At 38.4% G+C, this 104,008-nt stretch overlaps 3 protein-coding genes across 3 annotated transcripts; 1 reads left to right on the plus strand and 2 right to left on the minus strand.

Moving 5' to 3' along the window:
- The first annotated feature begins 9,458 nt into the window (after positions 1-9,458).
- Positions 9,459-52,240, plus strand: LOC124643865 (scavenger receptor class B member 1). Its single transcript, XM_047182987.1, has 13 exons — positions 9,459-9,615; positions 23,054-23,145; positions 26,405-26,565; positions 27,699-27,840; positions 41,237-41,443; positions 43,196-43,422; positions 44,838-44,992; positions 45,586-45,707; positions 46,319-46,444; positions 47,005-47,147; positions 47,777-48,615; positions 48,877-50,991; positions 51,126-52,240. Exons 1-11 carry the CDS (start codon positions 9,558-9,560, stop codon positions 47,889-47,891), a joined length of 1,548 nt encoding a protein of 515 aa, XP_047038943.1. The 5' UTR covers positions 9,459-9,557; the 3' UTR covers positions 47,892-48,615; positions 48,877-50,991; positions 51,126-52,240.
- Positions 52,241-58,201: 5,961 nt separating this feature from the next.
- LOC124643866 lies at positions 58,202-61,586 on the minus strand. The gene is made up of 3 exons (XM_047182988.1): positions 60,966-61,586; positions 59,567-59,644; positions 58,202-58,460 (listed from the first exon to the last, which is right to left on the minus strand). The coding sequence occupies exons 1-3, from the start codon at positions 61,152-61,154 to the stop codon at positions 58,254-58,256; spliced, it is 474 nt and encodes a 157-aa protein (XP_047038944.1). The 5' UTR covers positions 61,155-61,586; the 3' UTR covers positions 58,202-58,253.
- Positions 61,587-69,841: 8,255 nt separating this feature from the next.
- LOC124643864 lies at positions 69,842-89,093 on the minus strand. Its single transcript, XM_047182986.1, has 6 exons — positions 87,885-89,093; positions 84,627-84,732; positions 76,024-76,199; positions 74,384-74,496; positions 71,572-71,727; positions 69,842-70,916 (listed from the first exon to the last, which is right to left on the minus strand). Exons 1-6 carry the CDS (start codon positions 88,922-88,924, stop codon positions 70,357-70,359), a joined length of 2,151 nt encoding a protein of 716 aa, XP_047038942.1. The 5' UTR covers positions 88,925-89,093; the 3' UTR covers positions 69,842-70,356.
- Between the last annotated feature and the right edge of the window lie 14,915 nt (positions 89,094-104,008).

Here is a 104,008-nt window from a genome sequence, read left to right on the forward strand (position 1 = left end):
TTTCTTCACGCCTAAACTACTGATTTGTGTGAAATTTGGTACAGACATAGTTTGAAACTTGAGAAAGGACATAGGATAGTTTTTATTACAAAAAAAAATAACATTATTCCGGACATATAGCGCCATCTATTGGTCAAATCAAAAATCTGCTGGTAGTCACTATTCCACGCGAACGAAGTTGCGGGCAAAAGCTAGTGTCATATATTTGCATTCCAAGATAGAATATAGGTACTAGTACTTCTTCTTATTGATACACCCGTGCATCGGAGAGCACGTAAATGTCGGTCCTGCGCCTGATCTCTCGCCGGTGGTGTCGGATTGCCGTCCCATCGCGCGCAGAGAGTGTAGGATTAGTGATTGCACCTGTGTCCAAGCAAATGTGCCTGCACTATAATATGTCCTGCGCAGTTGGCTAATCTCCTTGCATGAGAACAGTCACTGTGACCGACAATTGGCTTGAACGCCATTACAAATGTCTGGATTAAAAATTCTATATTTATTAAGCAATTCATTGATAGATTATTCATCATCCTCCGAGCCTTTTTCCCAACTGTGTTGGGTACTTCCAGTCTAACCGGATGGTCCAAGCCAAATGGTGTAACGACTGCCAAGGATGTTCAATAACAGCCGGGGCCTCCAGTTTAACGTGCCATCCGAAACACATTGATAGATTATTGAAATCGCATAAAACACCATCGTAAACCATAGGAATGCGTGTGAAAATCTTGCACCTTCGCATCCGCCGCTTGCATCTCGTAACTTCCTACCATTCTTGTATGCAATAGTGCATACCAGTGCATCTTCCCAGCGTCTGTAACAATGCATTCAATAGCTATGATGTAACATATTGTAGTAATACACTTTTTTTGTAGGCTGTTTCATTGACATCTTGAATTCGTATTGTGAGGTGTTGCTTGTGAGATGACGGCAGATAGACGAATATGGAAGGAGAAATATGCTACGCTGATAGTAAATAAAAAGATGGAATAAGGGCAGGAGGATGATGAGGATGATGATTATGATGATCACTATTATTCACGGTTTGCCATGCGTCTTGCAGGTTATATTTCCTGTTTTTGGATAAAAAAAACCCTATAGCTATCCTCGATAAATTAATGGGCTATCTATCACCGAATTTGTTTTCGTATCGGGCTAGAAGTTTCGTAGAAACAAAAATATAAATACTATAGTTCGGCCATTCAGAGAATGCGTTCCTGACACGTCGCGATTGAACTAATTTTTGATCCCTAACTTCGTTTTGATCCCAAATATGTCTCGAATTAGAGGAAAATTAATATCGAATTGAGTTTTGAACTCTACAAGTCGGTGCGTTTTGGTTATTTTTCACAAATTCACAATCTTTTTAGAAGAAAAACAATTTATTTTCGACGATCTTTTTTTTGTAAATAACGATAAATCCAAGTTCAAGGATAAAATACTTAAAATCTATAATAAAACTAGCACTTAAGTAATTAAATAAACTAGAATGTAACTATTAATTTATAAGTAATTATTAATCTGTCGATTAGTTAATTGTAGATGAATTGGGCGCGATCGAATTAGTTCAATCAACTCGTTAAATGGTAATTTGTTAATCTTTGTATGACGCGGTTTTACAAACTTGTGGGTTAGGTAGATTCCTCAGTTTTTAGTCTATAAGTTGCATAATCTCCATCATTAAAACTCAAAAAATTCTCAATTTTAAATAGACAGGCAAACAGACAAGCCTTGCTTTTTTTACTAATAATATAAATGCGAAAATAACTCTGTTTAAAAGGCTTTCACGCCGGAACCGATTTCAATGATATTTAGTACACATGTATATAGGCTAGGCATAGTCTAGGCTGAATTTGATGATTTAAGCTGCTCACCCACGCCCGATGATCGGTGACCAATTTTTTGTTGGAGCAAAATAAAATACACTGAGAGCGATAAGTTGGTCAGAAAATCCTTGTCTAAATGTCCTACAAAATATCGCCCCGATTATCCTCTATAAAAAAGGTCAGAAATGGATGGGTAACCTTATTGATTATTTTGATACATTCAAACAACCAAAAAACCTCTTAAAAACATTGCCTAAGAAGTTGCCATAACATTTTCAAAATCGTCAAGTTTCACATACGAATGTTAGCTCTTGAGTTGAACAAGTGAACTTTGTACGTCGTCACTTCCTTAGGACGTGACTTTGTAAACTCGTTCTACTTGAAACTCAATGAGAAACTACTTGTAGTGTTTTTGACAAGAGTTTTTATAAGGATTTGTATTGAGACGTTGATATTAAGCCAGCAATGTCTACATATAATAGTAATTCTAGCTTCCGCAGCTTCGCCCGCGTAGTGTTCGGTTATATCGCGTTTCCAAGAGAATTCATCAAAAGTCCGGGATAAAAATTATCCTATGTTCTTTCTCAAGGTCAACTCTATATCTGTACCAAATTTTGTTAAAATCAGTTCAGTGGTTTAGACGTGAAAGCGTAACAGACAGACAGAGTTACTTTCGCATTTATAATATTAGTACGCATTATAAAGCTGAAGATTTTGTGCCATGAAGTCTCCGAAACTACGGAACCGATTTGCATAATTCTTTCACTGTTGGAAAGCTACACTCTTCCCGAGTAACATAGGCTATATTTTATCCCGGTACGGGCAGTAGTTCCCACGGGACGCGGGTGAAACCGTGGGGAGACGGCTATTTCATATAAATCTGTTCTGTACTTTAAGCCTGAAAGACGATTTATATATTATAAGATTAGTATAGGTTGAGATAATTCTTACAGCGTACACAATTAATTAATCATCCTTTCAAAGAAAAAATTGAGAGAAACTGATAACAATAGTCTATTTTTCTAGATAAAACAAAAGAAAAACTAGCACATTCTTGAGTCTCTTACCTATAAGTTTTTTGTAACGTTGGTCACGGCTAGCGCTCAGCAATTCAGTTAATAAAAGCAATTGGTTTTAGCCTAGTAACTTAGTTATAATGCTAATGTTTATTTTGTAGGCGTTTAGATATATTGTAAAAAAGTGTTTTATAAAGTAGATAAGCTTCCGCCCGCGGCTTCGCCGGCGTAGAATTCGGTTATATCGTGTTTCCAAGAGAATTCTTCAAAATTTCGGGATATAAACTATCCTATGTTCTTTCTCAAGGTCAACTCTATCTCTGTACCTTTTATTAACATCACTTCAGTGGTTCAGACGTGAAAGCGTAACAGACAGACAGAGTTACTTGCGCATTTATAATATTATTGAGTATACTAAATAAGCTTCCTCGAGTTGTTTCACCCGCGGGTTTTAGTTATAACACCGCGAAAATTAGCCCATAGCCTTTCTCAATACATGGACTGTCTAACCATCATCTAATTTCTAAGTTAGTTTTTCAAATCGCTCCTGTTGGTCCTGACATCAGCTTGCTCAAAGGAAGAAACTCTTCAACATAATCTTTCATCATCATCATCTCAGGCATAGGAGGTCCACTGCTGAACATAGGCCTCCCCTTAGATCTCCACAGATACCTGTTGGAGGCGACCTGCATCCAGCGTCGACGGCGACCTTTATAAGGTCGTCTGTCCACATAATCTTTAGCTTTAAATAATTTGTACGTGCATAGGAATCGAATCGACTTTCACCACACGACCACTGCGCTAACCATCATAATTACTACAACTGAGCAATGTTTAGATTACCGACTGCGCGAAGAGAGGTGTCGCTTTCGTCATCCACCATTATAACGAAGGCCGTGCATATTGACTAATACCATAAATATTATTTCGCTTGCTAAATATTGAGATTGAAGTACTCAAAGCTTTTAAAGGTCAAATTATTACGTACATAGGCCTACTACATAGATAATTTTTTGCCCATCATATCTACCTGTAGTACTTAATATTATAAAATTGAAGAGTTTGTTTGTTTGAACGCGCTAATCTCAGGCACTGCTAGACCGATTCTAAAATACATGCAGTGTTAGATAGCCCATTTATTGAGGAAGGCGATAGGCGACAGTGCGTGTCGAGTAGTTCTCAAGGGACGCGGGTAAAACCGCTGGCTGAAGCTAGTTAAGTTCAATTACGAAATAATATATTTAAATACATATAGGTATATTATGTACATATGCTTAGAACAAATAGATATAAGTAACATAACGGAAATTGACATAGAATCGACCTTCAAAAATGTCTGTTTTCCTTCGTATTATTTCGCAACCAGCATCCGGTCACAAATTCACAATAAACTATCAAAATTTTCCTCATAAATTCTTCTATGTATTGATGAAAATCATATGAAAATCCGGTCAGTATTAATTGAGTTTTATAGCGAACAGTCTGCATAGAACTTTGTTTAATATGTAAGTACGTTTTCACCCGTGTTCAATAAAAACAACTTCTCTAACCCGGATAAAATTTAGTCTTTAGCGTCACTCAGGAATATATTCTAAACATATTTTTTTTCTTTGTATGTAATATCAAAAACTGCACCTACCACTGCTATTTCCCCACCACTCAAAGGTAGACTGGGAGAAAACGCCTAAGTCCGCCATTGTACAAAATTGCACTGTTATAAATAAATAAATAATAAATAAAATACTGTACCGCATTAGCTGTAGCCGGTTAAACTTATATAACAAGTTTATACGCTTAAATACGATTACAAAATGTTCATTATTTAACTACATTTCACGTGTGGTTAAATAAAATACCGTATCAAATTGTATAGGTTTGGTTACCTACATATAAAACACATTTACTAAGAATTTGAACAGTTTGTCAATGTGAACAAATAAGCTATGGACAACTGTACAAATATTATAATATACAATATCTAGGTATACTAATATGATAAAGAGGAGTTTTTTTTTTGTTTCTCTGTATTTACTATTAAAGGCTCCGAAATTACTGAAAAGATTTGAAAAATTCTTTCACCGTTGGGAAGCTACGGTACCTGTAGGTACATAATGTGAAGTACCTACAGGTACCGTAGGTAACTAAAACCTAAGTACCTTCTGATTCACGGCTAAAACCGCAGGAAACAGTCATGGATATAATTTGTTTCCAAAATAGGTCAAGTATTAAATATTAACATACCGATCATTCAGTAGTTTAATTAATTTGTGGTTAAGATTTAAATGAATCATTAGCACGGAGGAAAAATTTACGATGACTACTAATGCCTACTGGAAGTTTAAGTGCCTACCTATAATATCTTTATAAGTAAAAACTGACGGTTTTCCTGCAATTCCGCTCGCGACCCGTGGGAACTACTGCCCGTACCAGGATATATATCCTACTTCCTACTAATATTATAAATCCTACTATTATTAGTATTCGTTTATAATTATTATTTTGTTTAATTATTTATGTATTGTTTTTTTTATTTTTCATATGTATCAGTTGATAAGTATTGTAATGTCAACTATTTATGTATCTGTAGGATTGTGGTAAATAAAGCGAGTAATTAATAAAGAAATTAAGTTTTATTCGGACACACTGTTCGTTACAAGGCATGAGAGCAGAAAAGGGACGACCACAGATAATGTAGACATAGGTCAAAGAGAATATGTTCAAAAATCAATTCACAACAGTATCGTATTTTCTATGAGCCTTAGTTGCCTGATGTAAAGGAATAAATAAAGAAAAATATCCTACTATCCTGCTAATATTATTAATGTAAAAGTTTGTGAGAATGTATGGATGTATGTTTTATTATTCTTTCACGCAAAAACGGCTGGACCGATTTGGTTGATATTTGGTATGTAGATAGGTGACACCCTGGATTAACACATAGGCTTTTTATCAACCCACCACGCGGGCGAAGCCGCTGGTGGAAGCTAGTACTCTTTACTCGGGAAAAGAGAAGCTTTACATCAATGAAAGAAAGTTTCAAATCGGCTCAGTAGTTTCGGAGCCTTTAGGGTACAAACAAATAAAATAATGTTTCCTCTTTCTTATATTAGTATAGATTAAAACGAAAATAGTGTAAAATAACTAGTGTTTTATCCAATTTGACCGCGAAATTACCAACTGTTCACGCTTTACTCAATCTATGAACAGAAAACAAATATTTCGCCACGTGGTGTATAATCTATTTATTTAAACAGCAAAAAGTCGTAGGTCAAATCAATTGACCTCCGCCTATTTTATGGGAAAAAATATTCTAAGACAATGCCATAGAAAACCTTTGGGTTATGATAAAAAAGAAGCTGGGTTAAATACCTGTGTATTTCAAAGGGCGAAACGTTGAAGAGCATATCATCTTTCGAGCCATTTCCCAACTATGTTGGGTTCGGCTTCCAGTCTAACCGGATGCAGCTGAGTACCAGTGTGCCACAAGGAGCGACTGCCTATCTGACTTCCTCAACCCAGTTACCAGGGCAACCCAATACCTTCTAATAAGACTGGTTGTCAGACTTACTGGCTTCTGACTACCCGTAACGACTGCCAAGGATGTTCAATGACAGCAAGAAGATTATTGACAACTGATGAATTAAAACAATCCAGTCTTCTTATAAAGTCGGTTATAAGGAAGTCGAAGTCGCTTCGTGTGTTTAACTCAATCAAATTGCTATTGTTTTCAGTTTCCTGTGATCGGTAGAGTCTTCACAATTGATATATTGTTTGGTCATTGTTTTCTTTGCTTGGTCGCTTCGAAGAAACATGTCATTCATAAGCTTACACGTACATTTGTAAGGGGCATGATAATTCAGATAAGATGGAAAGTCATTTATTCAAAGTAGGCTGAAAATCAGCACTTTTTGAAGGTCAGTTTTGCAAAAGACATTCCCCAAAACGCCCGCCCTTCACCATTTCCTATGTATTTTTAATGGGAAGAAGTGGTGGAACAAACTCCCCAGCAACACAATTCTGTCTGTATGGTTTGAAGAACCGTGGTTACTATTGGCGTTGACTGGTAGATTCCAAGAAAAGTGTCTAACTATGTTGGGGTTGGCTTCCAGTCTTGTTTGAATACAGCTGAGAACTAGCATTTTACATGGATCGACTGCCTATTTGATCTTCTCAACCCACTTACCTGGTCAATACGATTCCCCCTGGCTATACTTTCTGGCTTCTGATTCCCGCAACTACTGAGGACTACGCGAAAAAGTGAATATAGCCTTATAGGCTCTGCAATAAGATTTCCGATTTTACCATACGAAAATAGGACAAACAATGTACAAAATGTATAGATACCTACTATTATACAAGCTGTTGATTTGCATCCGTGCCATATTCAAGGAGGTAATTATGCTAATGATTCTCGACCCAAATCAATAAAAAAATTGGTACGTAATTTTTTTTCTTTAATTTTTTTTCGAAATTCCGTAAATGTCATCTAGCCTTATTTAAACTTGGCGCGTATGATAGTGGCGTTAAAACCGTGCTGCACCCTCACACAAACGCAAACACAAAGCATACGCAACGATCACTCATAAATTTCATTCATAAAATTGGATTACTTCGGAAATACCACGACATTACAATGACAAAAAAAGCAGTGCATATTAGTTATTTCAAATTTACTGTAATTCCAATCGATTATTTACGTATTGTATGTCCTCCTCCTGAACTATGGCACAAATGCAAATCAACACCTTGTAGTAAGCGTATATTAACCTTACATAACTCAGCATTACAGTAGGTATAATAGGACTTGCGCACTCCAATATCTAACGGATTTGAGGCTAAGCATTGTATTCTAGTGTAGGAGAAGGTTCCGTATAGATATTTTGTTAAAACATTTTTTTTAACACGCTTATATTAGCTTCACTTGTAAATATGTATGAATATAAATATGTATGTAAGAAAATCTTGGAATCTTAATTTGACCCACTTCCCGGTCTTCGATTAGGATGAAATTTTGCACACGCTCTGAATTCTAATGACAATACATGACTAGCGTGTTTTTTTTGTTTTTTAAACTATTTAATAGATAATACTTGAACAGATCGTAAATATGTGTCATCATTAATGTTTGAGTAGTTTAAGCGTATATTAACATTACACAATTCAGAATTACAGTCGGTATAATAGCAGGCAGTGAATCGAGTAAGCGCTTGTGTTGCGCACTCCAATATCAGACGGATTTGAGCCTAAGCGTTGTAGTATAGATTGGGGGTTGGTTCCGTACGGATTTATTGTTAAAAAGTATAAGTCGTTAATCATTCTTGTTGTTATAGTTATCGGCACGAATCTTGAGCTCTGACCTACATCTGAGCAGAAGTGATTTATTAGCAAAGAACCAATCCCGAGTGACGGCTATGACGCGATGCACTGCGGGCCAATCACCGCTTTAGCCCGCTCCCGCGCCTCACTTCATACCACAAAAGCGACTCAATAAATTACTTCTGCGCAGATGTAGGTCAGAGCTCAAGATTCGTGCCGATAATTATAGGAGCTAAGGAGAGTTTTGGAAAAGGATATGGTTCCGTATCGATGCAGTAAAAAATATTTGAGTAAATCATATGACCCGTGACCGACATCTATTGTTTTTGATTGATTGTCCGTTGTTTTAGTAGCTTTAATATTTTTTTGTAATAAATGCTAATTTAATTTGCTCATTATTGTATTACCCGGAAAAGGTTTATTTATACCCATATTTCATGTTTTTTTTTTGCTGAAACGTATGAAACGTACGAACATTTTATTTCATAAAGTGGTATTGTTAAGTTTCGTTAAATTGCCTGGTTCTAATATATTTGTAAAAAAATAGGTTTGTTTCCAGGTTCAAGAGACATATTAAGTTGTCATTTTCCAATACTTACTTAGATGTTTTCTATTTTCCTATCAACTTATTGGGAAAACACGTATTTTATAATCATACCTATTTAAGAAGTAATAGACGATCTTTATATTACCATACGACCGTGTAATTATAGACACGGACCCAATAATTATATGTATATTATGGCTTGCTACAAGTAAATATCTTGCTATACTGTATTTATAGTTTAATTCATACTGTTTATAATCTATAAGTGAAGTCATCTTCACTATGTAAAACAGTTTATATTTTATCTCATCATTTGCCGTGCCTTTTTCCAACTACGTTGGGGTCGGCTTCCAGTCTAACCGGATGTAGCTGAGTACCAGTGTTTTACAAGGAGCTACTGCCTATCTGACCTCCTCAACTCAGTTGCTCGGGCAACCCAATACCCCTTGGTAAGACTGGTTGTCAGACTTACTGGCTTCTGACTACCCGTGACGACTGCCAAAGATGTTTAATGACAGCCGGGACCTACAGTTTAACGTGCCTTCCGTAACACGGTCATTGGTGTCCAAGATATTATTATACTTAGAAATTACATACAAACTTAGTTCATATATCACCTCAAGTTCATTAAATCAGCGAAAATAAATGAGCATATTTGCACGTCTCGGTTTCCGCGTCACTTAAACCAAACTGCGGAACTCTAAAAAAACAACAGAATAACGTAAAATGTAACGATTCGAGTGGCGGCGGCCAGTCACTCACGCGCATTCGGCCGCGTCATGCCGTGCTCCAATCGCGAACAATTCCAAATTTGAAATTTTCGGAAAGTATTTTAGTTTTTCGCTCATTTTCACAATGGCCATGCGATCGATCGGACGAATGGTTGAATATGTGAAGTGTAACCGAAGGATAAGTGAGTTTTTTGCAGTTTTATGCGTTATAGTGCAGTTTAGCGAATTTCCCTTTGTTTTAGAAGTTGCGTGTTGCCTAAATATTGAGTAATCGCGTGACCTTTTGGTAATAGTTACAATGTGTGCATTCTAACGGTGTTCGGAGTGAAAATTTCACTAATTTGTGTTCAACCTTCAGATGTAATCGTAATGATTAAGAAATCTGTTGAAGTTTTTTTTCTTTGTTTGGCGATTTGGTTTGCAATTAGTGGTCAATGTTTCGCTTAACTTGCGAGTTTTTACAACAAACTGTGACCCACTTTTAGTTAAAGATTACTTGGTTTAGTAAGGTTTTGTAAATACATTTGATACCACGTATTTTAGAGGATTTATTCAGCTTTCTATCGATATGACTTTCATTGAAATCTGTTAAGTAATTTCTGATTAATCTGCATTTTTATAACACCAAACTAACTTTCTTTTCGCAATAGTCTTATTCAATTTTATAACTGTCAAGTCATCTTTAAATCGGTGTACGATTACGAATTTTTACTTGAAATAATAATTGTGTATTGTGAACCTCCTCTTTTATTGAAGTTGGTTGAAAATGAGTGGTATCCCGATTTAGACTATCACCAAGAACAGGTTTCAATTGAGTTCAAACAACTTGTTGGCCGTTAAGTTTTGTGTTAATCTTATACTGGTTTTAGTACTGACAAATCGAGTTTTTCTCTGCAGTAGGTATCCAGTTATTATTTACTTTAATAGTGTCTCTAAATTTACCAAATTACGTCTCAACTGTGCAGACGTTTTATGAAAGCGTGACTCGAAGTTTTGCGTTTGTAGTATTAGAAAAGAGTTTCATAAAGTTCTTTCAACTTGAACATGAAATATTTCGACCATATTTGACCAAGCCAGTAAGTCTGTCACCAGTCTAACCAAGGGGTATCGGGTTGCCCGGGTAACTGGGTTGAGGAGGTTAGATAGGCAGTCGCTCCATGTGGCACACTCGTAGTCAGCTGCATGCGGTTAGACTGGAAGCCGACCCCAACATAATTGGGACCTCCTCAACCCAGTGGTTGAGGAGGTCCACCAGGCAACCCAATACCCCTTGGTAAGACTGGTTGTGTGATTTTGCCATGAGCTCTTCAAACCTTTTGTCCACTAGTGGACGCTGAAATGGCTCTTACTGCCTACATTTTTGCTTGCTTATAGTCTTAATAACCTAGATTGAGAATATTTCCGCTCAAATTCGCGCTCAGAAAGTAAAAGGCATATTAGTTAGAACAAGCGCGGCCAAGCGTGAATCCTAAGTTAGCAGCAAAAAGTATATAGGTAACGTTACTGAAATACTTGGATTGCAATAGTAATACAGCTTGAGAGCTATATTTAGACTCAAGTGTTTTTATTTCGTAATGTTCTTAATAAATAAGACTGTTCAAGTTGTGCCAAGAATTTTTGAGAGTTGAAAAGGGATCTAAGAATGGAACCTTGTATTGGCCGTAAGTTACAACTTTTTTGGATTATTATTTACACGTAAAATGCATTAAGTTACCTTGGAAGGCCTGGATTGGTTCTCCAAAATCAGACTTTGTGCAGAAAGCAGAGTTATCAAAATTCAGGTCAGATTTGTTAACAGTTTAACTTGAAAACTTGGTATAAAAGCAGTCTTAAGGTCCCGTTTGAGGTTGAATTTAAAATAAAATTGAGAAAGAAAGAAAAGTCCATGGAAAAAGAAGAAAATAATACTTAAGCAAAAAATAAAACCTGATCAGCAGAAATTGTTGTAATAGTATATAGCATTAATTTGTTCTTTAATATCAGAAGTAAGTTAGTAAATGTTATGAGGAAGATTTTGAACATTAATGGATAGGGAAAAGGATGACCAGAGAAACGATGGATGGATTGTGTGAAAGAGGATATGGCTAGAAAGAATGTTACTTGTGAGATGACGGCAGACAGAAGAGTATGGAAGAAGAAGACATGCTTACAGCACCGACTACAAATAAAATTGGGATATGGGCAGGAGGATGATTTTGACTTTGGTCCTATAATAAAAGTAGTTAAAAATGATGAGTATTACGTATTATTTTATTTACTGTCGCATTCATTTTGTATGTTTTTAAAGTAGGTAATCGTGAAGTCTCAATTTAATATGTAAACAGCAAATACGCACGTAGTCTGATGGAAAAATTGTGGTTTTTCTCAGAAACTAGACTGGAATGACATGTTCCATAGATGTTGTTTGTAAAAACGTGATTTGTATGATAGATGTGTTTATTTGTTAGTTCTGTGTCCGAATACTTATTATTATAAAGTGGTATTAGCCTTTTTCGCAAGGTGGCGCAAATGCAGCGTATTTACTAAATGTTTGTTTGTTCTGTAATTAGTTTTATTTGTTTTATTGCTTTTGCGTCGTTTGCGTTAATAAATGGTTTTTCTTTCTTTCTTCTTTCTTTCTTTCTTTCTTTCTATGTTTTGACAAAAAACCGGCTAAGTACCTAAGGAAGATTAAAAAAATCACGTTTTTTGTATAGGACTCCGATACTTGTTTAATTCTAGTTTTTAGCATTTGTTGTTAAAGTGGGAATAGAAATAGATACACTGATACATTGTCTGTGAAAATCTCAAAGAACTGTCTAAATATCACGGTTCTTGAGAACGAGGTAGTTTCATGAAATGCCTAGTAACTGACTGACTGCACAGTGCACAGTATTATTTATTACGGGACCCTAAAAAGTAAAACAGACGTTTGACACGTGTTTAAAAGACGTCTATTTAACTTTTTTATCTTCTGTCCTACAGCTAATACCTATTTTAAAATAGTAAAGTTTGTGAGGTTATAATTCCCGGATCTATTGAACAAATTTTGAAAAATCTCCAACCCATAGAAGACAAAGTTATTTGAAGAAAATTGCACATACATAACATAATTTCTCCACGACACACCATAACAGTGATTATTACTGCAAAATCACAAAATTTTCACTTAACATTATTTACGCAATACATAACGATGTGCTTAGTTTAACTTAAACTAATTAAATTAACCATTACCGTAATTGTTTTATTGTGTAACTCTAATTACGGAAGTTCAGTCACTTCTTACTTTTATTTTTAACTTTTAACCATGTTAGTTAGAGGCCTATTTTTAGATTGTCGAAATTATTGCTAACTTTTTCAAATAGTATTAATTGCTCGTGTCCAGTTAAACCTACTTTCTTTGCCTTCTTCAAACGGGAATTCCTTCTTCTTCTTCTTTCGTGTCGATGACATGTCTTACAGTGAGACTACACTTTGTCAGTCCAATATGCCGCCACAGCGAGAGCACGGTCGGACTCGCTCACTAGGTCCTCCCGCGAGCAAGTTTCAGAATTACTGAGATTAATATATTAAAGATTAGATTTTTAACTATTTTGCGATATAAATAAATAGGTATTCAGGTAATAGCACTTGTATTTGGTCTCAATCTATTACTGTTCAAAATCAAAACTTGCTTACATCTCTCTTTGTATATCCGCAAATAACTCAAAAACTTCCAGACAGTTTTTCATGCACTCTTCACTATTAATAGACACATCAATTCATAAGGAAGGTTCTAGTAAATGGGTTGCGGGATTGTTCGCGCGAGTTACCGCGGCGCTGGTACATAAAAGGCCTACGACGGAACACGACGGTTTTTAGTCAGTAAGAGTCTGACACTCACTCACCGCTGCTAACTCACAGTGGGAGGGGTCATTTGATGATTTTTGACGTCGTTAAAAAAAGGTTCTAGTAAATCATTTAGCCTGGTAGTTCAAGGTTATTTCTCAAAACAGTGTCAATGTTAAAACTATAACTAGCCCAGTTGACCAGGCCATGGTAGTGATTACCACTAGATGCATCGATAAAAACTATTGTCCGCCCGAATTCACAATGACTGCCATGGTGACGGTTCGATGGTTTAACGTCCTGTGGTTTTTTGCAGTGAATAAGTCATCAACTGGCTTTGATAATACTGCCTACACTTAACTAATCATCATCATCATCTCCCGAGCCTTTTCCCAACTATGTTGGGGTCGGCTTGCAGTCTAACCGCAGCTGAGTACCAGTGTGCCACAAGGAGCGAGTGCCTATTTGACCTCCTCAACCCAGTTACGCACGCCGCTCCATAACGCACGGTACTCAGCTACATCCGGTCAGACTGGAAGTCGACTCTTACATAGGTGGGAAACGCTAGGCAGAAGATCGAACTGAAATGAGCTATTACCATTGAAAGAATGTTTCAAATCGGACCAATAGTTCCTGAGATTGGTTCCTTCAAACAAACAAACTTTTCAGCTTTATAATGATGTCCTACATAAGTACAACATGTCATCATACCTCCTTAGGTACCTACTTACGTCACAACGTTTCGTTCTTGACCGTTTTCGATTACAAATGACGTAACTAAGTAGTCCAGCCCAAATGATAATGTTGCTATTATTAAAAATGAATTTTGTCAATTTCTCTTTTTTTTTCGTTGTTGCAACATTATGCGCTGGCTGTGGTTTTAGTAGTTAGATTGGATAATATGGTTTAGATTTTAATGTAGATCAGGCAAGTAGTTTAGATCATAAATATGCAAGTCATTAGGTACTTTTGTCAAATAACTTTGCTGCTGTGAATTCAGCAATTTTAAACTCTGCATAAGCGCAGTAGTGTTTTATTCATAGACTAACCGTTTCCCCGCAGTTTCACCCGCGTCCCGTGGGAACTACTGCCCGTACCGGGATAAAATATAGCCTATGTTACTCGGGAAGAGTGTAGCGCCCCAACAACAATTCTATAGTTACCTAATAAATTGTACTTAATAAGTTTTTAAGTTAGTAATTACGTACTTCAGTTCTGTTAGCATTAGAACACCTATTGTATTGTTATCTTTAAATTAGGTATTGATGTGTGTATGAATTTAAGCATTATTTTAAAACCCGAGTGGTTTTTCAATGCTTTCTTAACTTAAAATTGTACACATTTGTTTTTAACGTTAAATAAAGGAAAAAAAAAAAAATAAACAGTGAAAGAATTATTCAAAAGTCCGGAGCTTATTCGGTTCAAACAAACAATTAAATCTCTTTTCATATTAGTATAGATTGTTAAGCATTATGTATTGAATAACCTTCTTGTATAAATACTAGGCCCATTGTCTAAGGTACAGCAATGCATGACAAGGTATCTGCCTAGCTCCTTAACTATAACCGTGAATATATAGCTACAAACCAGTCTAAGTACACGCTAAGTTCTAACTTGGTAACTTGGAAATCTAGGGCATTCATTAGATCCCATTCACTAGGCTTAGGGCTGTCACATTCCTTCAAATAGTTAAGTTATTACTTAAACTTATTTGATGAATGCTGTGACTGTGAGCAACTCTTACTAGAAAGGTATATTTACTTACAATTCATTTTAAAGAACTATGTAATCTTTAATCAGCTATGGTCTTTTCTCAACTATGTTGGAGTTTAGTCTAAACAGATGTGGTTGAGTACCAGTGTGCCACATGGAGCGACCGCTTATCTGACCTTGCTATGTGGGCAACTCGATACCCTTTGGTAAGACCTTTGGTTGTCAAACTTTCTGGCTTCTGATTACCCGCAACGGCCGCAACGACTGCCAAAGATGTTCAGATGACAGCCGGGACCCACCAATTTAATGTGCCTTCCGAAACACGGAGGAACTCGTCATGATAAAGTCATCCACGAATGGACCGCGCCAATCATTGCTTAACCTTATGATCTATCGACCCGTGCGGTAATTACTTAGCCAGAAACCCCACTATAACTTAAGCATACCTATATTTTTTTTTTTTCCGACGTCATAAATCATCAAATGACCCCTCCCGCTGTGGGTTAGCAGCGGTGAGGGAGTGTCAGACTCTTACTGACTAAAAACCGTCGTGTTCCTTCATAGGCCTTTTATGTACCAGGGCCGCGGTATCTCTTTCGAACAACCCGCAGCCCCGGCAGGCCTTGGCCCTGCTGGGCCCCGCTGGGGGTTGCTGACATCTCTTTGAGGAAAGCATACCTATATTAGCTATAAGTTTCTTTGTACCCAAAAGACTCCGAAGCAACGGAACCGATCTGAAAAATCTTTCACAGTTGAAAAGTTACACTCTTCCCGAGCATCATAGGCTATATTTTATCCTGGTACGGGCAGTAGTTCCCACGGGACGCGGGTGAAACCGCGGGCAAACGGCTATAAAACTAAAATTTACTCTTACAATATGTAATATTTTCGAGCATTAGACAGCCCTACAAGTAAACTGAACATACCTTCCACGTAGTTTGCGTAAACGCTTACCTTCACGCCGATTAGCTGGCAGTGGGTCAGCAGCCTGCATTGTAGATTGTACTCCAGTTAATGCACGTTGTTTGTTGTTTGTAGGTGCTGCTGTTAATTATTATAATTAGTAACGTATAGGTGTGTTGTGAATGAAAGCGGGTGAGGTATGGTTGTGTGGGTAACGGCCAGTTTTTTCATCAAAAGTTAAAGTTAAAGTAATGTCTAAAGTTAAAGCAACGGTCAAATTTGTTTTTTCAAGGCTAAAGTGACAGCAAAATTCATAGAAAAATTGAATTTAACCGTTACTTTAACTTTAGTCATTACTTTTACTTTTACTTTGGCTTTAACTTTTGATGAAGAAACTGGTTGTTAGTGTGCATATTGTCTTTGATATAAGTAAGCTCGGGAGTTCATTAGTGGTCGATAAGCCAAGTCAAAGACGAAAATTGAAAAAAATCTTTAAAGAGAACGAGATGTTCATGCGATTAGCGTGATCAAACGAACTCAATAGCTTTAACTTACTTTTGATGCTTAATTTGGCTAGGCATTATCTAAAGGTTGTAGGACAAATCTGGTAGGACTTACCATATTAACATAGTGAACATATAAAACCTAAACTAGTACATAGGTATATATTAAACAAAGAATACCTAAACTACTACTTAAAATAATGATTCAAATTGATTAACTAAGTGTGTTACTCTATTAAAATATGTACATAGATTTTTAGCTTTATTTCAAAATTAAGCTCCCAAATAACAGTCACAAGTATCAACATTTTTATCCCTCTTAAAACACCAACCCAATTGAACTATAACTTAATATAACTACCAGCAAAAATTAACATCAAATCAAAACAACGCACTGCATCAAGGAAGACGCGACGGCATGAAATTGGATCGTATTTTCAAAACAATCCGCCATTTTGAAAACATCGACCATCCTTGTTTGACGTTATGTTGTCACATGATGTTGATACTTCACTCGTAATCTGAACTGAGTTAAACCATTATTAACTGTTAGTGAACCAGGGGTAGTATGGTTAAGTTAGTTAAACTTTTTTGTCTTTTGACTAAATGTGCCAATCTTTCTAAAGTGTCCGATTCTCCTAAGTTAATAATGCCAAAATTTTATCGCGATAGCAGTTTTAACCTTAGCGGGCATTCTGCAACTAATACATATAAGACAAATCGTATACCAATAACATTTCATTGGTTTGCGATTAGTCTGCCATTTAGTCTATACGGTAGGTAGTTTGCTCTACAATATTATTGCAATCGTAAATCATTTGCAGACAACATGATTTATTATTAAATCACAGAAACGGATAAAAACGTTTATTTAAAAGAAAAAATAGCGGAATGCCACATACGCTTCAATCGTAGGTAATTGAGTCGTGATTGGATCTCAGTCGGATGTGAATCGTATGTCGCTTAAGTAAAATTAGCAGAATCGAGCCCCTGGTAGCCGATCACAGACCGACTGAAAACTTTGATAAAAATTAATTGCACCCCGGAATAAAAAAAACAGCCTATGTTTTTTCTCGATTAATGGGTTATGAACATTAAAATAATTTTGTAAATTGGACCATTCGTTTCTTAGATAATCGTGTCTAATCAAACAAACTCTTCAACTTCATAATATTAGTAGGTACCTATAAGATGCAAAAAAAGTTGTTTTGAATGAAAATCAAGTTGATCAAATTAACTGTGTTTACAAAAGCATGCAAAAAAAATCGCACAATCATCATAGCTCTACGCACGAGATCGTAATCCGTCTGCGTGTCTATCACGCTTAATCTCGAAAACTGCTGGCCGTTCGAAAGTGACCCCCTTAAGCAATTTCATAACGCTCAAATGTCATATTGTATAAGATGTCAAAACTATTACTTTAGTATGTGCATATATATGAATGCGGTTCTATGATGATGAGTATTATTTTTTAAACTGGCTGTTTCCTGCGGTTTCACCCGTGTCCTGAGGGAACTATTTACCGCCCCCGGATAGAAAGTAGTCCATGTCTTTCTAAGGGTTTAGACTAGGGCTGCGGGATTTTTCCAAACAGTTTCTGTGGCCCTGGTACATAATGGGCTCCAGAAGGAACTTAGTGGCTTTAAGTCAGTATGAGCAGGCCTCTGTCACTCGACGTACTTGCGCGCGATAAATGCCTACCGCTCGCTGGGTTACCGGTAACCCCACGCGGCTCAGGGCTTTCAACAGTCACGCGCCGCGCGCGCTCCAATATTATTTTTATTTCGTGGCATGTTATGCTGTTGGTTTTTATTAGGTTTTTTAAGCTACCTAACAAACTGATGGATTATTTTGAGTTGTGTTGGTTTATATGCTACTATTGTAAGATTTAGAAACATTTTATATTTATGAACTTATCTAGTAATACTATTTTTTTTAAATAAATTAATACTTATCTACTTTATGATTTTAACAACAGAGATCATTAGGTACTTATTTTACTTTAGATACCTACTTAGTTAAATATGAACTGTATTGTGAGTTTTGTGGCTCAAAACACATCTCAAGTGTAAGTAGGAATAGTTCTGGTCCAACTTAATGACGACTCGGCACATTACGCGTGTCGCTACGCAGAAACCAATTTTAGGTAAGTATGTATCAACACTCGACGGAGTTGTACCATATGGGGTATGGCACTTGTGCTCGAAAAATAGTTGGAAACCGCCTTTGATTTTGACGAAAGCTTTACTTAAGTACTTACCTATGCTTACGTATTAGGTAATATTTAGTAATATGTACCCATACTCCATTTTAGTAGGCAATACAATAGTTAACTAAAGAAAAATATTCTTGATATTACTTTTTATTTAAAAACTCAGTTTTAAAAAAGGCTATCTTAAAATAAGCGTAGCTTTGTTTTCCTACTTAAATATTAATAAATTGTAAGAAGCAACCCTAAGCGCGGCCACGGCACGGTTGCGGTCACTGAACTGTGCGCTATCGCATTGGAATAACAATCAAGCGCTCGAACTTTTAAGGTTCATTTTATAACGCAGCTAGGAATTTGTAGGTAGTTGGGGAACTTGTAGGTGCTTATAACAGTAGGTATGGACTTTTTTGTATGGAGTGATTTATCTGTTACGTAGTAACTATTATATAATCTGTGGTATGAGTCTGACATTCCCTCACGCTGCACCCACAGCGGAAAAATCATGGTTTAGTAGACTGTGTACCAAATTTCATTTAAATCGGTGTTTTGGCGATAAACCCAACAAATACTTTTGAAAAATTACATTCTTGACCTACTGAATCGATTTAAAAAAAATTCTTTCACTGTTGGAAAGCTACATTCTTCCCGAGTAACATAGGCTATATTTTACCCCGGTACAAGAAGAAGTTGCAGGTGAAACCGCCGAAAACAACTAGGTATTACGTACTTAAGTGTCACTTAAATACACAGAGTTTTAAGCATCACATAAGTTATGTACAGACAATAAGTTATTCGCATTCAAGGTCAGTGTAATGTAATTTAATCTTACTTATAACTGGACATACTTAAAAATACTTATAAATGCTTAGCAACTCATTTTCTTTGCTATAAGGCTTTGGTAGTATCGTTAGCGGGTAGCGATTTATTAAAAGAAACAAATCTATAAGTCTACGCTACGCTTTCGTCCACCAATGACTGTGTTTCGGATGGCACGTTAAACTGTAGGTCCCGGCTGTCATTGAACACTCTTGGCAGTCGTTACGGGTAGTCAGAAGCCAGTAAGTCTGACACCAGTCTAACCAAGGGTTATTGGGTTGCCCGGGTAACTGGGTTGAGGAGGTCAGATAGGCAGTCGATTCTTGTAAAGCACTGGTTGGCCCCTTGGTTATGTAATTCCGATGTATTAGCTATATATCTGCCAAGTTTCCTCAAAATCCATTCATTAGTTTTTGCGTAAAACAGGAATAAATATCTATATATCCTCAATTCATTCATACAAGTTTTCCCGTTTGTGATATTAGTAGGAAGGATAATACTGACTCGATGACGTATTGCTAGCGGTTTGTCATCAAAACACAGCTTATTAGTTTATTTATTGGCGTACAAACAGTAATGCATATCAATAGTGTAATAAAATTCTAGTTTGCAACTCCTGTTATAGGTGAAAACCTCGTTGGTCTAGTGGTCGCAACCGTGGCTGCTGTGCCCGAGGTCTCAGGTTCGATTCCTGCGTCGGGCCGAAATCGCTTTGTGGGTTTTCTAAAACTTTCACAAAGCAACCCGTAGTCTGGAAGTTGGTGATTTATTCACCCGTGCATCGGAGAGTACGTAAATGTCGGTCCTGCGCCTGATCTCTTTCCGGTCGTGTCGGATTGCCGTTCCATCGGGCTATGAGAGTGAAGGAATAGTGAGTGCAACTGTGTCTGCGCAAATGCTCGTGCACTATAATAATGTCCTGCGCAGCTGGCTGATCTCCTTATATGAGAACAGCCGCCGTGGTTGAAATCGGCCGTGGACGACATTATAGGTGATTAATTAATCGATGATTGTCAATATCTCTAACAATAAAATCGCTCTGTTATCCGCTGTCTATAAAGCCTAGGCCTTATAACCAATGTCTATACTTGCTCTTTAACCCGGAAGCGACGACAGTCAGCTAATCAAGACAAATTAAACACATACATCAACAAATTATATTTTATTACATAGACAAGGTCATTGTAATATTGTCGTACTGTTTTTTTTTTGTATATTAATAAGTAGGCATTTATTAGAAAAATGCTGACGAAAATTTTACGAATTAGCTTCTTTTTTATTGATGGGAAAACATCAAATGGCTATATTCTGTGTAGCGGACGGGATTGTTCGCGCGAGTTACCGCGGCGTTGGTACACAAAAGGCTTAAGAAGGAACATGGCGGGGTTTAGTCAGTATGAGTCTGATACTCCCTCACGCTGCACCCACAGCGGGAGTCATTCATGATTTCTCACCAAATAAAAAGACCGCGTGTTACCAGGGGGAATTGGTTTGCCCAGGTAATCGGCTTGAGGAGGTCAGATAGGGCGGTTGCTCCTTGTGGCACACTGGTACTCAGCTACATCCGGTTCAGACTGGAAGCCGACTCCGACATAGTTGGGAGTCTTTATTAGTAAAAATCAAAATCAAAATCAAAATCAAAAGTCATTTATTCAAAGTAGGCTGAAAATCAGCACTTTTCGAACGTCAAAACAAAAGACAGCCCCCAAAACGCCCGCCCTTCACCACTTCCTATGTGTTTTTGCTGGGAAGAAGAAGTGGTGGAACAAACTCCCCAGCAACACAATACTGTCTGAATGGTTTGAAGAACCGTATACAAATATTTAAATATCACTATACAACATTGTATACATAAATTTGTATATAAAATCAATTTAAATACTTAATCATGTTGGCTAGTACACACCTTACCCATACCCATTACTCAAGCAGTTACAAAAGAAATTTAATAAAAAAAGAGTGAAAAATATAAAAAATATAATGCCTCCATTCAGTGAAGATAGATATAGTTTAGGGCGTACCCACCGACATGTCAAACAGTTTTTATGAAAAAAAAATTAAATAAATAACAACATAAACAATGAAAACGGTGAACTAGGACTACCGTTCAAACCAAAAGTCATATATATTAGGTATATTACGGGTGTACAAATATGTAGTCAGCAAGACGACCTGGTACCACAAGCAGCACCCGTTCACGAGCATAACGCGAGGATCAGCCATCGCCCCCCTCGCACATTTTTGAGGGAGGGAGGCAACCCGACCATTGACGCTACCGCAAGCAATACCGTCAAAGGGAGCATGACGACTTGCAGCTACACGACAAGGAAACAGTTAATACTAATAGATTCGCAGTCGATTTGTCAGTATAAATAAAAAAAAAAAATGTCACGTATAAAATAATATAAATCACATCAACTTATAATGATAACTTTTGAAGCTGTCCAGTGTTTAACATGAGGACCAACTATTTTTATCGTTTATGTAGTCATTAACTGTATAATAAGCTTTCTTCGACAGAATAGATTTGACCTGCACTTTAAATTTATCAAAAGGCAATTCTAAAAACGACTGAGGAAGTTTATTATAAAATCGAATACCTAGCCCCTTAAATGTTCCATGTACCTTGTGAAGCCTGTGAATGGGTACGCACAGTTTATGCTTGTTCCTAGTGTTGATACTGTGGACATCACTTTTCTTGGTGTAGTGATGAATATTCTGCCTAATGTATAATATGTTAGCAAGGATGAATTGCGATGCCACAGTAAGGATACCTATTTCTTTAAAAAGTTCCCTTAAGGAATGCCTGCTACCTAACTTATATATTGCACGAACAGCTCGTTTCTGTAATACGAAAATGTTTTCTATATCTGCAGCTTTGCCCCACAGTAGAATACCGTAGGACATAACGCAATGAAAGTAACTAAAATAGACTAGTCGAGCTGTGTCTACGTCAGTGAATTGTCTTACTTTTCTGACGGCGTTGGCAGCAGAACTAAGCCTACCCGCGAGGCTAGATATATGTGAGCCCCACTGTAGCTTTGCATCAACTGTTATTCCCAGAAACACTGTTGACTTCACAGTTTCAAGAACTTCATTATTTAGGATAATATTAGGTCCTAAGTGTTTTACATTAGGCAAGGTGAACTTAACACATTTGGTTTTTTTAGCATTAAGAACTAAATTATTTGTTGTAAACCAGTGAGTAACTAAGGAGAGTGCATTGTTCACGTCATCAAATTGCTCTCTATTCCTATCAACTTTGAAAATGAGAGATGTATCATCTGCAAATAATACTACATCACATATATTTTTCAGATAGAATGGTAAATCATTTATATACACTAAGAATAAGAAAGGACCTAGAATAGAACCCTGCGGCACGCCCAATTGAACTGGTAGGCCTGAAGATTTGACACCGTTGATGTCTACGCATTGCATTCTATGACTTAAGTATTCCTTATATGATACATTTGGTACATTTTAGTCTAGAAACAATATGGATCCTATAGGGCACAGCTTAAATAATTTGGAGAGTTTAACAGTAGCTTATTACTAAATTATAATTAAGTGAGTAAGTGTGTGAGTAGGTGTGTATGTGGGTCTTGTATGCGTGATGATGATGAAGACTCCTTGATGATAAACCTGGTGTTCTCTTGTCCCCAGGGTTCGTGTTGGCTTCGGCAGTGGTGCTGCTGCTTCTGGGCATCATTTGTGCCATATTCTTCGGGTCTTGGGTGCGGCTGTTCATAGACCATGTGAGTATCGGCATACAATTATTTTCTATTATTTTTTTATGTGAAAGTTTTTGAGGATCAAAGTCACTCGGTAATAGTGTAGCTATTACCGAGTGACATAGGCTATATTTTATTTGGGGATTGATACATATTTTCCTGTGTAAAAACTTCTATTTATTTCTGTCATATATAAGTACTGTTACAGCCTTTTTATCGTCCCACTGCTGGGCTGCGGCCTCCTCTCACACGGAGAAGGATTGAGCATTAATCACCACGCTTGCTCAATGCGGGTTGGTGATTTCAGACTTAATAGTCCAGGTTTCCTCATGATGTTTTCCTATAGTATAAGTCGGTACGTTTCATCAAAATTAGGCTCAGCTATTTTAAAGTTATTAACTATTAGTTATTCAAACTACAAATAATTTATTTTGACAGTACCTACTAAAATAAACCAAACCTAACTACACCGACAAAAACGTACAAACCTAACATAGCTATTTATACAAGCAAAAAGTAAATTAGGACATACACTATACAAAAACTCAAATGTGGTTGAGTCATCATTGAAAGTCGTTTGCGTCATATTAGCGCATATTTTAATGGTTTTGAAACTAAATAATTATAAACACTTAATATTCAGGTATTTAATTAGGTAACTTGTGGGTTTTTTCAATGTTTTTGACCCCTGAAACTAATACTACTTTGTGCGGGAACTCATGCTAGCTATGGTCTCGCGACGATGCGAGCAAATGTGCGCGAACAAATTTGGTGTAATATCGCCATGACGACTGTAAGGTGTTCCTTTTTCATGAGTTTGTAGGCATTTATCTCCGCAAGTACTAAATCCATGAAATTTTAAGTAATTATACATAGAAAGTCATGTAATTTGTGCGAGTCATATTATATTATTCAAGAGCCTTTCTCGATACACTACAAGGTGGACAGACGACCTTCAGACGACCTTATAAAGACGGAAGACGCTGGATGCAGGTCGCCGAGAACTAAGGGGGAGGCCTATGTTCAGCAGTGGAGGTCCTATGGCTGAGATGATGACTTCTCGATAAAAGGGCAACACTGTTATATGTAATGCTTTATAATATTACTATCGACTACTAACTAAAACCTAAACCTCTTGGTTTTTATCTTTACTTGCCACACTATTCCCCTAACTAAATAATCCAAATAAATCTACAAAACTCCCATTATATTGACGTTCGAATTCAACCATGTCTGTTGCACTTATGTTGCAACTCCGTGAGACTGTCGACGCCTTGACCGAAATGCTGTGCCATTGTGCCGACGATACTGAACGAAACGGGGTTTAGTTATGTTTAGCCATGTGCAGGGAATTGTGCTCTGTTCTATGTGCTGGTTTGGGGAGCTTGTGGCCAAGTAATGATAACAAGGTTTAAAAAAGCTCATTTAATCAAATTAGGCTGAAAATCAGCATTTTGAGAGTAAAAAATATACAAAGACAGCCCGCAAAACGCCCACCCTTCATCTTCTCTTATGTATTATGAAGTAAGAAGAATTGGCGCAACAAACTCCCCAGCAACACAATGTCAGTCTGTAGATTAGAAGATCGATAGTAAGATTTAGCAATAAAAATAAAAATTATTTAATCAAACTAGACAGACCTAAAACGCCCACCCTTCTCCACTTCTTATGTGTTATTGCTGGGAAGAAGAAGTCATACGTGAAATAGTCCCCATCTTGTCATGACGAGTTCCTTCGTGTTTCGGATGGCACGATACATTTGTGGGTTCTGGCTGTCCTTTGAACATCTTTGGCAGTCGTTATGGCTAGTCAGCAGCCAGAAAGTCTGACAATCAGTCTTACAAAGTATTGGGTGGCCCGGGTTACTGGGTTGAGGAGATCAGATAGGCAGTCACTCCATGAGGCACACTGGTACTCAGCTGCATCCGGTTAGACTGGAAGCCGACCCCAACATCGTTGGGAAAAGGCTAGGCATATGATGATGACCGTGTATCTTACAACATTACGGAAATGTCATATTTGCTTAAAGGTTCCGAAGAGTTTACGTCAGTCATTGTGTACATAGTTCGTGCTAATATTTGCTATGTATACTCACAAAGTCACAACTAGAAATAGAAATACATACCTATAGATAGGTAAATAAAGCCAGTTATTTTTGCCGTAGTTAAATCATCATTTCCATCATGTCCCGGGCCTTTTCCCAACTATGTTGGGGTCGGCTTCCAGTCTAACCAAAACAAAATTTTATCGCCTGAAATATTTTCACTGAACGATTAAGTTTTTCATGAACGGACCAATTTCAGGAAACTGGTCCGATTTGAAAAAATATTTAAATACTTATATTATACTTATGTTATTTATCGAGGAAGGCTAAACACTACTTTGCCCCTTGAATGAAACTTCTGGCAGAAGTTTACCATGAAATTAATTAATGAAGGGTAGTGTATCATGTTTTACAAAAAAATCTTTGTCTTTAAGTTAGTGTACATATATTGTTTTTAGCGGGAGATCTCAAGTAAACATAATTTTAGTCACAAGAGAAGAAGCTTTTCAATAAAAACAGCGTGCCTACTCATGCACACCAAGCCTTATATTAACTGTACAGACACATACATGTTCGTCAAACGCCTAATTATAATAATATTTGCGTGGGAACCGGCCGCGTGTATTATTAATTCACTACATACAATTTGCATGAAATTCTTCGTTGCTTCGTTGCTAGTTTTTATTTTAACTCCGTATAAAACTATTATTTTTTTCGTATAAGTTACTGTTTTAATTAGATCTTAAAAATGTCTAAAATTCTTGCTATTGAGTTTTTTGTGACGCTTTGACACCTTAAAACAGCAGCCAGGTATCAGATTGATATTTTCATACACTGCATCACTATTACAGCAATAGGTAATAAGCACCAGGTACTATGAATAAATAGCAAATAAACATTTGTATTGCAAATGTTCTCACTCACCTTTAGAAAGGTATTGGAACAACAAGTAGAAAGACTTAAAATTCGTATTTTTTTTGTGCACAGTTTGATGATAAGGCCATCAGACTGCAAAAACGTAGAAAAACTATTGAGCTCCTACTTACTGGTAGAAGTTAGACAAAATTTTATAAAATATGTATAATATGTGTATAAGTAAAATATGTATAAAATAACAAAATGTGAATATATTATTATTGCTAAATGTTTAGCCTATTCCCATAACTTTATATATGTATAAATAAAGCCTTTATATATATATATATATTTTTTTACTTAAATTATATTTCCCCTCCCCAGGAGTTGGTCCTGCGCCCCGGCTCGATGACGTTCGAGTGGTGGGCTCACCCCCCGGTCCGACCCTTCGTGCGCGTCTACGTGTATAACGTGACCAACGCCGACGAGTTCCTCAACAACGGCTCCAAGCCCGTGCTCGACGAGTTGGGACCTTATGTTTATTCGTGAGTATGAGATTTAAGTTATAATCGCTTGAACTCTGACCGGTCGTGTAGGGGTACCGTCCCATCGCGCGCAGGGAGTGAAGGAATGGTGAGTGCACCTGTGGTTCGATTGCCAGGACGGGCCCAAATCCCTTTGTGGGTTTTATAAACTCTCACAAAGCAGCCTGTAGCCTGGAAGTTGGTGATTGATACATCAGTGCATCGGAGAGCATGTTAATATCGGTCCTGCGCCTGATCTTTCTCCGGTGGATTGTCGTTCCATCGGGCTATGAGAGTGAAGGAAAAGTGTCCAAGCAAATGTTTATGCACTATAATATGTTCTGCGCAGCTGGCTGATGTCCATATCAGCCGCCGTAGCCGATCATCATTCATATCAGTCTTCAGGCAAATCCATTTTTTCCTTGGTCTTTCGCTTTATTTTGAATATATAAGATCGCCATCCCATAGGAGACTCCCATTACTACTAAAAATTCCCATTTATCAATAAAATGCTTACTGAATTCAACTGGTTACGTTGGTCTGAACGGAAAGCGAGTTCATTGCGAAATATAAATAAATTGGCTGGTATTAATCGAAGTCTGGTTTCCTTACAAACTGGTTTGTAATGATTACGATAGTACTAATTAAAATAAGTACCAGTTTTTAGCTGTCTGAGTAGAAGATGACCTATTATTTGTGTATTTGTATAAGGCGTATTTTAGCATGGTATATATATATCTAAACATATTTTAAACAGTATGTTGATAATATAATTTTTGATATTCATGCCGATTGCAGCTAACATAAGAACGAATTATCTTGAAAGTAGTAAGAAACACTTTTAGGGCGAAATTCCACCAATACTTTTTGCGAACATTTGTTCGCGAACAAAAATTGAGTGCACATTTGTTGGGATCCACAACTGTCATGTGTTCGCGAATGGTAGCAATTTCACGGCTTAAGAAGGAACATGATGGGTTTTAGTCAGTAAGAGTCTGACACTCCCTCACGCTGCTAACCCACAGCGGGAGCCGTCATTTGATGCATTCCCATAAAAAAAAAACAAATACATCTTTTAATATCTATATTTTAAGACACTTCACACTCACTATGATGTTCATATTATCCATTCATATTGTTATTCTTCTCCACAGTGAAGAATGGGAGAAGGTGAACATAACAGACAACGAGAATGGGACTCTCTCGTTCCATTACAAGAGGACTTATACCTTCCAGCCTGAGTTGAGCAAGGGATTGGACGACGATGCCGTCGTTGTACCTAATATACCCATGTTGGTGAGTACCTTGTACCTTTTGTAGCTTTTGTGTTATGTTGGTTATAAGATGGGGTGAAAATATATTTTGTGTTATGTCTGTTATGAGATAGAGCGGAAATTATAGGAAGTTTGTGAAATACATGAGCAATATATGTATATTTATAAATGATCGGGATTTTGAGAAGAAAAAAAAGGTATCGCACCTTGATACATAGAATCGTGTTTATAAATATTTGTAGAAATCGCGAAAGCTTGAAAACCTTTACATAAGCAATTTAGCCAAAACCTTATTATAAAGATAAAAAAAAGAAAAAGAACTTTGTAGTTTGTAAGTATCAAGATGAATGAAAGAAATGTACAGCATTTCCGAAAATATAGGAACCAATTTCTACAAAACCTTCATACTTAAAAATATAAAAGGAAGTTTAATTGTAGCGTTAATGAAGATCACGGAAATACAAAAATCTCATATTAAATTACTCTTGTATAAATATGAAAAGCTTAATCGTACCTATACTTAGTTGTATTTGTAGTATTGACATAATTTTGAACTTTATGAAGATTTTCATCAATTAGATTTAGAAGATTGAAAACCGACAGTAGGTAGGTACTACAGTATCTACAGAACACTTATGTACCTCAATGAATTCGTATAATACTCTCTACATAACTATCATAAGCGATTCTCTTAACATTTCCATTGAAATACCATTAAATTAATTCACGAACCTTTCGTATTTAAGGAAAGACAATACTTTCCTTCTTCCTCAATCCATTTTAGGTTAAAAAAACAAAAGCCAGTGATGTATTCGTATTTAAAAATCGTTGGCATTTTCCGAAATGTATGTATTTTGAGGCCGACAGGTTTCAACTACAGGAAATGTCGGATAAAAGAGTAACTGTTTATTTTTAATTATTGGTAGGTACATATTATTATTGTTGTGAAGTTTAATTTTCTTCTTTGAGAAGGTTCTGGGTACGATAAAAACTGGCCAAGTGCGTGTCGGAATCGCAAATTCAGATAATTAGCAAAACAATCACGTCTGTTGTATGGGAGCCCCACAAATATTTATTTTATTCTAGTTTTCAGTATTTGTTGTTATAGCGGCAACAAAAATTCATCATCTGTGAAAATTTCAGCTCTCTAACTATCACGGTTCATGAGATACAGCCTGGTGACAGACGGACGGGGGCGGACGGATAGAGGAGAGAAAACAATAGTGTCCCATTTTACCCTTTGGGTACGGTACCCTAAAAATTATAAATATTTTGTTGTTTACCAAACAAAACCAGTCTCACCAAGGGGTATCGGGTTGCCCGGGTAGCTGTGTTGAGGAGATCATGATAGGCAGTCGCTCCTTATGGCACACTGGTACTCAGCTGCATCCGGTTAGACTGGAAGCCGACACCAACATGGTTGGGAAAAGGCTCGGGAGATGATGATCATTGTAATATAAAAATTTTCCATACAAAGTAAATAATATCTTGGGGTCTTTTGAAACAAAAAACTTGTCACTTTAGTTAAGTATCGCATGATGGTGACTATTTACTACATAATTAACTTTAAGTTAAGGTCAAAACATATACTGTACGTTAAATAAAAAGAAACGTTTATTTGCAACTATGGGTAGGTACAATATAGGTGACATAGGTACCTACATTTTAATGTTTCAGCCATATTTTGCCATGAAGGCATGCAAATTTTAATAATAGCTACTTATGTACAAATTAAATCTAGATCTAATAAGAACTATAAAGTATATTTTATAACTATATAATGAAATCTTTTTCATTGAAGAATTCACTTATGCTGTAGTAAGTTTTATTCAACAGAAATTTACTTAACTTTTTTTTTTTTTTTCAATAGGGGCAATTCTTTCCACTCTTTGCGTATTTAATTTACTATTTTAACTAAACAAACAAAAATACTGAGATCTTTAAAAGTTGGGTTGAACAGGTAATGGGCAGTCGTTCTCTCTATGTAAAATACAAGTACTCAGTTGTATTTAAAATGTAGTATTTATGAAATGACCACATATATTGGTATCAAAACTATACCTTTACCTTTCCAAAGATTCCAGCTATCTCCATGCCAAATTTCATCTAAATCGGTTTAGACGTTTACTGAGAAAGACTGACAACATAACCATTTCATATCTCACGCATTTTGTTGTGTAGCGTAATATTAGTATGGTTACAATATTTTAATTTGCCTACAATTAAGAAATATTAAAAATAATTACTTAGGTACTTACTTTAATTTTTGCAAAGTCAGCAAAGTTAAACGTGCATTTTAAACTAATGTTTTGTAATTTACTGCTTGAGTAATGGTTAGTTTAACTGTAATAGTTAAAGTGGAAATTTTAATAATTTGAAGATGTTTCGGGTCAGTTAGATTACACTTGAAGCCAATAAAAATGAGTCACCTTAAAAAATCTTAGATTTAGTAATGTGAGCTTAATCTGTACTAATATTATAAAGCCAAATGAAGACTCTTGGTTTTTGCTTGAATGCGCTAATCTCAGGAACTATTCGAAAATTTCTTTCAGTAGTGGATAGCCCATTAATGAGGGAATCTATACATAGGCATCTAATTATCCTCGTTTGAGAAGTTATTTCTACGGGACGAGGATGAAGTGCTAAAATTGTAGGTACTGTTATAATGTATACTAGCAAACCCGGCGAACTCCGTTCCGCCACCAGATGGCTTCGTTTTACGTAACATATTGTTTGGTGATATTTTTTTTTGTTTTTCCTGAATTTTCTTTACTATAAACCTCACGGAGCCCGAGACCTTTCCAACGAATGCAAAACCGTGGAAATCGGTTCGTGCGTTCTGGAGTTATAGCGTCAGGGAGGAAAACCGGACTTATTTTTATATAGTAGATTAAAGAAAAGAAAATATATGTACAATTGTACATAATATATGCATCTTTTAAGCCCTTTTTAATTGGATTTAAATAGGATAGTTTTTAAATCTTTATTTTAAAATCTTTTAAATGAGTAAATATCTATGTGAATGAATATTTTTTTAAATCCTAAATGGAACAAAGTTTATTCAAGATCATTCAAAACTATAGAATTTTTACAATCTACATAACAACATTCATTCACAAAAACCTACCACATCACAGTAATTACAAGCAAAGACATGCCACCATTCTAATTCTTAGCCGCGGCACGTTGCTTAACTCTCTGACCTAATCAACTGTTACGAAACTTGTGCGAACAGGCCTTGCTGTGTGAGGCAGTTACTTGGGAGTTAAGGTTTTAACTTAACTTAAATATAACTTAACTAGTTCCCCGAGTCTTAAAGCCGGATAAAGAATATCCTAAAATATCATTTAAATTGGGTCAGTAGTTCTAACTTAAAAGTCGGACGATCAATTCAACTTTATTATAAATAACTAGTTTCCACCCTCAGTTTTAATCGCCCCCGAAGGAACCCGTATATAGACGGATACATAGTAAGCCCTTATGTTATTCTGCTATCATTACCAAACAATGAAATATATCTAGAAGAGCAACAAACATCCATCCATACATACAAACTTTTTTTTATAACATTAACTCAGTAGGAATAATACTTATAACTACTTAGGCCCTTCTAAAAAATAATAACCTAATGAAATAGAACAAAAATAAAAACATACAAAACTATATTAGATAATATCTCTTTTTTTAGCGTCCATAGATTCGCTAAAGCATTGTTTGTACCCGTCACCCAGTTTCCGAGATGGCGTTACAAAAACGTGTCGACGTAATAGTTATTTTATACGAAGTAGACGGAACATAGAGAATGTCACGCTCTATATATCAATTTGCTATGATTTCACACCTCTTACGATTCACGAGGTAAGCAGATATAATAGGTGTGGTTTTTAACATCTTTGACAGTCGTTACGGGTAGTCAGAAGCCAGTAAGTCTGACAACCTGGGTTGCTTGGGTAACCGTTGAGGAGATTAGATAGGCAGTCGCTCTTTGTGGCACACTGGTGCTCAACTGCATCCAGTTAGACTGGAAGCCGACCCCAACATAGTTGGGAAAAGACTCGGGAGATGATGATGATGTTTCGTACCTGGAGCGAAAAACTGAAGTCTTATTATCAAAATTTGTCTTTCTTTATGTCACCAGGCTATAACTCATGAACCGTGATGGTTAGACAGTTTAAATTTTTGCAGAAGATAAAGTAAAATACTGGTCTCAAAATACTGATAGTTAGAATAACATAAATATTTAGGAGCTCCATTAAAGCAACCGTAATTTTTTGGCCGTTTTATACCCCTCTTGTGCATCCAAGGAGGTTTTATTTATGAGCGAAGTACCTACATATGTAATATGAAGAATCTGACAGTCGTTTCTGCTTCAGCACCGACTCCTTTAGGGGCAGAAACAAACAAAAAAATCATCTTACAATATTATTTTAGAAGACAGTTTTGACTTAAATCAGTCAAGATATCATACTCCATAGCATTCTAAGCTACATACGTCCCACCTGAAAGCAAATACCACCCAACGCTACTAGCTCTAATTGTCGAGTTAGCACAAAAATGCTCAAGCGCACGATTTACGATCAGATTCTGTCGGGGCCAATCAGAGCGTGGCGTGACTCGAGTCGCATCAATGAACGATTTCAAACTGTTTGGCTTCAAGTACGATTTTAGGTTTCTGTTTGATGTACTAGAATTGTTGTGACCTTGTTAGAAGTTGGATCAAGTGTTAGTGTGTTTTTGACACCATTGATTGATGGAGGCCCGGGTAACTTTGTTGAGGAGGTCAGATGGACAGTAGCTCCTTGTGAAGCACTAGTACTCAGCTGCATCCGGTTAGACTGGAAGCCGACCCCAACATAGTTGGGAAACAGCTTGGTGGATGATGACTACGGTGGCAATTCTTTGCGAGATCGATTCAGACATATGGAGATCTGCAGAAGACCCTAAGTCTTCGACAAAGTTCAAATCAGGTTGCTGTGGGATTGTTCGCGCGAGTTACCGCGGCGCTGGTACATAAAGGGCTTAAGAAGGACCATGATGGGTTATAGTCAGTAAGAGTCTGACCCTCCCTCACGCTGCACCCACAGCGGGAGTCATTTGTTTATACTCCACCAAAGAAAGAGCATCGGGTTGTCTGTAGTACGAAGCTGCATTACTACATATGATTGCTGAGGAGTTTGTTGCGCTACTTCTTCTTCCCAGCAACAATATATAGGTAGTTGTGAAGAGTAGGCGTTTTGAGGGCTGTCTTTTGAAAATTTTTGATGTTCAAAAATTGGCGTTTTGCAGCCAAGTTTGAATAAATAATTTAGATTCGACTGGAAGCCGATCCCAAAATTCTTACTTACCTGAGAAAATTCTAACCAGATGATCGTCTAGCTTCTCAATAATAATATTTCTTGTACGTAAATAAATTAACTACCTGGCTAGCTATTACGAAGTTGTCGGTAAGGCCGGGTAGGAGTGAAAGTGGGCCACACAACGAGTCATTTGTTCGCTTATGGTGCCCCTGCGCAGGGCATTATTGTACACGTAAGACGCTGAGTTTGTAATTAAAAGTATTGTTAGATTTTGGACTTGTTTGTCTACACTTGTAATATATGTAATAAAACCGGCCAACGAAGGGTCCCGTATCATTATTTATAAAACGGAAAATGGTCACGTTTGTTGCATGGGAACCCCCCAAAATATTTATTGTATTCTAGTTTTCAGTATCTGTTGTTATAGTGGAAACAAAAATACATCATCTGTGAAAATTTCAGCTCTCTAACTATCACGGTTCATGAGATACAGCCTGGTGACAGACGGACGGACGGACGGACGGCCAGAGGAGCGAAAACAACAGGGTCCCGTTTTACCCATTGGGTACGGAACCCTAAAAAAGAAAAATTCTTTCACAGTTGGAAAGCTACACTCTTCCCGAGTAACATAGACTATATTTTATCCCGGTACGGGCAATAATTCCCAAGCTACGCTTCTATGAGGCTACTATAAAAATTATATCTTTAGTTAGCAAAACGACAGATAGTTAGAATATAGGGATCGGCCGTAAGGAAATACCTACAGTCAAGATAGGCAATATGAGAGCTCAATCAATTCACGCCTAGAATTACTAACTTTACCTCTTCAATAGAATTTCAACCTTATTTCCTAAGTATTAAACTTGATATTCCTATGTCCTTAGAAAAATGAATGTCTATACAAATCTGTCTAAGTGATTATCAATTTTATTTCTTTACAATAAGGTGCTTTTTACATTGACAAATGTCTTGAAATGGGTTGAATGTCCGGTCATGTATATATACATAAGTGTACATTCTACATATGTATGTATAATTGCATATTTTCATTATGTATGTGTGTTTGTATTAGTTCGTGATCGGGTAGGACGTGGCTTGTCATTTTAAGTGCGCTGCATATGTTAGGGTTCAGTCGTTTTATAGGGTGACTAAGACTGATCAATATGTATGGATGTTTAGTAGTAAAAGATTTTTCCAATTCCATTTATAGTTGTCGACAAATAACTTTACAAAACTACGATATTGTCTAAGTAACTTCACAATATCTTCTTTTTCCTGCCCTGATACTAATTTTACTTGGTGTCGGCGCAATATGTCATCCTCTTCCATTTTCCCCTGTCACTCGTCATACTGACACTCACTCTTTTCCTATTTATGTCATCTTTCAGGCAATCCATCCATCTTTTCTTAGGTCTTCCTCTTCCTCTCCATCCATCTACATTCATACTTAGCACACATTTTGTAAGTAACTTCACAATATGAATAGTCAAAATGTTCGATAAATCAGAAATGCACCAAAAAAACCTGAATATGATATTTTTAATTTACCATTACATTATGAAAATATCATTTTAAATCATGAAAATTATTCAGATTTTCAGAATAAAGCTTGAAAAATACTTCAAAGTGACAGTAATAAATTACGTTGTTAATGTTTTTTTGTGTTTAAAGTCCAAAGTATATGAATGCTAAATATAGAAGTTATAGTAGACTCACTCTTTCCGGCGGTTTTACCCGTGTCCCGTGGGAATTTCTTCCCGTACCGGGATAAAATATAGCCTATGTTACTCGGGAAGAGTGTAGCTTCCCAATAGTGAAATAATTTTTCAAATCGGCTGAGTAGTTCCGGAGCCTTAAGGGTACAAAGAAAACAATGTTTCCTTTTTATTATATTAGTATAGAAATATAGATTATGTCATAGTAGCATGACAAGCCGTCAGAATGACAGATGTCATATTGTTTTACTATGAAGTAAAATTATCCTATTCTTTCCGACCTTCTTATGAAATGTAGGTAAATTATTGCGAAAATATTTTGCGTTACCTAGAGGTAAGTATGTATGTAATATTTATGTACTTACGTATTCAGAATATAACTTACTTCTCTTGTGGGTCCCGGCTGTCATTTGGACATTTTTGGCAGTCGTTACGGGTATTCAGAAGCCACAGTCTTAGCGAGGGGTATCGGGTTGCCCGCATAACTGGGTTGAGGAGATCATATAGGCAGTCGCTCCAAGTGGCACGGTGGTACTAAGCTGCATCTTGTTAGACTGGAAGCCAACCCCAACATCGTTGGGAAAAGCCTAGGCAAATGATGATTTTTAACCTCATTTTCATCATCATCATTGTCTCCAGTAACTAGTTATGCAATTGACCAAGAACGGCATAAACCATATATATGATTATCTGTAACATGCATTGTGCAGTCAAACGGAATGCAATCATTGTAATGGAACATAACAGTTAACTTTAACTGTTACTAGTTAACTATGTATGTATCGGTTTAACCAAGGTTTCTTACAAGTGATTGTTCTTTTCTAAATATTGTTATCATTTGTAGTTATCTTGCTTTCAACGTTTTTGCAGTAAGGCTGACTTTGAATATAGATATTGGCAAGTTTTGGTAGGTGAATTAAAGTAGTGTAGTTTATGAAATTATGACCGTAAGGTAGCTTTACATTTATGTAAAGAGTTGCTTTAATTTAGTTAAATAAAGAAATAAGTAACATTAAAACAGATGAGTCAAAATAAATACTAATATATGGTAAAGTAATAATTTGATGTTTTTTTATATAGGTAGATGACATACTCAAAAGTTTTCAAAATTCTGAAATAAAGTTATTGCACATGGCATTTATACTTTTACAATATTCAAATCAGAATATACTTTTAAACACTTTTGTATGTATTTTTTTAGATTTTCACAAGTAAAATATTTCATTCAATTTATGCAAACTGCTAAAATATACGTACTTTGCCAATACTCATTACAAAATTCTTACCAATCATTACCTACGTTTATTTCTTTTAATTTAATACGAAAACGTATGTGTGTATAATTACTTAAGCCATTAGTACTTACCCTACTTGTGATAAAAGCGTATCGTCCGTAGTATTATAGGGAAAAGTGTCAATTTATAGAAGTCGGTCAACCGTAGACTTGAATCATTAAGTTTCACCTACTCATACATATGGAATACTAGCTGCTTAGCGCAGTTTCACCCGTTTCCCGAGGGAACTACTTCCTGGGCAGAGGTAAAAAGTAGCCTATATATATGTTGTTCTGATATATGTATAAGGTAGATTAATGCCAAGTTTCATCAAAATCTGTCCTGTAGTTTTTGGGTAAAAGACAAACAAATGACAATACAAAAAAACTTCGTTTAAAATATCAGTAAGTCTATACCTTTATGACACTTTAAAGGCAGCTAAAGTCACGTCCCGACTTTGTCCAAGTATAATGATACGTACACTTACACCTTTGTCAATAATTCTTCTACATATATCTATTGATGGAAATATCATGAAAATCCGTATAGCAGTTTTTAATTTAATGCGATCAGACGGGTGACGGGCAACAAAGGACATCGTTTTACTATACATTCCTTTTTCCTTAACCCATTGAAGAGAATAAGGAAAAATAGCTCAATAAATCAATAAACTAATGAATGACAATAATATAAAACGCTCACAAAACAGCTGATCTTCCATACTAGTGACTAAAAGCCGATATTTCTCAAAAGGCATGGTCATTAACCTAATAATCCTACTCCTACGATATTTCGCGTAACGGTCAAATTATTTACATACCGAATTGTACCGTTAACAATCAAATATGGCGGTTAATCATAGATTTGAAACGGTTTCGGCAGTATTATTTGTAATCTTCAGTTTAAATTATTTTTTGTAGGAAAAAAAAGGAAGTTGATATGTAGTGGTTAAAATATAAATATATAAGCATATACACTAATATAATATAGATGAGTTTTTGTGTTTGTTTGTACTCTAAAGGCTCAGAAATTACTGAACGGTTTTGAAAAATCTTTCACTGTTGAGAAGCAACACTCTTCCCGAGAACCTAACATATATGTTACATTTGGTCCCGGTACGGACAGTAGTTCCCACGGGACGCGGGGGAAACGGCTAGTTCAAAACTATTTTAGGTTTTTTGATGTGTTTGATATTTAAATGTATCTTACTGTTTTTGTAAACCTATTTCAAAATTAGGCTGAAAATCAGCACAAGGACAGCCCACAAAACACCCACCCTTCACCACTTCCTATGTGTTTTTGCTGGGAAGAAGAAGTAGCGCAACAAACTCCCCAGCAACACATGTCTGTCTGTATTAACAAAAAAAATATGATTTGTGATTTCTAGTTATATTCCGCTATTTGAAGCATAGAACAATATGACAAATAAAATTTACCTACCTATCATAAAAGTCGTTCTTGTGTAATAGTCATAATAACTTGTAATACATAACTCTATTACTACATAAATTCTTCTCACAGTTTTTATCGTAAAAACTACTCCGTGCACTCGGGTAAAAATAAGCCTACAGTCTTGCTTGACGAATTATCAACAACCCAGTTACCCGGGCAACCCAATACCCCTTGGTAAGACTTGGCATTGCACTTGGCTACACTTACTGGCTTCTGACTACCCGGTTCCGGCTGTCATTTGACCATCTTAGGCAGTCGTTGCGAGTAGTTAGAAGCCAGTAAGTCTGACACCAGTCTTACTATAGGGTATTAGATTGCCCGGGTTTGAGGAGGTCAGTCGCTCCTTGTGGCACACTGGTACTCAGCTGCATCATGTTAGAATGGAAGCCGGCTCCAACATAGTTGGGATAAAGGCTCGGGAGATGGATGGTTTAAAATCAAAAATTGATATAACCATATTACACTGCGTGCCAAATTACTCGGGGCAGTCGTTGTAACTAATTTGCATGTACAACGCGTTTTATATATGTTGACACATACGTACATACGTAATCTTGTGACGTCATGGTTTAGAACTTCTTTTTGTATATGTAGTTACTTATATAAGTTTTTTATATGATAGAAGTTATTGCTAAGTTACTCTCTGGTAGATATGTATTTTGCGAAAAAAATACTGACCATATTTGAATGTAATTTTGTGTGTAGGTTAATTAAAATCTGTAGAAGGGCATGAAATCGGTTTTATGTCAGAAAAATCAATTATTATCTTAGATAAGATTGGTAAATCAATAATTGAATAGTTTGAATACAGATACACACATTCACACAGACAAAAAATAATAATAGTGCATAATGCCTGTTTCTCTCTTTCGACAAATTATTATAATTGTTATATTTGTGTACCTACTTCATAATTGGCGTAATGTTTGGTATGATGATTCACTGTCAGCTGTGAAGCTACCTCTCATAAATAAATAAATATCCTGCGGTTTTCCTATATCATGTGAAATATAGATACTTTGTTACCCCCATACAAAACACTTCTATAATATTTCCATTCAAGTTTTCAAGCGGCTATTCCCTAAATAGTATTCAACTTAGTGCAGCCTTTTTGAGCTATTTTGCACTTTAAAATCACATGACCAATTAATGTTTTCACAGCTATATAAGAACAACCTTCGTTTAATAGTTATTTCTACACACGACACTCAAGGTTCTGCATACAGGAAGATTCTTGGAACCTGATCACCTTACATTTTTAGAGTTCCTTAACGATATCTGAATAATAAAAACCATTGGCAATTTTTTTTAAGTCAATTGTTTTTTTTTCAAACTGCCTCTAGTTTCAGCCCGGATATCGATATTAATATTATAAAGCTTAAGAGTTTCTTTGTTGAACACCTTTTTTCACCCAAATTGTCCATTTATCGAGGACTAGCTTCCACCAGTGATTTCACCCGCGTCCCGTGGGAATTATTACCTCGGCAGTGAAAGAATTTTTCAAATCGTTTCAGTAGTTTAGGAGTCTTTAGGGCATAATCCAACAATTTTTTTGTTGCTTTATTATATTTGTATAGACTAGCTTCCACTGAAAATGCTGTGTGCGTATCGAAATACTGGGCTACTAAAATATGAATCTGATTGCCATCCACTCGCCAAGAAGAAGAAGCTTCCATCTAATACAGTGATAGTAGCCTCTGTTATTCTAATAGATAAACTATATTACTAGCAAGTTTCAATAACCGTCAAAGTAGTTTTTGTGTGACAGAGGCACAAACAACCATACATACAAACTTTCCCGTAACATACTTAGTGCTTTTCGCTGGCGAAAGCTAAAAAAAATAAATAATGATGGAGTACAATAATTAATAGGTTTGTATATAAAATGCCATTTAAACCTTGCTCTTCAAAAAGCATGAAGTTCAAAGACAGAGACAATGGTCTTTAATATAATTCATCCTATAATGTGAAGGCTAGATAATTTCTTTTTAATTTACGCCTATTTACACCTCTTTCACCAAATGATTTTGACATTTCCCTGTCAAAAACGACTTTAGTAAGTGTTACAGTGCTATGCAATTTTTAATCTTAAAGTTCCAAGTTAGGAGTGATTTTTGCTTGAATGTCATGTGTATTTCTTTATGTAAGCCCTTTTAAGGCTGTTTTCAATTACAAGGACGCAATTTCTTCGTTTTCCATATATTTGTTATTATTACACCCGCGTCCCGTGGAAACTACTGTCCGTACCGGGATAAAATATAGCCTATGTTACTCGGGAAGAGTGTAGCTTTCCAACAGTGAAAGAATTTTCAAATCGGTTCTGTAGTTTCGGAGCACTGGTACTCTGCTGCATTCGGTTAGACTGGAAGCCGACCCCAACATAGTTGGGATTATGGCTCGGAGGATGATGAGTTTCGAAGCCTTTAGGGTACAAACTATCAAAAAATTGTTTTTCTGTTTATTATATTAAGTATAAAGATTTTTGAAATGCTTTTTGACCAGTAGCAGTCACCTATTTAAGAAGGCAGGTATTTTTAAATAATATCACGGTCATATAAGTACAATATTTATTTCCTCAATTTAACTGGAAGTTTTCGCATTACGGTTGACCTTAACTACTCGGTTCAAGTTAACATCTTAGGCTTAATTTGAGTTCAAAGTGCAAGGTTGTTGCTTAACTAGCTATTTAACTGGACGTCACTTGCTTATTATTGTTTAAATTAATTATGTACTTAGTAATTGTTTTTTTTTATATGTGCTGAATCCTTCTCCGTGTGAGAGGAGGCCTGTGCCCAGCAGTGGGACGATAAATAGGCTGTAACTAACTAACTATGTGCTGAATATAACTTACCTCTTTTCGGTATGAGAAGAGAGCCGTGTTAAAAAAAAAACTAATGATATAGTAATTGTTGTTTTTTTTAATTCTTGATATGAAGTGTGGTTTAGCGTACTCTTCTCTGTATGTGAAAAAGCCGAATTTTAATAATTAAAAAAACAATAATAAATATATTTAAGTAGCTGATTTTATACACATTAATGAAAGGTGCCATTTTTTTTTGCAATCAAGTTTATTTTTTTTACATTAAAAACGTAAAGTTGCTTGAGATGAATTTACTAAGCGGTTTTAGATATCCTGATTATTAATAGCTTTATTCAAGGTCTTTATGACCTCCAAAAAAACTTGGCTAATCTAGTTTTTATCTACCTGTTCTAGAGGTACTAATAGACTAGTAGGCTAAACATAAATTCGTTTCATAAAATCTATCAAGTATAAGTATTTAAATTATAATCTTGATAGCTTCGATTAAAATTCCAGATTGTCTTGAAAATATCTTAACGATCTTTTTATTAATTCATTTTTCTTTTAGTATTCCTACATACTTGGTAGGTTATATTTCGTTCTCAGCCTTCTTAGTAAAAAAAAAATGTTCTTTTCATCTAAATTCAGACACATAAGACTATAACCATTTATTTCACGTTAATGCGCTGCATACAATTATTTGTATTTTACTTTTACTTTTAATTTATCCTTATTTCCAAAAAGATACCTTAATCCATACCAATTCCATTTTATAGTAACATTTCGAAGCCTTTAACATATCTATTCCGTTATTAATAACCAATTAGTCTATAAAAAGCTTTTCAAATAATTTCTAAGCCATCCCTTTCTCTAATTTCAGAGTGCCACCTCCCAATCGAAGCACGCTGCCCGTTTCCTCCGCCTAGCCATGGCTTCCATCATGGATATCTTGAAGATCAAGCCTTTCGTCGAAGTCTCCGTGGGTCAGCTCCTGTGGGGGTACGAGGACCCACTGCTGAAGCTGGCCAAGGATGTGGTGCCTAAAGAACAGAAACTGCCCTATGAGGAGTTTGGACTGTTCTATGGGGTGAGTTGTAACTCATTTTTTTAAAATGAGTTGTAGTGTTATTTGGAGTGAATTTATTTATTTATTTAACTTTATGCAATCACAAAGTGAATTACAAAGGCGGACTTAATGCCATGGGCATTCTCTCCAGTCAACCTTAGGGTGATGCAGAGATAACATGGTTGGTGCATTAATTAATTAAAAAGACATATATAACAAGGACAGTGAATGTGTTATTGTTAAAATTAATTTGTAAAATACCTACTACTTTTGAACGTCAAAATTCATAAAAGATTGCCCCAATAAGGGCCCGTTTTTCGACCTTAAATATGCCAACAACATTTTTCCAAATTCCCCAGCAACACATGCCTGTCTGATAGATTTGAAGAATCTTGAAACAATGCAATATTAATATTAAATGCCTACATGCTACAACTACTTATCGAATATTCTTTTGGTAGAAAACACCCTAGGCGCCAAAACATGTATGAAAGAAAACAAGTTCGTTCTTTCCCTTTTATGTTCAAGAACTATTTAAAAAAAATAACATTTTATTCAACTTCTTTTGACATTTATCAACTTCTTTAACACATTCACTGCGGCAGCGTTAAATCTAAACTTTCTACTAGTGCGATACGAGACAAATGCTGCCCGTATCTATATTTCCTGATATGCGTTACGGCTTCTATTTTGCCGTACCAGAACCTGACTTTCAAAGCCTATACAGACGTGGAAACCACCTATATCAATGGTTTTTATCAACAAATCGATAGACTATATCCTTGTATACACCTAGCTGCAGTCGCCCCGGGTTCTCTGTTATACTTTGAAAGATACAGAGATTTTTCAAAATCTTTCATTCGCGGCAATATATATGCCGTACAGCGTAGAAGTGAAAAAATGCTAGGGATGGGGTTTACTTCTGGAATGATAGTCGATGGTTTAAAAATATTTTTTATTGTAGATAAAATATTCATATTTATCAGTGTTATATTATTGTATAAATCAACATAATTATGTAACCTAATTATATAATATGTATAAATATGTATTTATATTCTACCACAATCACACTATAGCGCCACCTAGTCCCAAATACATATAATGCATAGTATAGTTAGAAAATACACCCAGACCAAGACAACTAGACAAAGAATGTTTGATTTGTGTGGGAATCTAACCCACAACCACTACGCCAACAGACAAATTTAAAAAAAACTAAAAACTATTAAAGGACGTGTATGAAACTTAGTAAGTAGGTAGTTATTCCACTGAATTATTTTCACACTTGACATCTTTGGCATCAAGATGATGATTTCCCCTCTCTCTCTCTACTCAAATCCAGTTTTTTATGTGAACGTCTCATTGTAGCAGAACCGCGTAATATTTTTCACAAAAAATATTGTTACGTCTTGCTTACGGCCAGCACTAGCGCACACTGAACCGCCGCGCGGACGCATGCAGTGTGGTGCGGGGTTGGGGGGGTACGGCAAGATATTCGCCGTACCGCACTGAATGAAAATAATTATTTTACTGTGCGTTACGGCAACTATTTTGCCGTATATTGTTAGTGTACAATATTATTATATTAAAAGCAACAATATTGAAAATATCACTATCTCATTCCTACGCGCAAGGGAACTTAGATAAATCGCCCCCGCACAGTACGCAAAACAAGGACAACGAGCTACCGCACTGGCTGAGAGTCAAATACGGCCAAATACTTGCCGTAACGCAGTGAATGTGTTAAACAATAATCAACTTCGTCCACAGAAAAACGGCACCAGCCCCGACGTGGTAACAATGTTCACCGGATCCGACGACATGTCGAACTACGGCATCATCAGCCGGTACAACATGCGCGACAAGCTGCAGCACTGGACGACAGACCAGTGCAATAGCATCGCAGGCTCAGACGGATCCATCTTCCCTCCGCACATCTCCATGAACGATACCCTCGCGGTCTACGACAAGGATCTGTGTAGATTGCTGCCTTTGAGGTGAGGAAAAGTAGCTTTATTTATAATGGATTTGGATGAGAAGTAGCCTATATCCTTCGCCAGGGTCATAACTGTCTCCATGTGAAATTTCACCGAAATCTGTCTAGCCGTTTTACCGTGAGAGCGTAAGTAACAAACACTCATAATTTTGCTGCTGTATGCTGTAGTTTCAACTGCCTCCTGAAGAAATTACTTCTTGGCTCTTAATGAAAGGTGAGCTATATTTGAAAATAGGGTCTAACCCATCTCCATGCCAAATTTCACCGAAATCTGTCCAGCCGTTTTACTGTGAGAGCGGAGAGAATAATTTTGCGGCTGTATGCTGTAGTTTCAACTGCCTCCCGAAGAAATTACTTCGTTTTTCCAAGTAAAAGGTAAGTCGTATTTGGAAACAGGGTCTTGAAAAAATTACAACAATTGTAAATGTTCAATTTATCGAGAAAGACTATAGGAAGTTCCTCGTTGCGGAAAGTCCCACGGGACGTTGACAGAAGCTAATTCTCGAATGTTCCATTACTAAAATATTCAATTATATCATCCAGTCGTGTAACAAGCCCTAGTCTACAACAACTGACATGTGTTTACACTCCTGGTATACCGTAACTGTAACAAACATTAATATTATCACTACACTATGTGCTGTCACTGTTGATTCATACAATGTGTAATAGCTATTATTTAATTTGGGACTATTTGTTTGCTGTCGTTTAAATTGTTGAAGTGATTGAGATACAATTTGGCAGATAGATGTTACTACGCTACTTTTTATATGGTGTATGCCATTGATGGGTGAATTTGGACTATTGATAGAGGTACCTACCTCATTTTTTTTTAACGACGTCAAAAATCATCAAATTACCATTCCCGCTAACCGTGTCAGGTTAGCAGCGGTGAGGGAGTGTCAGACTCTTACTGACTAAAAACCGTCGTAGGCCTATTATGTGCCAGAGCCGCGGTAACTCGCGCGAACTATCCCGCAGCCCCGGCAGGGGTACCTACCTCATTAAAATATATTTAAGTTAACTGCCTTGGTCTGAAATGAATTGAATATGAAATTCGGTGTCTCTGATACGATGTACGGGTCAGGCTGAAATCACGTTTTTTAGATAGTGTTAGATAGTTTCACAAAGAAGCCCTGTATCGGAGAGAACGTTAACATCCGGTTCAAAGCCTGATCTCTCTCCTGTGGTGTCGGATTGTCGTTCCATCGCGCTATGAGAGTGAGGGAATAGTGGGTGCACCTGTGTCCAAGCAAATGTGCGTGCACTATAATATGTCCTACGCAGCTTGCTGATCTCCTTACATGAGAACAGCCGCCGTGGCTGATATTGGCTTCGGACATATTAATGTCAGTCCTGCGCCTGATCTCTCTCCAATCTTGATGGCATTATTAATAAGGTTATTTAAAATTGCAGGTTCCTCGAAGAGGTGACATCAGCAGGTATCCAGGGCTACAGGTTCACTCCTCCCGAGGATGTGTTCTCGAATGATGACCACAACAGGTGCTTCTGTCCTGCTGGTCCTCCTTGCGCTCCTAATGGACTGTTCAATGTGTCGCTGTGTCAGTATGGTAAGTAGCATTCTTGCAAACTCTTTTGTAAAAAAAAGCGAAATATGCGAAAATTTGGTTTTAAGGAATTTATGTATGTGTCAGACTTACATACATAGGTGCCCAGCAAAATACTATGTAGTTATGTTGACCCACAATACTTAAAACTTTTTTAAAGGTTAAAATAAGTCTTATGGATACAGTGAGAAACTCCAAACTCTTTTGGTTCTTATTGATTTTATTGTGCCTTCATAAGTTATTTACAATCGCTTTTATCCATATGCGGGAAGTAGTATCCTCTGGACACCGAAGGAACCGCTGGTGGAATGCTAGTTTCTTTTTATAAGATAGTTCATGCATGCCCAACTCTAAACTTCATGAATGACATAATTATAATATTTTCAAATCAAATGGTTTACCTGAACTATAATGATACTGACATTATTCAGGTACAGTACAAGATCTATTTCAACCTTAATATTCCTATTTATACAATTACTATTACAGATACATAAACCTACATATTAATAAAAATAAAAAAGGGGAAAAATTAAAGATTTTTTTATTAAATTATGACATATTTCGCAATATTAATGACCATGCTCTCTCCTCAGACTCGCCGATCATGCTCTCGTTCCCTCACTTCTACCTGGCTGACCCGATGCTCCGGGAGCAAGTGGAGGGCATCTCCCCCCCGGAGCCAGAGAAGCACAGGCTTTTTATCGACGTGCAGCCGGTAAGCATAGCCTGGTCTTACTTCCCAATATTCTGTCTATCTGTGGGTTACTGTAGATAGGAATTTTGATATTAGTGCCATAGAAGTTATATTAAATGCCTATATCTAGTAAGTTAACAATCGATAGATATTGAATTGAAAGGTAGTTGTATTGAACCGGTATTCTGACCATAGTTTGTAGAATGGTGTAGTATATATTTTTGCTGGATGAACCAACAGAAAACACCTACATACAAGATTAAATTACACAACTTTGCTTGCGTTTCTGGTAGGAGATAGATTTTAGTAATATTTTACCAAAGCTAATACAAAGGAACATCTTAGTTTTCACTGTGTATAATTTTTCTCAGAAAGATAGTAAACAGGAATAGTCAATAACATTAAAAACGACTTCTTTTACAGATATTTTATACTATATTTAAATTATGAAAAACTACTCAATTCAAGAACCATTATTTATCATGTATGATAAATTGAGTGTAAATAATGATAAATTCTTTATAAATTATAAAATCATGCGAAGTCATGGGTGATACTCCCACTCTTAACTTTTTGTGCTTTCTCGAAAGGGATGATTTACTTAAAATAATGTACATATATGCCATTTGCAGGAGATGGGCATAGCGATGCGAGCCCGCGCCCGCATACAGATCAACCTCGCCGTGTCTCAAGTCGTGGACATCAAGCAGGTCGCTAACTTCCCCGATATCGTCTTCCCTATCCTGTGGTTTGAGGAGGTAAGCATGATTACAACTCACTTTTTTAGGGGACAACTCACTTTTTTGTTGGTTTGATCTCACTTTTTTCGGGTACAACTCACTTTTTTTTTGTTTGAACTCACTTTTTGATAGTATGAATCTTTTTTTTGTGAATATGAGTCATTTTTCTTAGTGCTTAAAAGTTGTGTTTCTTTTTATATGTGCTTAAAAGTTTTTGACTCTATTTTTTATAACTATTATGTTTTGTCAGAAAGATATCACCTCATTGTCAACCTTAATATGACTTTATAATGACATACTTATACAAGTTGACCTGTAGTCATGCAATTAAATATCCTCGATTCAATGGACCCGCTAATCATTCAATCATAAAGCAGATTTAATCGGATGACTGCGACATATACATCGCCATAGAATCGTCCTGCCATCACTTGACCGTCGAAAGTTTCGTACTCGCAGCCTAAGGGATATAGCGACAACTTTTTTGGCACTTTCAGCTCGTATAAGCGTCCGCTCATCTTTTTATCATCTCCCATTGTATTTTCCATATATCTTACACCTTTCCCTCGTATTCCCAGGGTATCGACGAGCTCCCTGAGCAGGTGACGTCGCTGCTGCGGCTGGCCACGAAGGTGCCGACCGTGGCGCGCGCGGCGCTCGGCTGGGGGCTCTCCGCGCTCGGCATCCTGCTGCTGCTGCTGGCCGTCACCTGCCTCATCAGGTATGTAGCCAGGGTACAGACGAGCTCCCGGAGCAGGTCACCATGAAGGGGGTACACACGAGCTCCTGGACAAGGTCACCGTGAAGGGGGAAAAGCGAGAAGAAATTATACGGACACCCTTTAAAACACATTTTGGCAAATAAAAAGGCGGCTGTTCTCATATAAGGGGATCAGCCAGCTGCGCAGGACATATTATAGTGCATAAGCATTTGCTTGGACACAAGTGCACTCACTATTCCTTCAATCTCATAGCGCGATGCGACGACAATCCGGAGAGAGATCACAAGCAGACAGACATTGACGTGCTCTTTAACGTGTTTTATTTTTTTGCTAAATAACAGAGATATGGGTCGTTCGATCACTGGTAAAACAGGTCGTACCTTCCGAAACACCTCCGTGTACGGGAAGGTACGTCAAATTTGTAGGTCTCGGCTGTCATATTAGCATCTTTGGCAGTCGGAAACCAGATAGTCTGACAACCAGTCTTTCCAGAGGTATTGGATAGCCCGCGTAACTGCGTTGGAGGTCAGACAGACTCAATGTGATTCAACTGCATGTGTACACCAAAACTCGACCCCGACATTTACAAAAAGGCTAGGCAGATGATTTAATACTTCATTTATTTTCAGATCATCCCACCGTCAAAGCACTCTCAGACTAGAAGGACACGTGGTAGCCAAGCCCCCGCCGGCCAAGACTCCGAGCAAAGACGCCAACGGTTACGAGTTGAACAGTCGGAGATAATCAACAGTAAATAAAAACAATATCTTTATTAATATATAAAACAAGAGAATTTCTGATCAGCTCGATAAAGTCACCTGTTTGGAAAGCCTGACCGGTTTTGAAAGTTTTGGTCGACCGGAGTTGAAAGTTTGGTTGATCGGAGTTGAAAGTATTGGTTGGAGTTGAAAGTGAGTTATGTTTTGTTGTTTTAAAATTGTATTTGTGTAATTATTATTTTGTTATAAGCGAAAGTTTTCATTTATTATGATTGCAGCATTTTTGATCGTATAGAATGAAATCCGAAAGTTTTGTTTATGTAGGCTTTCCAAGTATCAGCTTTTCAGAAATTCGTTTTAAAACAAACCTGTCTTAAGACTACAAATATTTTATATTCGTGTTTACAGATGTCATTGCGCAGGAGTCGAATCTCAGAGCTTAAAGGAAATAAATAAAAAAAAATCTCTAAATACGAGTATAAAAATATAGCTGAAATACATCCTTACTTAGTTTTATATTTAGAATTATAATCTGTAGTCACAAAGTATTTTTAATCTATATTGCAGTTGTGTTGCCAGACCAAAAAATATTTTCAAAATGGCGACCGAGTCTTAAGACAGCGTTTTTTGTATCATCGCTGATTATTAATTAATTTTTAGTTTGACATTTTGATATTGTAAATAATTGTGAAAAAAATGGTTAAAAGAAATGTCATTGTTTTATGCAATTGTTTTCGGTATCAAAGAAAAATTGGACGTAGTTATGCAGAAACGTTCCAACCCACAAGTCACCCGAAATCGAGTTATTGTGATTGAACAGCCTTAAATTTAGCATATGGTTATCTAAACTCAATAGAATTCAACAATAAAACCTCTAGTACCTTTACTAGTTAGAATAAAAAAGAATACAACTGAAACGCGTAAATGCTTATATCTCAAATTCAAGTTTAATTTGAGATATAAGCATTTACGCGTACAGTGGGTTGGAACGTTTCTGCATAACTACGTCCAATTGTAATATCCTAAAGAAAATATTATTAATGAAAAATTATGACATCGAATATAGAACAGTTTTCTTTATATTTAATTTTTACGATACGTTTGTCAGTTCATGCATTTGCGATTCGATCGTGCGATTTTTATTCGTTTTATATTTAAGAATTATTTTATATTGTTTTGTGTATATATTTCTTATCTTTTTGCTGACTTTTTTACATTTTTATTTTTTAATGATTTGCATTTTTTACTATTAAATACATCAGGTTAGAATTGTGTCTGGACTTACATCACATTTTTTTTTCTATTTTTAACAAAAGTCTTGTATTGCGACAAATAATCGCGTCTTAGAATCGCAAGTATGCTCTGAACGAGAGAATATTAATTTCATAGTTTTGGAATTTATGAATGTATAAGCATTTGCGTTTATTTTTGTACCACCTTATTTTTATTTTGAACTTTTGAAGTTAAGGCGGTAATTATTTTAAATTCATATATACCTACTTAATGCATTAAATGGATATATAAGAAACATAAATATAGAGATCAATTAAAAAAAGGTTTCTGGCTACTTTTTAAAAACTGTTTTATACATATATATTTCTTTTTAGTTTTTTTTTAAATATACATACACATAATGAGACTAACCCATTATTGTATAATTTATATACCTACTGATATTGTGATTTATAGTATTCACCCAGGTATATCCGTATTAAATTTTTATAAAAATATCACCGTCTAAACTTCGAAAAGTTTTTATACAATTTTTTATATAAATGTAAAATATAAATGTCTTCGAATGTGATAAGAGAATATTCCATGTTAATAGAATAAATTAGTAAAATATTGAACAAAATATCGTAGAAATATATTTACAATTTGACATTTTATAATGAGGAAATTTTTACATTTACATATTTTTTTTGACACATGTTGACATATCACTTAGAAATGTAATGTTTGATCTGTAAATATTAATTATTGTTGGTAACTTAGCTATGATTATGGTTAAGGATTATATAACTTTCGACTTTTTTGAAAAAAATCTTCCATATTCCTCTGTAAATGGGTCTTTTGATAAATAACAACGTATAAAATGCTTTGACTGTATATGATTCGTAGCCATAATCATAGACAATGGGCCAGCAATAATTTTATTTTTAATTCTCTGGGCTTCGGGTTGCCATTAAAATCTTAATATATCGGTTTTAAACATAGAGGTGTTATGTTGGGACTGCATTGGTATCCATATTTTATCGACTAAATTATTTAGTTTATTACTAAAACTATAAATCTTCATATGACTATCTTTTACTCGACTAAACAATTTAGTCGATTTATCGATAAATTTTTAGAGGTTAGACAAAACTATTTTTTTTTTTAATTAAAAAAAAACACTAATTTACCGATAGTTGCTAGTCTATTACTTGTGGTCCGTCCATCCTTAGCTTAATATATTTTTTACCAATATCAAAGTTTCTTAGTTTTAAAAGGAGAGGTTGCTATTTTAATTTAAGATATTCTGAGCGTGCAATTGTTTTTAATATATTTTTGTTAACAACTTGGCCAAGTTTTACTTTTAAGCCAAGTTGCCAAACTGAGTCTGATGTGTATGTAACTTGGCACGTATAGAAGAACAAATTTTACTTTGACATTCCACGGCCAAGAATGGCCAAGTTTACATTTGCACGTTCAGGCGTTTACGAATAGATTTTCATTTAGACAATATTGAAAACTATTTTGGAATACGTACTTAGACATTATGGAAATGACAATCAAATGGTGTTCATGCCATATTGACTAGACTTTTACTTTAGTTTGCCAAAAACTAGAAAGAGGTGCTTAACTGATAATGACGTTAATATTTCAGGAATATACCTTCATATTTATGTGCTTATGTGAAGTGTGATTATTTGAATTTGCTGATCCATCCTTTTTCGATAAGGGATTGAAATTTAATATTGGCTTGATATAAATTATATAAAATTTCAATATCTAATCGAAAAATAACGGATGGATAGGTTATTAAAATCCACTGTTAAAGATTTGAGAGCAGATCAAAAAATTGTCTTCCAATAATAAGATCTTTAATTGTCAGTCACAAGGTTGAAATTTTTTATGAAGATTACCATTGATTTATATGTAATTGAACATTGAGTTATGACAGAAATATTAGAAATTACTACTACTTTGACCATAATTATATAAATCTCGGAGTATTATGATATTTTAATAAATATTTGTGCCTCCTAGATAGATATACCATGTAACTGGGTTGAGGAGGTCAGATAGGCAGTCGCTCCTTGTGGCACACTGGTATTCAGCTGCATCCGGTTAGACTGGAAGCCGACCCCAACATCGTTGTGAGAAGGCTCGGCAAATGTTGACATTCATCACATCAGCGCATTTTTGCTTAGAAATACCTATTCTAGTATATTTTAATTCAATGTTCGTTTATAACTATTATATCCACTGATGTCTTTGATATAGATTTTAGTATGAGAAGTGGCTTTAAGATTGAAGATTGGTGCTATATAAAAAGGTTTATTAAAATGCCTTAACTCGGATTTACGAAATCAATGTTTCTATCACATCACTGTTACTCTGCAAGCACGCTGTAAACTTTTAGTCGGCCGATGGTTTGTTTGGGCTCATAAATCAGTATGAAGATGAATGGTAGTACGAACATTACAAAGATCAGGTATTTAGCCGGTATCAGAGCGACTGAAAACTTTTATTGTAATCGAAATTTCTCAACTTCAGCCGACTATTTAGTCTGCAGTGTGTAAAATCACAGAAACGATATATGTAACTATTTTTAACAAAATCTCGTAAAATAAGAATATAAAGACATAAATATTTTGAAAAAACTACAACTTTGACTATCCTTCCCACTTCTTTAGTCAATACAAATATGAGATTATTGTCAGTTAAAGACAAATTTTAAGTAACTCTATTTTGAAGGCTAAAGAAGTGTGAATTAACTTGAAGTACTGTATCAGAAACTTTCCCATTATACAAAAAAAAAGCTTATGATTTCAAGTCCTTGGTAAGGACTTGGCTATGTATATTTTGTGTAAACCATTCAAATATCAAATGAAACAAATATATAGCCAAAATATTTTGTAAACTTTTTCCTATATATTTTTTGTAACATTGAACTCGACATATCACTATAAAACTTGGCCAATGAGGCCAGGTTTAAACATTGTAAACTTGACTACTTATTAAGGACTTGGCCAAATATAAAATAGGCCAAGTCAACAAACTGAATGATTGTTGCTCAAATTCAGTAATTTAGAACATCACTTAATTATATTTTTTAATATTAAAATTGTTCGTAATTTGTAAATAAAATGAAGGTGTAAGATATAAGTTTTCGTGTATCTTTTTATTTTAAAACCTTATATATTAAAAAAAATAAGCGTAATAAGGCTGTCCGCCCACATCCGTTAAAATCGGTGACCGATTTTTGTAGGTGAAAAATAGAAAACATACTGGTAGAAAACAATAGTGCAACGCACACGTCCTGCAAAAAATCGGTCAGAAAAATCCTTCAAAAAATCAGCCCGATTAATTATCTGTCCTACAAAAAGTCTACATGGGCGTGCAGTCTATCAGCCTATAAGTACCAATGCAACTTTTCTAAGTTTGTATGTAGGTACTTTCTAAGTAGGTATATCTTACGGCCGATCTCAATACTCTACCAAGAGTTAAACTCGGTAGTTTTACTGTTACTTTTGATCTATCAATAATAATAATAATGGCGTCCACGGCCGATTCGTCCACGGCAGCTGTTCTCACTTATGAGATCAGCCAGCTGTGCAGGACATATTATAGTTCACAAGCATTTGTGCAGACACAGGTGCACTCACTATTCCTTCACTCAATAACTATCTATCAATAACTGCCGTCTCAATAACAAAATTTCCGTAACGTTATCTACAGTTAAAGACAGATAGGACCTTCCCTCACAAAAAAATGCGTTACGTTTTGTTACTCGTGAAAAATATTATTTTTGCTTATAAGATATTAGCTTCAGTAAAATTGTACTTTTAAAAAAACCTGCTTTTATAATTTATATGAAAACGGTGAAATTTTATAATAAAATAATGATGAAATGCTTTCTAACATGATGCAATAAAACGCATTTTTGACATTTGCCAAATATCTCTGTTTAGCTAATAGCGACACTAACTAGTTGGTCCATTACTTTTGATGGTTCTACTTGATAACTTTAGGTTAAGTACCTACTAGAAATAATTTACTCACCGGGAGGATTTCACTCTCAGATTTGGTAAAATTTTTACTAATAACTCATTTACACTACTTTTATTTAATCTAAATGTAAATTCCGAGTCGGAAAATTCACTTTCATAGTTAATGCGACTGTATACTCTGCATTCACCAGATACTGTAGCTGTCGCAGAATCAAATACACCAGCTTCATACATCTCATTATCACTTTCATCACTGAACAAATCCATTTTATTATGAAATAAGTTGTAATGACTACGTAAACCAGCAGTAAATCACCCGATTTCGGGAGATAGCAAATTTTTGACTGACAGTAACAAAAACAGACTAAAGTTAACTGTCAAAATGTTATTGAGACGCTCTTTTTTTGTTTTCTATGGATCTACTTAACTATGGTAAGCGGTAAGCCCTCCCATAGGTAGATCAAAGTAAAGGTTGATATTCCTATCTTTAGTTTATTGAAACGCACAAATGCGGTTGTATCTACTAAAGATCAGTAATGTAACAGATGGTTAAAGGTAAGTACCTACGTTATTGAGATCGGCCGTTAGACACCAATGACTGTGTTCGGATGGCACGTTAAACTGTAGGTCCCGGCTGTCATTGAATGTCCTTGGCAGTCATTACGGGTAGTCAGAAGCCAGTAAGTCTGACACCAGTCTAACCAAGGGGTATCGGGTTGCCCGGGTAACTGGGTTGAGGAGGTCAGATAGGCAGTCGCTTCTTGTAAAGCACTGGTACTCAGCTGAATCCGGTTAGACTGGAAGCCGACCCCATAGTTGGGAAAAGGCTAGGACGATGGATGGGCGTGCAGCCTATCGAAAAGAAAAAATCAAAAACAAAATCGACATCCAAGGTACTCACATTTTCACGCGAAAACTACTAAACAACCGATTCAAATGTAGTTTGGTAGACAGTCTACTTAGACTGTTGACCTAGTGTCAAGGGAGTTTGTATTACCACTTCATCATCATCATCATCTCAGCCGTAGGACGTCCACTGGTGAACATAGGCCTCCCGCTTAGATCTCCACAGATGCCTGTTGGAGGCGACCTGCATCCAGCGTCTTCCGGCGACCTTTACAAGGTCGTCTGTCCACCTTGTTGTACCACTTCTTCCCAGCAAAAACACATAGGAAGTGGTGAACAGTGGGCGTTTTTGGGAGCTGTCTTTTGTAAAGTCCTTCAAAAAGTGCTAATATTCAGCCTACTTTGAATAAATTACTTTTCGTCCTATCTTTTATATCTTCAGACTCTAGAACCTGAGAAGTACCTGTAGGATAGGCTTTTGATCATTTGTGAAAACCGCAGGAAACTAGGTAATTAAAACATCAACACTTTAAAGTCAAAAACAAAGCATTTATTAATTCTTTACAAATTTATTACAGACTTATCCATACTAGATAATATTACAAAGCTGAAGAATTTGTTTGCACACATTAATCTCAGTAACTATTGGTCTGATTTGATAAAATATTTCAGCGTTGATTTCTGATACTTACGTGAATATTAGACATTTAAATGAAACTACTTTTACGGATTTTGTCGTAGTTATATTATTAGTCTGTCCGTGACCATGGATGCTGTAAAGGATCCGAAACGTCGGGATGAAATAACTATCAATATTATAAATGCGAAAGTAACTCTGTCTGTCTGTCTGTTACTCTTTCACGTCTAAACCACTTTACTTATTTTACTAAAATTTGGTACAGAGATAGAGTTGACCTTGAGAAAGAACACAGGATAGTTTTTATCCCAGACTTTTGAAGAGTCCTCTTGGAAACGCGATATAACCGAACTCTACGCGGGCGAAGCCGCGGGCGGAAGCTAATAATTATATAACCGCGATAAAGTCCATGAAAGTAGTTTTTATTTGAATTATGTATTTCAGTGTTCTATTAGATAGCCCATTTATCGAGGAAACCTATAGGCTACTTTTTATTAGGGTTTGAGCAATTCCCATGGAATGTGGGTGAAACTGCTGGCAGAAAAACTTAAAATAAACAGGGGCCTGATTCTGCAAATTTTACTTTAGTGACATACGATTGATGGTCAACTAAAATTCAATCGAGACTCAATTACTCAGCATATATGGCGTTCTGCTATTTTTTCTTTTAAATAAACGTTATCACTTGATTCTATAATGCATCACAAATAAATACTATTACTATTATCTTGTATGTCTCTACCTAGCCCAAGTAGTTTTCATCCATAGTTAGCAATAGTTTAGCACAGAACCGGGGATTGTCCTCTAACTGCCTCGTTGGTCTAGTTGTCGCAAGTGTGGCTGCTGAGCACGAGGTCTCGGGTTCGATTCCCGAGTCGGGCCGAAATCGCTTTGTGGGTTTTAGAAGACTTTCACAAAGCAGCCCGGAGCCTGGAAATTGGTGATTGATACACCCGTGCATCGGAGAGCACGTAAATGTCGGTCCTGCGCCTAATCTCTTTCCGGTCGTGTCGGATTGCCGTCCCATCGGGCTATGAGAGTGAAGGAATAGGGAGTGCACCTGTGTCAGCGCAAATGCTTGTGCACTATAATATGTCCTGCGCAGTTGGCTAATCTCCTTACATGAGAACAGCCGTCGTAGCCGATAATCGGCTAGGAGGACATCATCATCATCATGTCTCTACCAGACCTCGGGACTATAGAGTCCCGGATTTTTGGGAGGCGAACGTGGGGCCGAAGCCAACACGCTGAAGCCCTTTTGAGACAACTTTAATAAATTACTTGAAACATTTTGCTCCTACTAAATAAGCCGCGGCTTCCTCCTCCATACAAAACTACGCTTGCGTGACGTCATCCACGCCGCGCCGCGCGATGTTCGCAAAATAAGGGCGAGCGGTAAGCCGGCTCACGGAGCGGGTTCCACCAATCAAAACTCGCGAGTGAACGAGAAAGAACGCGTCAAGAGTAGAGTAGCTATACCTGTCTACCCGCGAGTGACAGCGCTTTCTCAAATATGTAAACAAACAAATCAGACAAATTCACTCTCATTGTTCTTATTTTGTTTTAGATAATACCATTAACAATTTGTTCTTTGTATTACTTAATTGAATTTATTAGTGTGTGTATCATTTGGAAATAACATAGTTCGTGTGTGTGTTTTAGTTACATTATGTCAACATAGATGGCGTTGTGCATTTTTATGCAAATCCTGAATCGCGGTGTTAAGATTCTCCGCGATTTAATGACCCTAGTTGGGAATTTATTTATTTTTATGAATTCACCAAGTACATAATTTTGATAATTTTGATTAAATAGTTGGCAGTATCATTACTCCCTACTATAGTTCGGCCATTCAGAGAATGCGTTCCTGACACGTCGCGATTGAACTGACGACGTAACTACATTCATTGATTATTGATATAATAATGTTGTTTTAATGCTCCTCAATTGTTAAAACGGTAAACAACCAGCAAAAATATTTTTATCGTAACTGCAACGCCATTGCAAAGTTACGTCGTCAGTTCAATCGCGACGTGTCAGGAACGCATTCTCTGAATGGCCGAACTATAATTCCCGCGATCGCACTGTGTGACCTGGTACTCAGTACAAGTACAGTACTACAGTGTGTGTACCTAGTGAAAATAGAGATATCTACGTTGAAATGATGTATTTTGATACGTAGACAGTTGGCATCAGGTTTCTTTTTAATGTACCTATAGCATTTATCGCATTAGACTGTTTTCCGATCCGACAGATTGTTTACTTTAGGAAGGAACTTATTTTTCAAGGTTAAGTTAGAATAAAAACGTGTTATAAAACTCGGGCACGCCGCTCGGGTGAATTACCTACCAATATTACGTCTATATTAAAATTACTAACGTCCTGACGGATAAATACCTACGATAAATATCAATGGCTAACAGGCCGTTGTAAATTAAATACTTAAAATGTATTGTTTCTAGTGCCAAGTTTTCTCAGATTCTAGTACCTAGTTAATATACCTAACTAAAGATAATAAAGTTTTATAGATATTAATAATCTGCCGAATTCCTCGAGAAAACATGTTCAAACTATCAGTCTCTCAGTCAGTGCTAAAAGGTGGACTGAGAAATTACCTCCATTACCTCTCCCCCCCCCATCCCTGAGTACTCCCCCCCCCCAGTTTTTTTTTTTGCTGCGGCTTCCCTATTTCATTAAACCACCCTTCGCCACTGAAGGACAATCCCCGGTTCTGTGCTAAACTATTGCTAACTATGGATGAAAACTACTTGGGCTATTGTGATGGGATGCTAGTGGACTAGGAATGGGGAAACTACGGGATCTATGGCACCTGCCAGTAACAATGTAATAAATACACGTAAAAATGGCAGGTGGAGATTCACCAACTCACTTACTGGGCCCCCGGGAATCAGTCGCGAAATCGCAACAAGGGGGCAACAGGTACATGGGCGGGTGAAGGGTGAGGATACCTCGGCGGACTTTAAACGCAGATCACGCGCTCCCTGTGGGTCCAGCATCGGCCGGCCCACTCGCCACTTACCACGAGGCACCTACCCTCCGAGCGGGCTGCTAACCCTACTCTAGCGACTCCACTCTGACCGGCCGATGAAGGCAAGCTAAGAGGCGGGAGACCTATCCCCCGTCATGCTTCACTCCGGCAGGCCGGAGATGGGGGACAGTATACTCTCCCTGGAGCACTCGGATATGTAGCCCCGCGGGGTCGCTACTCCCCGTCATCCGCCTCAGATGCCCTGCGGGGCCTATTACTATTACTATTACCATCATATCATCTGCAAATGATTTACGATTGCAACATGATTGTAGAACAGACTACCCTATATACCAAATGGCAGACCAATGGCAAACCAATGAAGTGTAATTGGAATACGATTGATTTTATGTTAGTAGCAGAATGCCAGCTAAGGTTTAAAACTGCTATTGAGATTCAATGGTTTTCTTTTTGAGAAAAAATAGCATAATGATAGCAAAAACGTTTCGTTCCAACGAAACGTTTAAATACGACCTGAAAATTATATATCGTTGATAAGGTAAGACGTTCCGTTCCTTGCATTCACGTATGTCAGCACCATCTAATCATCAGCTAAGAAAAGAAATAAATAAGAAAATTCCTCATTGTTTTCAATTGTCACTTTATTAACTTAGCAGAAATCAAGCCCCTGGGAGTTCACGGCTCAGGAAAACACATCTTGAATATTGAACCCTTAAGCCTGGACGGGCAAGAAAATGGGCTTTCTCTGGTCTCCGTGTAGGCCTTGACTCGAGCTTCATATTCAACTCCTGGTTTCAGTTTACGGAAAACCACCATACAAGAATCGGCTGGAACTGACCGGATCACAGGTAAACCTCCTCGCAGGAAGTCATTGTCAACTTCCTGTAATTGATTAAATAATTATATTAAAGGTCGTAGAAGCCTAGTGGGTAAAACACAAACCTCTCAAGTATGAGTGTTGGTGCGATTCCAGGTCAGGCAAGTACCAATGCAACTTTTCTAAGTTTGTATGTACTTTCTAAGTATATCTTGGACAACAATGACTGTGTTTCGGATGGCACGTTAAACTGTAGGTCCGGCTGTCCCGGCTGTCATTGAACACCCTTGGCAGTCGTTACGGGTAGTCAGAAGCCAGGAAGTCTAACAACCAGTCTTATCAAGGTTGCCCTGGTAAATGGGTTGAGGAAGTCAGATAGGCAGTCGCTCCTTGTGGCACACTGGTACTCAGCTGCATCCGGCTAGACTGGAAGCCGACCCCAACATTGTTCTGCATCTTGCTACAGGTATCAAGTGACAGATGTTAACCCACTCCAATTGCACCCCTATTCGGTGCAAACTAAGGTAGCGTCTACACGGTGCATGTAGCTGGAGCAAGTTAACATGCGCAAGCAAATGACAAGAGCACGCGAGTGGGTATTTTGCTTTGGTACATGCGCGAGTCGCTGGATCCGTACGTTTATAAAATGCATGTATGTAACCTGCGCATGTGCCTCAACATGCGCAAGCTACTTGCACCGTGTAGATGCACCCTTAAGACACACTGAACCGCGCCGTTCTTTTTTTTTCTACGTACTACGTGCTTCTTTTTTTGATACGTCTAAGATGTATATACTTTTTTGTCTTTAATGTCGTGCCACGACAGTCGTGGTAATTTGTATTGTGCACCCACTTACTTTTTTAAGTATTTTTGGTATAGTTATCGGCACGAATCTTAAGCTCTGACCTACATCTGTGCAGAAGTGATTTATTAGCAAAGAACCAATCCCGAGTGACGGCTATCACGCGATGCACTGCGGGCCAATCACCGCTTTAGCCCGCCCCCGCGCCTCACTTCATACCACAAAAGGGACTCAATAAATTACTTCTGCGCAGGTGAAGGTCAGAGCTCAAGATTCGTGCCGATAACTATAAATTTATTTCTGTCTGTTATTGTTTGTGCTGAATAAACGTATTATCTTTCTATCTATATACATATATAACAAAATTACCGGTCCATAATCCACCATTTCTGGCTGTCCCTTGCAATGAATGATCGCTTTAATTTTCTTGATCTCCCATAAATACGCCTGTAACAAGATAGACGAAATATCAAAGTCAAAGCCAAGTCATTTAGGCCTTTACAAGCACTTATGTACATCAACAATATAAATAAGTTTGATTCTAGTTGCCCATTCCAAAAGTAGCTTCCTATGGAGAAGAACGGGCAAGAAACTCCATGGTTACTCTTTTTTTTAATAGTAGGTATTATCACTATCATCTGAGTTTACTGTTTCACCGCGGTTTCACCTGCGTTTCGAGTGAACAACTTTATAAAGATAAAGTAGCATATAAATATTTTACTAATATGGTTTTAAAAGCCTATGTTAAGTAACATTATGGATGTAATGAAACTTGGCGATAAGTTATATATACATCCTATCTGTAATATAGGTAGGTACAGCTTACCAAAGGCTGTTGTTTAACCATCTATTTAACAGTTTATGTACACACACAGAATACAGACAAGAAGAAAAATAGAACAGGGCCCGATTCTCCTAATTTTACTTAAGCGTCATGCGATTCACGTTCGACTGAGATCCAATCCCGAGTCGATTACGATTGAAGTGTATGTGGCATTCCGCTATTTTTTCTTTGAAATAAACGTGTTTATCCTTTTCTGTCATTCAATAATGAATCATTTTGTCTGCAAATGATTTACGATTGCAATATAATTGGAGGGCAAACTACCGTATAGACCGAAATCAACAAAATAGCAGACTAATCGCAAACCAACCGAATGTCGTTGGAATATGATTGGTCTTATATTAGTAGCAGAATGCCCGATATGGTTAAAACTGCTATTGCGATCATATTGCGATTCAATTTCTATTCGATTTTGACATTATTAACTTAGGAGAGTCGGCCCCAGGTGAAACCGCGGGCATTACATACACATACCTGTTCATAATATCTAAGTCAAATCAAAAATCGTTTATTTAAACTTGGCTGCAAAACAGCAGATTACGAACGTCGGAAATTTACAAAAGACAGCCCCCAAAACGCCCTCCCTTCACCACTTCCTATGTGTTGTTGCTGGGAAGAAGTGGCGCAACAAACTCCCCACAACACATGTCTGTCTGTAGGTTAGAAGAATCTTTCAACATTGTTTTTCTATATTTTGATATTATATGTATTTCTAACTAGCGACCCGCCCCGGTTTCGCACGGGATAACTGTATTTCCCCACAATTTAATAGATGTAATTATACATATAAACTTTCCTCTTCAATCACTCTATCAAAAAAACAGGATCAAAATCCTTTGCGTAATTTTGAAGATTTAAACGTACAAAGGGACAGGAAAAGCGACTTTGTTTTATACTATGTAGAGATATTACTTTTCTACTTACAATATAACCTAAGATGGGATCACATGAATCATCACTAAACACTGGGTTCCACATAACTGCAAAAGTTACTGTTTTTCCAGGAAATTGTACTAGTCTCACACATTCCGGAGCTTTTAAACCATCCTGTAAACTATGCCTGAAAGCTGTCACAATGATCAGAAAAAGACATAAAGTCACCATTTTGGCCATTTATATGTAAAAACTAGCTTTCGCTCGCGACTACGTCCGTGTTTATTTAGGATAGGTACATGATTCTCCTTTGATTTTTGGTATAAAAAATGTGGTATCCATGGCAATCCATGCCATGGATACCATGGATCTTGCTGACAATTCAGCAAGATTGATCCAGTTCATTGATTTCAAAATATAACGAATATATTATAATCACAAACATAAATGGGAGGTTTTCTTAAAAAATATAGTTTCAAAGAAAATTATAGATGGCGTTGCACCTACTACGTGATTGGGCTTTTACCTGGTAAAAAAAAAAAACATTGCACCGAGTCCTTTAAGTTTAGGTAGTCTGTTTTTTAATCTCGTAGACTAAACTGGACATTACGAGTGTTGTGAGTTTATTGCAATTCTTAAATAGTGATGTGGCACGACCGAAACTTAGCGTTAATAAAATCAAGTATCGTTTTTTTACAATAAGTTATCCTGAAATAATGTGCTTATTTTTGATGATTACGCATGGCTTTGCGTGGTCAGATATCCCTGGCAGTTTGTAGCACGTCGTGCAGCCGTGTGTACGTACGTGAATTTTAAATATAATATTTTGAATGAAAACTAAATTCGTCTATTATACATAAAAAGTTACGATTCAACAAACCAGGGGCCCGATTCTCCTAAGTTAATAATGTCAAAATCGAATCGCAATATGATCGCAATAGCAGTTTTAACCATATCGGGCTTTCTGCTACTACTAATATAAGACCAATCGTATTCCAACGACATTCGATTGGTTTGCGATTGGTCTGCTATTTTGCTGATTTTGGTCTATACGGTAGTTTGCTTTACAATCATATTGCAATCGTAAATCATTTGCAGACAAAATGATTCATTATTGAATGACAGAAAAGGATAAAAAAAGTTTATTTCAATAAAAAAATAGCGGAATGCCACATACGCTTCAATCGTAATCGAGTCGGGATTGGATCTCAGTCGAACCGAGTCGAACGTGAATCGTATGTCGCTTAAGTAAAATTAGGAGAATCGGGCCCCAGTATCGTAAGTACAACACTGCACAAAAGAGCTAGCAACATTATTTGTAAATTTGACATTTTGCGTTGTGTCAATTTAGTCTACGAGATTAAAAAACAGACTATAGGTTGGTTCAAGAAGGTTAGGATTTCTGGAGAAATTGTTTTTAAAACTCTCGTTGGTCTCAAGTTGGCATACTATGACCGATAGACTATAAGCAACGCCTACGATAAAAGTTCTGTTTTATATCCAAACCACAACTTGCTATAAATATTTTGCAAGGCGCTAATACTGTAGATATTTATCGTGCCGGGCAAAACAAACTGCCTGGTAGTATTCACTTCAAATTGTATAGGTACATAATTATTACACATAAGTAAAAATCAGACCTAAGACTGTAAGTAAAGCGAGTACAATTTTTCCGTACCTAGCACCCAGTACTGAGAATTGGCCGTCGGTCTAAGCTAGCGGGTATGTATACGTGAACTAAACACACTAATACCAACCTATCATGTAAGTTTTGTCCTTTAGAAAATAAGTAAGGTCTAGGGGCCCAGAATGACCAGATCTTGCTCTAACAGGGCTCATGTCAAAATTCTAACTGCAGTTACCTATCGCTGTTTAGTGTTCACGCGTCTTCAAATCCAATATTATTTTCCTTGACATTATATTATAACGAGTGCGCAATACATACATGATGATTATTTTCTATATAATAACAACATACCACCTCATTTGAAATCTACGATCAGTTTAAAAAAACAATCAAGTCATAGAATGGACACCAAAAAGTTTGAATTACTTCTAGGTATACTTATTCTCTTTTTTTATGAACACTATGAGGCGATGAAACGGTACTGAAAATTATACGAATTTACTGATATTTTTCAACTTTAAGGCTCTAGACAGACGGACTGCATTTCAACTGCAAATTTGCAGTTCAACGGCAGTTCGAATGCAGTTGATACGACTGCAATAGAACTGCAAGATACCTTCATATGGCCGTGATTACGGAATTTTACTAAGTATAGGTAAGTGCTGGAGTCACTATCAGATATCAAACGTCTATAAATAAAAATTGTGAATTTTCAGACTGTTTAAATAAATCCCTTAACAATTATTTTACAGTCCAGGCCAGTCGAAGGTGTCATTTGTGTTCTATTATGGGCACTTATATGATCTCTTGGAGTAGCATGTCTAGAATAACCAGGGCTACCATCCATCCCGGTTTCCCCGGATTTGTCCTCGTTTGGTGGCCGTCCGGGGGCCGTCCGGGCGGGGTTTCAAGAAGTGTCCGGGGAAAACCCGGACACTTTTCATGTAAGGAAGCACCTCATTGAATTTAAGTGTATGTTAATAGTAAATGGATTACAAATTAGGTGTTACTTTGTTTAAAAAAAATCGTACTCGTTCGGGGAAAAAATGCGATTAACGCCAAATGTCCGGGTTTTTTTAATGTTTGTCCGGGTTTGGCAAAATTCGAGATGGCAGCCCTAAGAATAACGTCTGTAATTGGGATAGCATTTTTGATAACTTTGCCCAACGCAATAGTAAATTTTCTTTCCTTTTCTACAGTGTTGCACACAAGTGGGGTTGAAGTTGATACCTGTGCAACCTGTTCCATGTAGGCTTTGGTATTTTTTATTCGACATTATAGGTAATCATCGGCACGAATCCTGAGCGCTGACCTGACCTTCACCTGCGCAGAAGGGTATTAGGTCCCTTTTGTGGTATGAAGTGAGGCGCGGGGGCGGGCTAAAGCAGTGATTGGCCCGCAGCGCATCGCGTCATAGCCGTCACTCGGAATTGGTTCATTGCTAATAAATCACTTCTGCGCAGGTGAAGGTCAGCGCTCAAGATTCGTGCCGATGATTCTAAAAGCGCTGAAAATTCTTCCAAGTTTGAATGTCTACCGCCAATCGATAACATGCCTGCTACAGTACAAATATTGAATGGTAAGTCATTTTCGTCATTGGATTAGCACCACAATAATTAGTTCTACATGATCTTTCGACGTAGCATCCGTCTACAATGATATACGGTAGACTGCACATCAACGGTAACTGTCATGCACCTAAACTCAATAGTAATAAGTACGATTTTCCTATAAAACTGTTACCACTGACCTGAAGTTGACTGCACCATTACAATTAATTCGGCAGCATTATTTTTCTTCAAGGGACCACAGAAAATGCATGCCCAAATAAGCCTGTAAGGTCCACAGTCTGTTTTTATTATCTTTATATTTTTTTAAATTCAGCAGGTATCTTAAAATAAATTTAAAAAAAGCCTAATAAAAACTTTTATTTAAACGCTTTAAAAAAAGCTTGTCGCGCAATTCGAAAATAAACTTGTACCAATTTAATTTGATAGGTTAATTGAAAATAAAATAAAATAAACTTATATATATATATTTACAACTTAAAACTAATACAGTGCATCAAAAAATTGCTTGACCAAAATTTACGTATAACTTGCGTGCTTCCCATTTATGGAAGCACACCAGCCTTTTGGACAAAATCGACGAAATTATACGACATACACTATCATCCATTTTAAATGTGGCCTTGGACGACAGAGCTTGGTCTCAAGCGACTCTTTCCATCCGTATGGGAGGACTTGGCGTCCGTAAAATTTCCAGTGTAAGTTTACCAGCCTTTATTTCCTCGGTCCATGGCACTGAGAAATTGATCAGGAAAATATTACCCACCACACTGGTCAATTTTGAGGTGCCAAGCCTGACTGAGGCTTTAAATGCTTGGAAAGTCGCATGCCCGAACACCGACTTACCCGCCAACCTGTCCTCCGAGAGACAGTGGGATGAGCCGCTCTGCAGAGTATTACGGAAAAGTTTAATCGATACGTCAATTACTTCTGCAGAGCGAGCGCGCCTACTGGCTGTGGGTGAATGGGAGTCGGGTCTATGGCTTCTTGCACTTCCGTCCTCAAACACAGGCACCATGTTTGATGACACCACCTTCAGACTCGCCGTTTGCCTCCGACTAGGTGCTCCATGCTGCTCTCCTCATCGCTGCCACTGCGGGGAAGCTGTCAACAGCCTCGGTCACCACGGCCTGTCGTGCAGCCGGAGTGACGGCCGCATACCACGACATGCCAACATAAACGACGTGATCCGTCGCGCTCTTGTTGCCGTCGGAGTGCCAGCCGTACTCGAACCAAATGGCTTGGCACGCGACGATGGCAAAAGACCAGACGGCATGTCGCTATTTCCGTGGAAGGTGGGTAGGACTTTAGTGTGGGACGCGACATGCGTCGACACTCTTGCGCCATCTCACCTTCCCGGAACTGCATGTTGTGCTGGCTCCGCCGCTGTACAAGCAGAGAACCTCAAGCGGCGCAAATATAGTAACCTTATAGGCAATTACATGTTTGAGCCGTTTGGGGTTGAAACTCTAGGGCCGTGGGGTCCGAGGGCGCACCTTCCTGCCAGGGATATTTCCCAGCGCTTGGTTGACACTTCCCGGGACCCAAAGGCTGGCTTTTATTTCGCACAGAGGTTGAGCATTGCCATCCAACGTGGCAATGCTGCCAGTCTTTTGGGTACATTACCTAGTGACAGCGATGAGGAGCAATTTTTTGATGCACTGTATTAGTTTTAAGTTGTATATATATATAAGTTTATTTGATAGGTGAATAAAGCTCGCGACATATTTTTTTATGCACATTTCATACCAGGACCAATTTAAAATTGCGCGACAAGAAGAGAAAGAAGATTCATATAAATTGTATACAATGAGCATGACATTTTTGAACAAAAAAAATATTGCTTCGGACAGCCAACGCCCTTAGTTCCCTATGTCCAGATAACTTACCTAAATATTCTAATTTCCCAACGGAATTGCTTACCATGCACCAGGGGCCCGATTCTCCTCTCTCTAATGTCAAAATCGAATAGAAATTGAATCGTAACATGATCGCAATAGCAGTTTTAACATTCTGCAACTAATATAAGACCAATCGTTTTCCAGCGACATTCGATTGGTTTGCTATTTTGGTGATTTTGGCCTGTACGGTAGTTTGCTGTACAATCATTTTGCAATCGTAAATCATTTGCAGACAAAATGATTCATTATTGAATGAAAGAAAAGGATAAAAACGTTTATTTCAAAGAAAAAATAGCGGAATGCCACATATGCTTCAATCGTAATCGAGTCGGGATTGGATCTCAGTTGAATCGAGTTAAACGTGAATCGTATGTGGCTTAAGTAAAATTAGGAGAATCGGGCCCCCGGCTGTCATTGAACATCCTTGGCAGTCGTTACGGGTAGTCAGAAGCCAGTAAGTCTGACGCCAGTCTAACCAAGGGGTATCGGGTTGCCCGGATAACTGGGTTGAGGAGGTCAGATAGGCAGTCGCTTCTTGTAAAGCAATGGTACTCAGCTGAATCCGGTTAGACTGGAAACCGACCCCAACATAGTTGGGAAAAAGGCTCGGAGGATGATGATGATGACGTAATTTGTTTTAGGTCGGGGGTTAATTAGGTACTTCAACGACTTATCCAACACATGCATCACATTGTGGTGAATAAGTCGCCGCCGCGCTTTTGCAGTGCATCGGGGATGTTCGCGGAGAATGGTGTGCCAGATTTAGAGGGAAGAGTATTATGTCGGTCCTTGGAGGTGGATGAACGTCACTGCGAGCGTGTTCGTAAAGCACTCGATACGAACCAATGGGCGCTGCGGTAGTAGCTATAATGGCGTGTGGAATCATAAATATATAGACACTCAATTGTGTTCCTTCTCATATGAAAATAATGTTTTTAAAATGTATTAAAAATAAACTTATTTATTTATCTCATCATGACGAGTGACGAGTTCTTCCGTTTCGGAAGGCACATTAAATTGTCATTTGAACATCTTTGGCAGTCGTTACGGGTAGTCAGAAGTTCAGACAACCAGTCTTGCCAAGGGGTACTGGGTTGCCTGGGTAACTGGGTCGAGGAGGTCAGATAGGCAGTCCGTTTAGACTACAAGTCGACACAAAGTTACCTAGTAAAAGGCCTAGGAAGATTTAAATAAAACCAAAAATTCATTAAACTATTTTATATTTACCTAAGTATTAATAGAAGTGCATTGTAGTTTTAACATAACTGGTAAAAACTGCATTATTAATGATTAAAAAAAACATAAACATTGTAGACTACAAATCATGACTTCTCTTTTATATATTTATACTTATAAACGTTTGAAAGGTTAAAAGTCAAATACGTTATGTACACAAACGCAAAAAAAACCGGCCAAGTGCGAGTCGGACTCGCGCACGAAGGGTTCCGTACCATCCAAACTAAAATTCTACTGTTAGTGACCTTGAATTTCGATAAATATATATATGTATATAGAATATTAATTTGGATGGTACGGAACCTTCCGTGCGCGAGTCCGACTCGCACTTGGCCGGTTTTTAACTAACTTCTTAAAAAGGAGGTTCTTAATTAGGATTTTATTAAATATTAAAGAAAAACAGTCAATCATAAGGTTAATAAATATTATTATTTAGATTAGATACCTATATTTTCAACCCAATTGGTAGGACAATTTTACATATATATAGTAAAAAGTGACATTCAAGCATGTTTTTTAAATTACATATTTGTACGTTCATCGACAGATCTTTTCAAACAGAAGATATTTTAATGGTAAATAAAACATTGATATATCAATATATCAGTTAATAATATGAGCAGTAACGTTTATTATCGTCTTAAGAAGGCTACCACTATTTAACTATAACGATAACTAAACCAGAACCAGCCGTATACTTGCCGCGCATTGGTCACATCGACGATTTGACAACTGAAAATGGTTCGGTTATCCTTATAGTTAAATGGTGTAACTCACCCGAAAATATTCACAAAATAAATACATATTGATTTACTTAGAAATTATTTCTATAACATATATAGTTATCGGCTCGAATCTTGAGCTCTGACCTTCACCTGCGCAGAAGTAATTTATTGGGTCCCTTTTGTGGTATGAAGTGAGGCGCGGGGGCGGGGTAAAGCGGTGATTGGCTCACAGCGCATCGCGTCATAGCCGTCACTCGGGATTGGTTCTTTGCTAATAAATCACTTCTGCGCATATGTAGGTCAGAGCTCAAGATTCGTGCCGATAACTTAGAAATTATTTCTAAAACATATACTTCATTCCATAATAGGTACACATATATTATTACCTATAAAAAAACTTAAATATTGGCTAGAGCGATCCGTTAATAGTTCAAAATAAAACATAAGTAAAGTGCAATATATTCAATTATTTCTTATACATAATAATATGTATAAGACTTACTTATAGATTTAGAATTAATTTTTGCCATAACTTTTGTTATTACTAGTTTTTTCCCGCGATTCCACCCGCTTGCCGAAAGAACCCACCAGGGGCCCGATTCTCCTGATTTTACTTAAGCGACATACGATTCACGTTCGACTGAGATCCAATCCCGAATCAATTACGATTGAAGCGTATGTGGCATTCCGCTATTTTTTCTTTGAAATAAAGGTTTTTATCCTTTTCTGTCATTCAATAATGAATCATTTTGTCTGCAAATAATTTACGATTGCAATATGATTGTAGAGCAAACTACCGTATAGACCAAAATCACCAAAATAGCAGACCAATCGCAAACCAATCGAATGTCGTTGGAATACGATTGGTCTTATATTAGTAGCACAATGCCCGATATGGTTAAAACTGCTATTGCGATCATATTGCAATTTCTATTCAATTTTGACATTATTAACTTAGGAGAATCGGGCCCCAGGTTAACAATAGCCCTCAATGCTTAGAATCCATTTCTACCAAACCCTAAGTCCTTTCTCAGGCTGTACCAAATAACATTAAAATTGGTTCAATAGTTTTGGCGTGAAATCACGACAGACAGTTACTTTCACATTTATAACTGTAAAAATGTGAACCATTTAACTATAACGATAACCAAACCATAACCAGCCGTATACTTGTCGGCCATTGGTCACATCAGCGATATGACAACTGAAAATGGTTCCGTTATAGCTATAGTTAAATGATGCACCTCTCCGTGAGAAGTAAGAATTGAACCAAAAATCAAAACCAAATCATATTCAAAATACTAATTAAACCTAATTTTCTTCTAATCCTAATTTCTCATAATACCCGTTTTATATATTCTCCAGTGAATCTGGTTAATCGATTTTTTTTCAGTCAATTTGTTTTAAAATTACAACAATTTAATTCATTGCATATTTCATATACTTATTCGACTATTCGTAGGTAGGTCCCGGCTGTCATTGAACATCCTTGGCAGTCGTTACGGGTAGTCAGAAGCCAGTAAGTCTGACACCAGTCTAACCAAGGGGTGTCGGGTTGCCCGGGTAACTGGGTTGAGGAGGTCAGATAGGGCAGTCGCTCCTTGTAAAGCACTGGTACTCAGCTACATCCGGTTAGATTAGAAGCCGACCCCAACATAGTTGGGGAAAGGCTCGGAGGATGATGATTCGAATATCCGTCAGTTGCACAAATCTCCATTAAAGTTAAAGCTTCTATAAATCTATTGCTGACTCTTTCTTTGTCAACAAGATAAAAAATGTTAGCAATAGAGTTAATGAAGCTTTAACTTTCAATGATATGTAGTAAGTTAATCAATAATATAAAATATGGACAAAATAGAGAAAATGGTGGTTAGCTGAACACAGTTTTTCGGTGACATTTTAACTTTTCTTTTAGTTCATGAAAATGCTATTAATATAAAAGTTTTTTTTTTTTTTGTTAATTTATCAGTAGAGTTCCGGCCATTTTTCAGTGAATATAGTTTTTTTTTGGTCTATATAATATACCAAGTTTTTTTTTTAACATAACCATTTCTATTTAAAGTTATACTTCTCATTTGCAGAAGTAAAGATATTAAGTCTTCTCTTTTCTCGTATTATTCGCATACCCAGTTTTTTTAAACAACAATTTATTACTTTTTATTGAGTACAATTTTATATGGTTACTGTTGGGTATGCTTTTCGTTTTCAGAAGTATAGATGTTAAATCTTCTCATATTCAGAAGTATAGATATTTTAACTTCTCTTTTTAAAGATCTTCAAATTCTCCTGTTGTCTTTTCTGAATTTTCAGGATTTTCTTTCTCTTTCCCAATCTTGTAGTTTCCACGTCCGAGATTTGGTAAATTCTCGAATTACCTAGCCAATGTTAATCAGTAGTACTTTTCTTACTTTTGCTTGGTTCCACAACGATTTCTAACTTCCTCTTATTGTTTAAATCCGATTTTATCAATACAGGTTTGCTTAGCTTAAAATTCTTGATCATGGGTGTGTAACTTTGCATTACATTAACTTTATCTTTTGTGTTATCCGCTTTAACTGGCAGAACTTTAGCACTAGGTTTAACTATAACCGTATCGACATTAACCGGTGGTTTATACGGGACGTTTTCTAGAATAACCGGCGAACTTTTCGCTTTAGGCGGACGCTTCTTATTATGCACATCTTTTATATTGACTCTGCCCGCATCGTCTTTGAAAAGCATGAAGTCACTACCTTTGACTCCATTTGGTAGTTGACCCCCAAAATAACGTACTGAAGTAAGTTTGTTAGCTATTAACATGGATAATTCTCCAATATTAAATTCCGTTAATAAATCATTCACGCTGGAACCAGCGAAGTTATCAATGTTAGGATCGGCGCCGTTTTCAACTAAAATTTCCACGGTTTTACCGAAGTGATCCACTATTTTCGTTTTGTTTCCTCGTTCTGTGAATAAATTGAAATTATTTTAGTAAAAATCTTGTCTAAATATGAAAATAAAAGGTTTAGAAAAACAACTAATCATAAGGTTGAGAAACGATAGGCACGTTAAACTGTAGGTCCCGGCTGTCATTGAACATCTTTGGCAGTCGTTACGGGTAGTCAGAAGCCAGCAAAGTCTGACAACCAGTCTAACCAAGGGGCATTGGGTTGCCCGGGTAACTGCGTTGAGGTGGTCAGATAGGCAGTCGCTCCTTGTAAAGCACTGTTACTCAGCTACATCCGGTTAGACTGGAAGCCGACCCCAAAACAATTGGGAAAAGCTTAGGCAGATGAACTCGGCCTAAGTTATCCTGATATTTTTTTTAAATCAAACGGATTTTAGCTAAAATAGAAACATTGTATTACTATTTGTGACAAATATAACGAAAAATATTTGAAACGGGCCTGCTGGAAGAGATTTCTTACGAAATAAGCTGTGCCTTTGTACAGTCAACTTCAGGTCAGTGGTAACAGTTTTATAGGAAAATCGTCCTTATTACTATTGGGTTAAGGTGCATGACAGTTACCACTGATGTGCAGTCTACCGTACTAAATATTTGTTCTCTGTGTTCTGTGCGTAACTGTGTACATAAACTAATAAATAAATAAATTATCTCACCGGCAGCATCCATGCAGGCGGCACCCACAGCTAGATACAGCGCCGTATTCCCACTGTTGGGCATCGTAGCGTTCACGGCGGCCCGGCAGCTCTCCACTAGACACAGCACGTTGTTGTACCTGCCCAACTTGCTGGCCAGCATCAGTGCCGTGTAGCCTGCAAAAAGTCATTAGAACACTCATTAGCACACTCATTAATGCACTCATTAGGACACTCGCATACACACTCATTAACATACTCAAAGAGTAACATACTCACTAACACGCTTACTCACTCATTAATACACTTATCAATGCACTCACAGTCTCACTCATTAACACACTCACAGACTCACTCATTAACACATACAAAGACTCATTAACACATTCAAAGACTCACTCACTAACGCACTCACAGACTCACTCACTAACACACACTCACAGACACACTCACAGATGATGATGTAAGCAGTCGTAGTCGTAAGGATAATGATGAACTGTGTATTGTGCCATGCAACACAGCTCTAGAGCATAAAAGCGCTTGTATAAAAAAATACCAAAATGGATGAATGAAAATAAAATTCAAAGAGGATCTTATTGCCAAATGTTTTTATAATCTATATGTTACCGTAAGATTACAAACATCGTTAGATTACAATCTATCTCGAGAGATTGTAAACTGTCGAATTATTGTGAACCGTAACATCTGATTGCAATTTAACGCATTATTTTTCGCTATATTATAATCTATCGATGAGAAATTGTCAAATTGTCAACTGTCCGAAAGCTCTCTCTGATTGGTCAGTCTTTTTGTAAGATCGACCAATCACGACCAGCCGTTCTGTTCCCATGGAGTTCCCGTAGAGTTAGGAATGAAATAGAGGTGTCAGTTAAATAAAATAAATGCTCTTCAAAAATTCTTCAAGTATTAAATTTATATAAAAATAACTCTTATAAAAATACAGTTAGGTATTTTGTCTTCAAATACAAACTAATATTTAAAAATAAAATAAAAGGGGTGCTAATTAAACAGGCTTCTTTTTAATATCATTATTCGCCCCCAAAAATGTATGTTGCCTTCTAAATTACTAAGTCAGCCACAATTAATAAAGCGTCGAGCATCTAAATAATACTATCTTAGCCACGAGTTATCTTCCACTCTAAATACAACTCAGCATGATGGTTATTTTTTTGCATCTAAATTTGTAGCATGCATTCTAACAGTAAAATTCTTAAATACTATTAAATGACATCATAAAAATATTTATTTACCTTCTAATTTTTTAACTCGTACCTACTGAGTTTTTTGTTTAAAATATAACACATCCCATATTAATTGACCCAGCATGGAAGTAAGCATGCAACATGCAGCAAGCATAACTTCTGTCACGGCTCCGGCGCTGCGGGGCTCCGGCGGTCCCATGCGAGCTTATCGTCGCAGATGGTTTTCACGCTCACCACCGCAGCTTCGGCTTGCTGGCCGGCAGAGCCGGCCAGCCTCAGCCGCGGCGGCGAGCGCTGAAACTACCTGCGCCTCAGCTCGCAGGCCGCCTCGCCCCTCCGCGCCTACGCGGTTTTGAATTGCACTCTAGGGGTAGGGCAGACAAGACTACGTGGAGTCGGTTTTGCAGCGATTCGTTTTCGTCACTAACTTCAATTTTTAATACAATTTTTAATTGTGTGTAATTTGAGTCTTAAAAATTAAGTAAGTAATCAGCGCGCAAGATGCATTCCGTTCTACGCCAGTTGACAATTTGACCGCTCTACATCGCTCTCGATCTTACAAAAAGACTGACCAATCAGGGAGAGCTTTCGGACAGTTGACAATTTGACAATTTCTCATTGATAGATTATAATATAGCGAAAAATAATGCGTTAAATTGCAATCAGGTGTTACGGTTTACAATAATTCGACAGTTTACAATCTCTCGAGATAGATTGTAATCTAACGATGTTTGTAATCTTACGGTGACATATACATATAATAAAATGATAGGAAAGTCAAAACTGTACATTGAATATTTTTTTTAAAGAATACTTGGGGGGTGATCCATAATCGATTCTAAACCCAAATATGTAGTTTTTAGAATTTTTGTCTGTATGTCTGTTTGTCTGTACGTTTGTCCCGGATAAACTCAAAAAATACTGCATGGATTTAAATCAATTTTTGCATGACTATTACCTAGGGGCCGGTTCAACACATAGGCTATATATTATCACGCTATCACCTACAGGGGTTGAGCAATAAACGATTAAATAAACGAAAATTCTATATTGCCCACGCAGACGTAGTCGCGGGCAACAGCTAGTATTTAAATAATGCCTAAGGGTGCTTACATAAAGAAACAGGTTGCCGGTACAGACAAACCTGTACGGGTAGGTACCGATCAGTGCAGGTATAATATTTACTACATTTATATAATATCTACTACAGTTATCGGCACGGATATCGAGCCATGACCTTCACCTGCGCAGAAGCGATTTACTGCCTTATTGCCTTATGCGTACGGGTGCGCAAAGCGATCCCCACTCTTCCGCCGAGAGCCCAATATCCGTGCCGGTATCGGTACTACTAACACTTGTTATTTTATTGTGACGTTTCGCTTAAAATGCATGTTCGCTATTTGTAAACATTTTGTACGCCAATTAGAGACAAAAAATGTATGGGTCTCATTTTATATTACCAACTTATGTCATAAAAATACCTGTTTTTGTAAACATATACCAATGTTTTCACGAAATAAATTATCTTTATCAGACTCACTCATTAACACACTCAAAGACTCACTCATTAACACACTCACAGACTCATATAATGACTTTGACTGACTCACCTTGATTATCAAATAGTTTGTTGATATGCATCATAAGGATTGGAGCCAGTTCCTCATCAGGCTTGTCTTCGTAACCAGGTCTCCATAAGTCTTCATTTTCATGGAGTATTTGTCTGAAAATTACAAGAATTATGTTAGGTGCTTGAGGTCAGGGTTTCAATTCCCGGGTCAGCCAACCAAATCAAAATCTTTTTATTTCGCATTCTTTGCAGGCATCTATGAAACGTCACATTAGTTGCACGGTTCCAAAAAGTTGGTCTCATGGAGAAGAGCCGGCAAGAAACTCCATAGACACTCTTTTTAAAACTGCCCAGGACATATTATAGTGCAGGCACATTTGCGCAGACACAAGAGCACTCACTATTCCTTCACTCTCATAGCGCGATGGGACGGCAATCCGAGTCCACCGGAGAGAGATCAGGCGCAGGACCAACATTTACGTGCTTTCCGATGCACGGGTGTATCAATCACCAATGTCCAGGCTTCGGGCTGCTTTGTGAAAGTTTCTAAAAGCCACAAAGCGATTTCGGCCCGACAAGGGAATTGAATCCGAGACTTCAAGAGTCCTGCGCAACTGACTGATCTTCTTATATGAAAACAGCCGCCATGGCCGAAATCCTTGGACGCTTGGAACAGATCGTGGAGTATGTCCAATACCAACTGGACCTTGAGGGTGGCGAAGTTGGAGTCGCGCCACAATACGAACTTCAAGTCGTTCATGGTGCGAGTTCCAACTCATCACATCGACACCTATTTTTATTTTTATTTTATTTTTGTGACTAATCCTTCTGATTATGATTTAGGTTTCTTTTTTTATTTTATTTAGTAGTTTAGTAGTTATATTATTTTTCTCTCTAGAGCATAAATCAGTTCATACCGATGGGCACCCGCAACTCCGCATAGGTCCAGTTGAAAACCAGCGTCAGACACTAGTGGCCTTACTACAAAAACTTTAACAACTGTTTTACACTTGTCTAAAAAAAATGTGTCTCCAAAATGAACCTTATGTCAACGTCATAATTTGTCATTTTTTTAGACAAGTCTTAAACTGACGTTAAAAAGTTTTTGTGGTAAGACGGTAGCTGTCTGGCATAATGCTGAACTGGACCTATTTGGCGCAACCTTTTGTTACTTTATTTTGTTTTTATTTCTATGTGTATGTATGGCTTGTGTCAATAAATAATTTTTCTTTCTTTCTTTCTTTACCTTCCTTAAGGAAGAGCTTCGTCCGAAAGGTATCGTAAATCGGAGGTTCCGAGGATGGCTACGCGACACCACGCAGCGTAACACGACGCCGACACTTCGTGTGCAGTAGTGATAGTTTACATATTTTGTATTAGTTTATAAGTATTGTTCTCTATATCTATATCTATACTAATATTATAAAGAGGAAAACTATATTTGTTTGTTTGATTGTAATAGATAGACTCAAAAACTACTGGACCAATTTTAAATATTCTTTCACCATTAGGAAGCTATATTATGTGCGAGTAACATAGGCTATATTTTATCCCGGTGCGGGCAGTAGCTCCCACGGGACGTGGGTGAAACCGCGGGAAAACGGCTAGTAAATTATATATATGTAATTGTATTTTTTTGAGCCCTTGTTGCCTGAAATAAATAAAAATAAATAAACTCACCTAGCATTCTGCTGACAGTAAGTAACAAGTACTGGCAGATGTTCAGTGTCCATCTCCGCAGCGATATGGAAGACCGTTCTATCGTCTTCATCTATGTCCATGATATCGGCACCGAAATGTAGGAGAATGGAGATTAGCTGCGTGTTTTCTTGGAAGAGCGACATACGAAGTGGTGTCTGCAAAGAAACAATGATAGATCAATAAAGTGCGGATTACAATAAGCGAACCATCCACTGTTTCCAGATTGGAGATTGACATTCGTCATCACTACATAGTATGAAACAAAGTCGCTTTCTCTGTCCTCATATCCCCACGTCACGTATGCTTAAATCGCAACGATTTTTTTTATAGACAGTGATTCTTTTTCTTCTTTTTTCATGTCGATGACATGTCTTACAGTGAGACTACACTATGTCAGCCCAATATGCCGCCACAGCGAGAGCACGGCCGGATGCGCTCATTAGTTCCTCCCGCGAGCAAGTTTCAGGGCACAGTGGACATGCCATGAGGTGGGATAGGTCTGACATGACATGACAGAGTGATTGAAGAGGAAGGTTTATAAATATGTATAACTAGAGAACCGGGGCGGGTAGCTAGTTTTATATAAAGTATATGTCTTTATCCGTCAGTTGCAGAAAATACACTATTAAAGCTTCCTTAAATCTAGTGCTAACACTTTTCATCGTTTTGACAAAGAAAGAGTCAGCAATAGATTTAAAGAAACTTTAACTTTAAGGGATCTTTCTGCAACTGACGGATAAGCTCTAATCGAAAAATAACAATAGGTTATTATGATAAAGTAGATATTATGGTAAGGAAAAATGTAACTTGTGAGATGACGGCAGATAGAAGAGTATGGAAGAAAACATGCTGAGTCGAACACAAATAAAATTGGGATAAGCAGGCGAATGATGAGGTTATTATAATACGCAGTAAGGGATTGGGTTCCGTCCGATAGTAGCTAGTTACACCCGCGTCTGGGGGAATTACTTCGCATATCTGTATAGAATATAACCTATAGCCTTTCTCGATAAATGGGCTACTTATGTAATACTAGCTTCCGGCCGTGGCTTCGCCCGCTTAGAGTTCGGTTACATCGCATTTCTAAGAGAATTCTTCAAAAGTCCGGAATAAAAACTATCCTATGTTCTTTCTCAAGGTCAACTCTATCTCTGAACCAAATTTTATTAAAATCAGTTCAGTGGTTTAGACGTGAAAGCGTAACAGACAGACAGACAGGCACAGAGATTTATAATATTAGTAGGGATTGATAGAATTTTTAAAATGTGATCTTGACATTAGCGCGATCAAGCCAACAAACATGAAAACAAACAAACTCTCAATATTACTAGCTTAGGGAACTACTTCCCGCATCAGGATAAAAAAATGGTCTTAATGTTATTTAGGAGGTAAGATAGGCAGTCGCTCTATGTGGCACACTGGTACTCAGCTGCATCCAGTCAGACTGAAAGCCGACCACCATCTGGGAAAAGGCTCGGGAGATGATGATATAACTTAGGTAATTCGGATAACAAATAAAATTTCGCACAAAGCTTAAAAACGGTACTTCCCACTTACATATGGCTTGTTTTAAAAGCAAAAATACTATTTATTAAAATAAACACATGACAATACATGTATAGAATTACAACTGTCAGTGATAACACTGATAAGAGTTTATTTACATTGTTATCAACGAATACAACAATTCTATAATAATCTATAGGTACTTCTAAAAGAGCTCGTGGCAAAGTCAGAGCTACACAGAACGAAAGATCATCATCCTCCGAGCCTTTTTCCCAACTATGTTGGGGTCGGCTTCCAGTCTAACCGGATTCAGCTGAGTACCAGGCCTTTACAAGAAGCGACTGCCTACCTGACCTCCTCAACCCAGTTACCCGGGCAACCCAATACCCCTTGGTTAGACTGGTGTCAGACTTACTGGCTTCTGACTACCCGTAACGACTGTCATGGATGTTCAATGACAGCCGGGGCCTACAGAACGAAAGATCATAAGGTTAACCAATGCTTCGGTCGGTCCGTGGATGGGTGACCATCTTGTCATGGCGAGTTCTTCCGCGTTTCGGAAGGCACGATAAACTGTAGGTGCCGGCTGTCATTTGAACATCTTTGGCAGTCGTTACGGGTAGTCAGAAGCCAGTAAGTCTGACAACTCTTGCTTAGGGGCATTGGATTGCCCGGGTGACTGGGTTGTGGAGGTCAGATAGGCAGTCGCTCCTTGTAAAACATTGGTACTTCGCTGCATTCGGTTGGACTGGAAGCCGAACCCAATATAGTTTGGAAAAGGCAGGCCCAATATAGGCAGGTGATGATGCTTTCTATACGAATACTATAAAGAAGAAACTTTTTTTTTGTACCAGGGTCAATTCACACTGAAAGAGCAGCGGCCGGCAGCGGCCGTAAGAGCACGGACAAAGTAAGAGGCGGCCCGCCGCGCTCGCGCTCAATTACTTGCATTTACGGCCGCTGCCGGCCGCTGCTCTTTCAGTGGGGATTGACCCTAAAGGCTCCGAAACTACAGAACCGATTTGATAAATTCTTCCACTGTTGGGAAGCTACACTCTTCCCGAGTAACATAGGGTATATTTTATCCCGGTACGGGCAGTAGTTCCCATGGGACACGGGTGAAAGCTTGGCAAAACAGCCTGTCGTCCTATATACCTACTGACTCATCATTGTCCTTATCGACAAATAATTCAGAATTTCGAATATTAGTGACTCATATAAAATGAGCTGATTCATCAAAACTCACGATTGATATCTTTAGCCGTAATCAATTCATTTGTTTTAGACAGACTTTTAGTCGGCCGATATTTTGTTTGGACTCAGAAATCGCACGCACATTACAAAGATCAGGTATTTAGTCGGTATCAGACCGGCTGAAAATTTACAACCATCGGACCAACTTTCGGTTTAGACTGCAGTGGGTAATCGGAATCGATTAGCTAATGACGAAAAAGTATTTCATAAGACTCTAACGTTTGCAACCGCGTGCCGTGGTAACTACTCCGCGCATCCGGATAAAAAGTAGCCTTTAGCCTTCCTGGGTAAATGGGCTATTTATCAAGGAGGAAATAATTTTTCGAATAAGTGTTACGCCCACTCGAATTTCGCATTACTTTATGAATCAGCTTACACATATAAACTTAGGTATTTAGTTTGAAATATGTATAATTCATTCATTCTTACAAATTGTTACGCAAAGCTACACTGGATTCGATTCATACGTTTCGGAGAAATGACACTATAAAAACTGTATTTAAGTTATATCCTCCTTAATATTGGAATGTCGGTCAAAGGCGTATTGGGTTGTCCGTGTAACTGGGTTGAGGAGGTCAGATAGGCAGTCGCTCCTTGTGGCACACTGGTACTCAGCTGCATCCGGTTAGACTGGAAGCCGACCCCAAGATAGTTGTGAAAAGGGAAAAGGGAAAGGGAAGGGTATATCGGTATTTTTAATGTCGGAATTCAGTTAATGACATACTTACTTCTAACTATGTCATTACTAATTACTTACTCAATCATTTAGTAATATCGGTGAGTTCAAAGGAAAGTCATTATTATAGTAATTGGAATATTTCTTAATAGGTCACTTCTGATTGATAAATAGTATAATGCGCTCTACTTGATTCATTATTTACTTTAAATAATGAAGTAGGTATTTGAATGAATTTAGGACTAACCGAGTAGGAATAAATAAAACGAATAATTTGTGGTTTTTTAGATATGTAAAAATACTATATAACATCGGAATCGAGAACTTTTTCCTTATATTCCTATACTAAATTGTTATTTTGATATCGCAACCGGACACTAACAATTTATTCGTTCTCATATATTTTCTGCAGATGTTTTCGCTTGCGTCCCTAAGAATAGCTGGATAAAAAATGATCCAGGTACCTACATGTGGCATAGCTTTCTAACTCTTTTTTAGGGTTCCGTACCCAAATGGTAAAACGGGACCCTATTGTTTTCGCTCCTGTGTCCGTCCGTCCGTCTGTCCGTCTGTCAAATTTTCACAGATGATGTATTTCTATTGCCGCTATAACAACAAATACTGAAAACTAGAATCAAATAAATATTTTAGGGGACTCCCATACAACATACGTGATTTTAAATAATGGTACGGAACCCGTCGTGCGCGAGTCCGACTCGCACTTGGGCGATGTTTTATATTGATTTCATTATTTTCAAACTAAATCGTAATACCTGAGATGAACGCGTTCAAACGAACAAACTCTTCAGCTTTACAATATTAGTAGGTACCTATAGTCACTACGTATACCTATCTATAGGCCCATTCATATATATACACATATGTCTCAAAACATTGTTTGTACATTTAGTCACCAAAAGGGAATGTCCCTTGATCCATATAACGGGTATAAAGTTCGCCGATAATACAAACGTCAGAATTCGTAAAACATCAGGGGCAGTTTTAACCTTAGCGGGCATTCTGCTACTAATATAACACAAATCGTATACCAACGACTTTCGATTGGTCTGCCATTTGGTCTATATCTATACGGTAGTTTGCTCTACATTCATATTGCAATCGTAAATAATTTGCAGAATTCATTATTGAATCACAGAAACGGATAAAAACGTTTATTTAAAAGAAAAAAAAAGCGGAATGTCACATATATGCGTCAATCGTAATTGAGTCGTGATTGGATTTCAGTCGGATGTGAATCGTATGTCGCTTAAGTAAAATTAGTTAAAGAACAATGTCAGGTTTCGGCCCACCCAATCAACTTTTAAAACTGAATTCTCACCAGCGGCGGCCCTAGCCATTGCGAGGCTACGTGCGGCAGGTCTTTGCGAGGCCCTTTGTCCTATGTGAAAAGTATGTATTGCGAGAGTAAGCTGGTGTTTTGATTTACCTAAACGTCATGTTTGAGTAGAAATGGTCAAGTTACACAAATTAATAAAATTTTATTTTTACTACAGTTTATATTTAAAGAATCACAAAATTAACAAATATTAAAATGATCTGATGCTTGCGACTTTTCTTAAGACTAAAATCTTTAATTAAAGCAGAATAATCGAATGAATGAGCAACGTCATTTTCGATCGAAAGATTAGCAAGGGCTGAAAGTCGATCTTGTGTCATCGAATTCTTTAAACATGTTTTAATAATTTTAAGCCTCGAAAAACTGCTTTTTCGATATTATTATTTTATTATTCGAATTCTCAAAACTATTTCGGTAGTGGGATAAATTTCAGTTAAATTATTTTCTAATATATATTTCAGCACCGAGATAATATTCAGCTCTTCGTATAACTGATTCAGGGCCGTCTCTAGCTCATGTAGCGCCCGGGTGCGATCATGACCGTGCAATCACATTCATACGGAAACTATGAGTTATTTTCTTGTAAATAAAAGGACTTAAAAGCGGCGCTACCTTCTAGGTTCGGCTAAAAAAGGATGAAAAAATAAAACAAGTGGAAAGTAAAGCACCCGCGAGCATAGCGAGCCCAAAATTTTTTGAGGTTTGGGTCACCAAAGCACCTAAACTTGTATAATAAACAACAGTGCAAGGTGAAGTCGCGAGCGTAGCGAGCGCGAAAATTTTTGAGTTTTGGGACATAAAAGTTCTCTAATCAATTTATAAGGAAAGGTACTGTCAAGTGCACAGCCGCGAGCGTAGCGAGCGCGAATTTTTTTAAATTGTTTGTTTAAGGACTCTCAAATTAAACTCGGAATTAAGCAAAAATAAAAAAAAAACCGTGACTGGATTGAGAGCCAGTTGTGGGTTGTAGCGCGAGGCCCCCCCAAGCGCGAGGCCCTGTGCGAGGGCACAGTTCGCACACCCCTAGGGCCGCCACTGATTCTCACGGACACAAAGTTCTTTACTACAACAATTTACATATAAAATACTAACTTCTTATAAAATAGTTAATTGTTATCTAGAACTTTTCCAAAAAAAAATATCATGTTAATAAGTAATTATTTTGTTTATCGAGTTCAGGTTTTTCGTTTGAATAATTTGGTTTTGAGAAGTTCAATGCAAAAGTGGAAAACATAGAAAAGCTTCTGACATTAAACTACACAAAAAACTGTAAGAATTTTCACTGTACATGAAATACTTTTATTGAGCCTAAGTTACTATGGACGTCTGACATTGTTCTTTTAAAAGTAAACCGTTGTTTTAGGAAAAACGGACATTCATGATATAGGTGAACTTGGGCCATAAGGTACTATACTATTTCTAAGTAATTTATAATTTTTATACTTCATTCAAAACGGGATTAGGGACAAATATACAGCAGGCATGTTTGACTGTAGGTTGCAATATCCATAACTGTATAGGGAAAGAGACTATGAAAATCATCAATCAATAAACGTTGCGAAATCTATATTAATAAACCGGCCAAGTGCGAGTCGGACTCGTGCACGAAGGGTTCCGTAAATTACAGTTAAATCAACCTATCTCAAAAACTATAAGAGATACTTTGATCAAACCAAAAATCGTTGAAAGAGTTAATTAGCATGCATCACCTCTATTTTTTTTTGAATTTTATACCCCGTAGTTATAAAAATAGAGGGGGGGGGACATACTTTTTACGACTTTGAGAGCTGATATCTCAAAAACCGTTCACTTTAAGAAAAATGTTTTTTAGAAAACTTTATATCATTTTAAAAGACCTTTCCATTGATACCCCACACGGGTATGTACATCGAAAAAAAAAATTTCATCCCTCAGTTACATGTATGGGGGGCCCCACCCCCAATTCTTTTTTTTACTATTTAGTGTCATATTTTTGTAGCGGTTCATACAACACATATTCCCATCAAATTTCATCACTGTAGTACTTATAGTTTCCGAGTAAATCGGCTGTGACAGACGGACAGACGGACAGACGGACAGACGGACATGACGAAACTATAAGGGTTCCGTTTTTGCCATTTTGGCTACGGAACCCTAATAAAGAGGAAAAAAATATTGTTTTTTTGTTTGTACCCTAAAGGCTCCGAAACTACTAAATCGATTTAAAAAATTCTTTCACTGTTGGGGCGCTACACTCTTCCCGAGTAACATAGGCTAAATTTTATGCCGGTACGGGCAGTAGTTCTCACGGGACGCGGGTGAAACCGGGGGAAAACTGCTAGCGAGATATTAAAAGTCCCAGTTACAGGATAATATAATATTTCCTGGTTCTTGAAGGTAAGGGGAAATACTGATTATACATAGTTGCATCAGAATAATATTTCAGTTAATACCACTTCTAAACTAGCTTCTGATGTATTTATATTGCCTAATATTTCTGTTGCCGCTATAACAACAAATACTGAAAACTAGAATAAAATAAATATTTTGGGGGGCTCCCATAAAACTGTATTTAGTAAAAATAATGACGTGCACAATTTCAACACTAGAAATAAACATAAATTAACCGCATCTAACTATCGATTGCATAAAGTGCACGGTTCGTTTGTGGGCCTTTGTATATGCATTTATAATAGAATCCCAGTTCATTTGCTAGAACTAACGGACAGTTCTTTTAAAATCAAAATTAAGGATATTCTTTATAAAAAAGCTTATTATAATGTTAATGATTATTTCACAGATACACGCAGATGGCAGCTCTGAAGTGGACAAAAAGTGTTTTTTTTTTTATTTGTGAATATAATCTGAAACAATGTTGAATTGTATAAGTTTTAATTTAATTATAATTTGCAATAGACAGCTGTGTTGCTGGGAAGTTTGTTCTTCACCACTTCTTCCCAGCCGTAACACTAGAAGTGGTGAAAGGGGGGCGTTTTGGGGGTGCTGTCCTTTTGTTGTTTAATTTAACGTGAAAAAGTGCTAAAAACTAGCCCAGTTTCAATAAACGTTTTTGACTTTGAAACAAACGTGATTTTTTGGTCATTTTCTAAGTAATGGAACGGAACCCTTCGTGCGCGATTCCGAATCGCACTTGGTCGATTTTTATCACGATGCTCGGAGTAGTTCCCTAGAATCTAGATACGCGGGAAAACCCGCGGGAAACTCCTAGTAAGTAAATACAAGTGTAGTTTTTATCAAACAATGTAATCGTATATTATCCACCGAATCGGTTACGCGATAAAATATCTACAAAATAGAGGTCAAACGATACCTCATTGGTTCATATTGGCTTAGCAACATTGTGGGTAAAGAACCAACCTCTCAAGTATGAGAGTGTGTTCGATGCCAAGTCAGGCAAGTACCAATGTAACTTTCCAAAGTTTGCATGTACTTTCTAAGTATATCTTGGACACCAATGACTGTGTTTCGGATGGCACGTTAAACTGTAGGTCCCGGCTGTCATTGAACATCCTTGGCAGTCGTTAGGTAGTCCGAAGGCAGTAAGTCTGACACCAGTCTTACCAAGGGGTTGCCGGGTTACTGGGTTGAGGAGGTCAAATAGGCAGTCGTTTCATGTAAAACACTGGTACTCAGCTGCCTTCGGTTAGACTGGAAGGCGACCCCAACATAGTTGAGAAAAGCTTAGATAAGATGAAGTTTAAGATTATTTACCGTACATCACACTGGTACTCAGCTGCATCTAGTCTTACTAGAAACCTAAGGAAAAGGCTAGGCAGATAATTAACTTACCAATCCATCTGCTTTCAGGTCAACTGTCATTTCTCTTCTTTTTAATGCTATACATTGTCTTCTGAGCAAATCCACGTCATTCGTCAGGACAGCTATGTGGATGGGCCTGAAAAATGCAAACCAATTGAGAACCTCCTCCTTTGAGCTGCGGGATTGTTCGCGCGAGTTACCGCGGCGCTGGTACATAAAGGGCTTAAGAAGGAACATGGTGGGGTTTAGTCAGTAAGAGTCTGACACTCCCTCACGCTGCACACACAGCGGGAGGGGTCATTTGATGATTTTACATAAAAAAGAGCCTTCTTCTTTTTGAAAGTCGGTTGAAATGGCATTTAATATATGGGTTCGTGCCAAACTTATTGTCATTCGAAACCAAACTGACTGTCAGCCGCCGAATGTAAATGAACGTTACACATAGTTTATCGTCTTTCCATACATATTCACTTTTTTGTTCACATCTAACCGACGATATGCTATGCGTAATATGCATAGACGCTGACATTCGGCGGCTGGTATCCGGTTAGACTGGAAGCCGACCCCAACATAGTTGGGAAAAAGGATCGGAGGATGAGGATGGATTCAGAACGCAAGATTTACACGCAGCCTAAGAGTAACCTAGCACCTTTCTCGATAAATTGGCTAAGTAACACTAAAAGTAGGGCTGCCATCTCGAATTTCGCCAGACCCGGACAAACATTAAAAAACCCGGGACATTTGGCGTAAATAACATTTTTTCCCCGAACGAGTACGATTTTTTTAAAACAAAATAATACCTAATGTGTAATTAACATATACGTAAATTCAATGAGGTGCTTCCTTACATTAAAAGTGTCTGGGTTTTCCCCGGACACTTCTTGAAACCCCGCCCGGACGGCCCTCGGACGGCCTCCAAACGAGGACAAATCCGGGGAAACCCGGACGGATGGCAGCCCTAACTAAAAGGAAAAGAAATCTAATCAAACCAGTAATCCTTGATATTAGCGCGTATAAACAAACAAATAAACTTCAGCTTTTAATATTAATCTAGATATCAATAACCGAAAAACTTAACCGTTTCGATATCAAGTTTTTATCGAAATTGGTTTTGAAAACACGTAATTTAATCTTATCGGTCACTTTTTTGCACAACTTACAATATGTTGACCTATCATTTTTGAAAGTGGCGTGAAGATATGGTTATAAAAATATTTTATTTTAATAAAAATTACTAAGATGCAGTCTGCAGTCTAACCAAGGGTTATTGGGTTGCCCGGGTAAATGGGTTGAGGAGGTCAGATGGGCAGTCGCTCCTTGTAAAGCACTGGTACTCAGCTGAATCCGGTTGGATTGGAAGCCGACCCCAACATAGAGGGGAATAATTCTCGGAGGATGATGATATATACCTACATAGATAGCATAGATATGTTGTATTATATCAAAAGGTTCTTTACATTTAACTAAGTATTTTGATTTTGTAAAATGATAATGGGAACCCCAGCAACGTATTAATATCTATACTAATATTATAAAGCTGAAGACTCTGTTTCTTTGTAGCGCTAATATAAGGAATTATTCGTCCTTCGTGCGAGTCGGACTCGCGCACGAAGGGTTCCGTACCATTGTTTAGAAAATGAGCAAAAAAAATCAAGTTTGTTGTATGGGAGCGACCCAAATTATTTATTTTATTCTAGTTTTCAGTATTTGTTGTTATAGCGGTAACAGAAATACATTATCTGTGAAAATTTCAGCTCTCTAACTATTAAGGTTCATGAGATACAGTCTGGTGACAGACGGATGAACCGACGGACGGACGGATGGACAGACGGACGGACAGCGGAACGAAAACAATAGGGTCCCGTTTTACCCTATGGGTAGTACCCTAAAAAAGCGACTTTTATACTATGTAGTGATATTCTTTCAGTGTTAGATAGCCCATTCATCGAGGAAGATTCTAGGCGACTTTTTATCGGGATACGCGAAGTAGTTCCCACGGGATGCGGATGCAACCGTTGGCGGAAACTAGTGAATAAGGGTATTTTTTTTGATCAGGGGCCCGATTCTGCTAAGCTAATAATATCAAAATTGAATAGAAATTGAATCGCAATAGCAGTTTTAACCATATCGGGCATTCTGCTACTAATATAGGACCAATCGTATTCCAATGACATTTAATTGGTGTGCGATTGGTCTGCCATTTGGTCTATACCGTAGTCTGCTCTACAATAATATTGCAATCGTACATCATTTGCAGACAATATGATTAATTATTGAATGATAGAAACTGATAAAAACGTTTATTTCAAAGAAAAAATAGCGGAATGCCACATACGCTTCAATCGTAATTGAGTCGTGATTGGATCTCAGTCGGATGTGAATCGTATGTCGCTTAAGCAGAATTGCGCCCCAGCTCTTTAAGCGTTGCTACGCGTAAATTAATAAGGCGCAGTTGGATGGAACCGCGATACGCACATACTATTGCAAATTAGGTACCCAAATTACCATATAATTTATTTATCAATTATTAAACAATGACTTTTATCAACAAAATAAGTTATTTAACAATTAAAGTTTATAGAGAACTAAATCTTAGATATATCTTTACTAGCTTCCGCCCACGGCTTCGCCCGCGTAGAGTTCGGTTATATCGCGTTTCCAAGAGAATTTTTCAAAAGTCCGGGATAAAAACTCCTCCTATGTTCTTTCTCAAGGTCAACTCAACAACGAAGTTCATTGGTTTAGACGTATAAGCGTAAAAGACAGACAGAGTTACTTTCGCATTTATAATATTAGTAGCAATTATCCAGGTGCACAAAGAAAATACTCAGGATGAGTAATGTGCGAATAACTTTCACCTTTGAATTGAAATATCACGCTATTAATTAAATTATCTTTAGATAAATTATTTAGATAAATGAATTAAATTAACTATCTTAGAATATATAACTAGCCGTTTCCCACGGTTACACCAGCGTCACATACAATCGGACCAATAGTTCTTGAGATTTGAGTGTTCAAGCGGACAAAAAAGCTCTTCAGATTTATAATTTTAGTATCAATTCTTTGGTTAAAATGATTGATATTGAAATTAAATATTTTTTTATTCTAACTCTCCTATACCCTATATATCTCCTATACCGGGCCTGCTGGAAGAGATTTCTTTTTAATTAAGCTGTAGTTACAATTTCTTTTTTCTATTTTTATATATGTATCTTGTCTGTGTTTTTGTACCTGTGTACAAAAACCGTTAAATAAATAAATAAATAAAACAAAAAATGTACTTACAAATGCCCATCGTTATCTGGTGTTAAGCATTTTTTCCAGTCAATAATTCCTTGGCGTAGTAATAGCAATGTTCTTTGCTCTTTAGGTATATTATGCAAGTCTTGGGCTCCGAATTCTACCTTTCCAGTCAATGGACTCAAACCCCCATCCATATTATGTAATTTGTATTCTCTTTCAGTCACATTTTGTCTCTCTACGCTCTCGGTAACGTCTTTTGTATGCTTATCAACTAACATATTGAAAGGATTAATCAGCAAATCTGGAGTAGTTGCCACCGATAATGATGAAAATCTACCGATACTGTTGTTAGAATCTTCGTCGAAGACGGAGCCGAGTTCCGGTAATGAGACTGCTGATGCAGTGTCCTGTTTTGTAATGGTTTCTTCTTCTTTCACAAATAACGTGTCAAATTCATTTGGTGATATCACTACTTTTCTTGGCTGTTTCTCTGTAGGCCCGTCTTTGACCACATAAGGGGCCAACTGCTGTCTTTTAACTCTGCGTTTCGGAGTAAACTTTTTCAACTCATCCATAGACGATTCATGAGTCTGACAACACACATCAACACTGTCCTTTTTGTCACCAACCTCTATACTGCCTTCAGTCTGGCAAGATACACTTTTATTTTTTTTCGGAACTGTCAACAGAGAATTTATGCTTCTAATTTTAAGTTCATGACTTATAATTGAACATATGGAACTAAATAAAAAATCGTAGTTATTTTGACCGATTAGTCTAGTAATTTCTTCTGAGGTTTTCTCGTAAACCTGGCCGCTGTGGCTCTGACACTTAGCAACTGTTGTACAGGAATTAGTCAACATGTTCAGACGATTCACGATAGTCATATTACGGACTTCCCCCGCCGTGAAATCCCCCGTTTTCGACGTGTAAATAATGTCCTCTTGCACGGAATTTTGTAACGATTTCACTAGCTTCATATTACTCTTGAACGGATTTATACCTTTCTGTATTATTATGTTCTTATTCAATATTAGTGGCAGTTTTTTTACCGTGATAGGTTTCACATCCTCTGTGGACATTTTGAACACTTTTTTTTATTGCTATCGCACTTAATTTATGTCGTCACTGTTTCTTACACCTATCAGTAGTATCTGCGCGCGAAATTTTTAACGATACTGGCGAAATTCATTATTTTTTGAATAAATAACATGTTACTACACTGGGGTAACCCCCTTGAAAAATGACAGAAGCATCGGACCTCTATAGACTTGTATGGTTATGGAAGTGCGTTTACACGACACGACTACGTGACGACGCGAATTGACGAAATCAGTTTGCCATCTACGAATATTGTATTATAGATAATTGAAAAGAAACGTAAAATTTGACCACTGATAATCAAAATTTCCAAACGACTTATTTAGTTCGTAATATCCGTTAAAAGGAACCGTCTACAAATAAAGTAGTTCATAGAATTTCAAGTTATATTAACTCCACTCATAGCAAACTGCTTAGATGTGCACTAATGATTTATTAGTCATCGTACCTTAATTTTGTAAAGGTTAATTATTATATTTTATGACTAAGATTTTCCACATCAAAAGTCGCTTAAAATAATAACGACGCAAAAAGTCGTGAGGTGTGAACAAGTTTTGATTTCCAACATGCGGCATTCCCCTAGCAAAACGTTCCGTTACACTGTATCCTTGACCTAATTTTCATAATATACCCCAAGAATTAAAGAAGGATTTGTTATTTATTATAATATTTTAGAAAAACTTATACTTTTAATCTGAATTTATTATTAATAATAAATTTTCTCATAGGTTTTCCTGTTGATTTTGTTGTTATTGTTACATATTGTGCAATGGAACGTACAAGAGCAACGACCTTGGCCTTATAGATCGTGTTTGGTGCGTTCTGAATACTTAGCTAGGAAAAAGTATAATATTTTCATCGGGGTCCGTCTATTTAAAATAATCAGTTTTTATTTAGCCTATAAAAATATGATTATTATTTTAAAATGACATATATTTTTTTGAGGAATTATGTTTTCTTTTCAAAGATTCTGGACGAAATGCTTGAATAATAGTTTTTTTTCTTTGGTATTAGTTAACAAATAAATTAGGTATTCGATTTGAACTAAAATGAAAAAAAAGAGTCATTGATTCTAAAGTAATTTATGTTATTTATTTTTGGAGTTAAATGTTACTTAAAAAGTAGCTTTTGAACACAAAAGTCTAACTTAAAAAAAAATGCAAGTTTCAAAACTTCAATCAATCAAAATAACCAAAAAAAAAATGTTTTCTGCATTCGTAGTAATGGGAGTCGATGTTATTACAATGTAACTGTACTTTACTGTTTCTATTCAATATTTAAAAGTGATTGCATTTGAACTTGTACACTATTTGCGGTCAAAAGTCTAATGCTTTTATTTTGTAGCTGCAATACATACATGCGCGCGCCGCAACAGCGGGCGCCCCACTGAAGTCTCGCGCGCCAAGCTACCCATATTTATAACGTTTCGTTCGAGCGCTCTCATTGGCCAGCGCGGATCGCGATAGATTCGCGCCCTACACTACGAAATCATTGTAATAGCATTTAAATAGGCAGGCATTTTAGTAAAATATATCACTCCACTTCTGACTCTCGTCGTGTACGGACGTGTCGCTCTGCGCTCGCCCGTTTACGACTTTTGTCTTTGTTACGCCCGACGTAACGCTCACCGTAGTCGCTCTGCCGACTACAAATATATCAATCTAAAGCTGCTTTTTTCAAAGCGGCGGACGATTATCCTGTTTCTAAAACGTTTGTGTCAAGTAAATTCAGTTGACCCCTTCTGGGTAAAAGCCACAGTTTCGTGGTTCTCGGTTGAAACCATACGGTGCCAACGAAGCCGAGAGGGTGTTGACCCAATCACACCCGCCGAACCCCTTCAGGGCAAGGCAGTCAATTGGACGGGAGCTCGGATTTCGGCCTTGGGGGATCTCCTAGTCGTGCCTTGCATCTGGTTTGCTTTCACAGCTACACACCTGGTGTCGGTTGGGTATCTCTATACCCTTCGCACTAGACTGGCTAGGGCCCGTTCGCACAATAAGACTGGCGAACGGTTTACAAGCTTAGGGCTCACCAATAGGTACTCACCTCCCTGCCTATACCCGGCAGGGAGGGTTACACATCCCCGGGCCCATCCACCCGGGGAGATAGGAAATAGGTCTTAGGTTTTTTATAATTAGGCCCCCATCTCTTTTAGCTCGGTAGCCCTCTTCCCTCACGGGAAAATGACTACCGAAGTCTATAAATTCTTCTTCGAGGTCCTCCTCAAGGACCAAGACATTGTCGCCAAATATGGCGACATGATCAACAACCTTGATATCAAGGACCCGCGCCTAGCGCGCTATTGTATTATCACCGATAACGGCTCAACAAAGGAGGCCGGCGCAGCTGTGTCGCGCCCCATTGTTGAGCCTATAATCGTCTCTTCGGGGAAAACCGCCGCATTAGCGGAAACGGTAATCCCCAATACAATGGTCGATGCCCAGCTGCACTCGACCATTGTTCCTAATCTCATTGTCTCACAGACAATGGAAATAACTCAGGCGAGTGCACCTGCGTCAAACGTCGACGCCGAATGCATGGACACCTCGTCCTCCCGCTCTGCCTCACCCGTCCCAGAGGATGCTCAACCCTCCGAGCCCTCTGACTCCTCTTCCTCCGACGACGACTTCACCGTCGTACAGGGAGGTAAGAGGAAAAAGAACAAAAACAACGACAAGGCGCGCAAGACCATCGCCCTTGTCGCATCTCCTCTCCCTAGCCCGCCCGCTGTGTCTACAGCATCCCCCGCCCCGTCACCCTCGACCTCGCAGGTCGCTTCCTCCCAAGGTGCCGCTAAGCCCAAAAGCGCACCAAAAAACAAACCTCCGCCGCCTGTATACTTACAGGACAAGGCAAAATGGACCGAAGTGTCCAAGCTGTGTGTTGATCGTAAGATCAACTACAGATCGGCCTCCAATACCGGCAACGGTATAAAAATCGTCCTCCCTACGTCAGACGACTATAGGGAGATAACTAAAGCGCTAAGAGCGAGGAACATTTCGTTCCACACATACTCCCTCCCCGAGGAAAAACCTCTCCGGGTCGTCATTACCCGTATTCCGAAGGAAATCCCTTCGGATGACATTTTAAGTGACCTTAAGTCACAAAACATCCCTGCGACGCAAGTCCATAGGATGCACCGCGCCCGCAGCGGCCACGCCTTCGACATGGTGCTCGTAGTATGCGAGCCGTGTCCTTCTAAAATCCACCCGATTTTTAACATCAAATCGGTATGTAATTTAACCGGCATCTCAATCGAGAAGCCAAATAGATCTGGCATTGTATCCCAATGCCACCGTTGCCAACTGTGGGGTCACTCACAGCGCAACTGTTTCGCCCAGCCTAGGTGCGTGAAATGCCTAGGCCAACACGGCACCTCCGACTGCCCGCGACCCAAGGACCGCACTCTGTGCACCGAGCCTCCGAGCTGTGTACTCTGCGGCGCCTCAGGTCATCCCGCCAACTACCGCGGCTGCCCAAAGGCCCCAAAAACGTCTCCCAAGCTGGCCAAGCGTGCAAACGCCCGCCAGCTAAGGGAAAGCCCATCAGCGAGGCTACCTACCGCTCAACTTCCCGAGCGTCTCAGCCCACAACGGCCCTCCCCATGGAACCCTCTCAACCATCAGAGAGCCTTTCCAACCCCGAGGCCAACTCAGCCCCAGCCAACTCCCGCCCCGGTGAATAACTCCACCGCGGCGCCCGCGAGCTTACCTCGCGTCCCTCCCGTCCTTCCCTCCGCGCCCTCCGCGCCCTCCGTGGCTCCTATAGCCGCCAAGCCCGCGCAAGCGCAAGCGATCGCGCCCTCTTCTAGCCCAGTATCAGCGCTCAGTTCCATGAACGTTATACTGAGCACGTTCAGTGTATTCACGAGCGACAGAGCTCAACAACTTTCGAGGGAGATAGTCGCCAGCAATGGCGACCTTATCAAACTCTACTCCGTTATGCAGGAGTATTCAGACGTCGCCCAGGCAGTTCAAAACCTGCCTCACTTTAGGAAATAGAAATGGATAATACATCCAAAATTAAACCCCATTCCCTTAGGCTTGGCTATTATAATGCCAACGGTATTCTCGGCCAACGCGACGAGATTTCCGCCTTCCTACAATCCCATAAGATAGACATTCTTCTCGTACAAGAGACCTTCCTAAAGCCGCGCGTACGCGGCCCTAATATAGCCAACTATAAGTTAATTAGAAATGACAGGATCACACGCCACAAAGGCGGCACGCTTATCTATTATAAAAGATCGCTACATTGTGTAGAGATCACTCCCCCCGACTTAAGCTGCATTGAAGCCTCGATCTGTCGACTAGCCATGTCCCATCACCAGTCGATCACTCTCGTATCGGCCTACTGCCCTCCCACGTCCTCATCCTTTCAGTCCTACGACCCGATCCTTTTCACGAACGATCTCAGAGCCTTACTAGGCCTGAGCGATTCTGTAATAATAGCAGGCGATCTAAACGCCAAACATCCCACCTGGAATAGCAACACTGCTTCTCCAAGAGGCAGGTTGCTATTCAATCAGTGTAAATCCCTCAACTTCGATGTCATCGCTCCGATGCATCCCACTCACTTTCCTAATATAGTCGACCACCATCCCGACGTTCTCGATGTAACGCTCCTCAAGAACGTAAACTTACGTTTACATTCGATCGAGGTACTACACGAGCTCACCTCCGACCACAGACCGGTTCTTGTGGAACTAGCCTCGCGCTCAGGCCCACTCGACCCGGATCGCCCTCCTCCCACCCAGATTGTCACGGACTGGAGAATGCTAAGCGAAAGCCTAAAATCCTCCTCCGCCCAGTTAGAATCAATTCCCGATGAAATCAACTCAGTCGCTGACATGACGGGCGCGATCGGCTCGTTCACCGAGCACGTACAATCCACCGTGGACAAGTGTTCACGTAGAGTTGAAGCGACGAGCTTTCATCGCTTCAAGCTCCCGGATGACGTGCGTGCTCTGGTGACCGAGAAGAACGCGGCTGTCCGTGCCTACAGTACTTTTCCCTGCGACGCTAACAAGTCTCACATGCGTAACTTACAGCGTGCTGTAAAGGAACGCCTTGCTGAGATGCGTCAAACGCGCTGGGACAAGACGCTGAGCGAACTCGAGCCGACTCATCAAGCCTTCTGGCAGCTTCAAAGGAAACTCAAATCCGATGAAGTAGCTTCCACCCCGCCGATCAAACGCCCCGACAATTCCCTCGCCTTCGAGGACGATGAAAAAGCGGAATGTCTGGCCGACAGCCTCGAGGCTCAATGCTCGCCTAGTACCCAACCGGTCGACCCGGCTCACCTACTAAAGGTCGAAGCCGAGGTCGAGCGCAGATCCTCCCTACCACCGCAAGAAGACCCCGACGATCCCTTGCCTCCCGTCACTCCAGACGAAGTGGCAGAGATCATCAAACGTCTCAAACCCCGTAAAGCTCCGGGCCCAGATAGAATAACCAATAAAGTTTTCAAAATCCTACCCGCTTCCCTCGTAATGCTCATGACCGCGATCTTCAATTGCGCCATGACCCATAACCTGTTCCCACAGGCATGGAAAGAGGCAACCGTAATCGGTATTCCCAAACCCGGTAAACCAAAATCAGACCCGTCCAGCTATCGCCCTATCAGTTTACTCAATGTGTTCGGCAAGATCTACGAGATACTTATCTATAAGCGTCTCAAAGATTACGTCGAAGCAAAGAGTCTTATTCCATTAGAACAGTTTGGTTTTCGAACCCATCACTCTTGTGTCCAACAAGTCCACCGCATCGTGGAAGGTGTGAGCCACGGATTCCAACGTGGCCAACTCACCGGTACGATTCTCTTCGATATAGCAAAGGCATTCGACAAAGTCTGGCACAAAGGCTTGATTTACAAGCTTTACCAACTCGGTGTCCCAGACCGTCTCGTCGTCATCTTACGAGACTTTTTGTCGAATCGCACCTTTCGCTATCGCATTGACGGCACTCTTTCTTCGGCCCACCCTATAAAAGCTGGCGTCCCACAAGGCTCGGTACTCTCCCCCATCCTCTTCTCGCTATACACTAGCGATATTCCTAAGAACAAGCATGTTCAATTAGCCCTATTCGCCGACGACACGGCAATCTACTGCTCAGGCCGCAGCCCAGCCGCCATAGTGAGACATCTCCAAGCCTATTGCAACACCCTAGGTGTCTGGACTAGGCTATGGAGAATCGAACTCCACCCCGACAAAAGCCAGGCCATACTCTTTTCGAGCCCTCGCCGTAGGCTTCCTCCCGCGCCCCCGTCAGTCACCATGTTTGGTAGGCCGATTCCTTGGAAGGAGCATGCCAAATATCTAGGTGTAATCTTAGACCAGCGCCTCTCATTCGCCGAGCACATACGTAAGGTGCGCTCTAGAGCAGCCTTTGTGTACGGCAGATTGCACTTCTTGCTCAATTCAAAGAGCAAATTATCTCTTAAATGCAAGTTACGCCTCTACGTATCGTGCATACGCCCCGTCATGACGTATGCTTGCCCTGTGTTCGCACAGGCAAGCCATCGCCGCCTTCACAGAATGCAGGCCCTTCAAAACCGTGCTTTACGGAAAATCACCGGAGCTCCCTATTATGTTCGAAATGAGATTCTTCATCTCGACTTAAAAATCCCCACCATCCGCCAGTATATGAAGCGTGCCGCCATACGGTACTTCGAACGCGCTGAGAAACACGATAACTCACTTATCGTGTCAGCCAGTAATTACACTCCCTCCCGCATCAGTAGGATTCGCCGCCCTAGGCATGCCCTTCTAGAACCTGACGATGAGATAACTGTCCTCCAAGAGAGTAGTAAACTCACTAGCACCCTACACAAATACAAACCGCGTTCGTACAAACCTCGCCGCCGAGGTCCGCCGCGACGTCCCGATCTCTGTCCTCCCGACCCTTGCTCATCGAGCCAGCCCGCGAGCTGAGCCAGTAGCTTTAAATTCCCCATTTAATAATAATGATCATATGATCCAGCCTGTCCCTTTGCTGCCTCCCCAGCGACGCCCTAAGCCGAGGTCCGACCCCACAGGGGGTACCCTTAGCGCAGTCGCTTAGTTTATAAGTTGTTTTACGCCCCTGGCTGGAGGCCTTAAAATCTAGGCATCCACAGGGAAAAGTCCGGTTAAGCAGTACACGGCCTCCTAGGCTGAACTGCGAGATGCCATACCAAAAAAAAAAAAAAAAAAAAGTAAAATATATTCATTCTTACCTCGACTGTGGAGTTTAATTTATCTACACCTATCTGCGCTACAGTGGTGACCCCGACGTGATTCCGCCTGCCTAACCAGTGTTGTCTGACTACTCCATAACAAAGAAGACATCCTTCAGCATGGCGAACAGCGGTGACCAAGCTCAAGCTCCGGCCACAGTCTCCGGGCTATCAACGGCTCAGCGCATCCCACTAATTTGGCGCGATCGGATTCGTCTGTGGTTCGCTCAATTCGAAGCCATCATGTCTCCACAGAAGAAAGGTGATCAAGGCATGTACGAGGTCCTCGTCGGGCAACTCGAGAGACAAGACCTTGACGAGATCAGCGACATCATCCTGCGTCCACCCGAGAAGAACCGGTATGAAACGCTGAAGAGCCGGCTGCTGCAGGTATATGATGAGTCCGAGCAGAGGCAAGTTCAGCGGCTTCTGTCTGAAATGGAGCTCGGCGACCTGAAGCCATCACAGTTACTACGTCGCATGAAGAATCTCGCCGCCGACAACATCTCCGACTCCACGCTGCGTGTTATGTGGACGAACCACCTGCCACAGTCCATACGCGCAGTCCTCGCAGTCAGCGACAATATCGCGAAGCACTCTGACCTCCACGAGCTCGCGGTGATGGCGGATAAAATCCTAGAACAAACTCAACCACCTGGAGCAGTTGCCGCAATTTCGGCCCCACCACCTCCCCACGCATCCACATCAAAGTCATCATCCATTGAAGCCAAGATCGAGATGCTCATCGAAGAAATCGCCGAACTCAAAGCATCGCAATCGAGTCGCCGCGATCGCAGATCGTTCGACAAGTATCAATCAAGGTCACGCTCGCCTAGCCGCTCGCGCCACAAGCGCGCGCCGCGCATGCGTAGCAACACTCCGCGCCGACTTCAAGGACAAGCAAACGTCTGTTATTACCATCGTCGCTTCGGCGCAGACGCGCAGCGCTGCACGCGTCCCTGCGAGTTTGAAAACGGCGGCAAACCTACATCGATGGCGGGAAACTAACCCGTGCGTTGGACGAGGCGGGAACCGGCGCAAGAAACACTTCGTACCGCCTATTTATAACAGACAGAAACTCCCGACTGTCATTTCTCATCGACACCGGCGCAAATGTCTCCGTGATTCCACGAAAAAAAGGCGGCAAACAAAAACCGAGCGACTTCTGTTTGTACGCAGCGAACAACACACTCATCTCTACCTACGGTGAAAAAACGCTGCAACTCGACTTCAACCTACGAAGACCGTACAGCTGGAAGTTTATCATCGCAGAAGTCAGCAAACCCATCATCGGTGCAGATTTCCTGAAGCATCACCAGTTGCTTGTCGACATAGCCGGACAATGTCTAGTCGATAAAGTAACGAAACTCACCGTGAAGGCGCCAATCTTGTACACATCTGAGCCGACCGTGAGAAGTATCGACGTTGACCAACCATATCACCAGTTACTCAGCAAGTTTCCTGACATACTCCGACCATCGTGCATGAAGGAAATACCAAAACATCGTGTAGAACATCACATCGAAACTACTGGTCCGCCTATTCACAGCAAGACCAGGCCATTACCACCACATCGATACCTCGCCGTGAAGAAGGAATTTGAGACGATGATGCAGCAAGGAATTTGCCGTCCAAGCAAAAGTCCATGGTCCAGTCCGCTGCACGTCGTACCTAAAAAGAACGGCGATATCCGCGTGTGTGGCGACTACAGAAGGCTGAATGACGTCACGAAACCAGATCGCTACCCCGTGCCACGACTCAAAGACTTCACATACCTACTGCACGGCAAGAAGATCTTCAGCACTTTAGACCTAAATCGTGCTTATCAACAATTACCAGTCTATGAACCCGACATCGAGAAAACAGCCATCACTACACCATACGGCTTGTTCGAGTTCCCGAGAATGTGTCCCGGTTTAAAAAACGCCGGACAGACATTCCAACGGTTCATACATCAAGTACTCAACGGATTAGACTTCGCGTTTCCATTTATTGATGACGTCATCATAGGCTCCGAGAACGAAGCTCGCCACATGCAAGATCTACAGGAAGTTCTACACAGACTGAACGAGTACGGTATCACCATCAACCCGTCTAAATGTGTCTTCGGTCAAGAAAGCGTCAAGTTCCTCGGGTACGAAGTGACAAGCGAGGGGATCAAGCCACCTTTAGACAAGGTCAACGCCATCACTGCTTACCCCCGACCCGAGACAGTGCACGACTTACGTCGATTTATCGGCATGGTGAACTTCTATCGGGACAGCATACCTAACGCTGCCCGCATACAAGCACCACTCAACGCGTACCTACGAAATTCCAAGAAACGCGATAAAACGAAAATCGACTGGAATAATGAAGCATCGCAAGCGTTCGAGTTATGTAAAGCCAGTATACAAAACGCAGCTTTACTCGCGCATCCGTCTCCTTCTCCCGCCGACGCTATCTCTCTCATGTGCGACGCATCGAACACCTGTGCCGGCGCCGTGCTACAACAACGTGTAAACAACAAGTGGATACCTCTCGGCTATTTTTCGAAGAAATTCACAGATACGCAACAGAGATATAGCACATTCGACCGAGAATTGCTATCCATCTACATGTCTATAAAACACTTCAGAAAAATGTTCGAAGGAAGAGAACTGGTTGTTTACACGGACCATAAACCGCTCACCTACGCCATTCGCAAGCCACCGTCCGACAATGATACGCAGCGACGCACGCGTCAGCTGTTATTCATCAGCGAGTTCACGACGGACATTCGACATGTGAGCGGAGTAAACAATGTTGTCGCCGACGCACTTTCACGCATCGAAACCGTCGACCTACCATCGCCAATCAACTACGACGACTTATCTCAAGCGCAAGAAAGAGACAGCGATATACCCGATTTACTGAAGCAAACGAATATTCAACTCAAGAAAATCGTCATGCCCGGTACAAACAAGCCAATATTCTGCGAAACATCTACGTCACACGTTCGACCGTACCTACCAACCGACTTTCGTCGCATCGCATTCAACGCCGTGCACAATACAAGTCATCCCGGGGTACGAGCTACACGTAAACTCATGCAGCAACGCTTCTTCTGGCCCGCAATGAATACCGACATCGGCGAGTGGGCGAAAACGTGTACATCGTGTCAACGCTCGAAAGTACTACGTCACAGTCGAGCCGAACTCGCAGCGTTCCCGCCAAGCGAACGTTTTCAACACGTACACATCGACATCGTTGGCCCGCTACCTACTTCATCGGCTGGACATCGTTACCTACTGACGATGATCGATCGCTGCACACGATGGCCCGAAGCAGTACCCTTGCGTGAAATTACCGCTGACGTCATCGCCAACAAGCTGTATTCGACGTGGATAACACGCTACGGGTGCCCAGCTAGAATAACGACTGACCAAGGACGGCAGTTTGAAAGTCAGCTGTTCCGTGACCTCGCACATCTCTTGGGCGCCGAACGTACCCGTACCACTGCCTACCACCCGCAAAGTAACGGCATCGTCGAACGCTGGCACCGAACCCTGAAGACTGCACTTATGGCTCGCTTAGAAAGTGCTAACAACTGGATTGCCGAGCTACCTACTGTGCTAATGGGTTTACGAGCCGCCGTGCGCACTGATACCGGCACCAGCGCCGCGCAGCTCACTTTCGGCCAAGCATTGCGCTTACCCGGCGATTTCATATCACCATCACCGGCAGCGAAGGCAATGGATTATAGCTTCGTCGATCACCTACATGACGTGATCACGAGGTTAACGCCTACATTTAGGCCACATTCAAGCAATCGTGGCATGTTCGTGCACGGCGACTTAAAAACATGTAGTCACGTGCTGCTACGCGACGACGCCGTCCGCAAACCGCTGCAGCAGCCGTACAAGGGCCCGTACAAGGTCATTGATCGCAATGAGAAGTACTTCACCGTCCAGCTACCGGGAAGATCCAGCACCATCTCGATCGACCGGCTAAAACCGGCGTACACGCTCAACATCGATGAAGATAACCCGCCTGCACCCGCTCCAGCTCCACCGGCATCAGACGTCGCCACCAGCCGATCTCCGAGTCCTCCTACGGTGTCCCTTCGTCCAGCATACTCACCATGGAATCCTGATATTTCATGAATGTCAAAAAACTGTTCTGAAATAGTGCTAAATAGTGCCCAAAGGAAAAAAATAGTGCTCTTGTACTTGCGAAGTTATAGCCATAGTTCGATGAGTATGCTGGACGAAGGTTTCGCCCAGCATACTCACCTCCGTCCGGAGAATCTGTATACGCTTCAAACATAATTCATACTTCAAAAAATAGTTCCCAAATAGTGCCAAACGGTGCCCAAAAAGAAAAAACAGTGCTCGAATAACTTCGGAGTTATAGGCTTCGTTCAGTGAGTATGCTGGGCGTAGGTTCTACGCCCAGCATACTCACCTCAGTGCGCGAATATCGAACGAGCTATAGGTACAATTTACGTCTCAAAAAATTGTGCTTGAAATAGTGCCCAATATCAGTCCAATTTTTGCTTGACTTTTGACCTAGAAAACCATTAAATTTGATTGTAAACTTCTACATACTAACGTAAAATGGGGTACAGTCGTCGACACATGTTTTTGGACAAAAATATTAAACTTTCTAATTGTAGACTTCATGTTATTGGAAATAATTATGGTATTTTCTCACATGTCAAAAACTTTCGATTAAATGCATTATTATATATTTTATAAATAATAATAAATGAATGAAACTTTAAGCGTAAATGAAGTCTATTACTTCATTGCATTGTGTGTTTGTCTGAATAAAAACAGTCATTTGCAGCCAATAAAATTAATATCTTGAAAAATTGTAAAAAGGAAATTATACAGTTTCTTTTTGTATATATGTTGCAGGCAAAACTTATAACCAGTCAAAACTAGTACTGTGACATAGTTATACAAATTTTTAAAACTCTTTCCAATAGTTTCATCAATGAAAGGTTTAGCAATAAAAAACATTTTTAATTACTTACGTTATTTATTACTATTTAAAGGGCCAAAGTAATCAGAATTCTAGTTAACTCGCGCTTCGCTTTGTGACACAAAATGGACCCTTATCACCTTCAAAATACAGATCAGTCTTGTCTAATAATCGTAAGATGTTAGGGCAGCGCCATCTAGTATTTAAACATAAACATATTCATTTGCGTCGCGGGCGCCGCGCGTCGTAAGCCCCATACCTATTGACCGTACGTGCATCCATTACTGCCACACTATATTGAACTTTATCACATGAGGAATACAGGTCAATTCCGTAAACGTTGTGGTACCGTCCTTGATCCGGAAAATGATTATTTTGAATAATTTTGTCAGTTGTAATGTAAGCATTAATAACAGCAACTTTATTTTACATGCATGATTTACTTCATTTGATATCTTAATCCTTCAAGCGCCGTGATCTAGACAAAATATATAAAATCATTGTTCCTAGCTACCGGGGTCCCATGCGACGCGCGAAGGCTTAATCATATTATTATAAAGTATTATTAAAATAATGTGTAATTAATAATATTGCGATTCTAAAGTAAATACTCCCTTACATAGACAATTAATAATTTACACAAGACAAAAATTGTTAGAAAGAAAGTTAATAATATTGTATTCGACTGTACTCAATGTAATGTATGTAGAAGTTTACAATCAAATTTAATGGTTTTCTAGGTCAAAAGTCAAGCAAAAATTGGACTGATATTGGGCACTATTTCAAGCACAATTTTTTGAGACGTAAATTGTACCTATAGCTCGTTCGATATTCGCGCACTGAGGTGAGTATGCTGGGCGTAGAACCTACGCCCAGCATACTCACTGAACGAAGCCTATAACTCCGAAGTTATTCGAGCACTGTTTTTTCTTTTTGGGCACCGTTTGGCACTATTTGGGAACTATTTTTTGAAGTATGAATTATGTTTGAAGCGTATACAGATTCTCCGGACGGAGGTGAGTATGCTGGGCGAAACCTTCGTCCAGCATACTCATCGAACTATGGCTATGGTTTTTTGACATTCATGAAATATCAGGATTCCATGGTGAGTATGCTGGACGAAGGGACACCTCCTACGAGCAACGACGCCACTGCTACACGTCGCACGAGATCGGGCCGAGCCGTGAAGTTGCCGGTACGCTTCGCTAGGGGGGGAGTACTGTAGCTGCAATACATACATGCGCGCGCCGCAACAGCGGGCGCCCCACTGAAGTCTCGCGCGCCAAGCTACCCATATTTATAACGTTTCGTTCGAGCGCTCTCATTGGCCAGCGCGGATCGCGATAGATTCGCGCCCTACACTACGAAATCATTGTAATAGCATTTAAATAGGCAGGCATTTTAGTAAAATATATTCATTCTTACCTCGACTGTGGAGTTTAATTTATCTACACCTATCTGCGCTACAATTTCAAATAGACCTTTACAGGCTCTTATGAAACGCTCACTAGTTGCACGGTTCCAAAAAGTTGGTCTCATTGAGAAGAGACGGCAAGAAACTCCATGGACACTCTTTTTTAGAAACTTGTTAACAGTGATGCCATTCTGCATAAGAAAAGTATATTTATTTTCAGTAAAACCTTGTCTATATCCTCCAATATCCTTTTAATTTGAGTGGAACTTCACAATAAAATTGGGACAAGCAAAATACCTAAGCAATTAATTTATGATTTTGTTGTATAGACTATCAATCTTTTTCTTGTAAAAACTGCCTTTAATGACACCTTTAAATTAACTGCATATTAGCAAGGTTTCTATTAACTAAAAGCTATGCATCCTTAAAAAATACCTTTAGGGCCCTCAAACACAAGAAAACCAACAATAACATTTAAAAAACTAATATTTACACTGATATATTGAAGATTAGCTATTTTCCCGCAGTTTCATCTGTGCCCCGTGAGATCTACTGTCCGTACCGGGATAAAACATAGTATGTTACTCAGGAAGAGTGTAGCTTTCCAACAATGCAGTATGTTTGAGTTTGTCTATTACAAAAAAAAACAAATATAGATTTTTTTCCTCTTTATAATATTAAGTATAAATCTTGAATATTAAATTAATCTATTACTTTAATTAGAAATGTATATTAAGTACCTACTAAATGTATTGATTTCTTAAATTATATTACAAGACCAACTCATTACTATAATAATAATAATATCTACGGACCAAGAATCTGGTATTCGAATGCTCACCTACGTCAAATCTCAGATCGTCTTAAAGGGGAATTCCCTTCATAGAGAACAGAGTAGATATTATACAGGTATTACTAAGAAGTTTAAAATGAAAGGAGTCTGTACATATAGTACTTTTGTTTCTTTATTGAGGTAAATAAGAAACATTTTGTAGTACCTACATTTTAATTTGATTGTATTTATTATTTACTGGAAAATCTAGACAATTACCTAACTAGAGAAATGAAAACCTTGTTTGTAATAGGTAGGTATGTTTCCAAATAAATATGTAGGTAGGTAGTTTTTTTTTTTAGTTTACCTTACCACCTTTTCACAAATCTTTTTAAGAAGGATTTTGGTTGTTTTTTTTTCCAGTCTAATCAAACGCTTCTAAATTCTAGTAGGTATTTTACATGTTCTTATAATCTTAACAATTTGGTTACAATGTCATGAAATTCATGTAAAGTTACATCATACATCATTTTACTAAAGATGAACAGTCTTTATATAACTTTTAATTCATTAAAAACCAATAGGTATCAATATAATATAATAACTATCAATATAATAACCAATAGGTATCATACTCAATTTTAAAGTCAATTGTAACTAGTCTAGCTAGTACTACTGTGCACGAGGTTTCGGGTTCGATTCCCTGGTCAAGCCGAA

This window comes from Helicoverpa zea, chromosome 28 (assembly GCF_022581195.2).
Source record: "Helicoverpa zea isolate HzStark_Cry1AcR chromosome 28, ilHelZeax1.1, whole genome shotgun sequence".
NCBI lineage: Eukaryota > Metazoa > Arthropoda > Insecta > Lepidoptera > Noctuidae > Helicoverpa > Helicoverpa zea.

Bases quoted from the DNA above. Each gene is read 5' to 3' on its own strand.
- LOC124643865 (XM_047182987.1), top strand. From the start codon at position 9,558: ATGGCCATGCGATCGATCGGACGAATGGTTGAATATGTGAAGTGTAAC. The intron at 23,146-26,404 runs GTGAGTATCGGC...TCCCCTCCCCAG, and splicing joins TGCGGCTGTTCATAGACCAT to GAGTTGGTCCTGCGCCCCGG. The intron at 43,423-44,837 runs GTGAGGAAAAGT...TTAAAATTGCAG, and splicing joins TGTAGATTGCTGCCTTTGAG to GTTCCTCGAAGAGGTGACAT.
- LOC124643866 (XM_047182988.1), bottom strand. From the start codon at position 61,154: ATGGCCAAAATGGTGACTTTATGTCTTTTTCTGATCATTGTGACAGCT. The intron at 59,645-60,965 runs GTAAGTAGAAAA...ATCTTGTTACAG, and splicing joins ATCCCATCTTAGGTTATATT to GCGTATTTATGGGAGATCAA. The intron at 58,461-59,566 runs GTAATTTTGTTA...AATCAATTACAG, and splicing joins AAATGGTGGATTATGGACCG to GAAGTTGACAATGACTTCCT.
- LOC124643864 (XM_047182986.1), bottom strand. From the start codon at position 88,924: ATGTCCACAGAGGATGTGAAACCTATCACGGTAAAAAAACTGCCACTA. The intron at 84,733-87,884 runs GTAAGTACATTT...TGCATTTTTCAG, and splicing joins CCAGATAACGATGGGCATTT to GCCCATCCACATAGCTGTCC. The intron at 71,728-74,383 runs GTGAGTCAGTCA...GACTTTTTGCAG, and splicing joins CAAACTATTTGATAATCAAG to GCTACACGGCACTGATGCTG.